General features: G+C 39.3%; 2 protein-coding genes across 10 annotated transcripts; both read left to right on the top strand.

The window, feature by feature from the left end:
• Positions 1–37,446: 37,446 nt before the first annotated feature.
• LOC114046884 (zinc finger protein 501-like) lies at positions 37,447–64,957 on the top strand. 9 transcript variants are annotated; one of them, XM_027867478.1, is made up of 6 exons: positions 37,447–37,594; positions 38,432–38,491; positions 39,866–39,954; positions 59,188–59,314; positions 59,649–59,744; positions 63,560–64,957. In XM_027867478.1, the coding sequence occupies exons 1-6, from the start codon at positions 37,504–37,506 to the stop codon at positions 64,777–64,779; spliced, it is 1,683 nt and encodes a 560-aa protein (XP_027723279.1). In that variant the 5' UTR covers positions 37,447–37,503; the 3' UTR covers positions 64,780–64,957. The 9 variants fall into 9 exon arrangements, with proteins under 9 accessions (XP_027723279.1, XP_027723280.1, XP_027723287.1 ...); XM_027867479.1 differs by lacking the exon at positions 38,432–38,491; XM_027867485.1 differs by lacking the exons at positions 38,432–38,491; positions 39,866–39,954 and adding an exon at positions 51,325–51,425 and having other exon boundaries at positions 37,536–37,594.
• A 9,119-nt stretch (positions 64,958–74,076) lies between these two features.
• LOC114047013 (zinc finger protein 850-like) lies at positions 74,077–135,050 on the top strand. The gene is made up of 12 exons (XM_027867657.1): positions 74,077–74,172; positions 74,356–74,689; positions 75,587–75,675; positions 83,047–83,173; positions 83,513–83,608; positions 86,900–88,691; positions 117,345–117,495; positions 117,542–117,636; positions 120,292–120,379; positions 125,593–125,719; positions 126,067–126,162; positions 132,442–135,050. The coding sequence occupies exons 2-12, from the start codon at positions 74,581–74,583 to the stop codon at positions 134,289–134,291; spliced, it is 4,620 nt and encodes a 1,539-aa protein (XP_027723458.1). The 5' UTR covers positions 74,077–74,172; positions 74,356–74,580; the 3' UTR covers positions 134,292–135,050.
• Positions 135,051–144,179: the final 9,129 nt, after the last annotated feature.

Genomic DNA, 144,179 nt, shown 5'->3' with positions numbered 1-144,179 from the left:
CAATAACTGTATTTAATAAGTGTAAAGACAAGATTTGGGGATAAGAATTCGTTATTTGGTAAAAAATTGGTGGGAAAACTGGAAAGCAGTGTGACAGAAACTGGGCATAGACCAATATCTTACACCTTTTACCAAGGTAAGACCAAGGGGAAGCTAGGTGGTGCAGTAGATAGAACTCCAGCCTTGGAGTCAGGAGGACCTGAGCTCAAATCTGGCCTCAGACACTTGACACTTACTAGCTGTGTGACTCTGGGCAAGTCTCACTTAACCCCAATTGCCTTGCCCCCCCCCAAAAAAAGATAAGGCCAAAATGGATACATATATATAAAGAGATTTTATAAGAAAATTTAAAAAGCATGGAATATATTACTTATCAGACTTTTGGATAGGTGAACAATTTGTGAATAAAGAAGAGATAAAGCAAAGTTGAGTGTAAAATGGATAATTGTGATTATATTAAATTAAAAAGTATTTGTACAAATAAAAAAATGTAGCCAAGATCAAAAGGCAAGCAAAATATTGGGGGGGGGATTTTATAGACAGTTTATCAGATAAATGTCTCAGATCTAAAATACATAAAGAATTTTGTCAAATCTATGAGAATATGAGTCATTCCTCAATTCATAAATGGCCAAAGGATATTAACAGGCAGTTTTCCAATGAAGAAATCAAAATAATTCATAGTCATATGAAAAAAATGCTTTAAATCATTATTGATTAGAGAGATGCAAATTAAAACAACCTTGAGATATCATTTTATAATTACCAGATTGACTAAAATGATACAATGTGAAAGTAACAAATGTTGGAGGGGATGTGGAAAAATTGGGACATTAATTCATTGTTGGTGGAATTGTGAACTGATCCAACCATTTTGGAAAGCAATCTGGAATTATGCCCAAGGAGTTATTAAGCTGCCTATAACCTTTGACCTAGCAATACCATTACTAGGTCTATTTCCAAAAACAATTAGGGAAAAAGGAAAAGAACTTATATGTTCTAAAATGTTTATAGAAATTCTCTTTGTAGTGTCAAAGAACTAGAAATTGCAGGGGTGCTCATCAATTGGGGAATAGCTGAACAAATTGTGGTATAAGATTATGATGGAGTACTATTGTGCTATAAGAAATGATGAGCTCAATGATTTAGAAAAACATGAAAAGACTTGAACAAAATAATGAAGAGCAAAATGAGCAGAACCAAGAGAACATTGTATACAGTAATAGCAATGCTGTTTTAAGAAAGATTTTGAGTGAATAAATTATTTTGACTATTATAAATACCCAAATTAACTATAAAGGATATATGAAGAAAGACACTATCTGTATCCAGAGAAAGAACTGATAAATAGAAGTAAGTATAGAATAATTTTACACACATATTATGTATATTTTACATGTGTGTGTATATATATATATACACATATATGTGAGTGTGTGCGTGTTTGCATGTGTATAGGTATAGATATTTGTGTCTAATGGTAGCTATCTCTACAGTGGTGTAGAGGTAGGGTAGAAAAAAAGAAATTTACATTGCAATTTTACATATTTGAAAGGAATAGCAAGTTGTACATAGTAGATTTGCAGTTTCATGTGCAATCATATTTTATGTTGTACTATGTTATGGAAATTAAAATTAAAAAAATAAAATATCTGCCATCACTGGTACCCACTGCCAATGTCTGTTTTGTTAACAAATGTCAATAGCTTGTTCTGGACTCCATCCAGGCTCAACTAGCTTCTCCCCATGCACTGTATATCCCCAAACTGGACTGAGCAGGTTACACCTTGGATTTTCTTAGTGTTGATCTCCCACAAGTCATCCCTCATTTGAGCAACCATTCGACCTTGGTCCTCTATCACCGTGGCCTTGTCTGGTCTGGCCAACATTATGTCATGGGTGTCGTGGTGGAAATCATTGTCCTCAGGAAGTAGGGCCTCCTTCAAGTCTCTGTCCACCAGACTTACACTAAGAGGAAGAGTTCAGGTAGAAGCTGTGGGAAACAACTGTGAAGGTATGCTGGAGTTCTTCCTAGCTAAATATAAACTGTTCCTGACTATTCAGTCACAAAAGTAGGGGGGAAAAGGCAGTAAATTTGACTACTTCATTCCATTCCTGTGGGGCTTGGGTGACTATCTCATTGAAAATGTAAGGAATGGCCTCAGTGATTGTTGTGACAATTTTGTTCAGCAACCTGTAGTCCAGTGTAAGTCATCACATGCCACCCAGCCTCCTCACTGGCCACATGGGTTTATTGTAAGGGCAGCTTCTTAGTGCAGTACTCTGGCTTCTTTCTTCTCCATAACTTGAGGAAATAGCTTTTACCCGTCCTAGAATCTGGGATTGTTTGAGATTAACTACACAGGATGACTCTGGCAGCTTTTTTTCTCTCCCTGAGCTCTCTCTTGGAGATTTTATTCACTTCCATGAGTATAAGTACCATTTCTATAGAGATGATGCCCAAATCTATATATGTAACCTTAATCTTTTTCTTGAACTCTTTCCTGAACCCACTGCCGCCAACAGCTCCTTGTCTTTTCCTGGATAGTTCTATAGGCATCTCAAATTCAATATGTCTAAAATGAAATTCATTATCTTACCCCTTGAGTCCACCACTCCTCCAAACCTTTATTTCTATTGAGGGAACTGTTTCCAGGTGCCCAAGTTGTCAACTTTTTGCCCTCCATGACTTTTTACTCCTTCATCCATCATATCCAATCACTTCCCAGATCTTGTTGATTCTCCATAATATCCCTTGCATTCTTCTCTCCACTCACATAGAGAATGTTCAAATTCAGACCCGCATAACCTCACTCATGGGCTCTTACAATGACCTCCTAATTAGCTTCCTTCCTTTCTTTCTCTCCCCTCTCTGAACCAACCTCTATACAGCTGTCAATTAACCTTCCTAAAGCACAATTCTGACCATGTCACTCCCCTGCTTAAAATCCTCCTTTTCCCCTCTAAAGTTTGATATGAGCTCCTCAGCCTAACCTATATGGCCTTCCACAGTCTGCATCCAAACTGCCAATATTATTTCATATTCAGATACTATGTGTTTTAACTAAACTGCTACATTGTATTCCCTAGGCTCAACATTACATAGCCTAACTCACTAGAAGTCACCACCAGCACCATCACCACCATCACCCATGCCTAGAATGAACTTCTTCCTTCCTCTTCTTCATCTATTATCTTTCTTCAGAACTGAGCTCAGCTGCCAGCACCTCTGTGAAGCCTTCCCTAACCCTACTTGTTGTTAGTGTTTGACAGCTCTTCATATTATCCATGATTTTACTTCTCTGCATAGATACTCCCAGAAGAGAATCTAGGCTCTTTAAGGGCAGGTACTATTCTGTCTTCATATCCCCAGTGCCTGGCATTTAGTACATGATTAAATTGATTTACTCATGGTAGCAGATTGACTGTTCCATGGTTCTCTACTATAATTATGGGAGAATCAGTTAAGCCAGACCCAGGACCCAATGACTCCCCAAAAATATATATTTCTGCTTTAGGAAGAATCAGTCCTCCTCCAGACCCCAGTGGGCAGGTGCTAAAGTTAGTGGATTTGTGGAAATCCCTTCTCAAGATGAACAAGCTCTCATGTAAGCTGTAGGAGCTATGGAGTCAATGTCTCTGGCTATTGATTCCAGAAACTCATTCTTCTGCTTCTATCAATCAGGTATACATAGGGGACCTGCCCTGAATTCTGCTATGGGATGTCAGGCTGAGTTTCTTCTTTTTTTTTTTTATCAACACCTTGTATTTTTTCAGTAATTTATTATGAACCTAACTGCTCAGCTGGCATTGGACCATGCTGGTCTGGTGGTGAGTTATGATTATGAATGAGAAAACAGAAATATTGGATCATTAAAAACAGGTATAGAGGATTGTGAAGTGTTTATATGTTGTTTGAGTCAAAAGAATGGCACTTGTGGGAGTCATCTCATGCAGAGATGGTGGGAGAAAGGCAGGCTCTTTCATTCTTTTTTTTTTTTAATCAATTGAGGTTAAGTGACTTGCCCAGGGTCACATAGCTAGTAAGTGTCAAATGTTTGGTCGGGAGGTCATATTTGAATTCAAGTCCTCTTGACTTCAGGGCTGGCACTTTATCCATTGCACCACCTAGCTGCCCCCTCTTTAATTCTATATAAAAGGGTTTGCCTGAACTGTGAAAATGTACTAGAAGAGTATGAGAACTGGTGACCTCTTTTAATTTCCTTTTTTTTAAATAATGTTTTATTTTTTCCCAATTATATGTAAAGAAATTTTAACATTCATTTTCAGAATTTTTAGTTCCAAATTCTCTCCCTCATTCCTTCCCCTCCCCAATCACTAAGAAGGCAATCAATTGGATGTAGATTATAAATGTATAGTCCTGCAAAACACATTTCCATAATAGTCATGTTGTGAAAGAAAACAGAGGAAAAAAAAACAAGAAAAATAAAGAAAGTTTTTAAAAAGTATGCATTGATCTGCCTTCAGACTCCATCAGATCCTTCCCTGAAAATGGACAGTGTTTTTCATTGTAAGTCATTCAGAATTGCCTTAACACTTTGTATTACTGAGAATTGCTAAGTCATTCACAGTTGATCATTGTATATTAGTGCTGTTACTGTGTTCAGTGTTCTCTTGGTTCTCCTCATTTCACCTTGCATCAGTTCCTGTTAGTCTTAGCATGTTTTGGCAAGAGAACCTGCTTGTTATTTCTTATAGCATAATAGTATTCCATCACGATCATATACTATACTTTATTCATCCATTCCCCAATTAATGGGCATTCCCAAAATTCCAATTATTTGCCACTACAAAAAGAGCTGCTATAAATATTTTTGTACATATTAGTCCTTTTCCTTTCTGTTTTTTATCTTTTGAGGATACAGAACTAGTACTAGTATTGTTAGGTCAAAGGACGTAGTTCCAAAATGCTCTCCAGAATAAGTGAGTAAGTTTACAACTCCACCTATAATGCATTAGTATCTCAATTTTCCCACATCCCCTCCAACATTTATCATTTTCTCAGGTAGATTTCAATTCACCCTATTCCATTTGGGGGAAGCTAGACATAATCTTGACAGAGACAACTCTTCCAAATTTCTGCAACCCCACAAGAGAGCTGTCTGTTTCACTTCAGTTAGGAAGTTTAGACATGGAGCCAATTTCTGTTCACCTAGGCAACACTGTGACCTGATTGTTCAGTTCAACAGAGAACATTTGATTATTTTATTATGGGTGCTAATAATATCACTATTATAGTAATAATTTTACTATTTTATTATAGCAATAATTTTACTATTTTATTATAGTAATAATATTACTATTATTTTGAGTGCCAAACATGCCTTAGAAAACACTCATTATGTTGGGAGGGGTTGGGGGGGCAGGGAAGGTTGTTGTGGTCTTTGTTTTTTTGTGAAATTTTTCCAATGCCTTTAATTAATCAAACCTATTCCCTCCAGGCTTCAGACACATGGCCACTGTCCAGGAATCCAGTGCAACTGAATGCCTTATCTGTGCTATCCCTAAAGGCTCTCTCACATGCCAGTCATGTGTTGCCCTATCTCAACTCACTGGGAGGACTTGACAAGACCTCTGTCCCCCAAGTTATCATCTGTTATTAGATTGATTGATTGATGGCTATTGAAGGCCATTTGTGCATGCTTCTTTTGCAATGTGTGAAACTATTAGTAAACCAGGAAAAAGAGATCTGCAGGAGTCAGGCCTTCATACTCAAGGTAGCTAGCAGAAGAGGGAGGGTGTCAGGGCTAGGATTAGAAAAGTCTCAGCCTCTAGTAGAGTTGCTGCCTATTCATGGACATTGACAGTAACACTATCAACTCCTGGTACTTGCGACCCCACTCTGCTGCCCTGCACTGCTGCTGTTAATGCTGGAACCTTTGAAACTGCTCCTGCTACTGGGGCCTTTCCTGCCTTCAGTGCCTGTGATGCTGCGCACTCTGCTAAAACCTCTGCTAACCACTGGAACCCACTGCCAATGTCTCCTGTGTTAGCAAATGTCAGTAGCTAGTTCTGGACTGCATCTAAGCCTCTCCCCATACACTGTATTCTCCAAATGTGACTGAGCAGGTTGGACCTTGGATTTTCTTAGTGCTGGTCTCTCACAGCTCATCCCTTGTTTGGGCCACCATTCAATCTAGGACCTCTGTCACCATGGCCTTGTCTGGTCTGGCCAACATTATGTCATGGATGTCATGGTGGATGTTATTGTCCTCAAGAAGTGGGGCCTCCTTCAGGTATCTGTCCACCAGTCTGATACCAAGAGGAAGAGTTCAGGTAGGAGCTATAGGGAACAATTGTGAAGGTTCATTGGACTTCTTCCTAGGTAAATATAAACTGTGACACCATTTTCTCCTGATTCTCCTGCCTGCCTACTTCTTTTTTTTTAGGCAATTGGGGTTAAGTGACTTGCCCAAGGTCACACAGCTAGAAAGTGTCAAGTGTTTGGTCTGAGGCTGGATTTGAACTCAGGTCCTCCTGACTTCAGGGCCAGTGCTCTATCCACTATGCCATCTAGCTGCCCCCCGCCTACTTCTTCTTAGTCCCCTTTGTTGAACTATTATTCATCTTCTGACACCTCAGTTTGACAGTTTTTTAGACCTGACCCCTCAGCTTTTTTCTCCCTATAAGAACCTTCCTAAAGATCTTATTTGTTCCCATGGGTATAAGTACCATCTCTACAAAGATAATTCCCAAATCTATACATCCAACCTTAATCACTTTCTTGAATTATTTCCTGAACCCCGTTCCACCACCAACTCCTTATCTTTTTCTGGAGTGTTATGGCTTTTCACAGTCTGCATCCAAACTGCCTTGCCAACAGTATTTAATATTCAGATACTCTGTGGTTTAACCAAACTGCTGCGCTGTGTTGTCTAAGCTCAAAATTAGATAGCTTAACTCAGCGGTGGAGAACGTGTGGCCTTAAGGCCACATGTCGCCTTCTAGATCCTTAAGTGCAGCCTTTTGACTAAATCCAAATTTCGCAGAACAAATTCCCTATCTCTTCAGATTATCTTTTATTTTACTTCTCTGTATAGGTACTCCCACAAGAGAATCTAGGCTCTTTGAGGGAGGTACTATTTTGTTTTTATATTCCCAGTATTGGGTTTTAGTACATAATTTAATTTAATTACCTATGGTGGCAAATAGATTGATTTATGGAGTAGCTATCTGCCAAAATTGGGAGAGAGCAGATAAGCCAGACCCAAGAACCAAGGCCCACCCCCATCCCCCCATCAAAAAATAATTCTTTCTGCTTTAGGAAGAACCACAGTGCTCCTACAGACCCAAGTGTGTAGCTGCTAAACTTAGTAGATTTGTGGACATCCTTTCTCATGATGAGCAGGTTGCCATGAAGGCTGTAACAGCTGTGGGACCAATATCAATTGATGCCAGGCATTTATCCTTCTGCTTCTATCAATCAGGCATATAGAATGGTCCTGCCCCAAATTCTGCCCTAAGATATCACTCTGAATTTCTTCTCCTTTTATTTTTTATCACCACTTTGCATTTCATCAGGAATTTATTATGAACCAAACTGCAGCAACTGGCTTTGAACTGTGCCATTCTAGTTATGGGCTATGGATATGAAGGAGAAAACCCAGATGGACAGAAGTATTGAATCAATTTAAAAAAAAAAGAAAAGGTATGGAGGATTGTGAAGTAAGTACATATGCTGTTTGAGCCAAAAGAATGGCACTTGTATATAGTGGAAATCATCTTATATAGATGTGGTAAGAGAAAGGGGGGCCCTTTACTCTACTACAAGGGTTTGCCTATACAAATGTACTAGTTGGAGTGTGGGAATTGGTGACCTTTTTAATTTTTTTTAAACTATTTTATTTTTTCCCAATTACATGTAAAAATATTTTAACATTCATTTAAAAAAATTTTAGTTTCAAATTCTCTCCCTCCTTTCATTCCCTCTCCAATCATTGAGAAGACAATCAATTAGATATAGGTTATATATGTGCAGTCCTGCAAAACACATTTCCACAATAGTCATGTTGTGAAAAACAAGAAAAATAAAGAAAAAAAATTTTAAGTATGCTTTGATCTGTCTTCAGATTATCTCAGTTCTTTCTCTGGAAATGAATAGAGTTTTTTCATCTTAAATCCTTCAGAATTGCCTTGGCTCTTTGTATTGCTGATGTGAACCCTGAACCCAAGGAACCCCACAAACCCCAATTTGAAGCAGAGTCTGCTCTAAGGGACAAATGAAATTGGGGTACATGTGTCCACAGTTTAATTTCTCTCAAGGTGGCTTGACATGCATTGCATGGGAGTTCAGGCCAAAACTGGGCTCCCCTAAAGCCCCCTCACTCCCCCCCCTCCCACTTAATTCAAAGAGACATCAATTTCCATATCACCTGTCTTGACAATAGGGAGGAATCAACATTCTCCCAGACCTATCTAGGTAACATAATGAACAGGAATAGACCCACTTAAATTATATCTTAATGTACTTCTGAAGGACTGAACTTAGAAAGAAAGGGGGATGGGAAAGCTATGAATTTCCAAAATAATGATTATTAAGAAAAATCATTTTTCACACTGAGAATTGCTAAGTCATTCATAGTTGATCACTGTACATTAGTGCTGTTACTGTGTTCAATGTTCTCCTGGTTCTCCTCACTTCACCTTGTGTTAGTTCATGTTAGTCTTAGTGTTGAGATTTAGGGGTTTAGAGGTGCCAGGACCCCAAAATCAATACACACAAACCCTGCTGGAAAGAATTCAACCCAAGCCTTCTGTCAGCCAAAGACAAGGTTTATTAGAACATCCATCATATTGGGCAGACTCTTAAGAAGTCTGAACATTAGTAAACTATCGGCTAGATTATAAGAATCTGAGCATGAGGCTAGATCTTAAGAATCTAAGCATCTCAATGGAGACAAGATGTACCTTAAAATACAAAAAGACTATGGGAGGGATCTAGAAGTGACCAAGTAGTCTAGGAGGTAATAGAACTCCAGGGACCTGGACCACCTTGGCCAGGGAGAATGGAGCCTAGGTAGGATTAAGGGTGGGAAGTGGCTGGGGTGGGGGCGTGCACAGGGAAGTAAGACAATGGAGGGCTAGGCTAGGTTAAGAGTAACAGAATTGGGAGATTGGGTGTTGCCACAGTGAAAGGCCAGTTGATGGGATTATAGCCTCAGGCAAACACCAGAGATTTGGCCATGTGGGAAAATCCAGGGTTTTTCCTTTTTGGGGTGTAGCTCCCATCCTTATCATTAGCACTTTGGTAACAGCATCCTGCTTGTTATTTCTTACAGTACAATAGTATTCCATCACAATCATATACCACACCTTATTCAGCCATTCCCCAATTGATGGGCATCCCCCAATTCCAAATCTTTGCCACTACAAAAAGAGCTACTATAAATATTTTCATACATATAGGTCCTTTTCCTTTTTGTTTTTTATCTCTTTGGGATACAGACCTAGTAGTCGTTGTGTGGTTTGTCCTCCATTCTCAAAGAGTATCATGACATCAGGGACATGATGACATGACTTACCATGGACTTTGATTTGAGTGAGGGAGGGCTGTGCAAAATCACCAGCCTCACTTTCTCCTCCAGAGTCTGGGTCCAGTGGCCAACATCCATTAGGATGACTGGAGATGGCCCAGGATGCAGTGGGAGACCTTGGCCCAAAAGCTAAGGTCCTTCCAGTTTCTCACTTAGAGTGAGGCAACTGCTCATTCAGTGAATAGGCCTCTTTAAGAAGTGAGTCAAGGGATGATTGCTTTAATAAAAAAAATTTTTAAAAAAATCAAACTGGGAGAGGAAGATGCTCAGGGTTGGGGGCCAAAAGAGAAACTGTTACTATTTACATTCACTTGGAGCCAGAAGGGCCCAAAAAATAACCATTAAGTTGTACTTGGGCTGGGACCTATTGTTGTCCATGCAAGAGATCCAGAGTGAATTGCTAAATCCAAGTAAGGTTTTATAGCCCTTTGGGCATAATTCCGGTTTGCTCTGTAGAATGAGTGAATCAGTTTACAACTCAACCAACAATGCACTAATGTCTCCATTTTCCCACATCTCTTCCAACATTTGTGATTTTCTCACTTAATTTTTAATTTACCCTATTCCATTTGAGTGGAGCTAGACATAACCTTAACAGAGATGACTCTTCCAAATTTCTTATACCCCTGAAGCAAGCTGTTTCCCAGCACTTAGGAAGTTTAGACATGGAGCCAATTTCTGCCTATCTCACTAACACTGCATGACTCAATGCTTTGGCATTTTCAAGGTTTTTGTCCTTTATTTGCCCAAATTCTAAGCTTTAGCTTCAGCTCACTTCCACACTCCCAGTATCAAGGCTAGCAAATGACGAAGTTCTCCTTATTCCCCCATTTTCATGGTTCCTGAGCTAGACCACTACTGATAATATAATTCTGTTTCCTTCAAGCACAGGCTGCCCTGATCAATATGTGTTGAAGTCCATTCAATTATTTCCATACTCAGTATTTCCATCAACTTCTTATTCTCACAACACAGGAAGTATTGCAAGTTGAGAAACTTTAATATAACCTAGCAATAAACATCCATCTAGCCATATATCTTGACTTGCAATCATAGCATCTTTACTTTCCCATAATTGCCTGATAGCTGCTCTGGATGGAAGCCCTCAGGCCATCAAAGGATCTTTCCATTCCATTGCAAGCTTGCTGATTTTCTTATAACAAAGGCTACCTACACCTTATCTATCACAAAGGATAGGGCTATAATCCCCAATTATACCCAGGAATGACTAAATGCATAGTCACAAAAGAAGGGCCCCTGCTTTGGAGGCTCATAGCTAGGCATGCAAACTTCCAGAACAAAAGCACCCAAACTTTTATCAAGCAGTCTGATTCAGAGAAGAGATTATACCTCATATTCACATTGCACCCTTTATTCTACTCCCCTATTAATTTGCATAATTTTAGTCAGTAATTCATCAATCAATAATTTTATCCAAAATGCCTTAAGGCTTGCCAAAGATAAACTGGTTTGGTTTTTAGCCCCTCCTTAAAGCCCCAGGTGCTGAAGGAAGAGCAAATTGTGATCTTGTACACTATACTTAGCCTTGAGGCTGGTTAGACTTGGTACAAATACAAGATGAGGAAAAAGCTTGGAACTAAACCCAAAGCTGGAGCTAAGAGTTTGAGGGGTGTGAGAAGGCCAGATTTCTCAGCCTTGTTGAAGATCCTTACTCTTTACTCCCTTGTGACTGATTGCAGCTTACTCTGCCAGGTGAGTCATGGGATAGCTTTGGGCCTTCTCTTTGCAGTGGGGTTGACATCTGGGAGAATAGGTAAAGACAGGGAGCAGAGCAAATATACCAGGTATTTTGGAAAGGGTTTCAATGAGGTGAGATAGATGGGGAGTCCAAGCTGTTATGCCCATACTTTGTGTCATTCAGTAACAGTCTTTTCATATAAGAGGTTAGGGTTTTAAGAAATGGAATGGGGGCAGCTAGGTGGCGCAGTGGATAGAGCACCAGCCCTGAAGTCAGGAGGACCTGAGTTCAAATCCTGCCTCAGACCAAACACTTGACACGTACTAGCTGTGTGACCTTGGGTATGAACATTTGGATTCTGAAAGAAGTAAAAATCTAGTAATACTGGAGTCACACTAGGACTACAATAGAATGGCAGAGTGAGGAATTAGGGAAAGGGTGACCAGACACTTAGGAAGCACTGACCACCCTCATATCCTCTACTCATCACTCTAGCTTCATTCTCTCAACTAAGTTGACCACCAAGTGAATAGAAATTTGGAATGAGACCCTATCATTTGTGTAAAAGATCTGTAAATATTTTTGAAATAGGTTCCAGCAGTACAAAGAGTCTCTGACAACTCTAAAAGCAGCAAAAGGAAGCCACCATGAAACAGTTTATTTGCCTGATTTCTCTTTGCTGGGGACTTTCATATTGTTTTGCCACAAAAAACCCAGAGTTGGACACTGAATGGGAACTGTTTAAGTCCACATATGGAAGGAACTATACTGAGGTAGGTAATGTCTAGAGAACCCTCTAGATAATGGATGGGAATGTGCATACTTCAAAGAACTGAGTGAAGGTATAGATAGTATAGTTCCTCTAACTCTGACCTAGTGAGACACCCAGCCTCACTGCAGTACTGAGTTCAATTTCTGATGACCAATTAGAAAAATCACGTTGACAGAACGAGATTTGGTCATAACATAGCTGCATCCAAGTTGAGTGACCTCAAAAGCCTGACACACCATGCTTGGTTGAAGTTACTTGGAAGGTTCAAGTCAGAATGTTGAGGATGGGAGCTAGACCCCAAAAAGGAAAAACCCTGGACTTTCCCACATGGCTTAATCTCTGGTGGTCCCTTGAGGCTATAATCTCATCAACTGGCCTTTCATTGTGGCTATGCTCAATCTCTGTTACCCTTAACCTAGCCTGGCCCTCCATTGTTTTACCTCCCTGTGCCCCCCCCATCTAGGCTCTGTTCCCCCTTGGCCACCATAGACTACTTGGCCACTCCTAGATCCCTCCCATAGTCCTTCTGCATATAAGGTACTCTTGTCTCCATTAAGATGCTTGGATTCTTATAATCTAGCCACTGCTCAGATTTTTACAATCTAGCCAACAGCTCATAGATGCTCAGATTCCTTAAGAGTCTGGCTAATACGGCAGATCTTTAATAAACCTTGTCTTTGGCTGAAAGAAGGCTTGGGTCGAATTCTTTCAGGCAGGACCTGTGTGTCATGATCTTGGGGTCCCAGCACCTCTAAACCTCTAGACTTCATCAAGAAGAGTAAAACCTATGACTATCATAGGTGTCTTCTAGTACATGTCCATGCAGGAAAACCAACAAACTTAGTTTACTTTTCTGCACAAGGCAACCTTCAGAGAAAAGCTTGGAAGGTGTAGATCTTGGCTCTATAATAAGGAGAAACTGCCTCGCAAGTTGAGCTGTCCCTAAGTGGCTTAGGTGGCCATGTCATATATTAAATTGACCAAGGACCTCAAAGGGAAAGACATATCTTCAAAGACATTTTAGAGAAGACTCTGGCTTAGGTATAGACTGGATTAGACGACCCCTGTGATCTCTCCTGCATTAAAGCATCTTAGAATTTCCAAGGACATAGAGACCATTTAAAGGTAACTCAGCTTTGACTTGGTGTTAAGAGGCAATTTAGGTTCCTCATAGCACCTGCCCATGCATGTCTAGACAGTGTGATTGGGCATTCAGAACTTTAGGGCAAAGAAAGCTCATGGCCAGTCATCTCTTAACATTACTGTTTGTGTTCTAAATTTTCCCATAGAAGGAGGAATCTTTTAGGAGACAGGTGTGGGAGAAGAACCTGGAGTTCATTAATGAACAAAATCTCCTGTATAAAGAGGGGAAGCTGACCTACTACCTGGAGATGAATGATTTTGGAGACATGGTAAGTGAGTGGTAAATTAATCCATTCAATAAACATTTATCAAGCACCTACTATATGCCAGGCACTGTACCAAGTGCTGTGAATACAAAGACACAAAAGATTGTGGCTGTTTATGAGTCATGTCTAACTCTTCCTGACCCCATTTGATGTTTTCTTGGCAAAGATACTGGAGTGGTTTGACATCTCTTTCTCCAGGTTGTTTGTGAGGTACGAAAACTGAGGGAAACAGAGTTGAGTGACTTGTCCAGGGTCACATAGCTTATAAGTGTCAGAGGCCATGTTTGAACTCAAGTCTTCCTGCCTTCAGGCCCAGTGTTCCATCCACTGTGCCACATAGCAGTTCAAATGGAGGAAGGAAGAAGTAGGAGAGAACTTAGGATCTAATATAGGAAACAACATGGAAACAAATACTGAAAACAAATTTTAAACAGGATAGATAGAAAATAATTAAAAGAAGGAAAGCAATGGAATTGAGAGGTCAGAGAAGGCTTCCTTAGATAGGTGGGATTTTAATTGAGACTTAAAAGAAGACAAAGAAGTCAATAGTTAAATAGGAACAGAGGATAGAACACTAGAGGTAAAAGAGACAACCTGAGAAAAAGTTTGGAGCTGAGAGATGGGAGTGTCTTGTTCATAGAACATCCAGGAGGCCATTGTCACTGGATAAAAGAGCACCTGGTGAGGAGGAAGGTATCAGAAGATTGGGAAGGAAGGAAGGGGCTAGGTTATGAAGGTCTCTGAATGGCAAAGACAGCCTTTTGTATTTGCTCTTAGAGGCAATAGAAACACACTGGAGTTTATTGAATAGAGCATAATGAAAATTCAATAGTTTATTAAATATTATCAGACCTGAAAATCATATTAGTATCTGAATGGACAACGGATTGGGGTGAGCAAAGACTTGAGACAGGCAGAACTACCAGCAGGCTATTATAACAGTCCAGGTACGAGGTGATGAGGGCCCACATCAGGGGGGTGGTAGTATCAGAGGAGAGAATAGGGCATATTAGAGAGATATTGCAAAAGTGATATCTCAACCCTTGGCAAATGTTTGAATAGGGGAAATGAGATAATGAAGAATCCATAATGACTTCTAGGTATAAGCCTGAAGGATTGTGAGGATGATATCTCCTACAGTTAAAGGGAATTTAGGAAGAGAGGAGGTTTAGAAGGAAAGATAAATGAGTTCTGTTTTGGATAGTTCTGAGTTTAAGATCTGTAATCTGAGATGTCTGAAAGGCAATTGGAGAAGGGAGATTGGAGGTCAACCTAGCTAATGGGGCTGGAAAGGTAGATTTGAAAATCATCAGCATAGATAGAGATGGTAATATATCCATAGACCCCGATGAGATCACCTACTGAATGAAATAGGATAGAGAGAGAAGAGAAAATTGTATGAGACAGAAACCTGTAGGAAACCTATATTTGGCATGATTTGAAGGAAGATCCAACAAAGAAGACCAGAAGGAGTAGTCAGATAGGTAGGAGGAAAATCTGGAGAGAGTATTGTCCTGAAAACCTGGACTGAATTGAGTATCAAGAAGAGGAAGGGTCAACTGTGTCAAAGGCTGCAGAGAAGTAAAGGAGAATGAGGATCAAGACAAAGTCATCAGAATTGGCAACTAAGTTCATTAGTAATTTTAGAGAGAGCAATTTTGTCTGAATGATAAAATTGGAAGCCAGACTGTAAGAGGTGGAATAGAGAGGAGAGAAAGTGGAAGCGAAGTGAGTAGAATACCAGTCCTGGAGTCAGGAGGACCTGAGTTAAAATCCAGCCTCAGAAACTGATAAATTATGTGACCCTGGGTAAGTCACTTAACTGGTTTGCCTCCCTCATCTGTATGAGATGGAGAAGTAAATGGCAAACCACTCCAGTATCTTTGTCAAGAAAACCCCAAATGGGGTAACAGAGTTGGGCACAATTGAAACAACAATCGTAGATAAACTTTTTGAGGGCAGAAGAGAAATAGAATGACAGTTATCATGGATAGAAGGATCAAGAGAGACTTTTTAAGGTTAGGGGAGAGTTGGGCATGGTTTTAGGCAGTAGGAAATAAACCATTAGGCAGGGAGACATTAAAAATAAATCAAAAAGTGGGGACGACTTGGGTGCAATGTTTTGGAGGAGATGGGATGGAATGGGATCTACTTAAAGAAGTAGAGGGGTTAGCCTTGAGAAGGAGAAACAATGGTAAAGGAGAAAGTGGCAAAAGATATTTCATTGATAGGAGAGTAGTCTGAAGAGGGTTGATAAGGTTTGGAAAAGCCTCTGGAGAATGGGATAGTGAGCTGATAAGAGAGGTATGAAAGGATTGCCTATCAACAGTGAATGTCCAGAGGTGAAGTTATGTTATGTGAACATAATTTAAAGTGGACTCAGTAAGAATAGTTGTGATTCTCTCTACCTTCATTCAGCAGTATGTATGAAGTAGGGAAGGTGATGATGAAAGGTGGGAGTGATCCAAGAATAAGCCTTGACTAGGTTTAATCAGTGATATGATAAGGGCACTAGGGAATTCAGAGTGGAGGAGAGAGTGTAGATTTGACTTGATCCACTAAGTCAGCAAGATGGGGAGGAGAGCAGAGAATGATCAGCACAATGGAGATAGCCTAGGAGAGAAATGAGGAGTCCGGGGATTGGATGTCATGGTGAGGATGAAGAATAGGGTTGTGTAAGGGAAGGCAGAGTAAGAGGTGAAAAGTCAGTAGATTATGGTTGGATAAGAGGATTTCAGAATTCTTGAATACAAACATGACACATTTGTGGGAGATGGCATAAGGAGTATGACCATCTTTTTGTGTGGTTGAGGTGGGGAGAAGGAGTAGCTCATGGGAGGGGAGTAGTTTGAGGAAGTGGTTGTTAGGTTATTTGAGGGAACTTTGGGATATATGTTGAAGTCCCCTAGTATCAGGGTAGGAGTTGGGGAGGAGAGAAAAACTGCAAGCCAGGTATCAAACTTATTGAGGAAGGAAGGGGAATGGTGACTTGGGGAATCTGTAGACAACAGTTACCAGGATTTTGATTGGGGAGTAGATATGAATAGCAGAAACCTCAAAAAAAGAGAGGTTGCCTAGTGAAAAAAGAAAGGGAATGGAGAAATGGTAATAGGGAATAAGGAATATTCTAACTCCATTTCAACCAATGGCTGAGGGGAATGAATGAAGGTGCAGCCAGTACTGGAAAGATTGGTCAGGGAAGCTGTATCATCCAACTCAATTGTCTTTTACTAAACAAGGAATATTGATTCTCTGCTCCACATAAGACAGCTTGCTATTATTTCAGACTGATAAAGAATTCAAGGAAATGCTGAACCCCAAGACATCACCACCAAGGATAAGGAGAGATACCACCACAGCCAAGATTTTTTCAAATTTTTCTGATCTTCCCAAATCAATCGACTGGAGAAAGCTTGGCTATGTGACCCCTGTTAGAAATCAGGTATTATCCCTCATCTAATGTTATTTGAGGTTTGCATTTACTGAGGTTATTTCCCTCAAGTGTTACCACCTGTACTACCTATGCACATTTGTGACAATCACTCTTGCAAGAATCTGGGCGAGGAAACAGTGAGACTTCAACTGACTGACCACTGGGCACAGGCTATTGACCATGCCACCTTCACAATAAATGATCAGGCATGAAACATGAATCACAGGCATCCAACTCAGGGGGATAGAAATACCAAGAGTCTCTTTGCTGGGACCTTACAGAACTCTTCTTGCTTCCCATGAATTAATTTCTTCTTCCAACAAACACTGATCTATCCTGTTACACGTTCAGAGTCTTGCACTAACTAGGCACTGTAGCAATTTTGAATACAAAAATCATTTAGTTGCTGTCTTCTCTTTCAGAGGAGGTGTGGCTCCTGCTGGGCATTCAGTGCAGCTGGATCCCTAGAAGGCCAGCTCTTCCGGAAAACAGGCAAACTTGTAGAACTGAGTAAACAGAACCTAATTGACTGTTCCAGATTCCAAGGCTGTCGTGGGGGAAGTGCCATTGGTGCTTTCATCTATATAAAAAAAAACAAGGGATTAGTCTCTGAGAAGTGCTACCCTTATGTGGCCAAGGTAAACGGAGCTACATTGCCATCCCTGAGTGGGCTGGCCAATTTTGCCAAGACCGGGGAAAGGTAAACTCAGGTCCTCCACCTTGTGGATGAGACCTAGTGGACTGAGTGCTCATGAAACCAATAAAAAGATTTCTGGAGGGAATATTTTCTATACTTAAGCACATTCATATAGCGCATGACTGCAACAACAATAACAACAACAAAAAAACACCTCGAGGATTTGACAGAGATTGTGAGTATGGCATTTAAAAAAAAATCTTCACAAGTCTGAAGTGAATGGACAAGTAATTTAGGAAATCCCTCTAATAAATTTAGTCTTATACTTGTGCTTCCCCAAGGAGATGACAGCTAGGAACCCATAGATAGAGCTTCCTGAGACCTGATATAGAGGTTCTAACCATAATCAACTACCTATGACCATAATCAACTATCTATAAAAGTTTTGACTAGACACTGAGGTTTCATTAGATTCCTAATTAATGTCTTTTCCATTCCAAATGCCTGCTGACTTTCTCCAATTAACTGTCGCTTTCAGAAAAATAAGAAGTGCTCTTATAACAAGGAATGTGCAGTTGTTAAAATCAAAAGACATGTGGTCCTCCCCTTTGGAAATGAAGAAATTCTGATGAAGACTGTGGCAACTGTGGGACCAGTGTCTGTGTCAGTGAATGCACGGAAGCCCTTTATCTACTACAGAGGAGGTAAGGGGCCAACCAAGTATGGAGCCAGTCAGATATGGCGTCAAAATGGATGCCCAGGGGCAGCCAGTGGATAGACCACTGGCCCTGGATTCAGGAGGACCTGAGTTCAAATCCGGCCTCAGACACATAACTATCTTTCATTTGATCCTCACAAAAAGCCTGGGAGGTATTTGATCACTCCCATATTACAAATAAGGAAACTGAAGCAAACAGATTTAAGTCACTTGTCCAGAGTCACACAGCTAGAAAGTATCTGTTTCAACTTAGGTGTTCCTAACAACAGACCTGGTGCCCTTTCCATTGAGCCACCTAGCTGACCAAAAGAACTTTTATCTTTACCTCAACCTTATATTTTCTAGGAATTTTCATTGACCCAAAATGCAAACCACGTCAAACAAACCATGCTTTAGTGTTGGTTGGATATGGACATAAAAACCAAATGACAGAAGAAAACCAAAATGAAGAGAAGAAATTCTGGATTCTTAAAAATAGGTATGGAAGATGACAAAGGTGTAGGAATTACTTGTTGGGGTAGCTAATGGGCTCTTTTTACTCAGTGGGTATTCTCTACATTTAAGAGACAAGGGTCCTCCTTTGAATTTTTCATTACAACCCAGTCCATGTGAGGGAGAACTTCATATCTCTTTGACAGAGCTGGCTCTTTCCATTCATTTTATTAACCAACAAGGAATTGAGTCTGAGTCTTCATACTAAATTTTGGTTTCCCCCTACATTACTGACAGGTTGGACATTAAGCCAGTCTCTCACCTTCGATGTGCCTTGGGATTTTCCCAAATCTTAGTGTTGTGTATAAGCTCCTTAGATTCATTGTCATACTCCCAGGAATGAAGACAAAGAATGAAAATGATATACTACAATTTCTAAGACTCACTCCCTGCGCAGTTCTCTATGTACTACTAATCCAGCTCTGTTCCCTTTCAGCTGGGGTGTGAAGTGGGGTGAAAAAGGGTACATGCGTATTGCAAAGGACAGGAACAACCACTGTGGTGTTGCTACCCATGCCGTCTATCCTATTCTGTAACCCAATGGAGAGAACATTCCCCATAGTTGAAGTTTGGAGCCGCAGAGGAAGAAATCCTCTCCTATAAGCATCCAACAGTGATACCAGACCCTGATACTTGGGAGCAAATCTTGCCATCATAACAATGCACTTTCATAACTGGGGAGATATTACTTTGCCGCAGATGTGGGACCGAGATGTTAGCTGACTATGTTAAAATTATAAATAATAAAGTGAATGTTTTGAGGAGGACTGAGGATTTTTCTTTTTCTATGCATTGATAGATATGTTGATATCTAGCATATGAAAATTATTAGTGTACATCTTGGAGAGAGAGGGCATTACTTCTCTTCTAAGTATGCCAGTATGTTCATTGTGAATTGGAGTATCTCATCCAACCTATAGGAAAAAGGGACAGTTTATTAAGGATGTTTCTTCTGTAAAGCCTACCTTGGGTATAGAGCAATTTTGCCTCTCACTGCTGGAAGCCAAGAGGGGACCACAATATTCTCTATATTTCTAAATTGAGATCCAGATTTATTATTAGGACTCCAATACAAGCTTGTATCACCAAGGCAAGAGTGCTACTTCACAGGTGGGAATAACCCATATCCCACTACTACCAACCCTCTATTTCAACCACTCCACTTCTATCAACTTAAAATTCCCCAGTTTCCTCTCTGTCAAGAATATTCCTACTTCCTACTCCCATTTCTACTTTTGCCACTGATTGCACCTCAGTACCCCTCACATAAATAGCATTTACCACCCTTTCTGTCCAACTATCTCTCATCACAATTTTGCAAGTAAACAATGGGCTTTCTCTAACATTATAAAGTTAAATGAGGCTAAGTCCTGTTTTTTTTTTAATCTTACCTATAATCATGTTGACATACTTATTTACCACCTACTTTGTGCTTGGTGATTGGCAAGTATTGCTTTCTTATGTCCTTTACATCTTTCAGGTAAATGTGTCCTGGTGGAGTTATCCACTATGGAATACAGCGTAAAAGCACTTCTCTACTAACACCCTGATCACGAATGCCCTCAATATTTGTGGAGCTTTTTCTCATACAAATTTTCAATAAATTTTTAGAAATAGAAGTCTTCTTTGTTCCTTATTAGAGTATCTCATCCATCCTGTAGGGAAAAGGGACTGCTTGAAGTTGTTTTCCTGTTAGGTATTAAAAGTACCCCAAAACTTTTCCTTGCTTTGGTATCTTCCTATTCAACAGATAACTCATGAATCAATCACTGAATGCCATCAAATCCTCACTTGCATCAGATTTATTCTGTATGCTTTAGATAATCCAGCTCTTTTTCCTGTCTTTGTTCTATTCAGTGCCTCATCTATTTATTTATTTTTAGTGAGGCCATTGGGGTTAAGTGACTTGCCCAAGGTCACACAGCTAGTAAGTGTCAAGCGTTTGGTCTGAGGTCAGATTTGAACTCAGGTCCTCCTGACTTCAGGGCTGGTGCTCTATCCACTGTGCCACCTAGCTGCCCCTCATCTATTTCTTTTAAGCAGAGGAGATGGACTCAAGGTGCAGAATAAGAACATACAGTTCCTGAAACTGCAAATGTGGGGATTTTTCCTTGACTACATGTTTTCACGAAACTTCTTTGCTTCAAATTCAGCAGGCATATGAGGGAGAGAACAGTTTTTTGGTTAGCAAAAAAAAAAGTTAATGAAGATTGAGAAAAGGTCATTGCATTTGGCAACTAAAATCATCACAAACTTTTTTAGAAAGAGTAGTTTCAGTAGAAAGATAAGGTAAAAAGGTGAATTCAATAAAGATTCACATTTTCTAGTATAATCTGCCTTTTCTGTTCTATTATATAAATGGAAATGCTCATTTAATTCTTATTGAAAATAAAAATTTCCAAAGAATAGAAACTAATAACAGTTATTGGTTAACCTGTCACATCCCTCAAATCTTCCCTAGTCAATTTACCTGAAAATGATGATTCCTTAAGATGTCCTCGAGCCCTTTGTGTTTGTCCCTGTTACGACTCACTATATAGTGACCTGATATAGAGTTATTCATGTACATTTCTTATTGGTCTTACAATACTTAACTCCTTGACAGCAAAGACTAGCTCCTACCTGTTTCTATTTCCCTTAACACCAGAAACAAACCAATAAGTGTTGGTTGAGTAAATAAATGAATTAGGGATATTCCAGGGAATCTTTTCCTATATCAAGAGAATCTTGAAATCAGACGTTGTGGTTCAGTGTGATCTTACCTTTCACTAACATAACTGGAAATCTGGGTAAGCCTTTCCTTAAGGATAGGGATGCAACATTTTTAAGAAAACAAAATCTACTGGTAGAAAGCAAAGGTCCAGAATTGGTACAATCATTTTAGAAATTTGAATTATGCAAATAAAATACTGAGACTTCCCATACCATTTGGCTCACTACTAGTCATATACGCCAAGGCTACTTATCAAAAGGCCTCCTATAATGTAAAATGGGCCTTTTGGTAGCAAAGAACTGGAAACAAAGTATTTGTCATCAAGTGGAGAATGTCTAAATAAATTGTGATACATGCTACAGGAAATGATGAATACAGAGAATCACACTGAAAGACTTATATGAACAAAGTCAGGTAAACAGAGAAAATAATACACAATGACTATAATGTAAAAAGAAAGAACAGCCACGAAACACTCAAAAATTGATGTTTAAAAGTGACATAGAAGAAACTTGATCGCAAAGAAAAGATATGAAAAGACACCCCACTCTTGCAGAGCTGAGATATCCATGAATGTGAAAAATTAAATGTATTTTAAAGGTTTTTTTTAATGCTTGGGTCAGTTTTGCTACCTTTATTCTTTCTATTTTTTTAAAAAATTCTTTATTTTACGGCTTTCTGGGAGCAAAAAAAGGAAGGATACAGGTAGAAATGTGAGTGAATTAAAAGTAATCTATACCAATAATAATTTTTTTTTTAAATCACTGGTCTGGGGAAAAAAAATTATGCCTAGAGGTATCAGGGATTCTGAACAGACTAAAGGCATTAGGACTAAGGGGCATATAAGCAAAACCTATAAATAACAATTAGCATGGATCAATTAATATACATTTAAGCTACTGCTATGTATCAAGGACTGGGTAAGGTTGGGGAAAGCTTGACAGTCCCAGTACTCCAGAAGCTTAGCATTGACACTTTTGTATTAAAGATCTGAATTGAATATTCTTGTGAATTTGCCTCCAGTCTTATTGTGAACAACCTTTGATGTCTACCCTCATTAAAACAAAAGCTCTTTGAAGGCAAAGACTTTTATTTCCAAGTTTTTCCCACCCACTTAGCACTATGCTTAACATAAAGTGGTACTTAATAAATGCTTGTTAATTGATTGAGTGATTGATCTCAGCTGTGGATCTCAGAGAAAACTCTTGTGGGAAAATAATAGTTACTAAATGTTAAAGTGAAACCAGAATTCAGAAAGAGTCTCAGTCAGTGGTTGAGAGTAGTCTAGAAGATAAAACATGAAGGTCTGATCTAAGGTTGAAGTGGGAGGAGGGAGGAGGGGCTAACCACAGCTGACAGGTAAAAAGGAGTCCAAAAAGTCTAAGATAAAGGTGAGATTTTGTGAAGTGGGAAGAGAAAGAGTATTAATGTAAAACCTCACTTTGCCAGTAATGTTCATCTGCTAAATACAAGTGTACCCTTCAGAGGAACCCAAGTACTCAAGATGGGTGAATAAGGCTTTAAGAGTTTATCCAGAGATGATTTGATCATGATTGTAGGCAGATTTGAAGGCATTTTACAGAAATGGACTCTTACAATTGAATTTTTCACATTCTCCTGAATTAATGCGTAATTTCCTACAAAAATCTTACTTCTCCCAACTATGCAAGTATTTAATGGGCTCTCTAACAAGAAGTGATTAAGTAAAGATGAATATAAAATCCCAAGTATAGTCTCTTTTAAAAGAAAATAACTTACCTATGATATTCATGATTATATACACTACTTATGTCCCTACTTGGCCTGTCTTTCAGATATCCATTAGACCACTTTGGTCTGTTCCAAATTACTCCCTATGATCACGCCCATGTCTTTATTTTCTCAAATCACAGATGCCTAGCACATGGAACTAATGTGGAGCTGAGCCCAAAGCAGGTTTCTAAATAGAATGTGAAGGACCCGAGAAGGCCAGAATCCACAAATATATTGAGGGCCCTTCCTCAGCCCTCTTCCAGACACTCTGCAGGTGAGTTATTGGTCTTTTTTGAACCTCCTTTTCATAGCTATGAGGCTGAAGCTTAAAAAAACTGGCAGAGGTGGGGAGCAAAAGAAATTTGGCAGATATCTTGAAAAGTGGGTAATGAGGTAGGGGTGGAACCTGAGAAAGTAGTACAGTGGGTGTGAAGTTCATGATGTACAAGCATACCTTGTTTTTTTGCACTTGGCTTTATTGCCCTTCACAGATACCATATTTTTAACAAATCAAAAGATTGTCACAACCTTTCATCAAGCAAGTTTGTTTGTGCCATTTTTCCAAAAGCATGTGCTCATATCCTGTCTTTGTGTCACATTTTGGTAATTCTTGCAGTATTTCAAACTTTTTCATCATTATATCTGTTATGGTGATCTGTGGTCAGTGATCTTTGCTGTTAAGATTGTAACTGTTTTGGGGTGCCATGAGCCATGCGCATATGAGATGGTGAATTTAAATCAATAAATGTTATGTATGTTCTGACTGGTCTACCTATGATCCATTCCACTGTGACTCTCCCTTTCCTGGGCTTGCCTATTCCTTGACATACAACAATGTTGAAATTAGGTCAATTAATAACCCTACAATGGACTCTAAGTGTTCAAGTCAAAGTAAGAATCAGTCTATGCAAACTTCATTGACCTATTTTAGGAAATTGCCCCAGTCATCCCAACCTTCAGCAGCCACCACCCTGTCAAAGTGAAAAAACCCACCCCTCCAATATAGAAGTGTTCTAGTTGAGTTGAGCAAAATTATTTATTAAAAGGAAAAGGTAGACATGCATGTCAGGCCCCCAAATCCAAAGGCAAATGGAGCCCACAGCTTAAGAGGGGCAAAGGCAATTCATGCTTGAAAATCACAAAGGGAAGGAGTAATAGTGGAGAATGGACAGTCCTTTCCAGGAACAGGTGGGACACAGAAGCAGGATGTTTTGCAGCAAAAGTTGACCACAAGACTGGTTTAAGGCAGTTTGAGGTACACAGCTCAGCAAGGTTAGCCAGCAAACACCAGCAAAGGCATCTGGGAGTGAGCAAGATTTTTGGGTCACTTCAGGGTCCTGATTGGTTCCTTTTGGGAAAAAGGCTTACTCTATGCCCACTATATCTGTATAGTAAAGTAACTTATGGAAAACAGACACATTAGTCTTAAGAATATTTTCACAATCCTGGTCAGTCAGCAGTCATCAACATTGAGGTAAGACCCCCTACCTATAAAAAGACTTTAACTCACTGAAGGCTCAGATGATGGTTAATATTTTTTAGCAATAAAGACTTTCTTAACTAAGACGTTTATGTTTTTAGACATAATACTACTGCATACTTAATAAACTACAATATAGTGTAAATATAACTATTTTTTTACAAGGCAATGGGGTGAAGTGACTTGCCCAGAGTCACACAGCTAGTAAGTGTCAAGTGTCTGGGGTCACATTTGAACTCGGGTCTCCCTGAATCCAGGGCTGGTGCTCTATCCACTGTGCCATCTTGCTGCCCCCTAAACATAACTTTTACATGAACTGGGAGGCCAAAAAATGTGTTACTCACTTTATTGTGACACTTGCTTTATTGTGGCAGTCTAGAACCAACTCCACAAAATCTCTGAGGTATGCTTGTAATTACCCAGCCTTACTGTCATTCAAAATCGATCCTTGAATGGGATTTTAAGATATCTGGGACTTTAAGATATATGGGAAATTATATATGATCCTTAGAGCTTCCTGAGACTTTGAGGCTAGGGTCAAATCAGGTGACATAAGCATTTAGATTCTGAAATATATAAATATGAGAAGATTGGAATGAGATTAGGACTAGGTTGTGGGGGCAAAGGTGCCAGAAATCTCAGGGATCACCAGCCTCCCTTTTCCACATTCTCCATATCTTCTCACATTCATCAAACTCCACAGTCTCATTTACTTTGTACTTAAATGAGTAAAAGACTAGATTGTTGTTGGCATAACTTACTGCTCACTGGGTAATAGAAGTAGTAGACAGGAGTGAGAAATAGATATAGGTTGTTGCTACTTGTCTTTGAGAAGGAGGCATCTCTATTTTAGAGCACTGTGAAAATATAAAGGAAGGTCAGTAGCAATATATGGTATGTAGATTCTACCCCATCTATGTCAAATGCACATTAATGATTTTGATCTAGACTTTACCTATGAAGTGAGACGATCAGCTACCTAACCAGAACTGAAAGCATCTCTAATGAGGCTTTCTCTTGGACTTATTTCCCTTTGTTGAGCATTCAAAATTGGTTCATATGTGAGGCATCTACATATAGTCCTGGAGAATGACTGGGAATAGTAGACATACACATATGGGTGGAACTACTCTGAAGCACAGAAAGTTTTCTCTTCTGGGGGAATCCTCAAGGGGCAGCGAGGTGGCACAGTAGATAGAGCACCAGCCCTGAAGTCAGGAGGACCTGAGTTCAAATCCAGCCTCAGACCAAACACTTGACACTTACTAGCTGTGTGGCCCTGGGCAAGTCACTTAACCCAATTGCCTAAAAAAAAAAAAAGGAATCATCTAGTCAGTGGAAATGTCCACAACCCAAAAATGAGGGAGGCTCTATGCCCTGGTGAGACCTCTACTACAGTATTGAGTTCAATTTTTGGTGACACATTGGAGAAAAGATATTGAGTAATACATTTAATTTTGACCAGAGGATGACTACCTCACAGTGAACAACCTCCAAATTCTGACACATCTTGCTTGGTTAAAGCTATTTGGAAGGTTGAAGTCATAAGAATAACATGTATGGGTACCATAGGTGCCTTCTAGTATATATCCATGTGGGAAAGCAATCAACTTGTCTTACATTTCTGCTGGTCACCTTTCAAAGCAAAATTTGGAATGTGTAGATCTTGATTCCATAAAAAAGAGAAAGTACTTACCAATTTGAGCTGTACCAAAGTGACTTAGGCTGCCAATGCATGTCTGAATTGACCAAGGTCTTCAAGAAGAAAGACAGCTCCTCAGGAATATTTTAGAAGAAGCTACTGCTTAGGTATGGATTGGATTAAATGATCCCTAAGATCTCTCCTGGGTTAAAGTTGCCAATTCTACATCTTAGAACCATATGTCTCAGGAACACAGGAACCACCTGAAGCTGGCTCAATTTTCACTTTGTGCTTAAGAGGCAATTTATGTCCCCCATGAGACATGGCCATGCTTTCAGAATCTAAACAATGTGCTTGGGCAATCAGAATGTTAGGGCAAAGAGAGCTCATGGCCAGCCATCTCTTATCATTACTGCTTGGGGTTCTAAACTTTCCCATAGTAGGAAGAGCCTATTGATAGTTTTTTTTTTAATATCATACCTTTGATATTTCTGATTTTATATACATTTCATTTATCAACATTTTATATACATTTACAATGTCACATAATTGATGTGTTGGGATTTCTGCATCTTTCAGTCAACTGTGTGCTTGAAAAAGTGTCATACATCATGGAATAATACATAAAATAGCCTTTCTCTTCCTAACTAATTTCCCCATCAAGAATGCTTTTAAGGCTTATTAATATTATGCTCATGAAAATTAAAAGATTGTAATACAGGCAGATAGATCTCTATTGTTATTTTCATATATTTTTGACATTAAAAATGCCAAAATCTTTTTCCACATCTTTGGTAGATCACTCTACAACATCAGTGCCGTCATATGTTTTTCATCTTCAGCATATATCTCTTTCTATGTAGTCTTGATACAATACTGCTGCTTTTTTCATCTTTCTTCTCTATAGTGCCATTTCTCTCTCTTTTGGTTTTTAGGATTTCCAATTTGGTATTTAATTGAAGATTTTTAATTTGTTCTTTTTCTAGTTTTTTAAAGTTGCATGCCCAATTCATTCATCTGCTTTTTCTCTGTTTTATTAATGTAAGAGTTTAGAGAGATAAAATTTCCCCTAAGTACTACTTTGGCTGTATCCCATAAATTTTGGTATGTTGTCTCATTGTTGTCATTATCTTTAATGAAATTATTGTTTTTCTTATTTAATCTTTGACCCACTTATTCTTTAGGATTATATTATTTCATTTCCAATTAATTTTTAATCTATCTTTCTACTACCCTTTATTGAATGTAATTTTTATTGCATTATAATCTGAAAAGAATGCATTTAATATTTCTGCCTTTCTCCATTTCATTGTAAGATTTTCATGCCCTAATACATGGCCAATTTTATGTAGGTGCTATGTATCACTGAGAAAAAGGTATATTCTTTTCTTTCCCCATTCAGTTTTCTCCAGAGGTCTATTATATCTAACTTTTCTAAAATTTTATTTACCTCCTTAATTTCTTTCTTATTTTGTGGTTAGATTTATCCAGTTCTGAAAGGGGAAGGTTGAGGTCCTCCACTAGTATAGTGTTACTATCTATTTCCTTCTGTAACTCATTTAACTTCTCCTTTAAAAATTTGGATGCTATACCATTTGGTGCATGTATGTTTAGTATTGATATTACTTCATTGTCTGCGGTACCTTTTAGCAAGACGTAGTTTCCTTCCTTATCTCTTTTAATGAGATCTATTTTTGCTTTTGCTTTCTTTAAGATCATGATTGCTACCCCTGCTCTTTTCTCTTCAGCTGAAGCATAATAGATTCTGCTCCAGCCCCTTTACTCTTTATCTCTTTGCTTCAAATGTGTTTCTTGTAAGCAACATATTATAAGATTCTAGTTTTTAATCTACTCTACTATCTGCTTCCATTTTATGGGTGAGTTCATCCCATTCCCATTCAGTTATGATTACTAATTGTGTATTTTCCTTCATCCTGTTTTTCTTACTGTTTCTCCTTCTCTCTCTCTCTCTCATTTTACCCTTTCCTTCCTCACCAGTGTTTTGTTCCTGACCACCACCTCCCCTAATTTGCCCTTTCTTGTCAGTCCCCCTCTTTCTTAACCCTCCTACCCTCCTACTTCTTTAAAGGGTAAGATAAATTTCTATTCCCAACTGATTGTGTATATTATTCCCTCTTTGAGCCAATTCTGATGAAAGTAAGGTTCAAGTGATGCCCACCACCCTCCCCATCTTTCTGTCCACTGTAATAGGTCTTTCACACATCTTCATGTGAGACAGTTTGCCCCATTCTACCCTCTTCCTTCCCTCTGCTCCCAGTGTAATCTGCTCTCTCACCCCTTAATTTTTTTTATATCATCCCATCGAAATCACCTTATACTGGGGCAGCTAGATGGCACAGTGGATAGAGCACTGCCCCTGAAGTCAGGAGGACCTGAGTTCAAATCCAGCCTCAGACCAAACACTTGACACTTACTAGCTGTATGACCCTGGGCAAGTTGCTTAACCCCAATTGCCTAAAAAGGAAAAAAAAATACAAAAAAAAATCACCTTATACCCTCTTCTCTATGTATACTCCTCCTAACTGATATAGTTCTTAAGATTTATAAGTATCATTTTCTTGTGTTGGAATGTAAACAGTTCAGCCTTATCAAAACTGTTATGTTTCCTCTTTCCCGTTTACCTTTTTATGCTTGTCTTGAGTCTTGTATTTTAAAATCAATTTTTTTTCTTCAACTCTAGTCTTTTCATCAGGAATGCTTGAAAGTCCTCTGTTTCATTGAATGACCATTTTCCCCCCAAAGGATTATGCTCAATTTCACTGGGTAGGTGATTCTTTGTTGTAATCTTAGCTCCTTTGCCCTCCAGAATAACATATTCCAAGTCCTCCAATATTTTAATGTAGAAGCTGCTAAATCCTGTGTAATCCTGACTGTGGCTCCACAACCTTTGTAGTGTCTCTTTCTGGCTCCTTGACCTGGGAGGTCTGGAATTTGGCTGTAATATTCCTGGGAGTTTTCATTTTGGGATCTTATTCAGGAAGTGATTAGTGGATTCTTTCAATGTCTTTTATTCTCTGGTTCTAGGATAACAGGGTAGTTTGTCTTGATTTCTTGAAACATGATTTTTTAAATTTAATTAATTTATTTTGATTTATCAACAATCACTTCCATATGCTTTTAGTTTAAAATTTTTCTCCCCCTCCCTCCCCATCCCCCTCCCCAAGACGGCACACAATCTGATATAGGTTATACATATACATTCTTATTAAACATATTTTCACATTAGTGATGTTGGAAGTAAGAATTAGAACCAATAGGAGGAACCAGAAAGAGGAAACAAAACTCAACAGAAGAAAAAAAAAATAGTAAATAGTATGCTTCGATCTGCATTCAAACTCCATTGTTCTTTCTTTGGATATGGATAGCATTTTCCATCACGAGGCCTTTGGAGATGTCTTGGATCCTTGTATTGCTGGTAAGGGTTAAGTTTATCAATTAGTCATCACACAACAGGGCTGTTGTGTACAACGTTCTCCTGGTTCTGCTCACTTCACTCAGCATCAGACCTTACAAGTCTTTCCAGGTTTTTCTGAAGTCAGCCTGTTCATCATTTCTTATAGCACAACACTATTCCATTACATTCATATACCACAACTTGTTTAGCCATTCCCCAATTGATGGGCATCATCTCAATTTCCAATTCTTTGCCACCACAAAAAAGAGCTGCTATAAATATTTTTGTACATGTGGGTCCTTTTCCCATTTGTATGATCTCTTTGGGATATAGCCCTAGAAGTGCTATTGCTGGGTCAAAAGGTATGCACATTTTTATAGCCCTTTGGGCACAGTTCCAAATTGCTCTTCAAAATGGTTGGATCATTTCACAACTCCACCAACAATGTGAAATGTGATTTTTTGATCATGGCTTTCTGGTAGTCCAATAATTCTTAAATCATCTCTCCAGGATCTATTTTCCAAGTCAGTTGTTTTTTCAATAAAATATTTCATATTTTCCTTTATTTTTTTCATTCTTTTGATTTTGTTTGATTCTTTCTCTTCTTGCTCTGTATTGCCTTGCTAATCTTTTATCAGCTATAATTATTTTAATAGGATAAAAAGTAACTGTGTGATTTATAGAGGAAGATATAGAGCCAGAAAAACCTGTATAACTGAAATTATGATGTAATCCAAGGGAAATTCCTGTGTTAGTTGACCTAAGGAGTGTAACTATAATCGTTATAAGAGTACGTGACTATATTAATCTTTATACTAAAATGTAGTAACTTGCCTTGAGTTTCTGATGTAAAAGGACCCTGTTTTTCACAAGAGCTTGCTTGAGTAAAAGAGAACTGATTTGTACAATAGCACACCTTTTTTTTTTTTTTATCATCCCCACAATACATGAACCAAGAGACCTATAAATAAGTGTGAATTTTGTATCTCGAGTTCTCAGACCATACTGGGCAGACTGTAGACCCATCTTTGTTTCTCTTAATAAAGGCTGGTTTCTTTGCCCAGAAAGGCTTCTCAGTTTCTTTCCTCCAAATGTTATTGTGCTGTAAGAAACAATACATAAAAGGGATACAGAGAAGTATGGGAAGACTTATATGAACTGATTCAAAATAGAATAAGCGCGAGAAAACTGGTATATAAACAACACTAACAAAGGAAATGGAAAGAATGAAAAAGAATGAAACTGATAACTATGTAATTATAATAAGACAGCTTGTCCTCCACAGAGAAAATTAACCTCCCTACCTTTCTTTGCAGAGGTGAGTAGCTATAAGCATGGAACATTGCATATAGTATCAAATTTAACTATTGAATTGGTTATTTTTGCTAACTGCTTTTTTTCTTCATTTTTTTTGTTCTTTGTTATAAGGGATGGCTCACTAAGGAGAGGAGCAAAAGGGAAATAAAGGTGATGTAAAAACACAAGATAATAATAAATTGTAATTTATGTTTTTAAAAATGCAAATCCCCTGGGAGGGCAGAAGAATAATATAAATAGAGAAAAAAGATCTTAATAAAAGAGGTTATAGCTACTTAGAAGTTAAGATTTCAGATCTGGAATACCAAGAGATAGAACCGAGCCTCTTGGAAATTTTAATGTTCTAACCTTTCACTTTTTTTTTTTAAATTATACTAGCTGGGGTGTAGGGTGTGTTTAGGAAGGACTAGTACCTCTGGTGTGAGGGCTGCTGTGCCCTTTTCAGGGCTGCTTTCCACCTTTCATGCCCACTTAACTTTCACATGTGGCTCCAAGAAGCTGTAGCATGTGCAGTGACCACATCCTGGCAAACTGTTTCAGCAGACAGACTAAACCAGGTTGAGAGTAACTGAGGGCTCTCAAACCTTTCAGTAAGTTAGATGTATGTCTACCCCAAGCATATGAAGACATCCCCCTGTGGAATCGGCAGATGAGAACAATTAGTTCCAATGGCCAGGAAGGTGACTGAAGCAGATGCTATGGAATGCTCAGAGCCTGGTTAAACAATAAAGATACCAAGGTCATCCACTGCATCCTCAGCCATCACCAGTCATCCTGACTTTGTCCAGCCACTGGACTTTGATGACTCTGAAAGAGAGAGGCCGATGACTTTGTCCAACTCTGCCTCACTTAAATTCAATTTATGTGCAAACCAAAAGACTTCACCCATACCATTTTACCAAATTTACCTATCTCAAAGTCCTGTGGCAAAAGGCAAGTGATGAAGCAGCAAATGCAGATACACTGGGAGCTGTAGTCACAACCCTACACACTGGTGGTCTAGGCCATAGGGTTATCTTCCACTAGACTGAAGGGGGATTTGCCAGCCCCTGCGTGTCTGAGTAGCCTTCTTAAGATTATACTGCTCATTATCTGGTATAAGGAAGGGGCTAGAAAAGGTGCCCTAAAAATTTTCAGCTTCACCTAACCTAATCCTGGCCTGCTTATCATGGTAGGTAGAGATCCTGCTCTGATTGAAACACACACACATATACGCATGCATACATGCACACACACACACACACACAAAATGTGCAAAAATTTTTGTGGAGATGAGTCCACTCACCATTGGTACATGGAATGCGCTCACACTTATGGACAACAAGAAATTCAGTAGACTTGAAAAACGAACAGCTTTTGTTGCATGAGAACTCAGCAGGTATCAGATCTAAATAGCAGCCTTGAGTGAAACAAGGCTGGCAAATGAAGGCCAGCTTATTGAAGTCAGAGCTGGATACATGTTTTTCTGTAGTGGCTACTGGCATGGGGAATGCCATGAAGCTGGCATAGGTTTTGCAATCAAAACTAATCTAGTCAACAAGCTTGTATGTCTCCCAAAAGCAGTGAATGACTCTCTCACGACAATGGGATTGAGACTTGTAGGAAAGTGGCACACCACCATCATCAGTGCATATGCTCCCACCATGATGAACCCTGATGAAGTCAAAGAAAAATTTTATGAAGACCTGGAGACCGTCATGATCAATGTGCCAAAAGATGACAAGCTTGTAATTCTGGGTGACTTTAATGCCAGAGTAAGCAGAGACTTTCAGACATGGCAGGGAGATCTTGGGAAGAGTGGAGTCAGAAACAACAACAACAATGGTCACTTAATCCTGAAGACTTGTGTATCTCATGGCTTTCTCATCACCTACATTGTCTTCCATTTACCTAAATGCAATAAAATTTCATGAATGCACCCTCACAGCAAACATTGGCTTTTAATAGACTATGCCTTTCTAAGGAAAAGAGATAGGATTTGAGAGTGATGAAGGTGATGGGTGGCACAGAGTGCTGCGCCAATCATAGACTTATCCTCTCCAAGCTAAACATTCATATTCAACCAAAGTGGTGGCCCCAAGGCATGATGACTACTAGAAGACTTAATGTCAATGGATTGGAATGCTTCTCTCTGCGTATACAGTTTGTTGCTAACTTGGAAGGAAAGCTGAGTCAACACAGTTGGCAATAGCAGAGCAGAAAAGGAGTAAAAAGCTTTCAGAGGTTTGGTATACAGCAGTTCATTTACTCATCTGAGCCAGAACACTCAAACATCAAGATTGGTTTGAGGAAAGTAACGGGGAAATTCAGAAGCTGCTAAACAAAAAACAAAAACGCCACCAGCAGGATTGTTCACCCATCTCTAAGAAGGCAGCATTTAACTCCACCAAAAGTAAAGTACAAGCAGAACTTAGAGATGTGAACAATTCTTGGCTCAGTAAAAAAGCAGATGAAATTCAGTTTTATACTGATAGTAACAATCCAAAGCACTTTTATGATTCCTAAAGGCTATATATGGGTCACAGATCTAGAGTGCATCTCAACTACTCAGCTCCGATGGAGTCACTTTGGTTAGTGATCAAGGATATGATTCTGGAGAGATGGATTGAAACTTCCATGGTGTTTTCAACAGACCATCATCAACCAATGCTGAAGCCACTGACCATATACCTCAGGTTGAAGTCAATCCCTCTATAGCCAAACTTCCAACTGAAGAAGAGGTTTTGAATGCTGTTATGTTCATCTGGTGTGGCAAAGTACCTGGTACTGAGATTCTAGCTGAGATTTACAAGGTAGGTGGTTCACTGCTCATACAAAAGCTAACTGGAATCTTCTGGGTTATATGACAAGAAGAAGTTATCCCCCAGAAGTTCAAGGACGTCTCCATTGAGGCATTTCTATAAAGGAAAAGGAAATAGGTTGTCCTGTGACAATCACAGGAGGGGGGTCTTTCTCTTAGTCATTGCTGGCAAGATTCTTGCCAGAGTTTACCTTAATAGGCTGATCCTTCATCTGAAAGATGTTCATCTACCTGAGAGCCAGTGTGGCTTCAGAAAGGGCTGACCAATGGTAGATATGGTGTTTGCTGCCTGACAACTTCAGGAGAAATGCCAGGAACAGAACAGAGGTCTGTACATATTCGCCGATCTGACCAAGGCATTTGATACTGTCAGTCATGAATGCTTATGAAAAATAATGTCAAAATTTGGTTGGCCAGAGTTTATTAGTATTATATGTCAATTTCATGATGGTATGCTTGCCCTGGTTCTGGATAATGGACAATGCTTTCATGCTTTCCCAGTCACCAATGGAGTTAAGTAAGGCTATGTGCTTACTCCCATACTTTTCAGCATGATGTTTTCAGCAATGTTGTCAGATGCCTTCAATGAGGATGAATATGGCATCAATAGGTCAGCTACTGCACTGATGGAGACACCCTGTTTTCCAGAGCTAAGGCCCAGCAAGCAAGCTTGTGCCCTGAGCTTGGCATAACAACCCTTTTCACTCACCCTCTGACAAAATCACATAATTATTGTATTGCTTTGACCAGCACCAGGTGTTCTCTGATCCCTAACAAGCACCAGACCAGTTCAGACAAGTACCTATGTTCTGGTCATGAAGCCCTGCTATGAATCAAGTTTGTCTCATTGTTACTGTTACCCCTCATTGTCAGGGCTATAGTTCATTGCACAGCCATTAGTATAAGTATTGAGTAAGTACTGATATTTGGCCACACTATTGATATTTGGCCACACTAAAGTGGAACCCCCCACTAGGGGCAGGGCCCCGCCATGTGTCCTAGCTTACAAACTGTTGCCCTCACTTTGAAATTAAACTTGTTTGATTCCTGACTCTAGCCTTTGGCTGAAAGAGGGCTTGGGTCGAATTCTTTTGGGTAGCACCCGTGTGTTATGATTTTGGGGTCCCAGCACCCCTAAACCCCTACACTTCAACATACCCATGAGCAGTTAGTGTTTCTCCAATTAGTTAGTTCTGTACTTATTACTGAAAAGTGTTTTATAGTTAAATTCTTATACTCCCTGGTAATCTTGGAAGATAAACTTCCAAGTAATTTATCCATTTTGTAGTTATTTTAAACAGAATTTCTCTTTTTAGCTCTTCTTGCTGGGTTTTGTTGGTTATATGTCAGAGTAGTGATGATTTGTATGGATTTATTTTATATCTTGCAAGTTTGCCAAAAGTATTATTTCAATTAATTTTAGTTAACTCTCTAGGGTTCTCTAAGTATACTATCAGATCATCTACAAAAAGTGATAATTTTATGGGGCAGCTAGGTGGCACAGTGGATAGAGCTCCAGCCTTGGAGTCAGGAGGACCTGAGTTCAAATCCAGCCTCAGACACTTAACACTTTGTAGCTGTGTGATCCCGGACAAGTCACTTAACCCTGATTGCCAAAGTAAAAACAAACAAAAGAAGTGATAATTTTACATATGCCTATTCCCTCAATTTCTTGTCTTATTTTTATAGCTTGCATATCACAATGGTAAACATTAGTGGTAAAAAAAAAAAGGGGGGGAGTATTCTTGCTTTAACCCTTATCTTATTGAAGAAGTCTCTAACTTTTCTCTATTATATATGTTTGCTTTTATATTTAGATAAATACTATTTGCTATATTAAGTAAAGGTCCATTTACTCCTATGATTTAGTTATTCATAAAAGTGAGGGTTAGATTTCATCAAGACCATTTTAAATATCTATTGTTAAAATCATATGATTTTTTATTATTTACATTATTAAACTGGTTTGTTATATTTATGGTTTTCCTTATGTGGAACCAACTCTGCCTTCCATTAGAAACTGGACTCTCATAACTCTGGAGGAAAGAGTGAGGCTGATGACTTTGCACAGCTCTGCCTCATTTAAATCTAATTCATTCTCAAACCCCTAGTTTTCACTCTCTCCTTCCCAAGATTCAAAAGTTGGGGTAGAAACCAGAAGAATTAAAAAGAAGTGTCTGTACTAACACAGGGGATTTGCCATTAAAATAGGAACATCCATAAAGACCTGGGACCTATGGGTTTTTTACTGATACAGACTCACAGACTACCTTCAATCTGGGGTAGCTTGTCAGGGTAGATCCACATGTGAGCTCAGGGCAGGGGTAGGTGCTGCAGGAGGTTAAAGAATCTTTTGACATTTATCCTCCATGGACTTGGCATCCCAGATGAGGCCTTGAAAATTTATCTATGCACTTCCTCATTCAGATAATTTATAAACATGTTAAATTTCAAGTCTCTGCCCTAGGCCCTGGGTGACCCCTTTTATTTCTACTTTTCCCTTCAAAAAAGCCTCTACTGATTCCAACTTTTTGTTTTCTGTATTTATCCTAATTCTCTAAAGGACAAAAAAAGTATCTTCTCTCTAAATTACTGCCCTTAAAAAAAATAGCTAGGGTCCTGGTGTGCCTTGTCAAAACTCTTTGAAAAGCCTAAATAAGGTCTGTGTCATGGGTCCTTCCCACGTTCCTAAAGAAGATTTATCAATTTCTCCTTACAGAGACTATTAGTGCAGACACATCCAGGTTTCTGTTTTTAAATAAGCCCTAATTCAAGGCGCATCCAACCCTTACCTGGCCAACCCTCCCTTCTTACAACACCAGCCCCGCCCTTCTCTGGTCACATTCTAAAGGATCCGGGCTGCCACTAGTGGTGGTGCATGGTCGTTTTTCAGTTGCGTCCTACTCCTCATGATCCCCTTTTGGGGTTTTCTTGGCAAAGATACTGGAGTGGTTTGCCATTTCTTTCTCCAGCTCATTTTTCATACGAGAAAACTGAGGCAAACATGGTTAAGTGCCCAGGATCACACTGCTTCTAAGTGTCAGAGCCCGTATTTGAACCTAAGGCCTGGCGCGCTACCCACTGCGCCACCTAGCGTCCCATCCAGCCTTAAAGAGCCTCTGGTTCTTTGACAGTTACTAAGGAAGGTCTCCCAGAGATGTTTCTGTCTGGGATGAAATCCTTCTGTCCCACCCATCGACCCCAGCTGAAATGCTCTTCTACCACAATTTCAAAGTCCTACGATCCCTCCCCACCTTTTCAACTCTTGTCCACTCCAACTCCAGGCTACAGAGTTCCACCATCCTCTTGGTCCACAGACTCAGAAATTGTGAGAACCGGAAAGGGCGGGCTGTAGCCACTGTCAAGGGAAACATGCGGTGATAAGTGATAGTAAAGAGATAAGGAATTTCAAAGACCACGACCTATGACTGTCGAAAGATTGCTCACTACCGGCAGGGTTTAGTTTTTTGGTATCCAAGTGCTCTCGGTAGACAGATTGGACCGGTATCCCAGGTGCTGAGGAGGAAAAGGACTTGGTGGGGACAACCCGCAAGACCTTTTGCGCAGGAAACCACCGGAAAACGGAAGCGGTGCATTCTGGGTGTTGGTAGTCCTGAGGCTCCCAAGGCGCAGGCTCGTCTCCCCCCTCCCTTCTAAGGCGGCATGAAGAATGCGCGCGCAGCCTCGACGCCATGATTGGTTCTTTGGCCTCGAACCAGTTCTTTATCTGAGGTCAGGCCAGGCCCCGGACCCAATTCCAGGTATTTAGTGACCCGGGCCCAGTTCCTCGCGGCACCCTGAACCCGAACTGGGCGGGTCCGGGAGGAGACCAGGGGCCTGGCGCCGAGCATGCAATCGGGGCCATTCCCTCCCCTGAGAGGGGCGGGCCAAGGGGCGGGCTTAAGGACTGAGGAGAAGGCGGGGGGGGGAGAGGGAGAGGGGGGAGCGGGAGGGTTGGTGAGTGTGTGTGTGTGTGTGTGTGTGTGTGTGTGTGTGTGTGTGTGTGTTACACATAGAGAGACAAGAGCTCTCGTGTGTTTGGGTTACATTTGTGTCAAGGAGTTAAGATTCCCTCGGTTTCCTGTCAGCACTAACTATCCATCATCCACTCTGTGTTATGTCACCGTGATAGACATTGTGGGTACAAAGATCCCCCATCAGATGTAGGCCTCTCTCCCTCCTCATATCATATAATTTTATGGGGAAGAAAAGACATGTATCCACGGAGCGTTTACCTGAAGGATTATTTGATAGGTGCAGTGGCTAAATGCCACGTTAAATTTGAGGAAGGAGAGATTACTTCCACCTGGATGTGGGGGTGACTCTGGGACAGCACTCCTGCAGGGCCTTGAAGAAAAAGAGGAGTTTCAGTCGGCAGAGTTGGGGGATAGGATTCTAGATTTTGATTATAGTATTAGTAAATGCTCAGGAAAGGAAAGGGCAGTCTAAGAAACGGATTGGTATTGTTGAAATGTAGTGTGTCATTCCCGTTCCAGTGGGATGTCATATGAATTACAGCTGGAAAGTTCTAATGAAGCTAGTTTGTAAAGGACCTCTAATGCCAGAGTTAAGCTGTTTATTTATTTATTTTTGTGCAGTGGGGAGCCAGGATATGTGTCAGAGAAGAATCCTATTCACCTGTGTCTATCTAAGTGACTGTGAGTTGATTTCAAGAGCTCTTGACTTTGACCCTTTAGCATCATATACTGGACAACATCATTATACTAGATCTTTAGTTCCTGAAGGTCAGAGAACTTGTTTTATTCTTTTTTGTATTCTCTATAGCAACTTGTACAAAGGTTTAATCATAGTAGGTGTCCCTTGCTAGTTTGCTAAAGAACAAAATTATGATTCATCATATACCTATTTGCATAGTTCTCTCTACTTTCTGCACTTTAGGTTTCAACCTATTACCAGGTCTGCTAGGTCCCTTTTGCTGACTCCATCTTCTCTATGTTCATATCAGTCCTCCAGAGATTCTACAGGTGGACAGCCCTGGGCACCAGAAATAGGGTTCTCTACTGAGATCTCAGCACCAAAGTGAAATGACCTTGCCTCTGAGCTTTCAGGCCCTGGGGCACTGGATTCTATCCCAAGTGGAGAGACCACTAACCTGAAATTTTTGGCCATAGTATTAGAACATAACCTGGAAGAACGTGCATGTCCTGCTGTGGCTGTTGCCAGAACAATTCCTGACCATCCCATCTGGGTAAAACAGGACTGAAGTGACATTGGAACATTGAGAACACATTGAGGAGTGGGTGACTTTGAAGGATTGATATAGATGCTTGGGGAGAAAGGTGAGCCTTACAGAGAAGAAGGGGATATGAATGGTCCAGGAAAGAAATTGCATCTGGAACTGATTGCCAGAGCCTTACCCCTGTGGAAAATATTAATTTTTTTCTTACCTGGAATTACTTTTCCCCTTAGAAAATTTGCTTAGTACACCTTTACTAGGCAGATTGTCTATATCCATTGTTGGGGTGGAAGTGGACCTAGCACTGCACTCTCACTCTGCTTTCTCCAAGGCATGTTTCTGGAAAGGAATTGAAGGTGGTATATTCTACTGAACCCGTAACTTAATCCCACTCCTAAAAGCTGGTCAGGAAAGAATGGGAAATTTAAGATTGTGAGTACAGATAGTAAGGTATGCAACAGAATGCTTTGGCTTTCATCGATGCCATTCATAGAGTGGGTCTCACATTAATCATAATTTTCAGAATTGTACCTTGAGTGATCAGGTCATCTTTGGGAGTGATCTTTCATTGGAACCATAAGTAATAGATGCAACACCTACAGCTTAATAGCACCAAAAAGAGTGTAGGACCCAGACAGCAATGTCAGTAGTCCTTCTTCTTGATTCAGGATGGAGATGGAGTAGTTTCTGGACTTCACTTCACTTTACTATTCTTTCACAAAGTGTTTGGTGAGTGAGGGTGTAGCATTACACCAACTTTTCTGTGAGGATTTCTAGCCTATAAGAGAACCACAAGATAGGAGGAGGTCTCTCATGGCTTCTTTCTCTTCCCCAGGTCTGTCTTCTCAAGACTTTGCCTTTCCCCAGCAAGAGAGCACTGAGCAGGAGAAGATGAATTCTGTACTTCTGACAGCCAGATCCCCGGTCAGTTGGGTTTTCTCTCTCCTGAAATGCTTTATTTCTAGTCTCAAAGAGTGGAAATTTTTCTTTCCTTTGTCCTCAAGCTTTTCTGCCTAACCAAGTCTTATTAAGACACTTGAGCCCCAGTTGCTTGACCCCAATAGACTGGAAGTCTTCCCAGTTTGTCTGATGACTTTCTCCTCCTCTGCCTAATGTCAAACTATTTAGCAGATTATTCAGTTGTACTGTGTTCTTAGAACTGAGTTTGAACCTGTAAACAAAACAAAAGAAATAGAAAGCACAATCTTTGTCCTTTAAAGCTCATTGGAAAGACACAAACATCAGGTAAAATTTTTATTTTTAACATAGCTGAAAAAGTTAAGTAATAAAGATAGGTCTATGATTCAAAAAAAAGTAAGATGAAAAGACTTTCTGAAAGAAGTCAGATTGGAACTGACTTTAATGGATAAGATTTGGATAGTTATAGAGAATGGCAGAGGGTATTACAAGCAAAGGAGTAGAGTTGAAGTATCATCCATCTCTAAGAATCACTGAGGAGACTTCAGTGAAAGGTACATTATGGAAATAGTGAGAAATAGATTGGCTCTGTAATGGAGGGTCATATTGTGGAGGACCTTGAATGCCAGCCTGAGGAGTTTGGAATTGTTCTTGATAGAGAAAAGCACTGGATAGGGGGAGCTATTTTGACACATTTGAAGAAAAAAAGGTAATTGGTTCAGTAGAAGAGATAAAAGATGGGAGAGAGTCAAAGTTGACTCCAGGCCTTTTGGACAACTGGCAGAATGATGATTTTGGTAGTAAAGATGAACATGACTGTTGAAAGTACATAAACAGTAATCTAAACATAGCACATGTGAGGTTTTCACAAAAAAAAAAAATCACCACCACCCCCCAAAAAAAAATTTGATGTGCTGTGTTTCTTCTTGGGACCCTGTAGCAGTTCATTGCCCAGTAGAATGGCCCTGGAGGCACCAGTTCCTTAAGCATGAGTTTAGAGTTGATTGTTATTTTCTTTGAAACTGCCAGTTTATGCTTTTCTTGACAATGATAAAATAAAATAAAATAAAATAATAGCTGGATAATTTCTTCCTTGGGAGGTTAAATATACAATAGATGCTTTTATGGCTTTTTTGTTCACAGTAAATCAAATGCCATGGTACTTACCCAATAGGATTATCTGTCAAAGGACAGCTTTCACATTTGTCATTATTTGATAATCACATAGCACTAAGAGGAACAAGTTTCTTAGGTCTTTAGGAGAAAGCAAGGTTCACAGTTCATTGTATTTTCCAAGACAGCCCAGTGAAGCTGCTCAGTGGTTTATATTACATGAATTACACCTTATGAAAATAGTGTTCAGAATTAAGACAATGAAAATCTTTTGCAATCATTTGCAATGAATTTAAAACCAAAGAATTAATAGAGATTCCTATAGTCATTTTTTTTGGACATAGGATAATAGAATTATATGAAAGTATCACATTCTTGTAATCATTTTGCATAAAAACAATCTTAATTTACTCTCTGCTCCAAAATGTCTCCTATCCCCTTTTGTGCTGGGAGTATTCCATATTCACAAAACTCTAGACCAGTACCTACAGTTCAGTAATATATTTCAAACATAAACATGTTGCATAGCTAAATTAGTTGTAGGAAACACTGGCCTGTAGGCATTCAACAATAAATATTAGAATAACCAGGTTTTGTTACATTTGAGAATAATGCAGTAGAACAGGCACTGAATTTGCATCAAAAGACTTGGGTTCAAATCCTAGCCTACCTGTGTGACCTTGGCTAAGACATTTAACCTATCTGAGCAGCAGCTTTCTTATTTGTAAAATGTGAAAGTTGACCTCAGTGACCACTAAGGCCCCTTCCAGCTCTAACTCTGTGATCCTGTGTTCAAAAGAGGCAATTATTAAAAATTATATCTAGCATACATACAGTGAGTCAACAAATATTAAATGCTAGGCATGGAGATACAAAGACAAAACTTAAATAGACTCTGCCTTCAAGGGCTTACTTTCCATCATGGGAGATACATATATATATATGTGTGTATATATAAATATAAAACATAGACAAATTAACATTGGAGGGGAAGGCACTATCAGTTGTCCAGATGGTGAAGTCAGGGGAGGGAAGGGGAAGCCAGGGCAGGGGTCCTAATAATGGACCCCTGCTTCATCTGTCATAGTTCAGTTTAATTCAGTACAAATTTATTAAGTACCTACAATGTAAAGGCCTTATGCTAGATTCTAGAGATGCAAAGACAAAATGGAACAACTCGTAACCTCAGGAGCTTATGGTCTAAGGGGAAGAGAGGGAGAGGATCATATATACAATGCTAAGTACAAATTATGTGCAAAGTAAAATAAAAGTTATTTTGTTGTGAGGAAGAGTACTAACAATTAGGGGGAGGGAGGATGGTTCAGGAAAGGCCTCACATAGGAGATGGCATATGGACTTAGCCTTTAAAGGAGTTTGGGATTCCAAGAGTGGTGAGGGAAAAAGCATTCTAGGAATGGAGAAGTTTACAAAGGCGTGAAGGTGAGCAATGGTATAATATTTGGAGACCTGTGAGTAAATCAGTCCGGCTGGAACATAGAGTCTATGAAGGAGAATAATATGAAATAAATCTGAAAATATAGGCTGGGGTCAGATTTTGAAGGGCTTTAAAGTTCAGAGAATTTTCTAGTTTATCCTAGTAGTTAGCCACTGAAGATTCTTGAATGAAGGATGACATCTCCAGAGCATTAGGCATTAAAAATTTGTTTTTGCATATGTATTTGACATTTGTAAGTAGTGTGTTTGCGAAGGGGGTAGTAAAGGAAGAAAAGGAATTGTGGAGTTAAATAACTTTGGATATGGGAAGGAGAGAGAGTGAAGAGTTGAAGGTTCTGAATCTAGGTGATTAAAAGAATAGTGGTGCCTTTTGAAGAAATTAGGAAGTTAGGGTGAAGTAAGGGTAGGTTTAGAGGAAAGGAAATGAGTTCACTTTTGTACAAATCGACTTTGAGATACTTAATGGACATCCAGGTGGGGATGTCTAAGCAAATAGTTGGTGATATAGTCCTGGGCTCATAAGAAAATAGTGGCTAGATATGTAGACTTTTGAATGGGCTTTAGATATTCATCTAATCTAACAAGAATCTCCTTTACAGATCCCTCAAAAATGGTCATCCAGCCTTTCTTGAAAAACCTTTAGTAAAAGGGATCCTGTTATCCCCTAACATTCCACTTTGGGGCTTTTCAATTCTTAGTAAGGTTTTTCTTACATTTTTGCAGCTTCCACCTGTTGTTCCTGGTTATGACCTCTAGACACAAGAAAAATAAGTGTCTTTATACATAGCAGCTCTATAAATATATGAAGACAGCTATCATGCTCACATTGAATCCTTTGGTTTTCAAATTCTGAAAGAAATCTATGTTCTAAAAAAAATTTATGTAATTTACTGTATAGTATTGCATGCTCTCTCTGGTCCTGCCCCTTTGCCTTGGGCTCCACAGCCTCCCATTCACCTCCCCACCAAAAAAAGTTAAAAAAAAAAAAACCTCCAAGTGAAAGCAGGAGAACAAACTCTCAGGGAGGTCACGGCTGTGGATTGTGGGCTTTGCTTGAGACTTGCACCCTGAGAGAGGAAACCTTTGCTCCACTACACCCATTTGTCTAACTGTCCAGACTGGGTTTCTATCTGCCATCCGTCTATGCTTGGGTACCGCATATCTGTCCCTCTCCTTTCTTTGTCCATGTCCAGGCCTCACGTATCTGTTCCCCATGTGTTCTTAATTCCACCCAGGCCCCCATGTGTCTGGCCTGGGCCATATTCTTCCTCCTGCTTTCCCTTCTCTGTCCTCCCTTCCCTGCATCTGCAGGCAAATTTGCATTACAAAAAGATCAATTTATGTAGAAGTCTACAGAATGGTCCACTTACGTAAAGCAAGAACTATCTGTATAGCAAAATCTTGAGGACCTCCACCATACTGTTTGCTCTTCTCTGAACAATTTCCAGTTTAATAGTGGCCCTTCCTCTTATGTGTTGTCCAGAATTGAATAAAGTATTCCAGATGTGTTCTGGCCAGAGCAGAGGACAGCAGAAATGTCATCTGCCTAGTCCTGGGGAGGACACATTTCAATGCAACTTAAGATCACATTCATTACCTTTTTTGGTACTGTGTCTCACTGTTGATTCATATTGAGCTTATAGTCCTTTAAATTCCAAAGGTATTTTTCACACAAAGCTATTATCATGCCATGCCTCTCATATCTTGTAATTGTGAAGTTGACTTTTTTAACACAAGTATCAGACTTTATACTGATCCCTGTTAAATTTTATCACATTAGATTTTGCCTAATATTCAAGTTTGTTGAGATCTTTTTGGAGCCTGATTTTATCATGTAGCCTGTTAGCTATTCTTCCAGGTTTTGTGTCGTATGCAAATTTATTTATTTTTGTTTGTTTGTTTGTTTTTTGGCTAGGCACTGGGATTAAGTGACTTGCCCAGGGTCACACCACTAGTAAGTGACAAGTGTCTGAGGCCAGATTTGAACTCAGGTCCTCCTGCCTTTGGACTGGTGCTCTATCCACTGTGCCACCTTGCTGCCCCATATGCAAATTTAAGAAGCATGCTAGGTCACCCAGTGGATAAGGTGCTAGATCTGGAGTCAGGTAGACCTAGGTTCAATTTGGAACTCAGATAGTTACTAACTGTGTGACCCAGGGCAAGTCACTTAACCCTGTTTGCCTCAGTTTCCTCATCCATAAAATGAGTCAAAAAGGAAATGGTAAACCACTCCAGTACCCTTACCAAGAAAACCCCAAAAGGAGTCACAAAGAGTCAGAAAGGATTGAAAATGACTAAACAACAACATTCTGTGACTCCTTATAAGTCACTGAGGCAAAAAGGTAAATAGAACAGGGTTAAGGACAAATCCCTGGGATACTTCACTAGAGACTTTCCAAGTTGACATGAACCCATTCATGAATAAGCTTTGGGTCCAACCATTCAAGCCCTTTTGAGTCCACCTAATTATACTGTTATATAGCCTGTAGCTCTCTATCTTGTCTACATGAATAGAGTTTGTCAAATGCTTTGTTGAAATCTAGGGAAACTAAATCTATAGCATCCCCTTAATCTACCAGTTTAGGAACACAATTACAAAAGGAAATTTGATTAGTTTGAAATGATTTATTCTTGATTAAATTATACCATACTGACTTTTTATAGTCACTGTTTTCTTTTCTAAATATTTACAACTATCCCTTTAATAATGTACTGGAATTTTGTCAGGAGTTAAATTCAGGCTCCCTGGGCTGAGGTGGCAGACTCTGTTTTCTTCCCTTTTTTGAAAAGCTACACAGTATTTTTGCTTATGTACTCTTTTGGCACCTTACCTCTCTTTCAGAGTTCACTCACTATCCCTCAATTGTTCCATCTGTCATTTCCTTTGTAACCTGGGAAGGTTGTTTATCTAGGCCTAGTGACTTAACTTCATCAAGGGTAGCTAAGTGGTCCATAATTTACTCCATCATTAATTGCTTCTGTATGCTATCATGCTTTCTCTTAAGAACCCAGTTCCTAGGAATACCTTATGAGCACAACATGCCATCATCATAGGATCCAGAAAAGTAGAGGCCCTAACCACTTGGTACCTATCAATGGCAAATTTATACTTTCAGCTCCCTGAATTCCAATGATTCAGAATCATTCCCAAGGGTGAGCATCTTCCTGCTACCTTTTCCAGTATTCCCCATCCAATTCAATCCTACCATTTCCTAGTTTTACTCTCTCTGTCCTCTGTCCTCCTTTTGTGCTTTGGAACCCTTAGTGTCATTAACAAGTGAAATACTTGTAGACCATCTAACATTTAACAGAAAGGAAGATTACTTAACAATAGAATGGGAAGGATATTCAGCAAGGATACAGCATTGGTTCTGATAGATGTAGCCCCTGGTCAGAGAAGTGTGATGTCTGTTAAGTCTGAGAGGCACCAACTTCTCCTGGACCGGGTTTAGATGACTAGAAGCTGAGTGACCATCTGGAGGCCTGCTCATCTGAACTAGTAAATCCTGGAGGATGGTTTCCCTGTGTTTTAGGTGAAAACTAGCCCAGCCTGTGTAGCAGGGATCATCATTGATATTATTCTAACTATACCCTGCCTTTTGTGGCAAGATGCCAAAGGTCTCCTAGACCTTCCACCACTTAATTGGCTTGAGGGCCACTACTATATAGCAGTAACTTCTGTCATAAGAAGCTTGGTGTAGGCAGCATTGGAGATTGGTTGGTAAAATAAAAATTAAAAAAAAAAGCCAAGTAATATAAGTGACCAAATATGGAAGAAAACAAAGATCAGAAATCTGAGGCTATATTTACCCCATTCAGAAAGATCTTGATGATCTGGGCCATATGATGAATGATGCCAGATCTCTGCAGTTCACACCGGGTAAAGTAGTGAATATGAGCAAGACTAGCACTAATATCATCAGGGTCACAGCATAGATGATGACAGTCCCAATCACTGATCCTCATCATGGGTCAGGGTCCATGTAGGGAAGTAGCTAAGAAATCATCACCCTCTTGCATGTAGCCTGTCCTGGTGCCAGAGTCAGCACCACGACTTGTCCTGTAACACCACCCATTTATTGTTCTCAAGCCAAACAGACAATACGTCCCCATCCCTAGGAAGAGAGGTGACACCAAATCTTTACAACTTTAGAGACCTCTGCTGAGGGGCTTCCCTTTCTACCCTGAGAGCTGGTCAAGGACTTTCTATCACCTGCATCCAGGAATTCAGAATTGTTAGCTAATCAGCTAAGGGAACCCTCTTCTTCCAGGTTCATTATAATTATTCCACATTCATAATAATTATGTAGAGACAGCTTTATCTTCCCCATGCCATTAAAAAACAAGATACTTTCAGGGGCAGCTAGGTGGCACAGTAGATAGAGCTCCAGCCTTGGAATCAGGAGGACCTAAGTTCAAATCCAACCTCAGACACTTGACCCTTACTAGCTGTGTGACCCTGGGCAAGTCACTTAACCCCCATTGCCTCACCAAAAAAAAAGCAAAAAAAAAAAAAAAGATATTTCCCAACAATTCTAATTTTTGAACAGAAGAAGAAGGAAGGGAAATAAGCATTTGTTAGGTACCTGTCATGTGCCAGACACTGTGCTAAGCACTTTACAAATATTATCTCATTTGATCCTCACAACAATCCTGTGAAGAGGTGCTGTGTTTATCCCCATTTTACAGTTGAGGAAACTGAGGCAGGCAGACATTAAGTGACTTGCCCAGAATCATACAGCTAATAAGTGTCTGAGGCTAGATTTGATCTCAGGTCTTCCTGACTCCAGACCCAGTGCTTTATCCACTTCCACCAACTGCGTTGGAGAGACAAGCCTTTCTGAGGAATTGTCAAAACATCACAGGGGAAAAGAAAGCTGTTAATTACAGCCATTTCTTCAGGGTGTATGAAGCCCCTTAAGCAGTGGGGGAGAAAGGATCTTGAGAGCCTTGCTACTCTATTCCAGGGATGGAGTAAGAAAAGTCCAGTTGTGAACCAGAATTATGTTCAAAAGCAGCCTGTCATTATCAGGTAAGTCTTCTTGGAAGCCCGATCCAAGAAATCTCTGGAGGAAGCCATCTACCTTCCTAAGATAATGCCAGTTTGTCTTGGATCTAACTTCTGGGAGGCCGGACATCTAATCCCAGTATTTTGGGTCATGGTGATAAAGCCCTTTGGGCAGACATTGATGCCTTATCCTTAGAAGGATCATGCAATCCCATACTCACCACAGTTTGGCATCATTGCCCATATGTCCAGATTGATAATGGACTTACCTTCTTGACCTATGCCATTCTTTTGTTTGACATTCTTGACCTGATTGTTCAGTTCAACAGAGGGCATTTGGTGACTCTGATGGGTGCTAAACATGCCCTACAATCACCTCATATGTGGAAGACACTGGCAAAATTCCTCCAGTACCTTTAATTAACCAGGCCTGTTCCCTCCAGGCTTCAGATCCATGGTCATTGTCCAGGAATCAGTCCAGCCAAATGCCTTACCTGTGCTATTCCTAAAGGCTCTCTCACATGCCAGTCATGTGTTGCCCTATCTCAGCTCACTGGGAGGACTTGACAAGACATCTGTCCCTCAGGTTATCCTTTGTTATTGGATTGATTGATGGCTACTGAGGTCCATGTGTGCATGCACTTCTTGCAGTGGATGGAACTGTTAGTAAACCAGGAAAAATAAATTGGCAGAAGTCAGACACTCATAGGCAGGGTAGGCTAACAGAATAGGGTGTCAGGGCTAGGACTAGGGTAGCCACAGTCTCTAGTAGAGGTTGCTACCTATTCATGGACATTGACAGTAATAATATCAGCTCCTAGTACTTGTGACCCTACTCTGCTGCCCTGCGCTGCTGCTGTTAATGCTGGAACCTTTGAAATTGCTTCTGCTACTGGGGCCTTTGCTGCCTTCAGTGCCTGTGATACTGCTCACTCTGCTAAAATCTCTCTCCACTGTACCCACTGTCCATGTCTGTTGTGTTAGCAGATGTCAGTAGCTTGTTCTGGACTGCATCCAGGCTCATCTAGCCTCTCCCATGCACTGTATTTCCCCCAAACTTGACTGAGCAGGTTGGACCTTGGATTTTCTTAGTGCTGGTCTCTCACAGCTCATCCCTTGTTTGAGCCACCATCCAAAGTAGGACCTCTGTCACCATGGCCTTGTCTGGTCTGGCCAATGTTACATCATTGATGTAGTGGTGGATGTCATTGTCCTCAGGAAGTGGGGCCTCCTTCACGTCTCTGTCCACCAGTCTGACCCTAAAAGGAAGACTTCAGGCAGGAGCTGTGGGGAACAATTGTGAAGGTCCACTGGAGTTATTCCTAGGTAAATATAAACTGTTCCTGACTACTCAGCCACAAAAGTAGAAAAAAGCTAGTAAATTGGACTATCCTATTCCATTTCTGTGGGGCTTGGGTGGCCACCATATCTAAAAAGTCAGGAGAGGCCTCAGTGATTATTGTGACAATTTTGTTCAACTCCCTGTAGTCCACTGTAAGTCTTCAGGTTCAATTCAGCCTCCTCACTGGCCATGGGAGTTTATTGTAAGGATAGCTGGCTTAGTGAAGTATTCTGGCTTCTTTCATCCCCATAACTTAAGGAAATAGCTTTCACCTATCCTAGAATCTGGGATTCTTTGGGATTAACTACACAGGATGGCTCTGGCAGCTCCAGGTGCTTTCCATCTGACCCTACTCAAAATACCAGTCCTGAAATACGTCACAAGCACTTATCTAGTTACTGACTTCCAAGAATTCATGGCACCTCTTTCCTCAGTGGTCTGTCATCCAAAATCTCTTAACTGCTAAACCCAGTGGCTTTTTCTCAGTCCCCATTTTATTTGAACTTTCTGGGACACCATTCTCTCCTGGTTCTCCTGCTTACCTGACTGCTTCTTTTTAGTCTCCTTTACTGGACCATTATTCATCTCCTGCCTCCTTGGTGTGGTGCTTTTTAGGACTCTACCTTGGGCTTTTTTCTTTCTGTAGGCACTCTCTTGGAGATCTTACTTACTCCTATGGGTACCATCTCTACAGAGATGATGCTCAAATCTATATATCTAACCTTAATCTTTTTCTTGAACTCTTTCTTCAACCCACTTCCACCAACAACTCCTTGTCTTTTCCTGAATAGTTCTGTAGGCATCTCAAATTCAGTGTGTCCAAGATGAAGCTCATTATTTTACCCCTTCAATCCACCACTCCTCCAAACCTCTATTTCTGTTGAAGGAACTCTTGTTTTCAGGTGCCCATGCTGTCAACTTTTAGCTTTCCATGACACCTGTCAACTTTTAGCCTTCCATGACTTTTTATTCCTTCATTCACCATATCCAATCAGTTCTCAAGTCTTGTTGATTCTCCATAATTTGCCTTGAACTCTTCTTTCCACTCACATGGAGAACATTAAAATTCAGACCTACATAACCTCTCTCATGGGCTCCTGAAATGGCCTCCTAATTGGCTTCTTTCCTTTTCTCCCCTCTCTGAACCATCCTCCATACAGCTGCCAATTAACCTTCCTAAAGCACAATTCTGACCACGTCACTCCCCTGCTTAAAATCCTTTGGTGACTCCCTTTCCCCTCTAAGGTTTGATATGAGCTCCTCAGCTTAGCCTATATGGCCTTCCACAGTCTGCATCCAAACTGCCAACATTTCATATTCAGGTACTCTGTGTTTTAACTTAACTGCTGCATTGTATTCCCTAAGCTCAACATTACATAGCCCAACTCAATAGAAACCACCACCACCACCATCACCACCACCATCCATGCCTAGAATGAACTTCTTCCTTCCTCTTCTCCATCTCTTATTTTTCTTCAGGACTGAGCCCAGCTTCCAGCTCCTCTGTGAAGCCTTCCCTAAACCCCACTCATTTTTAGTGCTTGCTGTCTCTTCATATTATCTTTTATTTTACTTCTCTGCATAGATGCCATACACCCCCACAAGAGATCTAGGCTCTTTAAGGGCAGGTACTATTTTTGTCTTCATATCCTCAGTGCTAGGCATTTGGCACATAATTGAAGTGAATTACCCATTGTGGCAGATAGACTGGTCCATGGGGTAGCTCTGTCAGGATTTGGGGGGAGCAGGTAAGCCAGTCCCAAGACTCCCAAAGGCACATATTCTCTCTCCTTTCCCCTTGTCACATATGAGGGTTGTGTTGGTCAGGCCAAGAAAAAAACTGGAGGGCTCAACCTTGACCATAACTAAAGTCAGGTTTTATTTTTGGTCTGTCATGAAAATATATGCTGCTCTGAGGCCTTCCCGAAGTGTTGGAAGTTTGATCTCAGTTATGAAAGATCCATGACTATAAAGACAAGTGTGTAAGACATCTTCACCACTCACATTCCCTCTGGATTATACTCTTTGTCCTGGCTTCCAAGCAGATCTCTGAGGCTCTACACTGAAGCCCTCATAAGGGTGTCATTCTGACCAGCGTATGCCAACGCTGACAACAATGTAAAACTGGCTGAAAGACCTATTGGATATGGGTGATGTCCATGATACTAATTAAGCTCTGCTGCCCCGTGCTTAGTACTTTCCCAACGATGCTCATCTCTGGTGCACAGCTCCAGCTGAGCTCCTCTACTTTAGGCTTCTTGTTAACGTATTCACTACTCTAACAACCTCTTCTCCACTCATAGAGAAAGGAGGTTGTGGCCTTTCTGGGTACTCTTAGTGAAAGTGTTTGACTAGTACCAAAACATGTAAGTCCTCAAGCTACTGCCATGTCTGGTCCTTGAGACTGTAATCTTTCCACACTGTCAGATAATACCAGTATCCTCTCTGTCATTTTTAGTCTAGGATCTCCCTTAACTCAGATTCCTCCTGTGACCCAACATGAATGGAGGCTGGTCGCTTCTGCTATTGTGGCAATTCTAGAGGATGTGCAGGTTTAAGGTAAGAGATGTGGAAAACGGAGTGACTTTTCCAAGACTACAGTAACCCTTTCTCATACGTTACTTGATTGAGCCATCCACAATTATAAAGAGCCCTAACTAATTCTCATCAAGGACCCAGCAAGGCCTTTGTACTGATAAATAAATGTAGTCTAACCAAACCTAATTTGATTTTCTAGTACAGGAGCACCTACTGTATGCTGGTTTCCAACTGCTCTGATCTGCTGTCGTGATTGGACCAAGGCTCATGGTGTTGCAAACAGTCTTACTTTTAGATGCTGAAATAAAACTTATCCAAGGGGCTCATTGATTAGGTACTTCTGCCAACTACATAAGGAAAGACAATGAACTTCTAGAGTTTGAATTTTATGTCCCAAGCTCACATTATGCAGTTGGTATGGTGGAGGCAGTGTCCTCTTCTTATCACAGTGGTGGCAAGAATTCTAAACCAGAGTTTCTTTCTGATCACAGTCTTTCTTTTATTACAGTGACAGCAAGAGTCCTGTTCTTGTGCTACCAAAACAATCAAATGCCATTCCTTTGTCTCAACTAAACTCTATCTATAGTTTCTACATACTCTGTGTATACGTGTGTGTGTGTGTGTGTTCCCCCCACCCCTCGATAGAATATAAATTTCTTGAGGTTTGAGTCTGTTTTGTTTTTGTCGTCTTGTCCCTAGTGTGCCCAAGTTCTAGAAGCCCCTGGTACATAGTGGTGCTTCACAAATGTTTGTTGTATAAATTAATCTTTAGGCACCGCCTACAGTACTAAAGCAGGTGATTTAGTTCCCCACATTTAAAACACTAGTAATTTTTTTGTCTCATACATTTGTTGCCCAAGTGTCTAGGTCCTCCTTTATGCTCCCAGTTACTTTAGTTCTAGAAACCCCTCCTATTTTCTCAAGGCCCCAGGTACAATCAAGATGCAACACATGAGCTCCTGACTGCCCTCCTAGATGTACAGCAGTCAGGGTCACACACAAAATTTGACAAAGGAAAAAAGGGAAAACCCTAGACTACCATAGCTGAGTCACTCAAAGATTTTCTGAAACCTTACCTACTGTCTTCTTCCTTACTCTTACACATCTCCTGGTCTAGCTGTATGGCCAATACAAACCCTCACAGGTATTGGGCTTTATACTAACAGTGACAAGTAGATTTGGATACCTGCTAGGTCTAGGTCAAGTCCCTGATGCTCGTCTCCAGTGTACAGGCTCAGCCAAGTTCCAGTCCTGTGTTTGCTGATGATGATTAGAGCTCTGCAGAAGTGGAGAGCCTTGAAAGGCATTGTGTTCCTTCTCACCTGAATTCCTCAAGTAAAGCCTAGATAAACCCTTGGCAGTAGTGTGGTAGGAGAGATTCTCATTCAGGTGCAGGTGAATTAAATGGCCTCTGATTATTCTGTGGACAGTCCATCCTTCATGCAGTTGCAGACATAATCTTACTAATCCTAGATCTGACTGTGTAATTTTTCTTCTCTGACCAGGTATTTTCTGATCTTATTCTGTACTCTCCCACCTCTTTGCATCGATGTAGACCATTCTGCAAACTTTAAATAGACTCTCCACCTAATCTCTGCCTTTTGAAAACCTTTTCTTCAGATGCACCTTAGATGCCATCTCTTCTGTAAAGCCTTCCCTAATCTCCACAGCACAAAGTGATCTTTCCTAAAACTTTCTTAGAGACCTTTGTCTGATTATTTTTGATGCTCCATCATGTTCTGTCTTATAGGATGGTAGATCTAGAGCTGGAAGAGACCTCAGAAATCATAAAATCCAACTCCTTCATTTCACAGATGAGGAAACTGAGGTCCAGGGAGGATGAATGACTTGCTCACCTTCCACTTATTTTGTGTATATGTCATAGCACTATCCTCATTAGCTTGTAAGCTCCCCATTGCAATGCCCATTTTTCATCTTTGTAACCCCAGCATCTAGTACAGTTCTTATACACAAAAGACGACTAACATGTGTTGTTTGAATTGAATTAGCTGTGATTCTGATGTTGAGCCCTGATCATCTGGTCTAGCTGTATGGCCAGTTCTGGGTTCCAGATAAGAAAAAGGAGGACTTAAAAAATCAGTAAAGAATGGGGACTGAGTTATTAAAGATAAACCCAAGACTCAGCTCCCTGTGTACCATTGTGCTGGATACGTTTGGGCCCCTGTTTTTTTGCCTTCACTTTATTTAGAAATTAAAAACCTAGATTGAACTGAATAAAGCGAATCTGTGACCACTCCCATGATTCTGCCATAGCAGCATGAGTAAATGAATTAATGAAAAACCACGTGCTATGTGCCTGGCTCTGTGTTAAATGCTAGGTATACAAAAACGAAGAAGCTAGAGAGTCCCTGCCCTCAAGGAACTTCTATTCTAGTAAAGGAAGATGTCACATAAAGGGGAGATAGATGTGAAAAGGGAGATGAGAGAGAAGAGGGTAAATACTAGTGGCATGACTTGGAGATGATTGGGAAGTATGTAGTGGGCTAGGAACTGGGCTAGATAAGATGAGAGCTTATCAATCAGAGTCCCAGAAGTAGGAGTCTGAGGTCTGATTGGGGGAGAAGGAAGGCCAGAATAAATCCAATTCACTTACCTGGGAACAGGAAATGTAAGGTACCAAGACTTATAGTAGATTCCAAGATGGGATAAAACTGACCCACCTTGTACTGGCCGAAAGCAAAGCGATCAGAGAGAAGAAAATGCAGGAGCCAAAAGACACTGTTTTTGGCAAAACTCTGAGCATAACTTCCTTCCCTCCCTGTCAAAATTGTGTATTTTGGATATATCTTACATCTTCTTATATGGGTACCTGTGTTTCCCTCTGTAGAATGTAAGATCCTTAAGAGCAGGAACTGTTTTGTTTTTGTCTTTGTATCCCAATGCCTGGCACATAGTAGGCACTTAATTGTTGGTTAATTAGTTAATACAAAGAAGATAGAGTAATTGAAACAGACTTTAGCACATCTTAACCCCCCAAGAGACCAGGGAAAAATGTTGAAAGAGTGTTAGACAGGAAAGCACTGAAACAAGTCATGAATGGCTTTTCTTATGCAGACCCACTGCTTGGGTTTCTCAAGAAATAACAGACCAAAAACTAGCTAGTGTGCTAAGCAAAGGGGAATCTCTGTAGCTACTTATCATTTCCCACTTCCACCTCCAGCACACCAGAAATGTAGTTGCTCCATTTCTCCCAGAAGGAAGTTGGATAGATCTTAAGAGTATAAATATTGTCAATATATAAGGGAAAGGGCATTAAAGGGTACAGAGATACAAGACAGACCAGGTGGCACTCCCAACAGTGCTTAGCCTTTGACAAACAGATGAATGATGTAGCCACTAATTGAGTCATCACTATCTTTAAGGTTTTTAAGGAAACCAAATAAAGGGAAGGGAAGTGATGTATCTTGGATTAACCCAGTCAGTATATGGTGGTAAAAGATCACATAGTAAGAGTCATTGGAGATAGTAAGACTGGTTGTGGCTGATTGAGGTAGAAAGGCGGTATAGCTTCAGTGTTTTGTCTCAGGTCCTCCCCGCATACCCTACCCTCCCACCTCCCTCACACTCCTCCACCCCCGTGCCATTTTCATAACTGGGGAACAGTTCACAGAATACTTGTTTTGGTCCTCAAGGGTCAGCAAATTATGATCTACCAGCCAAATCTGGACCACTTGTTTTTGTATGGCCTGTGAGCTCAGAATGTAGATTTTTTAAAATTTATTTTTAAAGAGTAAAAATATTTTTAGACAAAATGAAAGTTCATTCTTAACTCGTAAGCCATACAAAAACAGTCAACAGGCCAGATTTGGCCATGAGCCATAGTTTGCCAGCCCTTGGTGTAGGTCATAGCTTGTACTACTCTGGAGCCCACACACAGCATGCACTAGAATTGAGGAAGTAAATAATGATGGAAGTTGTTGTATACAAGCTAGTTCTGCACAGCTACTTGAATTAGTCAAGGGAAGGTCATCAATAAAGGCTGTTGAGGTCATTGATGATTATGATGGCAGACAATGGAGTGGAGAAGAAGATTGAATCAGGCACTGAAGTCATCACAGAAAGTTAGACACTAGCCTAGAGGTCAATAAATGAATTTGAAATGGTTGGGAGAAAAAGTGGCAAACAGATGTCATGAACTTCAAAAGATAAAAATCAGAGTAGTGGTCTGGAAGCAACAGTAGAAGCAGAAAAGTGTTCTAACTTCTTGTTCTGGGGTTTGGGAGTAGGGTAAGAGGACTTGGAGAGGGTTACAAAGGATGCTTTGTCAAACCAAGTTAAAACCTGGGTGGGTAAAATTGGTTAAGCTGAGAATAGTAGAGCAACATCTGCCCAATACACTAGGCACGGAGGACCTATGTAAGCATTGAAGAGAGAATGAATCAGAGTGAATATGTGTTACAGCTAGACTAAAACTTGGTTCTGCACTAGTCTCCTGCTTCATTCCTTTAACTGTAGTGATGTATTGCTTGAGCACTAAGTTGCTGATGCTTTTCTTAGCTAGCCTGAGCATTTCTTTGATGATTCTTTGACACATTTGACCAAAGAAAGATGAGGAATAGAGTCTGAGTATAGCACATTTTCTTGTCATACCCTACCTAAAGTAAAGAATGTTCAGACATGTTGCAGTTGTGTAGAATATAACATTGCAGAAATTTCTGGATGTCCTGATATTCTCTTTCCATCTATCCATTAGCTTATAGACAATATATTATCATAAATAAGAACTGTAGCCTTGCCTTCTTCTGTAAGCATCTGCTAAATTTATCTATGAATCATGATTCTTGGTTTTATATTATTTGCACTGGTATCCTGAACCACATCCTCCAAAAACTACAGACTTTCTGTAGAGTGGATGGAAGATTCAAACAGTTTCTTGTGACACAATGGAAAGAATTAACCACCACAAACTCGGTGTGATCACAGATTTGGCTGAAATAGTAGTAAATCCATTTGAAGTCTAGCCCCTTGTGATACTAGAGTCATGAGGAAAAATCCTGAGTCTGCTAAGAGCATCCAGGGTCTTCACAAGGACCTTTTGGTCTTCTGCCACTGATATCTACCCCTATAACAGCCTGATCCTATTCCAGCCACTAGGAATGCTGATAGATCAAGCTTTTAGACCATCAGGTGACCTGCTGATAAAGCATCAGACTGTGCCCTGAGGCCCTCATGGCAGTATTGCAATGTCATGATCAAAAAAATAAAGATGGAGCTTCTTGTGCTTTTCTCCACATACTGTAGGCACAGATAATAGCATTTATGAGGGACCCCAAAATATGTACCCCCTTATGGTAAAACAAGAAGTATATCACCTACAGTGTATTAATGTATCTGCTACAAGGATGGGCTCCAATGGAACAAGCAGTCTGCCACCCGTATAGCATTGCAGGGTTGGTGCTCTTAAATAGGTTGATGGTCTCTGCCTCAGACAGTCCTTGACTGAGTAATTTCTGTGCAGCCAGGTTACATGCCATTTCTCTTGTCTCTCGAAATGCATTCAGCTTTGATCCACCAGACATTGACAGGGATAAGTTCGCCTGGAGCCATGGCAGGACTCAATGAATGATCTTTTGAAACATTGTGGTTTAGTCATTTATTGGAACAGTTTAACCTGCCATCATAAAATATTCTTATTAGGAGAACACCAGTGTCAGCTGAGTGAACTCCAGTGATAGGCCCTAGGCAATCGAAGTGGTACAATGGAAAAAGCACTGACATCAGAGTTAGAGGACCAGGGTTCAAATCCCCTCTCTGATGCTTATTATTTTGGTGACCTTAGGCATGTGACTTAACTTCTACGGGCCTCAGTTTCTCCATTTATAAAATGTGGAGATTAGATAGCCCTTGTGGTTCCTTCAAGCTCTAAATTTATGATTCTTTAATCCCAAAGGCAAGAGAGGATATGTGGGTTTAACTCCCCCATTGGCCAAATTGAATATCTGAATGTTATAAACACCAAAGCAATAGAATATTTATGATAAATATTGTCTATATTGTAGACCCATAGTCTTACTTATCTAATATAGTTGCTGTGAGTAAGGCCAGGAGGCTTGCCAGCATGTCATTCTTTAAATGCTAGAAAATCATTGTTGCATTGGTCAATCTAGATGGCATTTCTTGGCATGCAAAATGCCCATAATTCATATGTGTATATATACACATACATGCATATACATACACACATGTACACATACATATACACGTGTGTGTGTGACTGTGTTCTACTTGTTTGAAGCTCTAATCCAGTTAAAGTTATATGCCCTACCTTCCCCACAAAAGTCCAACTTTGTATAAACTTTAGCCCTGGACCCTTCCTAAAATGTGGAATGAATAACAGTTGTAGACAATAATTCTCAATAAATAAAAGGATACAAATGCCCTCCTTGAGCATGAAGAAAAATAGGATCTCAGATGGTATGTATATAAGTCTCAGATAAAGTACTTCCATGAATAAGAACATTTGTATTACATAACCCCTACCACTTCTGTTCATTTAATGTTTAGATGACAAAAGATTGGTAGGGCAGTTTTGCTTGCTAGTATTCGTTGGGCTCTACCCCAGAGATTCTTTGAGCAAGGCGAGTACTGCTAATATAGATTCTTGGAAGGCCTTGAAGGAAGATACATACATAGTGTTATGGTCCAAACCAGGACTTTGTGGCACTATAGCCACTGCAATCTGAAAATAAATACCTGCCCCACTTTGTGGGTACATTGATTATCTCCAATATCATATTGCCTAAGTGGCTATCCTGATTGTATTAAGTTTTTTTGAGGTAATATGATATTGCTACCCTCCTCCTCCAAATAGCAGTTGCAGCATCAGGCTTCATTAATAGAACTATAATATACAGAACAAGGGAGATCTGCTTTTTTATGGATTTACCAAACTATATTTACAGTGGGGTATTGTATTTTATGTGCCACATTTTGATGAGGCCATGGACACACATATATGACATTTAAAGGAAAGCAAATAAATGTCATATGGGAAATGACTGTCTGAACTGGGAATGTTTGGACCGGAAAAAAAGATTTAGAAAAGACATTACAGCTACCTTCAAACAGTTGAAATGACTATAACATAAACTATGAATGTGATTGATTCTTTTTGTTTCAGATGGAAGAATTAGAAACAGTAGGTAGGAATTCAAAAGAGGCAGTTTGCTCCTCAATAGAAGCAAGAAAACCTGAACACTTGTGCATGAAAATGAATTGGGCAGCTTTATGAAGGAGTTATTCTTTAATGTCTTCAAACTGAGATTAAATGATTTCACATGGTCAGTAGATCAGAGAGATTGTAGAGCATAAGTATTCATCCATTGGATGGGAGGTTTGTCAGATAGCCTTCATGATCCTTTCAGACTTTTAAGGTTCTATTAATTCCATGAGGTCTTCACTTGCTTCCTTTACCTAGCCTGGTCCCCTTTTATTCTGGATCATGTGCACTTACTTTCTATACTTTCATAACTTAACGCTTTACCATACTCCAATTATGCCATGTCTTCTTTCCTCTCTGACAAAACTGTTTTCTCATCAAGGACATTGACCATGTATCTTTCCTATTTTGAACCTCCTATTTAGTCAGGAATGGTGCTGTCCACATAGTATGAAATCAGTAAATGATTTACTTGGAATGTAGACATCTTTGAAAATTATCAGAACTTATAGTCCTGTTCACTTTTTCTGACACTAGCAACTCTCTCCAAGGCCATGTCAATAAATGGTGCCAGGCTGAACATGAGTGTGTTTGGCATTTCAGGAATCATTGTCCTTCAAAGATGTGGCTGTGGACTTCACCCAGGAAGAATGGGGGCAACTGGACCCTGATCAGAGATATCTGTACAAGGATGTAATGCTGGAGAACTATAGAAACCTGGTCTCAGTTGGTAAGTGTGGTTTTCCTATGTGTCTTAAGGTTATTTTGTTTCCCCAGTCATTAAATGGTATAAAGCTTCTCACTCTAAAATATTTATCTGTTCAGAGACTTGGGACTGAGTGATTAGAAATTCTAAATTCACTTTAGGCACAAATACAGGGTGTTCCTGTTCCCTCTTTCCATGTGAAAGTTTACTTCTTAGAGTATAAAATAGATAGCTTTGTTGTGCTGTCCATATTGCTGTATTATCTCATCCTTCAGAAGTTCCAAGGAACAACCTAATACAGGAATAATTTTTACCCCTAGCACAAACATCTAAGTTCTTTGTTTTTCCCTCTGAGCAGGACATCAAGTTTATAAGCCAAATCTGATATCCCAGTTGGAGCAAGGAGAGGAGCCTTGGATTATAGACAGAGAAATCCCAAGAGGTGCCTTCCCAGGTAAGTGAGAAAGACCCAAGCAGAAGAATCACTTTAAGGAACAAAAAGGATTGTAGTCTTTAGCTTTTGTAATTTTCTTTGAAGCCATGTAGGCATATGGATAAGAATGAGGTCATTTTGGCATAAACTCCCTCAAATACCTTGAGCTTATTTGAGTCTCTAATATGTTGAAGTAATCTTAGAGTTGAAAGAGATCTTAGAATACATCGAGTTCAAACTCTGAGAATACAAAGAAAACAAAATTATACAATCTTTACCTTTAAGGCACTTATATTCTATTGGGAAAGATGGTATGTCTGAATATATTTATACAGAATAAACACAAAATTAATACATAGTGGTTATGGAGAAGAGCATTAACAGTTGAGAAATCAGAAATAATCAAGTTAGGAAGAACAGTTTAGGGGCATGACAGAGAGATAATGAGTTCAGTTTTTGGATATGTTTATTTTTTGGTTCTGATGGGAATGTCCTTTGGGCATGTGGAAGTATGGATCTTGAGCTCAAAAGGGAGATCAGAACTAGAGATAGAGATGTGAGAACATAAAGAGGAGTTAAAGTGGTGGGAATAGATTAGATTGCCAAGGGAAAGATTATAGGGAGAGAAGAGAGCCAAAGAGTGGAATGCCCACACCAACAAGATAGAGAAGATGAGAAAGAGTAGAAATGATTACAGATGTAGAAGAAAAACCAGGATTATGTGGTGCCCCTGAACCTGAGGAAAAAGAATCCATTAGAAAGTGGAGGTCAGTAATGCCAAAAGCTGAAAGAGAGATCAAAGGGAATGAAGACTTTAGAAGTCAGAGGTAGACGGGTAAATGATTTGCAGGGTTACACCTCCCCAGCATTCAGGGTAGAATTTAAAGCTTGGACATTTGGGGGTTTGTGCCTCCATGAGGTCTCTTTTTAAGGTACACAGAGGTTCCTTGATTGATTAAACAAGACTTCAGGTGTCTGTGCTCTAGCATTTTGGGCTTCAGGAAGAAGAGGGGCAAAATGCTTCAGAAAAGATGTCCAATACTCCCAGCTTTCCCAAGATCCATGAAGATAGTGGCCCATACGATACTAAAATACACCTTAGAAGAACAGTTTATAGGTGGTCATTTATAAAATAAGGATTGCCATATATCAGGCAAGAAATGTCCTGGTTAAAATAGCTTCATAGGAGTTTGAATGTAGATCGAAGCATACTATTTGCTATTTTTTTTTCTGTTGTGTTTTGTTTTCTCTTCCTGGTGGTTCCCCCTTTGGTTCTAATTCTTACTTACAACATCACTAATGTGAAAATATGTTTAATATGAATGTAAATGTATAGCCTATATCAGATTGCATGCTGTCTGGGGGAGGAAGCTGGGGAGGGAGGGGGAGAAAAATTTAAAACTCAAAAACTTATGGAAGTGATTGTTGATGATTCAAAATAAATTAATAAAAAAATAGCTTCATAGGCACCCATGGGACAAAGCCAGTGGCATAGGTCAAACACTTCCCCCAAAAAATGTATTTTGATTGTCCCTATATTAATAATCAATAAGCATTTTTTAAATACTTCCAATGTGCCAGGTGCTGTGCTAAGTGCTGGGGACACAAAGAAGGGCAAAAACAGTTTGTCCTCAAGGACCTCAAAATCCAAATGGGGAGAAAACATACAAACAACTACATAGGAATAAGATATATATACAGGATAAATTGGAGAGAATCCCAGAGGAAGGCACTTGCTTAAAGGGGACTGGGAAAAGTTTCTTGAAGAAAGAGATTTTAGCTGAGACTTGAAGGAAGCCAAGGAAAACCAGGAGACAGAGACAGGAGGAAAAGTGCCAGGCATGGAGGATAGTGAAAATGCACACAGTTGGGATATAGGGTATCTTGTACAAGGAACAGCAGGAAGGTTGCTGTCACTAGATCACAGTGTGTGGAAAGGAGTAAGGTATAAAAAAGCTGGAAAGGTAGGAGAGGCCCAGGTTATAAAGGGATTTAAAAATCAAGCAGATAGATCAATAAGGCTGAGGACTGAGAAAAGTCCATTAGTTTTGGCAATTAAGAGATCATTGGAATGAGCAATTTCATCTGTATGGTGTGATCGGAAGCCAGACTGCAGAGTTAAGAAGAGAGTGAGAGGAAAAGAAGTAAAGACACCTATTATAGAAATCCTTTCAAGGATGTTTGGCCTTGAAAGGGTGAAGAAATATAGAACAATAGCTATTGGGGATGGACAAATCAACAGAGTTTTTTAAGGATGGAGATAGATTTATTTGTAGGCACCAAGAAAATAGCTAGTAATCAAAGAAAGATTAAAGATTAGTAAGAGAGAGGGGATGATAGAGAGGAAGTACTAGTGAAGGGAAGGAATAGGATCACTAGTGAATGAAGAGAGGTTCGCCTTGGCAAAGGAAGGGCTACTTCTTCATGTATAATGGGGGTGAAGGAGGAGATAGTGGTGGTAGGTAACTTGGTGACATGATATGAAAGAGGATGAGAGAGATTTTTTTTCCCAGACATTTTAAGACACAAAGAACACAAAAGAGAATTCCATATAAAATTGTGAAGTTTTGCTATGTGCGTTTTTTTGTTTTGTTTTGTTTTTTTGGTGAGGCAGTTGGGGTAAGTGACTTGCCCAGGATCACACAGCTAAGAAATGTTAAGTGTCTGAGGACAGATTTGAACTCATATACTCTGGACTCCAGGGCCAGTGCTCTATCCACTGCGCCATCTAGTGGCCCCGATAAGAGAGACTTTTGACAAATGGCCTATTTTTTTCAGTGAAACATGGCAAGTTTCTCAGCTGATAGGATGAGTTCAAGGGAAGCTATATCAGGTTTGAGGAAAGATGAAAAGGTTTGGGAAAGCTGCTCTAGTGAGTGGAAGTAAATTGATTTAAGGACATACTAAAAGGCTTGCCTTGCTGCAGTGAGGGTTGAGGGCCCAGGTCAAATTATAAAACATAAATTTGTATTGGACCCAGTCAAGCACAATTTCATTATTTTCTTAATTTTTATTCAACAGCACATGAATAGGAACAAAGGGAGGAATAATGGGAGTAATCCAAGACTAGGGTTTGGCAGGAAAAGATTGATAAGAGGGTAAGGAACTTAAGAAGAGGAGGATAGTATACAGTTGGATTGGTTCACCAAGGGATCAAGATGGGTAAGGGAGGAGAGTATAACTTGTGCAGAGGTGATGACCTGGGAAAGAACATGAGGGTTAGATGGATTAGAAGTCAGAGTGAGGATGAAAGACAGGATTAGGAGTCATGAGGCAGAGAGAAAGATATAATAATAAAAGATTATGATCGGATAAAGGAGTTTCAGAGTGCATGGAAGGAGAACACTTGTGGGTAATGGAAAGGTCAAGGGTATGACCATCTCTGTGTAGCTGAGTTGAAGTGATGGATAAAATCGTGAAAATTTAGTAAGTTTAAGAACTGGGAAGTTACAATGCCTGAAGAAGTATCAATATATATATGTTGAAGTCCCCTAGTATCAGGGTAGGAGTTGTGGAGGAGAGACTGTGAGCCCGACACTGAATTCATTGAGGGAGGAAGGAGAGTGTCCTGGAGGTTGGTAGATAATAGTTACCAGAATCTTCATTGGGTAATAAATATAGATTGAATGATCCTCAGAGGAGGAAAGGTTATCCCCTTATCACTGTCCCTTTCTTTCTTTCTCCATCCTTTCCCCAGACACCAGGGCCATATTTGAAACTTGTCAGAGCATTGTATTCATTATTACTATATTTGTTCTCCTTTTCTCACTTTAGTCATTCCTTTCTTACAGCCTAAGCAACAAGTACACAGTTAGATTTTTCTTTCTTTCTTTCAGACTGGGAGATCAGACCAGAAACCAAGAAGTCAACTGCAAAGCAAGACATTTCTGAAGAGAAATCATCCCAGAAGGTAACAGTGGAAAGATTCCCAAGGGATAGCATATGGCATTCTAAGCCAAATGAAACCAGATCTGAAGATCAACTTGGGGCCCCACAAGAAATACATGAGAGATATCTAAAACAAACAAGAGTTGCCCAGAATAAAATCCTACCTGAGAAGAAAGCCCCTGAATGTAATCAGTTTAATCTGGACTCAGTTCTTATTATGGAACAGAGTGTTCCCACTGGAGAGAGATATCATGAATATGATATATATGGAAGGACTTTTGAATGTGATTCAGACCTAATTAGCCATGAGAAAATCTGTGTACCGAAGTCTTACGAATGTACTGAATGTAGGAAAATTTTCAGTAAAGGTGCGCTCCTTACACAACATTGGAGAGTCCATACTGGAGAGAAACCCTATAAATGTAATGACTGTGAAAAAGCTTTCAGTAAGGCTACTCTCCTTATACAACATCAGAGAATTCATACTGGAGAGAAACCTTATAAATGTAATGAATGTGGAAAAGCTTTCAGCCAAAGTATATGTCTTACTCGACATAAAAGAATTCACACTGGGGAAAAACCATATGAATGCAATGAATGTGGGAGAGCCTTTAGACTGCGTGGACACCTTACTCAACATCAGAGAATTCATACCGGAGAGAAACCCTATAAATGTAGTGAATGTGAGAAAACTTTTAGTCAGAGTACAGATCGTACTCAACATGAAAGAATTCATACTGGAGAGAAGCCCTATAAATGTATTGAATGTGGGAAAGCCTTTAGATGTAGTACACATCTAACTCAGCATCAGAGAATTCATACTGGAGAGAAACCGTACGAATGTAGTGAATGCAGAAAAGCATTTTGTGATAGGTCATCCCTTAATAAACACCAGAGGATTCATACTGGAGAGAAGCCCTATGAATGTAGTGAATGTGGGAAAGCCTTCATTCGAAGTTCAGACCTTACCCAGCATTACAGAACTCATACTGGTGAGAAACCTTATGAATGTAATGAATGTGGAAAAGTCTTCAGCCTGCACGTACATCTTACTCGACATCAGAGAATCCATACAGGAGAGAAACCTTACAAATGTATTCAATGTGGGAATGCTTTTAGGCACAGTTCAGCCCTGGTCAGACATCTGAGACTTCATAGTGGAGAATAATCCTAGGAATTTAGTAAATAAAAATGTTTCTTTTGGACTTAACCCATATTCAAATATCCTATGGTCATAATAGTTCCAGCTATGATTTTGTTTGGTGTACTTAAATGAGAAATATGCTGCTTCTTCCTCATCTCTTTCCCCCCTGTATATCTTTCTCCCATAGTATATTTCCCAGTTTTTTACAAGGGGTTCTCATCCAATAGCAGTTCCTCTTAAAAGCAGTTTGCTTAGTGACTCATTTAACAGTAATTTGACTAAGTTTATAAGCATTTTGCATTGCTAGGTAGTTTTATTTTTATTTTTTTACCTAATTTTTTGGTTTGGGACTCCTCCACATTTTTGCATTGTTTTTTGGTGATGAAACACCATAAGTAATGTACAAGTCTTAATAGGGTTAAGGAAGTTGATCATTAGATACCGACTTTAAGTGAATTGGCTTGCTCTCCTTGGCACTAGAATTGTATTGGTGTGAATAAGAAGTGGACTTATTTCCAAGTTTTCTTTAAAGATACAGAAATCAATTTATTTTAAAAATGAAACCATCTTTAGACAAGTACACTTCATGAAGCAGTCTGCTGAAGCATGGAAAGTTGGTTATATATGTTAGTAAAAGGAGTACTACCCACTGTGGTAAAATCACGGAGCTGGAAGTGACTTCAGAGATCACCTCTTCTAACCCTCTTGTTTTGCAGATGAGGGAACAGGCCCAGGAAGGGTGAGTGACTTCCTAAGGTCACACAGCTAAGGAGCATTAGATGAGGTATTTGAACCCAGGTCTCCTGACTAGTATCAGTGCTTTTAAGAAAATAGCCTTTGGGGGCAGCTAGCTGGCACAATGGATAGAGTACTGGCCCTGGAGTCAGGAGAACCTGAGTTCAAATTTGACCTTGGACACTTACTAGCTGTGTGACCCAGGGCAAGTCACTTAACCCCAATTGCTCTGTTCCTCCTTCCTCCCTCCCTCTCCCCCCACCAAAAAAGGTCTTTGAGAGCAAAAGAAATGAATACATAAAGGCAGAACTCGTGGTTATGGCAGGTTATGTTACTAGAAGGAAATGTTTTAAGTTTAACATAAGTCACATCAGCTTTTCATGTAGGAACAACAGGTGTCATATTCCTGTCAATATCCTGGTGAATAATTTTTTATAGAAATAAGAACAAAAACTACATATCATTAAATTTTATTGGTATAACTAAATGATATCAAGTTTTATAAAGTATATAATTTGATTTGATGGGCAATTCAGTAACAGCTAAAATTATATTTAATGATAGATGAGAATATATTCTATCAAATTCATATCTGGCCTCCCAACTTACTTTGAATTGTAGCAAATAAGATGAGGGAAAACTTCTATTCACAAAATTCAAAAGATTTCCTTCGACAAGATTTTCCTAGGCACTTGTGGTAAAAAAAAAAAAAAAATTTTTTTTGAGAGATGTAGGGCCACTAAATGGCTTTCTGAGAGACTGATTGAGATATCTGTTTGTTACTTTTATCTTCTCACTGTGAATTACCCCATAGACGAAACCACAGGAATTAAAACATCACTGTGTTGAGCTTTCTGCTGTTTGATCCTGCAGTGTCTCTGCTGTTTCGGATCTACCATTTCATCATCACTAACAGCTTCACCTTGTACTTTAATGTCAGGTGGGGCACACCTGCCCTTCACATCAATGAACCAGCCCTTGCTGGAACTGAATTTTTATTCTTTAGTCTCTTAGCATGTTGTAGATTCATTTAAAAAAAAAAAGCCCTCAAAGCTTTGACATCGTATTGAAATACAAAGGCCATCATCATGATTCTGAATCCACAAAATAAAAAAAAAAAACAGTGTAGGGCATTGGGCAAAGAAGTAGATTTGGAGTTTAAATCCTTGATCTGCTGCTTACTACCTGGGTGATCTTGAACAAGTCACATTATATGTCTAAGCCTAGTCTTCCTCATCCTTAAAGGAGTTAGAGTAAATGATCTCTGAGGTCCCTTTCAGCTCTAATCTATGATCCTTTTACCTCCCCCACATGAATATATCTTCCTCAGTTTCCATAATCTAATCCATAATCGTGCATGTTGTCTTGGAATAGTGGATTGCAATTAGAACCTCTGTTTTTCCTTGCTTCCAGGAATTTTTTAGGATTCCCTACGAGGTATGATAGAGTGTAAGACACTACTCAGTTACTTGAGGAGAGAAGTATGTGTTGGTATAATTGCTATATATTCCATGTACTTGTGTTTGTATTTATATTTGAATCTGTAATTGTGTAAAATTTTATTTTTCCTGATTATTGGAAAAGTGAGACTTTCTTGCTATTTCTGTAATGCCATGTAATAATGAGAGGTTTTCAGAGCCACAAGCCTGGATGGTCTACTCTACAGAGTCCAAGAGCTGATTTTATGCTTTGAGCAACATTAGAATCCAGGCCCAGAGATGCATGGTGTTCTAGACCCTAAAGATTACTGCAACTAGGACGATTCAGCTAAATAAGTTGTTTCGTTTAAATTGAACAAGAATAGAGACTATGGGATGAGATGACAAAGTAAACTTTCAGGGGGATCTAAGTATTTTGGTCTTCAGCCAAGGGGTTTTCTAGGCAGAATATGTGAAGCCTGAATGGAGAAGATGATTTGTGGTTTTGGTAAGCAAATATGCATCAGAAATCAAAGCAGCAAAACTTTCCTGTGGCTATAGACCACTGACATCAATCATAGGTTGAAGTTTCCTATAACTAATCAAAGTGTAGTAACACAAGGAGATACTGACCTTAGCACTTTCACCACCACCACCACCATTTACCACATGAGGAAAGTGGGATTGGGCAGGCCCTGAAGTGCTCTCATTTCTGGTTAGTTGGGAACAACCACGTAGGGACAACATGGAGAAGTGGGTAGAGACTGTGAAAGCACATCTCTCATACCATGTAGTCTGTCAGGATTGGCAGAGGAGTCTGGTACTTCAGGTTCAAGGTTGGAATGAAATGAGACACTCGGAGAACGTGAAGCAGTAAATAGAAGTAGGTCAATAGCCATAGCATGGAAAGGATACCCAACAGGAAGTAGCATTTGTCTCAGGTAGATGTAATCCCCCTTGTCTCCACACAGAAATGTATCTGGTCAGTAGGGCATGGTGTGGTGACTTAGTTGGAACATCCACCAAGTCTACAGGTGACCAGGAAGCCACATCAGTCATTACCCCCTGGGTCAAACACCTCTCAGGGTCAGTTTATCCTATGTGGCAGTCACTCGGATAGATACTCCTTCTACCATGCCTCTTATGACAAGGAACTACAGGTCTTCTATGGGACCTCTCTATTAAAAGGACATAGGACTGTTACTGGACAACCTTAATCTCTGGAATGGGAAAAGCCTAGTATAGGCAGCACAGGGGAGGGGTGGGAACTAAACCAGAAAGATAGAGGAAAAAATATCAAGAACCCCCTGCAGGAATGTACAATATGGAAGAGATTGAAGAGTTGAAATCCCAGACATTGCTTTTCCCCCTTTAGGAGAAACCAGTCCCAGATTTAATGATCTGTTCTATGTGGCATATGCCGTCCATAATGGTTTTGTCTGGTGATGAATAGCAGGAACAGCTTCAGAGGTACCAGGGCCACAGCACAGATGGTGACACTTCTAGCCCAGTCACCAATTATCACACATCACAGTCGTCTGTAATAAAGTAGCTATGAGGTCATTACTCTTATTATGTGTAGTCTGAACAGATGCAAGCATTGATTCTAAGTTTTCCTGTATTAGAGCCTTAGGGAACAGGACTGGATGATCATGGACTCCTACCTTTCAGGACCTCTCCTTTCTAGGAAGTTCCATGGGGATGGTAATACCAAAACTTTCACCCTTTAGAGGCCTCTGCTAAGGCCTCTTCTTTCTGCCACTTCTTTGGAGGGAGCTGAATAATCTCCTTTACCTTCATTGAAAAATTAAGGATTACCATTAAGTTGGTTAAGGGACCCCTTTCTTCCAAATAAATAGAAATTCATCATCATTATGAGTCAGTTGAGACAATTTCACCTCCCCCATTCTGTTGGGAATCCTAGCATTTTCCAACAATACTGTACCTTGTTCCCCCAAACTCTCTGGGAAGGAGTTGTGTGAACTATCCTTGGGGACAGAAAGCCCTATCATTTGAGGGGAACCTGAGCCATTTACGAAGATTTATGGAGTCACCTGAGAGGGCAAAGGCCTCGAGGCTTGGACAACTACAGGGGACAGAATAAGGAAGGACCAGAGAGGGTCAACCAAAACCATGTCCAAAAGTATTCTTATCAGGCAAGTCCTGGAAGCTGGATCTAAGAAACTGCTGAACTAAAAAACCTTTCTTCCTATCATGGCATTGATCATCATGACTATGGCTTCTGGGAAATGGGACACTTGACTCGTGGTAGTCAGGAGCATGATGACCAAGCTGTTTATTAATAGTTGCAAATATCTTGCCTTGATATGGGAGAAGAGGGCCAATTTGCTAGTTTAGGACAGGTGAAGAACCAAATGAATTTTCAAAAACATTCTCCCCCAGATGGTGCTCTAGATTGTGTCCAGAATAATCTAGGTTCTTATCCACTGTATTCCCAAACACTTGACTGGGCAGGATGAACTGTGGCTTTTCTTAGGTTTGATCTTCCACTACTACAGGCAACACTGGAGGAGAGGAATCCTATATATGAGCCACCTATCTAGGGTCTCTTGCTACTGTGGATTTGTCTGACCCAGTCAATATCACACCAGTATAGTGGGTATATGAATATCCTTGGCAAGTAGGGGCTTTCAGGACTCTGCACATCAGAATCTGGTAGTGAGGAAAATTGAGATAGCACTTAGGGGGAGTGAAGATCAAAGCAAAGGGTTACTGAATAGTGTCAGACACAGGAATAGAGAAAAAAGGCATTAGTGAGATCAATAACCCACTGGAGCCAAGGATAGGACAGATATGGCAATGAGCATGACAACTTATGCAGGTCCCTGTAGTTCACTGTAAGCTTCTAGGTGGATTGCACCTAGATTACCCTTCCTTACTGGCCACTCAGCTTTGTTGTAAAGGAAGTTGGTTTGGTAAAATACTCTAGTCTACATTTTCATAACTTGAGACAAAATGATTTCACTTCCACGTGGGATTAGGTATCATTTGATATTTAAGTACTTGGGATGGCTTGGGCAGTTCAAAAGCTTTCCATTTGACCCTATCCACAATAACTACCATAGAGGTTGCTGAAAGGGCCCATATAGGTACCAACTCCCAAGAGCCTGATGTTCTTTCCCTTGGAGTCCTGCCTGAAAAGTGTCCCATGGACTGGGGGGCCCTACTAGGCCCATGGGGGGGGGGGGTCACCTGGTATAGTAATAGCCTGGCTACCAGTGGCCAGAAGCCTCTTATATACAAATAGAGCATGAAGCTTTAAGGAATGCCTTAGACTTGAGTAGGACTGAAAGGACTTCACAACTTTTAGGTTGGACTTTGTAATACTGTTTAACCTGAACCCTCATAGGCTAAGGATTGGTTGCCTCTGTGTCAATCCCATGTGTAGGAGCCATATCCAAAGCTAAGAGGGTCAGGGAAGGGGTACTGTGGGAAGTTTGAGGAGAAACTAGAAGATCTGGAACAGATGTTGTGAAGAGTGGGATAGTGACTTGATTAGGAAGTGGAATGATTATCTTGCTGTAGTGAGGGCCAAGAAAACTCCAAATGGGGTCACAAAAAGTCAGACACAACTCAAATGACAACAAAAATATTTTCAATAAATTTTAAGTTCATTTTAAGGAAGCTAAGTGACACACTGGGTAGAGGGCTGGGTCTGGAGTCAGGAAGACCCAAATTCAAATCCAGCTGCAGATACTAGCTGTGTGTAACCTTGGATGAGCCATTTAAGTTGTGTGCCTCAGTTTCCTCAACTGTAAAATGGAGAACACAATAGCACCTACCTCACAGGGTTGTTGTAAGAATCAAATAATATTTGTAATAGCACAGTGCCTGGCACATAGTAGATACTAGGTAAAGGCTCTGACCCCCACCCCCAAGTGCTTGGCAAACCTTAAAACACTACATACCAGATTTCACCACATATCACCACCACCGTTTTTGTTTGTTTTTTTCAGTCTAAAAATTGGTTTATAACCTTTCATCATGGTATAATAACTCAGTTCGTTACACCGCTTAAAAAGTAAACAGCAGCAATGTATGAGCCTAGAATTCTCAGCACACGTGCATTGTCAGTATATTTTTCTTTTTTTTTTTTTGTTTTGTTAGGCAATTGAGGTTAAGCGACTTGCCTAGGGTCACACAGCTAGTATGTGTCAAATGTTTGGTCTGAGGTCACATTTGAACTCAGGTCCTCCTGACTTCAGGGCCATTACTCTATCTACTGCGCCACCTAGCGGCCCCTGTCAGTATATTTCTGAAAGCTGACTTTGGTGGTTTGTTTAGAGCGCTGCAGTATTGTTACTCAACTGAATAAAGAGCTGAGGGCGCAAGGGGAACAGATGGGCTGGCAAAGCTGCCATGAGTAAGTCCCGTGATATGGTATGGCCTGCATCTTCCCAATTTTAACATATTCATGAGTATTCTGTGCATCTTAATCTTGCACCAAAGACAGTTTAGTAATAAATGATTTTTAAGTAATACCAGCACAATTTAAAAAAAAAAAAACTTCGCATAACGATCACACACCAGTTTTTGGCAAACAAAATTTGTCATAAAATCTGCGACAATTATACAATGAAATTGAGTAAATGCTAGCTGTAGAGGCCTTATCTTATTCATCATTGTATTCTCCATAAGTTAGCATAGGTGTAATTTAGTTGCATTCAGACTCAAAAGACCTAAGTTCAGGTTTCTCTATCACAGCAAAGTTGTATGGACTCCTCAGGCTGTTTCTTGCTCTGTTAAAGGGATAATACTTATATCTATTAATATTTTCCCTATTACAGTGCTATTGTGAGGCTCAAATGAGATGATAAAACCAATGATAAAGACTCTTTGTAACCTTAAATTGTTACGTAACTGAATTATTACACTAACCTACCCCATAAATATTTGTTGACAAAAAAAGAATCAAAATGTTTATTTTTGATCCTTCCTAAAGGAAAGGAAAGAGAACAAAGAAAGCTATCAGGTATACGTTAATCTCTATGCCCAGGGTGTTGGGCCTAGAGTCAGGAAGACTTGAGTTCAAATACTGCCTTAGACAATTACTAGCTGTATGATCTCAGGAAAGTTATTTAACCTCTGTTTGCCTCAGTTTCCTCAACTGTAAAATGGACATAATAAGAGCACCTACATTGCAAGGTTGTTATGAGAATCAATTGAGATTATTTGTAAAGTATTTAGCGGTGTCTGGTACATAGTATGTGCTATATAAATGCTTATTCTCGTCTCCGATTAAGGACCTATTATATGCCAGGCATTATGCTAAGCACTAGGGATATAAAGGCCAAAAAACAACCAAACCAAACAGTGCCTTGCTCTAAAGAAGTTCACAGTCAAACGAGGGAGAAAATATGCAATAACTATGTACAGCTGACATTTACAGGATAAATTGGAGATAATCAACAGAGGGAAGGCACTAGCATTAAGGGAGATCTGGAAAGGCTTTTTATAGAAGGTGGTGCCAGGTTGAGGAGTACCTTTTATTTTAGAGTTGTGAAGGCACTAATGGGGGCAGCTAGGTGTCGGAGTAGATAGAGAACTGGGCTTGGAATCAGGAAGGCTCATCTTCATGAGTTCAAATGTGGCCTCAGACACACTAGCTGTGTGACCCAGGGCAAGTCACCTCACCCAGTCTGCCTTAGTTCCTCATCTATAAAATGAGATGGAATAGGAAATGGCAAACCATTCAAGCGTCTTCGCCGAGAAAACTCCAAATGGGGTCACGAAGAGTCGGACAGCCTGAAACGTTGGGCAAACTAAATAACAACAAAAGGTGCTGATGAAGGGTTTTTAGTTGAGGAGCTGTGCTTTAGGAATATCATTTTAGCAGCTTTGTGACAGGATGGATTGGAGGCAGAAAAGATTGAAGGGAGGGAGGCCAATTAGGAAGGTGAGTCTAGGTGAGAAGTGATGAGGGCCTGAAGACCTGAAATAGGGAAGAGGGCCTGTGGGTAAAGAAAAGTGGGTTAAAGTGAGAGATGTCATAGAGGCGGACATGGCTTGTCACCTGGTTGTATGGGTAGACAGTGGCAGGAGAGAATAAAGAACGACTGATGTCGGGAAACTAGGTGACTGCCCTTAATGGAGGTGCCCCATTGGGAAGTGTGGAAGAGCGTTTTGAAGTCCTATTTCTTGGGTTCCGTCTTGTCCCTCTGATATCTCTAGTGGATTAGACATCATTTCTCCTTGTAAATAACGCTATTACCTTTCCCCCAATCAGACTGTTTCCTCAGGTCCTAAAGCTCCTTAAAGTACCCTCTTGGCTTCAACCCAAAAAAGCCACTTCCATCCTTGCCTACTCCTCCCCATGGATTTGGTTTCCTCGGCTTGTTCCCACCTACGACCCTCGAGGTCGTACTTCCATTTCCGTTTCCGTTCAGGAAAAGAAAGAAGCCGATTCAGCTGCCAAAGAGGCAGACCGAGGGCCTTGAAAGGTGGAGCGAGGATAGAGACTGCATTCTGATTGGTGCAGAGACCTTCGCTTCCCCGTTCTTCCTCTTAATTTAAGGGATAGTGCTAAGCTTAACTCTTGGCTATGCCTTCGATGGGAAGACCAGAGTAGTCTTTCACATGGTAACAAGGGATAGGACGTGGCCGTACCAACCACTAGGACCTTCTCGAAAACAGTCCCCATAGCAACAAAGCAGAAGAACTCTAGCCATTCTGGAAGTTGTAGTCCTTTGGTTCCCTAGGCGCAGGCGCACTTTCGAGGCTCGTCTGAGGATGCGCGCGCGTCCCCGTCGCCATGATTGGTTCTTCACCCCGAACCAGTTCCTTATCGGAGGGCAGTCCGGGTCCCAGTGCCAGGTATTTAATGACCCGGCCCGATCCTTGACCCCGCCCCGAGCCAGAGCTGGGCGGATCCGGAAGGGATCTGGGACCGAGTGAGGGAGGGGGGCTGGTTTAAGATGGAGAAATCTGGTGTGTGTGACAGACTCCCGTCAGAATGTCGTCCCGAAGCTGTTCGGGCCGTCGGACGCCAGCGCCTTGTGCCTCCCGAAGCAGGGGGGCTTCGGCGCGTGCAGGGACAGACCCTGATTTCTTCCACCTCGTGTGTGCAGCGCCCCCGCTGGCCCAGAGCCTGAAAAACAGTGGCGCCCATTAGATCATCTCCTCCATCCTTAGAGCACCTTGTACTCACTTGTATGCCCATGTTACACCCCCGGAGAATGTAATCTCCATGAGATCCGGAACTGGCTTGTTTTTGTACCTGTATCCCTAGTGCCTTGCATATATAGTAAGTGCTGTTAAATGTTTGTTGAATTAAATTAGATATTTTATGAAAGCATGAAACTCATCAGGTGCCCATTCGTTAGCCTGGCTCTCTGGCTATCCCTTCAATGCTATGTAGGAATTTGAGGCATTTTGAAGAATTTGATATTTCTGGTCTGCTAATTTTATCTTCTCTCTGTGTCCACAGCAGTCCTGCGTAGAATCTATAGTTATCTAGCCTGGAGCTTCAGAGGAAGCGTTCTGCTGAAGAGACAGATACCTCAGCCCCTGAGTGAAAATCTCAGATGATATGACTTTGCCTCTAAGACCCTTAGGCCTTCGGAAACAAACAGGAATCAGTCCCAGAAGCAGATCCATTTGGCCTTAGACCTTTGGCAGAAACTTCAAGAGGGAGCTGGTCCTTGAGTGGTTGATGAATTTACAACCATCTTGCCTGGCTAAAGAGGACTGGAGTGACTTAAGAATATCTAGAATAGGAAGTGTGACTTTCAAGGATCTGACCCAAATGCTTGGGGAGAAAGGTGAGACTAAAAAGAAGTGTGGAGAAGAGATGTGGATGAGCCAGAGAAAAGGTTATAGACCAGTTGCTAGGGTTTTGTCCCTGTTGAAAAGTAAACATTCTTTTTATCTGGAATTACCTTCCTTTTTAGAAAGTTTATTCAGTGAAGGAGGTACCATACTTTCTGGATTGGGATATTGTATGGGAATAAAATTCTCCCCAGCATTGCACTCTTACTCCACATTTGACAAATGATGATTCTGAGAAGGGACCAAAAGCAGAGTATTCTAAAATCCTTCAAGAACCAAAGCCTGGGATAGAAAGAATGGAAATTTCTGAGACTGTGAATCCTGAAACAAAAGCATATAGCCAAACACTTTGGCTTTAATGGGTGCTCTGCAAGATAGTAGATATCATATTTATAAAAGCTTTCCAAACTGAGCTTCAGCTTGTCTGGTTGAACTTGGAAGTGAACTCTGGCTTGAGACTATGATTGTAATACCTAGAACCTGCTAGGACCATAAGCGTGGAATGTAGCCCAAGCTGATATTAGTCACACATATTAGTTGTACATATCTTGTTTGTACATATTTATTTGCTGATATCTCCCCTGTTAGATGGTGTGCTTCTTGAGGACAAGGACTTTTACCTCTTTTTGTATCCTTAGCACTAAGCACAGTACATGGCACATGGTAGGCATTTAATAAAGAATTATTGACTGACTGACTGACTGACAGTATCATGAATCCGTTCTGATCCTGACTAGCAGATGGGACTTCTACTGGGTTCCATTTGACTTTTCTTTCTCTCCACAAGGTGTGTGGAAGTCACAGTCAATTGCACATTGAAGATTTCTAGTCTATTGAGTGTGGGAACCACAAGGCCAGAAAATATCTCATGATTCCTTCCTCTTCCACAGTTCTGTCTTCTCAGAAATATGCATTTATCCAAGAGGGAAACATTGAGGAGCAAAGAAAGGCCTCTGAATTCCTTACAGCCAGGTTCCAGGTGAGTTGAGAATTGTTGGTTTCGGTCTTTTCCCCTTCCAACTCTGACTCTCTCTGCCCTCAAATGGCATCTCCTGTTTGAGGATAGAACATTTCCTTCCCGCACCTAGGAGTATGACCCATCCAGAAGGGAGCTCCAGTTGTTCTGTTCTAGGAGACTGGAAATGTGGCCATCTTATATAGTGCCATTTCACAGTGACCTCCTCCTCCTCACTAGGAATCTACCACATATAAGGTTATTCAGTTCTACTGTGTGCCCAGTACTGTGAGCTTGTGAACAAAAAAAAAAAAGAAAGAAAAAGAAGAAGCAAAAGACATAATCCTTGTCCTCAAGAGCCTTGCACCTTTTTTTTTTTTTGTCAAGGCAGTTGGGGTTAATCAACTTGGCCAGGGTCGCACAGCTAGTAAGTGTCCTGTTTCTGAGGCCGGATTTGAACTCAGATCCTCCTGACCCCAGGGCTGGTGCTCTATCCACTGTGCTACCTAGTTGCCCTGGCCCTGCACTTTCATTGGGGAAAATATGTAGATGGAAAAAATAGATATTGATGTACCCTTTCTAGAGGCAATATAATATTGACTGATTACTCTTCTCAGAGCAAGAGGTAGAAAGAGGCATTGCAGAGGGCTGGGAAGGAAGGATAGAAAATGATAGGGGAAGGTAGATGAAGATGAGAATATGTGCTTCAGAGAATGTAGAACTGAGTTGGCAGGATAAAGTTCAGAAAGACAATTCAACAAACTTAATCACGTGCAAGACTCTAAATGAGGCTCTGGGGAAACAAATATTTATATTACACAGGTCCTGCTTTCAAGGAGCTCACAATCTAATGAGTAAAAAGAGAAATACACCAAAACTTTTGATTCAAGAAGGAATGAGGTTGGTTGCAAAGGAGAGATTTGGGAAGAATGAGGAGGGGAGAGATCACTTTCCTTTTTGGTTTAAGGAGGGGTGGGTTCAGGGAAGGCTTTATAGAGGAAGCATTAATTGATTTTTAGTCTTCGAAGGAAGAGAGGTACTTCAGTAGCTGGAGAAAGTTAATAAGGGTAACTTAAAAATCTCCTAGAGCTTATTTCAGTTATGAATTTCTTAATCTGAATTTGGTTGTAACTGAAATCAGAATTGTTTCTGTAAGCTACGTAAAGAAGTCACTCATCATATGTCATTTAACCTCCTGTCTGTGTATAAATAAGTGTAACCTCATGTGCTAAACTAGGCTGAGAGTAACTGAGGGGCCTCAAACCCATCAGTGAGTTAGGGGGGTGTCTATCCCAAGCATGTGAAGACATCCCTCAGCAGAATGGGCAGATGAGTATGATTGGTTCCAACAGCCATGAAAGCAGGCACTGTGGAGTGCTTAGAGGTTAGTTAGACATTGTAGACACCGAGGTCATCCACTGCATCCTGAGCCATCACCAGTTGTCTCGACTTTTGTCTTGCCACTGGACTCTGATGACGCTGGAAGAGAGAGTGAGGCCAATGACTTGATGCAACTTTGCCTCACTTAAAATCAATTTATGCATCTGTCAAAAGATATCACCCATGCCATTTTACCATTTTTACCTACCTCAGAGTCCTGTGGTGACAGGCAAATGATGAAGCAGTAGGTGCAGATGCACTGCGAGCTGTAGTCACAACTCTGCACGAAGGCAGCCCAGGCCTTAGAGTCATCTACTCACTGGACTAAAGCAGCAGTGGGATTCGGTGTGAGTAGTCTTTTTTAAGACTGCACTACTCACCTCCTGGTGTGAGGAAGGGGCTAGAAAAGGTGCCCTAAAAATTGTCTGCTTTACGTAACCTGCTTATTACCATGGCAGGTGGAGATCTTCTCTGTGGTCAAAACACAAAAAAATGTGCAAAAACTTTTGTGAAGATGATTCCACCCACCATTGGTACATGGAATGTGTTCACACTTATGTACAACAAGAAATCCAGTGGACTTGAAAGATGAGCAGCTCTTGCTCTGTGAGAACTCAGGTATCACATCCAAATAGCAGCCCTGAATGAAACAAGGCTGACAAATGAAGGCTAGCTTACCAAAATCAAAGCTGAATACATGTTTTTTTCTTGAGTGGCTGCAGTGATGGGGAGTGCCATGAAGCTGACATAGGTTTCATAATCAAAACAATCTGGTCATCAAGCATGTATGCCTGCCAAAAGGAGTGATTGCTCTACTTACAGGAAAGCACCACACCACCAGTCATTAGTGTGTATGTTCCCACCATGACACTGATGAGGTCAAAGAAAAATTTTATGAAAACCTGAAGACCCTTATCATCAGTGTGCTGAAAGATGACAATCTTATAATTCTGGGTGACTTTAATGCCACAGTAGGCACAGATTATTAGACATGGCAGAGAGTCCTTAAGAGAAACAGCAACAGCAATGGTCACAAGGCTTGTGTGTCTCATGGCCTTCTCATCACCAACACTGTATTTCATTTACCTAAATGCAATAAAACTATGAATGCATCCTCATAGCACACATTGACTTTTAATAGACTATGTCTTTCTGGGGCAGCTAGGTGGCACAGTGGATAGAGCACCAGCCTTGGAGTCAGGAGGACCTGAGGTCAAATCCGGCCTCAGACACTTGACACTTATTAACTGTGTGACCCTGGGCAAATCACTTAACCCTTTTGCCTAGCCCAAAAGAAAAACAGACTATGTCTTTCTAAGGAGAAGAGATAGGATGTGAGAGTGATGAAGGTGATGTGATGTGTGGCACAAAGTGCTGGACCAGTCATAGATTTATCCTCTCCAAGCTAAACATTCACATTCAACAAAAGTGGTGGCAAGGCAAGAAGACTACCAGAAGACTTAATGTCAGTGGATTGGCGTGCTTCTCTCTATGTATACAGTTTGTTGCTAATTTGGAGGGAAAGCTGAGTCAACACAGTTGGCAACAGCAGAGCAGAAAAGGAATGGAAAGCTTTCAGAGGTTTGGTATACAGCAGCTCATTTACTCATCTGAGCCAGAACACTCACAAATATCAAGATTGGTTTGAGGAGAGTAACAGGGAAATTCAGAAGCTGCTAAACAAAAGACAAGAACGCCACCAGGTTTACCAGCAGGATTGTTCATCCATCCCTAAGAAGGCAGCATTTAACTCCAGTGAAAGTAAAGTACAAGCAAAACTTAGAGATGTGCACAATTCTTGACTCAGTAAGAAAGCAGATGAAATTCAGTTTTATACAGATAGTAACAATCCACAGCACTTTTATGATGCCGTGAAGGCTATATATGGGCCAAAGATCTATGGTGCATCTTAACTACTCAGCTCTGATGGAGTCACTTTGGTTAGTGATCAAGGATATGTTCCTGGAGAGATGGGTTGAACACTTCCATGGTGTTCTCAACCGACCATCATCAACCAATGCTGAAGCCATTGACCATATACCTCAGGTTGAAGTCAATCCCTCTCTAGCCAAACTTGCCATTAGATTCCTCTCATGTGGCAAAGTGCCTGGTACTGATTTTATTCCAGCTGAGATTTATAAGGCAGGGGGTCCACTGCTCATACAAAAGCTGACAAAAATCTTCTGAGTTATATGACAAGAGGAGGTTATCCCCCAGGAGTTCAAGGATGCTCAATGGAGCATTGAGGCATTTCTATAAAGGAAAAGGAAATAAGTTGACCTGTGACAATTACAAGGGGTCGTTGCTGGCAAGATTCTTGCCAGAGTCCTCCTTAATAGGCCCCTTCACCTGAGAGATGGTCATCTACCTGAGAGCCAGTGTGACTTCAGAAAGGGCCAAGGAGGAATTTACATGGTGTTTGTTGACCAACAACTCCAGGAGGAATACTAAGAGCAGAACAGATTTCTGTACACAACATTCATTAATCTGACCAAGGCCTTTGATACTGTCATTCATTTGGACTTGTGGTAGATCTTGGCAAAATTTGGTTGCCCAGAGAAGTTTATCAGTGTTGTACATCAATTCCATGATGGCGTGCTTGCCCTGATTCTGGATAATGGCTGATGCTTTCGAGCTTTCCCAGTCACCAATAGGAAGATTCTGAAGATCACCTGGCAAGATATGGTACCTGACACTGAGGTCCTTTCTTCAGCTGAATTTCCAAGCATTCATATTCTACTGCAGAGAATGCAACTGTGATGGGCTGGCCACATTGGTTGAATGCCAAACATACATTTGCCTAAAAGACTATGAGAACTCACACAATGCAAATATACACAGAGGTGAAAAGTGATACAAGGACACTCTCAAGGTGTCTCTGAAGAACTTTGGAATTAATTGAGAGACATGGGGGATAATGGCACAAGACCACCCAGCTTGGCGTGCGTGTGTCAAAGAACATGCTGTGCTGTTTGAGCAAAGCAGAATTGCAGTAGCTCAAAAGAACTTGAGATGCATAAATTTAGAGACATCTCTGAACCAAATGTTCATGTGGACTATTTGTGCCTGACCTGTGGTAGAGCCTACTGATAGACACACCATACCTTGACTCCAACATGGTGATTTCAGTCCTTTTCGAGCATGAAGAACAACTACTGCAACTATCATCCTATAACTCTTCATCTCTTTGTAGATAAACATCTTGAAAGGGCCTTTTACAATAGGTACCTCCATTTTCTCTCCTCTGATTTTCTTCTTAACCCCTTAATATTCAGCTTCTGACCTTATCGTTCCAATGAAACCAGTTACCAGTAATCTTTTGGTTGCCAAATCCAATTATCTTTTTTCAGTCTTCGTCCTCAACCTCTCTTCAGCCTTTGACAATGTTGGTCACTCTCTTTTCCTTGATACGCTCTTCTTTCTGGGTTTTCTCTTCTGGTTTTCCTCCTTCCTATCCAACCCAGGATGAACAGCCAAAACAGAAATGAGACCTAGTGAAAAGCAAACTTTTGAAGTTTGTAATATAACTTATTATAGAGAAGTTAATATTTCTGGCACTTAGTAGTTGTGATTTCTGAGCCTCACTTTCCTAATATGCACAATGAAAGTAATACTTTGACTACCTACTAGTGTTATAAAGAGGAAAGTATTTTGTAACTTTAAGTAGTATGCAAAATGTTACCTATTATTAACTGTATCATGTAATATGCTCTTAATTAAAAAAGAAGAGACTATTATTAACATAAGCTACTATTAAAACATCCAGGAGGTTTGCAGCAATATCATTCTCAATATGCTCAAACATTGCAACCCCACATCCACCCCACCAGATGTCCAGACCTATTGCTTTAAATGCCTATGATGTACACCAGGTTATTCCACTTATGCATGGCCCTAATATAAAATTATGGCTTCTAGCCACTAAATCCATGTTTGTATATATCTGGGCCCCATAGGCTTTTCCCAGTAACTAAAGATGGATAATAGTCACAAACAATGATTTTAGGAAGTCCTTATCATCAATACAGAGGTATAATTACCCCTACTTTTTTGGGCCAGAAAAAGAATGGAATGCCGTATGATGACCACAGGGCCCAGATAAAGCCCTTTCATAAGTGGTCTTGATTATATTCTCCCAGTACCTGTCACTCCTTTTCATTTACTGCATAAGTGGCAGCAGGTTGGAAGGATGATCATGCTTGTGTCCCAGGAGAACAGCTAGGCTCTTTCCTAATGAAAAATCTCTTTCAAGACCTAGTGTTCTTCATGTATTATCCAATAGTTTCCTGAGGCAAGGCAACTGCTGCTGAGGTTGATTCTTAAAGGGGCTTGAGAGCCTTTTCAGGGAAGGTACATCATTGCATGATCCAGTCTTAATGTAGAGGGAATTTGTGATGCTGCAGCCATTGTAGCCTGAACACAGTTCATACTGTATGCATCTTGACTTTCCCCCAAGACTATCTGGCCTGAGTGATCTCCTCACCTGTCATGTTACATAGCCTTGTTATGAGATAATGTAGTATGGCTGTTAAAAAACAGATAAGTCTTCTACTTTATTAATACGTCTACAGTGGGGCAAATAGGTGGTGCAGTAGATGGTACACTGTACTTGGAGTCAAGAAGACCCAAGTTCAAATCCTGCCTTAGACACTTAATACTATGTGAAACATGACATGTCACTTAACCTTTGTTTACCTTAGTTTCCTCAACTGTAAAGTGAGGATAATAATGGTACCTCCCTCACAGGGTTGTTGTAAGGATCACATAAGAGAATATTAGCAAAAAAGTGCTTAGTACAGTGCTTGACACGTAGTAAAGGCTATACAAATGCTTATTCCCTTCCTTTTCTCTTCCCTATGGTTCTGAGAATAAGGAAGGGAAAAGATAGACCTTCTACTGTGTTGTTTCTTGGTCAGACTTTATGTAGGATATCATGTTCTGTTCTTCATGACATATTTTAAAGGAATCATTGATACACTAGAACACATCTAGAAGTGGGTGACCAGCATGAAAAAAAGTCATATGAGAAATTGTTAAAGAAACTAGAATGTTTAGCCTTGAAAAAATTTAGTCAAGCTATAATAGTTGCCTTCAGTTATTTGAGAAGCTGATACATAAAAGATCAATTTGATTTATTCTTTGTCCTTCCAAAGGAGACAGCTAGGAATAATGGATAAATATTCTAGGGAGGCATATTGCTGCTCAATAGAAGAAAGAAATTCTAACCTTTAGAGAATCACAAAGATGCATTGGGCTGCCTTATGAGACAATGACCTCACTGAAAAATTCAAGCATAGGTAAGATAAAGATACTTGACTGGAGGTAGATGTTATAGTCAGGGTTTCTTAACTTATGGTCCATGAACTTGATTTTTAAAAATATTTTGAAAATTATATTTCAATATAATGTATTTATTTGTATTCCTATGTAATTAATTTTATGCATTGAAAAGCATTATTCTGAGAGGGATTCATAGGCTTCACTGGAACGCCAAAGGTGTTCATGACACGAAAAAAAGATTAAAAACCCCTGTTGTAGTGAGTATTCCTCTGTTGACTAGAAGGTTGTATCAGATGGCCTCCAAGATCCTTTTCAACTTCATAGCTCTGTAATTCTTTTGTGAAGTCTTCCTTAGCTACCTAAACCCATATGGACTTCTTTTCTCTCTCCTGTGTACTTAATATCTATACCGTGCAGTTTAGCACTTTAATAAGTAATGTCTTGTCTTGTTCTACACTTGTAACATGTGTATGTTTTTCTCCCAGTTAAAACTAAGTCCTTTGAGAACACTATGTCTCAACCATATTTTGTACTTCTTATGTGATCAGAAAAGGTACTAGAAGGTAATTAAATAGTAGCAAATTAAATAATTTACTTAATTTAGAATAATCAGTTTCTGGATTACCATAAAAATTTAATAATCCTGTTTACTGCTTTTGATGCTGCCAACTTTCTCCGGTTTCATTCAGTGGATTTCCCTAGGTTAAACAAGGATGTATTTATTTGTCATTTCAGGAATCACTGACGTTCAAGGATGTGGCTGTGGACTTCACCCAGGAGGAATGGCAGCAACTGAAACCTGATCAGAGATACTTGTATAGAGATGTAATGCTTGAGAACTATAGGAACCTGGTCTCTTTAGGTAAGGGAGGCTTTCCTGTGTATCTAAGCACCAACATTTCCATTGAGCACCATTTTTTCCTAAGTTACCAAAAGTTATGATGCTTCTGACATGTGTCAGAATCCAAAGTTCAATGATCCTATATTCCTAATCCCTTTGTAGCAAAGAAACAGAGTACACCTTTCCAGGGAAAGATCCATATTTTGTACAGTAAGAAAAAAGTACTCTTTATGTACTGGCTATTATGTTATACCTTTCTTATATTTCATAGGTCTTGAGGAAAAAGTTTTGGGGATTTTTCTGGAATAGTACTTTTTTCTAACAGAAACACTCAAATTTTTTGTCTTTCTATATGGACAGGACATCAGGTTTCCAAACCAGATGTGATCTCCCAGTTGGAACAAGGAGAAGAGCCTTGGACAGTAGAAAGAGAAGTCTCCACATATTCTTGCCGAGGTAGGTAAGAAAAGGAAGTAGATGGAGTGTTTATACATAACAGTTATGACAGTCAAAATCTAATAAATTATAGAGTTTTATAGTTTTACAGTTGAATGGTATCTTAGAGGTTATTTTGTTTAATGCAAGAACCACCAAATACAGGAACCCCTAAGGCAAAGAAAACCAAGATAAAGAGAAAGTCTGCATTGAGGCAGAAGACATGTTGGGGCCAATGAAGAGACTTACATCTAAGTCTCCTAGTTTTTTGTCTGAGGTATAATTTTCAGACTCAAGAATATGGAAAGAAGTGATTATGTAACTTCTCTAAAAGATCTAAAAGTCCAGCCTTTGCTTGATCATTTCAAGGGATAAAGAGCTCATTACTTTGTGAGGTAATCTCTTCATTTTAAGACAGTTATGATTACTAGGTTCTTAATATTGATCTGAAATTTGCCTTCTGGAAGCTGCTTCTTATTTACTGATCCTAATTCAATCCTCTGGAGCAAAGCAGAATGTCTTCTACCTGTTCAGCCCTCTATCTCATGGTGATAACTCCCAATATAGACAATTCTGTTGTAATTTATAGTCTTGCTTAAATTATTTGCCTATGTTCTTACCACTGTTATGTATCAGGGCTTGAACCTGTAACTTAACTTCCTAGCTCCAAGGCCAGCCCTCTATCCTCTACAATATGCTACTTTTCATGTAATTATAATAAAAGCATAGAAAGGAAAGATCAAAGCAAGGAGTCAGAGAAACTTTTTTTTTTTTAACAGTTGAACATTTGTTTCCTAAGGAGTATTTTTGTTTGTTTCTTGGGAAGAGGAATAGACATATTCCAAGTAAAGAGAATAGGATGAATAAAAGCTTGGAGTGAGGAATTACTTTAGTATCAATCAGCAGGCATTTATTAAATCACTACTATGTCGGGACACTGTGCTTAAGTGCTTGGAATACCTTCTACAAAGAAGCCTTTCCCAGGCCTCCCTAATCTTAGTGACTTCCCTCTGAGCTTATCTCCGGTATATATCTTGTTTGTATGTTGCCTCCCCATTAGTCTGAGAGCTCCTTAAGATAAGGGACTGTGCTTTTTTCATTAATACTTCTTGACTTGACATAGATAAAAAACCATGAAGAAATCTCTCTTCCCAAAGAACTTATCTTTGATTGGCTTTTTATAACATCTATTAAATGTGCCTGGAACTGTGTTAAGCACTGTACAAATATTATCTCATTTGATCTTCACAACAAGCCCCAGAGGTAGGTACTATTGTGTTCCTCATTTTACAATTGCAGAAACTGAGGCAAACAGGTTAAGTGACTTGCCCAAGGTTACACAGTAAGTATCTGATGCTGGATTTTGAACTCAGGTCTTCCTGACTCCAGGCCCAGCATTCTAGCTACTGTGCCATCTATCTACCTAGTATGTAGATGTATAAGAAGATACAGAGTAAACATACTGTGTATGGAATAAATATAAAATAAGAGGTCATTAGAAAGGCAGGACATTAGTAATTGGGGTAGGAGGGAGGGGTGCGGAGAATCCGGAAAGACTTTGCTCTTGAATTGCATCTTGAATGAAGTGAAGGATTCTGTGAGGCAGAGGTAAAAAGGGATTATATTCCAGGCTTGGAGAATGGCCAGTACAAAGGCACAAGTACAGAAGAAAGTGCTATGTATGAGAGTCAGAGAAGAGGCCAGTTTGGCTATACTGTAGAGTCTGGGAAAGGGAATAATTTATGAGGCTAGAGAGATAGGATGGGGTCAAGTGGCAAAAGCAAAATAGAGCAGTTGATATTTTATCCTAAAGGCAATAGGGACTCAGTAGATTATATTGAGTAGGGAAGTAACATGATCAGATCCATGCTTAAGGAAAAACTCTTTGGCAGTTATACAGAGGATGCATTATAAAGAGACTTGAGGCAGGGGGACCAATTGGAGACCATTATAATAGTCTAGGCTATAGCATGTGGGAGATAATTAAGAGAGTGCTTGACTAATAGTATTACTGTCATAAATTATAATAGTTGATTTTCATATAATGTTTCAAGGATTACAGGGTATGATTCATATATTATGCTAGTTAACCCTCATAACAACCCTATCATGTAGGTATTATTATTTCCATTTTACAGATGAGAAAATTGAGGCTCAATGAGGTTAAGTGACTTGTGCATTATTATACTGTCTTTTTCTTTCCACTTCTACTCCTAATACCTCTGACTAGGGCATGCCTCTTGAGAAATAAGAGTAAACAGGTAATATGAGGCCAATTTGTGAAGGATTTAGACTTCCAAACTGAAGACTGATCTTCATGTTATAAGCAATAGGAAGGTATTTTAGGATTTTCATTAGGAGAGCAACATCGGCATATGAGGGCATTGGTGGCAACAGTTCACAGTGGTGATCCTGGTCAAAACAAAAAGGAAGTTGTGTAGGGCTGCAACTCCAAGCTTTTTATCTTTATGCTAGCCAAAAGTCTGAGGATAGCTAGACGTAAAAGATTCAGAAACTCAAAGAAGAATAGAAAAGGCTATGCTCAGTGGACAAAGTGAATTTTGGCAATCAGGACCAATTCCAAGAAAACAAAACAAAAAAAAGAAATACCAATGTTCAGAGTGTAGTGGTGATACTGATCAAAAGGAGCCATTGGTTTTCCCTCTCCATCCTTGTTCCCACTGAATATAAGTAGCCCTGATCCCAAAGGCATATTCATGAAGACAGTGCAATTGAACAGAAATAGGATCACTGTGACTGCAAAAAGGCCTTAAGTATGGTTAAAGGAGCTGTAGGAGTATGCTTATAGACAGGAAATTATCTTTTATGAAGGATTTCTTTGGTATCAGTGTATAAAACTGATTGGAAAGGATAAGACCCAGGAGATTAGTTAGGACTCTATTACAATAACCAGAATATGAGTTAATGAAGTTTTAGACTCAGGTTCTACCTGCTTCCCATAATCTTGATATTTACTCTTAGCCATAGTCTTTCTCTTTAGTCTTCTCCAACAGTCACCTTTCTTGCTTTCTGCTCTTTATCAGTAGATCAAAATTGTTGAATTGTCTGTGCTCATTTTACGTATTGGATCAGTTTTTCTCCAACTACTTATGTTCATGTCTCACTACTCCTTGACACATTTACTATTCTATCTCTAAATTACAAATGTTGAATTCAATATATAAATGTTTCCAATGCCACCTATATTTATTCTCATTATTATTATCACTTTTACTCTTCTCACTTTAGTAGTTTCTTTGATCCCAGAATAGGCAACAGGGCACAGTTGCATTTTTTCTTTCTTTTTTTCAGACTGGGAGACCAGAAATAAAACCAAGGAGTCAACTCTAAAGCAAGACATTCCTGAAGCAGAATCATCCCAGAAAGTGACATTGAGAAAATTCACAAGGGATGGTATCTGGTACCCAGAGCTAGGAGAAACTGATTCTCAGTTTGGAATAGAGCAGAATATCAAGGAGGCAGAGCTGAGACAAATTACAGTTTCCCAAGCAAAAATAATCCCTAGGAAGACAAACTACAAGTGTAATGAATATAGCCTGGTTGCAGAACAAATTGTTCCTTCAAAAGATATCACTCATAAATGTGATATATATAGGAAAACCTTCTACTGTAATTCACAATTAATTGAACGTCAAGAAATCTGTTTAGAGAAAAAGCTCTTTGAGTGTAATGAATGTGGGAAAGCTTTTAGTAAAAGTACAATTCTTAAGAACCATCAGAGGATTCACACTGGTGAGAAACCCTATAAATGTAATGAATGTGGAAAAGCCTTCAGACTTCGTGGAAACCTTAGTCGACATAATAGAGTTCATACTGGAGAGAAGCCCTATGAATGTAATGAATGTGGGAAAGCTTTCAGGCTTCGTGGAAACCTTAATCAACATAAAAGAATTCATACTGGGGAGAAACCCTATGAATGTACTGAATGTGGGAAAGCCTTCAGATTATATGCACACCTTACTCAACATAAAAGAATTCATACTGGGGAAAAACCTTATGAATGTAATGAATGTGGGAAAACTTTCAGATTGCAGGGACATCTTACTAAACATAAGAGCATTCATCCTGGAAAGAAACCTTATAAATGTAGTGATTGTGATAAGACTTTCAGTAAGGGTTCATTCTTGGTGAGTCATCAGAGAGTCCATACTGGAGAAGAACCTCATAAATGTAATGAATGTGGGAAAGCCTTCAGTTCACGTGCAAGCCTTACTCAACATAAAAGAATCCATACTGGAGAGAAACCATATGAATGTAATGAATGTGGAAAAGCCTTCAGCCAGAATGTATGCCTTACTCAACATAAGACTGTCCATACAGGAGAAAAACCTTATGAATGTAATCAGTGTGGGAAAGCCTTCAGTCAGAGCAGACACTTAAATCGACATCAAAGAATTCACACAGGAGAGAAACCATATAAATGTGATGATTGTGGGAAATCATTTAGTAATGGTGAATTCCTTAGGCAGCATCAGAGAGTCCATACTGGAGAGAAACCCTATAATTGTAATGAATGTGGAAAAACCTTTAGACTTCGTGTACACCTTACTAGACATAGGAGCATTCATACTGGAGAAAAACCCTACAAATGTAACGAATGTGGAAAAACCTTTCGTCTGAGTACACACCTAACTCAGCATAAGACCATTCATACTGGAGAGAAACCCTACAAATGTAACGAATGTGGGAAAACCTTCCGGTTGAGTACAGACTGTACTCAACATCAGAGAATTCACACCGGAGAAAGACCCTATGCATGTAATGAATGTGGGAAAGCATTTTGGGACAGGTCATCCTTTACTAAACATCAGAAAATTCATACCGGAGAAAAACCCTATGAATGTAACGAATGTGGAAAAGCCTTCATTCAAAGTTCATCCTTTATTCAACATTGTATTACCCATACTGGAGAGAAACCCTATGAATGTAGTACATGTGGGAAAGCCTTCAGCCTTCATGCAAACCTTATTCGACACCAGAGAATTCATACTGGAGAGAAACCATATAAATGTGATCAATGTGGGAATGTCTTCAGGCACAGTTCAACCCTGATAAGACATCAGAGACTTCACAGTGTAGAATAATACGGAATTTAGTGAGTGAAGGGAAAGCTTTTGTTAGATGTCCCTTATTCAGATACCCTATGGCCGTCATGTCAACAGCTGTGATTTTGTTTGGTGTGTTTTCATAAGACATATACTTCCTTTCATATTATTCACCCATTGTAATTCATGTGGAAGAGGAAGTAGCTTGTTCTGCTTGGTCCCAGAGAGCAGGCCTAGGAAAAGTGGTAGAAAGTTACAGAAGTGGGGCAGCTAGGTGGCACAGTGAATAGAGCTCTGGCCTGGGAGTCAGGAGGACCTAAGTTCAAATCTAGCCTCAGACACTTAACACGTACTAGCTCTGTGACCTTGGGCAAGTCACTTAACCCCAATTGCCTCACACACAAAAAAAAGAAAGTTACAGAAGCAGGATTTTGCTAGTAGTAAGGAAACATTTCCTAACAATTAAAGCTATCTCAAAGCATAATCAACTGGCTTAGCAGAGCTCAGGTTTCTGTTCACTAGAAGACTTCTAGTAAAGCTTTGATGGCCATTTGGTGATGGGAGGATAGTGATTGAGGTCATAATTCTTCATATATGGATTGACCTAGCTGGTCTGCAAATTCTCCTTTCAATATCAAGATTCTGTGGTCCTCCTACCTATCTCTCCCTTCTATAAACTATAGCTGTAAAAATAATATTTCTAGTCCATTGGTGAGACCATGGAGACCAAATAATGTGGTCTGACCACATCATTTCCAAGCTATTAGTTGTTTTACTCTCCTACCTCTTTTCATTCATACATACATTCCATCTTTCATGCCTGGAATACATTCCCATCTCATCTCTGCCATTTTGAAACCCTCTTTTTCTTTTAAAACTCTAACTCTGATGCCATTTTTTTCCTCAAAGTCTTCCTTCCCCAATCTCTGTGACTAAAAGCCACCTCTCAGTCTTCAAAATTTCTTAGACATTTTTTCAGGAATCACTTCTGTATCCTTATCACATTTTACCTTGTATCATATGTCCCTGTGTACATGTCTTATTCCTTTTATTATATATTGTAAGCTCTTTGAGGGCAGATATTGACATTTTTCATTTTTGTATACTCAGAACTTAGCACAGTACCTTGCACATAGTAGGTGCTTAATAAATGTTTGTTGAATTTAATTGGATTACCAGGGTTAGTGATACCAAGTATCCATGATCCGTGATCTACCTTAGATTAAGAGCCCAGGTTTGACCCAGCAACGTAGCTAAATGTGGGATGTGGATAAGAAAAGGGGGTATTTAAAAAGGCAAAAGATAATGGGGACTAAATTAATGGAAGTTAATCAGGAGACCTCAGCTCCCAAGGGTACAAATGTATTGGACCTTTCATAGCAATATTTTCTATGGTAGCACTACCTACAACACATACACATACACACTTCAATGGGAAACCAAAACCATCCACCTCCCTCAGATTGAATTCAGTAAAGTAGATCTGAGTTGCTTTCCATTATACTTCTAGAGCAGCAGGATCTCAGTTTAAGGTTACATAAGAGTAGGAATAGCAAGGTGCTACGACCAAAAGAATAGGGTGGAGTTGACTAAAATCCTCTTAACTCATGATAGGTATGATCAAGAGTCCTTGCCTATAAGGGAAGAAAAAAATTCCAGGGAGAAAAACCATTGAATTTAACCTTTCATTTGGGGTGAATAAACCCAAGAGAGAGAAGGCTGGCAGATTACCCTTGTTGACAAAACTCTGAATAGAATTCGGAATGATTAGAATACCCATTAGCATAACTCAGCCCCCAAGAGGACATGAAAGAAGGTGCAGAGGATGTTGGATAGAAAAGTATTGCTGCCTAGAGTGTTAAGCAATAACAGATATATACAGGTTGTTGATCACTCTTTCCACCCTCCCATCCAATCCCGTGACTCTTTGCCATGCAACATTGTGCCACCCTCCTTCCCAGGAGGAAGAAAGATGGGTCTTAAAGTGGTCTTCAAAGGTACTTTCAGTACAGTAGTAATAATAAGGCACTGTAGGCTGCAGAGGTACAAGAGAGGACAGGTGACACTAAATGATGTAGTTTTCTTGAATTATTCCCTGTAGGGCTTAACTTGTGAGAAACAAATGAATTGAATATTGGTTGGTTGTATAACTATGACTATTATACAGGATGTCCCAGAAGTCATTGTGTAGTCTTAAGCTATTAATATTAAGCTTTCATAGCTTAAAACTGCATGAAGACTTTTAGGATACCCTGTATTTAAGGGTAACAAATAGAGGGAAGAGGGACTAATTTATCTTGGATCACCTCAGTCCATATTTGGGTAGTGAGAGCCAGTGGAATGAACACTAAACTGCTTGGGCTGATTGAGGTGCAACTGTGGTATAGCTGGAATTCCTTTAGTGATTTGTCCTGGCTGTCCTTCCCATGTGTCGTTTCAGTGCTTAGAGCTGTTCATGAAGTGTCTTTTTTGTTCAGGGTCATTGCCCATAAATAAACAATATGTACCAAAATTAGGGAAGTCAGCATTAATTAAAGTTAGTTCTATATCTACTGTAGTTAGTTGCACTGGTTATGCTTACCTCTTATTTCTTGTGGGCATATATGACAGGGCAGTGAACTTGAAGAATAGGTACAAGGACTAAAAACCACAATAAAATGAGCAGATTTTGTAAGAGAATTTTTAGGAGAGTTAAAGGAAATTTCAGAAGTCAGCATATTAGAGATGGGATACTTCTGAATGATGATGAAGTTAAGTTGTGCCCAATCTGGAGGGTGATTAAAGTGAAATGGAGGAATGGCAGACAATAGAGAGGGTCCAGGACCTGAAAGTCCAAGGTCTTAGAAAAGTCATTAGCATGAATATTGCTATCTCTTATGGTAGTAGTGGGGATGGGATGGAGCTAAAGATTGAGACAAACACTTATGGCATTGTAGAAAGTGGGAGCCTTCTCTGAAGGACAATAAATGACTGAAATGGATAATGTATTGGTCCAAGAGACCGGATTCTTTCAAGATCTGTGGAGAGGATTTATTTGGCACACTTACTACAAGAAATGAATCGTTTCATGGAAAGGAAGAAAAAGGATACACAGAGATTTGAGTTCCCATCAGCCATATAGCCACCCAAGTGCCAAGAAACTCCTGGGAGGGGAATTCACCATGCTTGTCTGATTGGGGGAGGGATTATGTGAAGGGAAAAGAATACTATATCATTTAGGCTGAAGACCAAAACTGATTGGCCATCCCATCTCAACCCACATCCTGATTTTTGCCTAACCTATAAGACAGCTAGTATAGATTGCTTGTTGCAGTGGTGACTGGTTAGGCTCCAGGGGACCTCCAACCTGAACTGCAAGCCCCATGCTAATAGTCCAGGTCATTAAGAGGAAACTTCTTTTCCTCTTTGTTTTTAGAAAAATGGGTACATAAGTTAATAGGTTATACTAATGCTGAATAATGGGAATAAAAATATCAAGTAAATATATATATATATATATATATATATATATACACACATATATGTCAGTGCAGTATGGAAGGTAACTGCCTAAAGGGTGTATAACTATAAGACATTTATGGATATGATGAAACTTAAAAGTTAATTTTAGAACAAGATGTACATGAATATGTGTGTATATACATATATATGCATATACTATATATATGCATATATATATGCACATTAGTATATATGGAAGATAGCTTTGCTACAAAATAGGATTTATCATCAGAACAGATATATTCACTTATCACTTCTTGATTAGGCATGGGTATCTTTATGTAGGTATGAGTCTGTTTATGGCCTGAGCATGTTATTTAGCTATCGCCTGGAAACAGTTGCAAAGCTTTAAGATATGTTATTCACACCACCACAGGTGAAGAAAAAAATAAAGAAAAGCTGGCACAAACTTCAAAAGAAAGTTGGCGTGTAATGGAGAAAGAATAATTGTTTCATAGGAGAAAAAAACAGGTTTGGGAAACTTGGGGAGCAAAGGAAGGAATGGGAGAAGAAAGATTAGCACAAAGTCACCTAGGCCAGGAAAAGAATAGCATTGTTCAAGCTGATGAAATTGGTTAGAAGTGTCAAATGTAACAGTAATTGGGAGTGAATACTGAGAAAAGACCTATGAGTCTGGGTAGAAGACAGTGACCTCCTAGGGAATAGTTTGCATAGACCGCTGGTAACAGATTGAAGCAGATCAGGAAGAAATGGGTGGAAGAAATTGCTATAAACTGCTTATTTAAAGGGATCAGGAGTAAAAGATGGGAGAACAATTAACATAGCACCTTAGGAGCTGCCAAATTAAAAGCAGCTTTGTTAGGGTCAGCTAGGTGGTGCAGTGGATAGAGCATCAGCCCTGAAGTCAGGAGGACCTGAGTTCAAATCCGGCCTTAGACCAAACACTTGACACTTACTAGCTGTGTGACCCAGGGCACCTAACCCCAATTGCCTCAAGAAAAAAAGGTAGTTTTATTTTCTTCTTTAGAGAAAGATGTGATTTGGCTCCACAAAAGCCAAAGTGCAAAGGAGTTAGCTTTAGAGAGGAAAAGGAAAAAAAACCCACTATAAAATAGAGATGTTATCTAGTTAGTTGAGGTATGTGAAGAAGCACATATTGTATGATTTCAGAGTTTGTGTGTGTGTGTGTGTGTGTGTGTGTGTGTGTGTAGTTTGTAACTTCTAATCCTTTGTAAATTTATGAATATCAGAGGTTTTGAGCTATATTCTTAGGGAAAGTGAAATTACCTCTGAGAATAGTATTAGGCAGATGATAATTACTTACACCTAGTGGCATTTATCATTACTTTCCTTTGTGAGACCTATGAATCACAAAACAACTGTCTGAACACCTCCAACTGAGTGGTAATATATATATTAGGGATAAGACCTGTGATTTCATTGGCATAGGGCACTATTGTTGAGGAAACTTCTACCAATTCAGGTCTTCACACTCTCTGAAACTTAGGGTCTTAGGGAGTTTTCTAGAGCACTGAAAGGATAAATGATCTGCTCAGGATCATACAGCCAGTATATATCAGAGGTGAGACTTCCAATCTAGGTTTTCTCTCCTTTAAGCCTATGGATGTGTATTTCTCATAACCTGGAATGTCTCTTCTTTTTAAAACCCCAGTGTTTGGTATGCCTCTCCAGTAAGCTGGAAATATCCTTAGATAGAAATTAGAATGTCTATGAATCACTAATATTCTTTGACTTTGTAGTGAGAACCAATCCTTATTTACCTTGATGTAAATTAGATTAATTTGGTATCTTATATGTCCCACGATAGAACTATGGTAAGCAACATGGTGCAATGGAAAAAGCATTGAATGTTGTAATGGAGAACCTAGGTTTGAACCCCAGTTCTCTCATTTATTGCTTGTGTGAGCTTGGATCATTCAACTTGATTCTCTGGGCCTCAAAGAATCTGCAAAACTGGGTGGTGGGAAGAATGCAGTAGACTAGGTAACATATAAGGTCCCTTAAAATCTGTAATCTAGGGGGAAAAACCAGTAACAATCCATTGACCTCCATTGTGAGTGTGAGTTCTGAGTCTATTTCTTGATTTTTAGAATTCAGATAATAGTTCTTTTACTACCAACTTTACTACAGGATTATGGTAAGTAAAGTGCTTTCCAATTGTTGAGTGCTATGTAAATGAGTTACTACCTGTATCACTTGCTTTCAATGAAAAAAAGATGGTATTATCAAAATAAGCTTCTGTGAAAGAGTCAAAGACATTTGCCAGCATTTCATTCTTATAACACTAAAACGTGTGTGGCCTACCCAATTTGCATTTCTTGGCACTCAAAATTCCCATAACGCAATGGTGCCTTTTGCTTGTTTAGTGGCCTAATACTGAGGAGTATGTCATACTCCTCACTCCCAAGCCCAACTTTGTAGAGAGTTTGATTCCTGGACTTTCTCCCCCAGAGATCCAAAATCAGTGGGAGGAGATAGCAGATGCATACAATTTCTACAGTTAGCCTTCAGTACAAAGTACAACTAACCTTGCCTTCTTGGGCCTAAAGAAAAATGTGATCCTGGTTATCCAGACCACAAGATCTAGATAAACAGTTTCCGTGAATGGTCTTGTTTGTATTCCCACAATTCCTGCCACTCCTGTTCATTTAAAGCATAGGTAGCAAGTCAGCAAGGCAGTCACAGATTCCATGGGGAACAGCTTGGTCCTCTCCTCAATGAAGATCTCTTAGGATTACTGATATTCTTTTTAGCCATTACCTCAAGGATTCCTAGAGAAAGGCAAGTACTACTAAGTGTGAGTTCTTGGAGGGATTTGTACTATAGTGACCTGAACATACCTTCTGTGGACAGGGTGACTACTCACAGGATTACCTGTCCTGAGTGGCCACCCTACCTTCCATGACATTCAATTATGAGTTCTTGTGAACCAACCCATCTGGTATGGTTGCAAAAAATTTAAATAATGCCATATTAGGCTTTATTAACATAAATTATGGTTTATGTTTAAACCAGAGTAAGGGAGGTAGAAGGCCCAGTGTATTGTTCATTGGTCAAGCTATATGTGGAATTTCATGTTCAGTTCTGCTTGCCACATTTCAAAAAGGACATTGATACATAAAAATATATCTAATAACAGGGTGATCATCATGAAAAATATATCATGTGAGGGATGGTTGAAGGAATTGGAATACTTAGCCTAGGAAAATAAGATTTAGCAAAGACATAAAAGCTTCTTTCAAATATCTGAGGAGCTGATATGTAAAAGATGGGTTTGACTTATTCTTTGCAGTTCCAAAAAGGAAAATTAGGAATAATGGGTAGAAGTTACCAGGAGGACTGTTGCAGCTCAATAACAGAAAGAACTTTCTAACATTTTGAGAGTCACAGAAATGGATTGGGCTGCCTTATGAAGGAGTGGCTTCACTGGAAATGTTCAAGGAAAGGTTGGATGAATACATTATCACTTAGGGAGAGATATAAAAATATTCCTTTTTTTACTGAAAGATTGCTCTAGATGACCTTTAAAGTCCCTTCCAACTTAAAGGTTCTATAATTCTTCTGTCAAGTTCTTATCTGCTATCTGCTGCCAAAATCCATGTACATTTCTGGATTTTCTAAATTCATATGCAATTAATGTCTTATCACACAATGTGGCACTTTACTAGATAATGTCTTGTATTCTCTAATTATGTAAGGGGCATGTTTTCCTCCCAGGCAAAACTGTGTGTCCCCCAAGGACATTTACTATGATTCATACTTATTTTTGGCTTCTATATAATCAGAAACAATGCTCAGTACATAATAGAGAGTTAGTTAAAATTTACTTTACTTTGGATACTCAGATCCCTGAATATTATAAGACTATACACCTTCTGACTCTGCCAACTGTCTCTAAGGACATGTCAATAGATGGTCCGAAGTTGAGCATGAATATGTTTGGCATTTCAGAAATCATTGAAATTGAAGGATGTAGCTGTGGACTTCACCCAGGAGAGAGTGAGCCAACTGGATCTTGATATGAAATATACCTGTATAGGGACATAATCCTGGTGAATTCTATGAATCTAGTCTCACTACATAAGTGTGGCATCCCTATGTGCTCAGCATCCATCTAACCTTTGAAATGCCTTCATTTCCTCAGTCGTTAAAAATTATGGGGCCTCTAGTGTCTTTTTGTATAGAAACTTGAAGTTCAGTTTTCATATATTCCTAATCCCTTTGGGACACAAACAGGGTTCTTTTGCTCCTGTTTATAGATGAAAGTCATGCACTCCATAAAAAATGAAACTAGGTCTTTTCCTATCTTTGATGCAACACATAGCTCATCCTTCTAAGATCCTGAAGAATAAGGATTTGGGACTTTCAGGGATGGGTCTTTGTCCCTAGCACAAACACCCAAGTCTTTTTTCTTTCCATATGAACAGGGTATTAAATTTCCAAGCCAGATGTGATCTCTCAGTTGAAACAAAGAAGAAAGTTTTGAATAGTAAAAAGACAAATCCCAAGAGGTACCTGCCCAAGTGAGTAAGAGAAAACCAATAATTTTTTTTTAATGCTGATCCTTCTTGACTCTTATGTAGCATTTGACACTGCTGACCATATTTTGATAGATATTCTCTCTTTTCTCAGGTTTCATGACACTGCCCTGTTTTGGTTCTCCTACCTATCTCCTCAGTCTCCTTTGCTGGATCATCATTCATGACCTGCCCACTAACTCCCACCTCTTCCCTGCCCTCCTTTTAGTCCAGGAGACTAACTACTAATGTGGAGCATGCTTTTTGGTGGAACAGTATTGAAAAAGAATATCATGGGAATAGATTTTGGAGGATTTTGAGTGCCAGCTTAAGAACTGATCTTCACTTTGTAGGCAGTAGGAAGGCATTTTGTGATTTTCAATAAGAAAGTAATATTGTCACATAGGGACATTAGTGGCAAGAGTCTGTTGCGATTAAAGGGGGCTCAGGACTTGACTGGGGGAGTGACATCAGGATGCCAGAGCTTGGGGCCTCTACGCTTAGCAAAAGTCTGAGGCTATCCTAAGGTCTGAGAACCTTAAAGTCAAAATAGAATAGAAGAATTCTCCTATCAATGAATAGACAAAGTGGTCTGTAGTCAGGGTAGATATGTGCCCACAATCCAGTAATTTCAGGAGAGCAAAATGAATGCCAGTGCTCAGAGCATAGTAATGATAATATTAATCATGGGGAACCAATGTTTTTCCCCTTGGCCCTTTACAATTCCTGCAGTTCTGATCTTATATGAATAGGAATGCAGGGAGTACATGATGTGATGGAGATAGAATAGGTGTAGTTACAGAAGGACCCTGATTATGTTTAAGGGAACTGAGGAAGAGCTGGAACTGTAGGGGTGTTCTTACAGAAATAAAATTATTTTTAATGAAGGATTCATTTGATATCAGCATATAGGATCACTTGGAGGCAATAAGACAGAGAACCCAAGAGATGAGTTAGGACCTTGTTACAGTAATTGAAGCATGAGGTGATGAAACCCTGAACTCTGGTCCCAGGCTATCTCTCACAATCCTGATATTTTCCTTAAGCCACATCCTTTCTTTTTTTTGTCCATCCAGCAGTCAATAATTCTCACCTTCAGATTCTCCTAGATGAATTTATCTCAATTTCTGTGCTCACTTTGCTTCCTATGTCAGTTTTTATTAAACCATTTGTATTCACTTTTCACTGCTCCTTATCTCTCCTTCCATTTCTTTCCCCTAGATCTCAAGGCCATATTTAAAAGTTTCCAAAGCCACCTTTGTGTTATACTTGTCACCATTTTTACTTTTTTTTTTCTAAATTCAGTAATTTTCATACTCCTAACACAGGCAACAGGACAGAGTTGCCTTTTTTCTTTCTTTCAGACTGGAAGACCAGGTGTTAAAACCAAAGAGTTAAATCTGAAGCAAGATATTTCTCAGGAAAAATGATCACAGAAAGTAACAATAGAAAGATTCACAAGAGAAGGCATCTGATACACTAAGCTAAAACTAGTCTGAAAATTTGATGGCTAGTTTGAGTGGCAGCAAAATATCAAGAAAAACATGTCTGAGGCTGATGACAGTTTTTCAGAAGACAATGTTCCCTTGAAAGACATGCCCTGAGCAAAATGAGTTTAGTGCGAACCCAATTACAGAATATGGAGTTCACATAAGACATGCTATGAATATGATATATAAGGGTATAATTCACACTTAATTGGACATCCAAAAGTCTGTATAGGGAAGAAATACTATGAATACAGTGAATGTAGGGAGGCTTACAGTAAATGTGCACTCCAACAGAAATGATAGTCCATACTAGAGAGAAATTCCATAATGTAATGAATGTGGGAGAACCTTCAGACTGCTTCAGGATCCTTAATCAACATTTAATAATGCTTACAAATGTAATGAATATGAGGAATCTCCATCATCATACAAACTACAGTCAGAATCAAATAATTTATATCAAATAGAAATGTAATGAATGAGGGAAAGCCTTCAGGCTATTTATGCACCTTACTTGACATCAGAGAATCCATAATGGGAGAAATCCTTAAAGTTAGTTTGGGAATGCCTTTAGGCACATCTCAGCTCTGGTCAGGCATCAGAAACTTCATAATAGAAAACAATCCTGGGAATTTAGTGAATGCAGGAAAGTTCTTATTCTTACCCTTTTAAAAATACACTACCACTATGATATCACTATTTGTCACTAATTGTAGTGCTTGTAGTTTTGTTTGAGATGTTTTAGATGGAAGTATACTGTTTTAGATCCTTTATATATTATATATATATATATATATATATATAATTTACACAAACACACACATACATACACACACAATATTTATTTTCTTTCAGTTATATACCCCAGTACCTATAGGAATACATTATTTCCAAGGAAATACCTTATCAGTTTGCCTAATTAGGTCACCTTTTGCCAATTTACTAAGACTACTAAGCATTTTATATTGTTTTTATAAATACTAGAATTTGTCATTTTTAGAACATATTTGTTCTAAATATGTTCATTTTTTAAGATGAAACTCATGATGTACGAATACCCAATAGGGTTAGGTAGTAATCGTTAACATTAATGGCTTAAAATAAATTTAGTTATATTTCTTAAAGTAGAGTTGTACAATTGCAATAAGGATTTATGGTTATATAAATAATCATGTAACCACTAGGTTTCAAGTTTTATTTAAAAGGATAGAAATCACTTTATTTAATAACAATCATAGGAGACTGATACACAATGTTGGAAAGAAAGGACTGAAGGGAACTGGGCTTCTCTCACAAAGAAACATAAACTTGAAATGCCAAAGAAAAGAGAAACAACTAAAAAAGAAAAATGAGTAAAGTAAAAAGAGTCCGCACACAATTTTAAAAGTTATAGTACAGTTCAATCACTTAAAGTATGAGCAAAGTGGCACTGGGAACTGAAACTAAAGAAAATATCTCAGGAGATAGTGTCAGGCTGACAAATGGAATAACCAAAGCAAGATAAAGCAATGTGAAGAAGATCAAATAAAAGAAGGACTGGAAGAAAATTAGGAAATTGAGAGACAGACTATCCCAATGGATAGAGATCTGACCTTAGAATCAGAGAAATCTGGGGTTTAAGTCTCATTTCTTGACATATTGGCTTTGTGATGCTGGACAAATCATTTAACCTCTCAGTGGCCTATGCAAATTTCTCAGATTGTAAATTGCAGAACTCTTGCTGATCTGAATTGGTAGAAGGCTTTCCTTAACAGGAGCTTCCTAGATCATTTAAATCAGAGGTCCAACACTGTTCCCCTACTACCCACCCACCCCCCAAAAAATGGAAGAAAAAATGGATAATTGGATAATATGTTGGCACATTTTTTCATTTTTTTAAGATCAAAGAAATTATTGGAAGTAAAAATCAATAGCTTTATATAAAGGATTTGAATTTTAAACAACAAACAATATCTAAAATTAAATCAATGGAAATAAAATGGAGAAGTATGTAAAATATATCAAAGTCTGACATATCTATAAGATTAATACACACTCCCTAGTAAATCAGTGGGCAAAGGACATGACAAGGTAACAGAGGAAGTACAACTACTTATAACCACATGAAAAGATGCTCAGGCTCCCTAATTATTCAGCAAATCAAACAAATTTAAGATGTTACTTTAGTTTATACCAATTCAAATGGCAAACATGTATATGTATATATATATTTTATTGATAAAGTCCATTGTTGATTAGATTGAAGAATAGTGCAGATATTTTGGAACAATATTGAATCATACAATGAGTCATAAAACTGGTTATTTCTTTCAATCCAGTGATTCCATCACTAAAACTATTACAAAAACAGCATAAAATGACCTATCTGTAAAAACATTCATAACTTTTCTATTTGTAATAGCAAAAATAATGGAGAATGGACAAATAAATTATGGTACATTAATGAATGGAATATTATGCTGCCATAAGCAATAAATATAAATCATATGAAGAAATATGGAAAGATCTTTCTTAGATGATACAGAGTGAAATTAATATACCAGAACCATATGCACTCTAACTACATCTTTTACAACGAAAAAGGAGAAGAAAGTAAAACAGCCAAAGAACTAGAATTTGGAATAGGCTTATAATGGAATTGAGGACAAATTAATACTTTCTTTGCTTATTTATCATTTCTTAATTTGTTTTTTATGTTTATTTCATTGTTTCTTTTTTGGTGACTATTAAGGTTATCATATAAGTAAAACATAAAATCCATCTGGAAATTATTTGCTGGAACTCATCTCCAGAAGATTCTGCTGTTTCTTCTAGCTCTAGGTTCCCTACTTCATGCTTACAAGATGGGCCATTCTCCTTCACCCCCCACCACCCCACGTGTGCTCAGTCAGAGTACAAAACAAGAATCTGGAAGGAGAGTATAATCATGGAACATTAATGTTCCCAAGACTATTGCAGATGGAATCCAAACATGTTTGGGATTTAAAAGTCCATAATAAAGAGGCTTTTAGACCCAACAGGTGGCATTGTGATGACCAATGATGGCAATACCACTCTCCAGGAGATTCATGCTCAGCTTCAAGCAGCGAAGTCTGTGATTGAAATGAGTCAGACTTAGGATGAAAAAAATTGGGAATGGGACTACATTAGTCATTATTCCTGCTAGAGAGATGCCATCAGAGTTGCTATCAGAGATGCTGGCTGAACATTTCCTAGAGTAACCGATCAACCCAACAATTGTGATTAATACCCATCTGCCAATAAGTACTAGATGATATGATCAACACACCCAAAAAATCAGTATCTCTGTTGATATTAATAGTGATGGCACAATGATGAATATCCTCAATAGTATCGTATGTACAAAGGTATTCAGACTTAGTCCTTCCGGGCTTGCACCAGATGCCCTAAAGATGGTACAGTTTGAGGAAAATGGCAAAAAGAGATTGACATTAATATTTATGCTAAGGTAGAAAATTGCTGGGCATCATTGAGAAGTCCTGTGTCTTAGTTGAAGTAACATTCAACAAGGACATGATTTGACCATGAATGTAGCATTACATTAAGATGTTGCTGGATTCCTCCTTAGAAGAAAGGAGGGGCAGCTAGGTGGTGCAGTGGATAGAGTGCCGGCCCTGAAGTCAGGAGGACCTGAGTTCAAATCTGGCATCAGACCAAACACTTGACACTTTACTAGCTGTGTGACCCTGGGCAAGTCACTTAACCCCAATGGCCTAAAAACACACACACACACACACACACACACACACACACACACACAAACAAGAATACAAGAAAGGAGAAAGCCATTCAGACATTAAGAAAACCCTAGAGGAAGACTTTACCTAAATCTCACAGATAGAAGTTTAATATACACAGTAGCTTTGTGAGGCTATTATACACCTGAAGCCTAATGTGGTCAATTATAGAAAAAGGCATCTCAGATTTATCTCAATAGTACTCATGTAGGCCAATATCACAACTATTTACTGAGTCCAGCAGACAGGTAAATGTTTTACTAGGGCCTATGAACCTCAGATTGCCAGCTGATGAGAGGACCAAAGAGAAGATGATAGTGGAACTAGGGCCGACCTATTTGAATTCATTTGCACCATTGTCCTCTGGGAAGCCAGCAAGGACATTCTCTCAGAGAGGCCATACAGGTGAGCCAAAATGTTTTTTCTCAAATCCCTGTTGTTGCCAGGGGGTGGATCTTTGAAGATGGCCAAAGAAATTCAAAGCCATGAGTGAAAAAAATTTTTTTTTAATTAAAAAAAAAAGCCTTGAGTGGCATTAACGAGTGGCCATACTAGGCTGTGGCCCAAGCCCTATAGTTCTTCCTTCACAACCTTATCCAGAACTGTGGGCCCAATATCATCTGTCTGTTCACTTCACTTTAGGCCAAGTACATTCAAGAGAACTATGAACCTGGGGTATGGACAGTGAAACAGGTACCTTAGTAGATATGAAGGAACTGGGTATCTGGGAACCCCTTGTCATGTGAAATTGCAAATACAAGATGTTTGCAGAGAAGGCTTTCCTGCTGCTTCAGATTGCATATCTCAGCCCACAAGAAAATAAGATGATGATCAGGACCATTTTGGGGTACCTCCTAATGCTGGGCAGGAGTGATATGCAGACAACATCCCTGAGGTGACAGACCACAGGACCAGCAGGTTTTCCATGCTTTCCCTTAGCCAGGCTGCCAGGACAAACATGAGATTATTAGATTGAAGAAGGGCAGTAAGGTGAAGCTGTGGATAGAGAGGGTAGACTCATCTTCCTGAGTTCAAATCTGGCCTCAGACACTTGCTAGCTATGTGATCCTGGACAAATCACATGGCCCTGTTTGCCTCAGTTTCCTCCTCTGTAAAATGAACTAGAGAAGGAAATGGCAAACCACTTCAGTATCTTTGCCAAGAAAACCCTAAATGGGGTCATGAAGAGTTGGACATGATTGAAATGACTGCATGACAAAAAAAAATGGATTGAAGGGCTTCTTTCAGACTTTTTCTACCCCAGATCAGTTTGCAAAAGGCCCTGACATGTAGCTTCCCTCTAAACTTTTCACTTAAATTTACTTTCAGTGATTAAATGTGTTATCTGAGAAAGAAAAAAAGATAGGTTGTGAAGCAGGTTGTGAAGAACAAATGCTAGAATAATTTGTACTTAATTCTAGAAGCAACAGAAATCCACTGAGGTTTCTTAACCAAGAGAATGACAGACCTTTGTTTTAGGACTGTCAGTTTTGTTGTGTATGAAGAAGTCTGGATTAGTAACGGAATATCAAGAGACCAATTATAAGTATATGGCAACGTTCTAAGATAGGAGTGATGAATGTCTAAATTAGAATGGTTTGGGTATGAACAGAGAGGAGATGGTTGTGAGAGTTGTTGTGGAGATAAATGGATAAGATCTGACCATTGATTGGATATAGGTGATGAGGAAAAGCAAAGAGTCCAGGATGAATCTATAATTTCAAAGCTTGGTGACCAGAAGGAAGATTGTGGAATTCTCAACAGAAATAGAAAAAATTAAAGGATGACTAGGTTTTGGGGAAAAGATAATGACTTCTGTTTCATACTGTTAAGTTTAGGGTGTCTGCAGATCTAGTTGGACATATCCATCCGGCAGTTGATGGCATGGAACTTGGGAAAAGATGAGAGCTTCATATGTAAATCTGAAAGTCATCTGTATAGTTCCCATGAGACTTAATGAATCAGCAAGAAAGAGACATCCAATAGAATATAAACCAGACTAAGTTTAGTCAGAGTATAATCAGTTTTCAGAGTAAATCTAGTTGTATCATCTAGTAGGCTGCCAAACTTAGCAACTAAGTGATTGAAAATGGTTCTTCTACCATTTCTATCAAGTTGTGAGGAAGTATTCTGGTTCAGAAGTTATGAGTGGATAACAAGACATGCCTCCTTTGCTCATAGCCACCCCTCTCCCTTGGAATGTGGTGGTGGTTTTCTCCCTATTTGTACCCGTCATCCTAAATGGTCTCCAACTATCCCAGGGCATTGATTGTATGAAATGTAGTATGTGGAACAAGAGGGGGAAAACTGGTTAGAAACAATCATTCATATAGAAGAATGTTTAATCCTTTCATGAAAAGTTCTTCCACGGTTTGGGAATATTATTCATTACTCTCACCACCAGGCTTGAATCATTTAATGAAGACAGAAGAAAAAGGATACTTGGAGGTAGAGCCAAGACAGCAGTGTAGAAGGAAGCAGTGTGCCTGTGCTCCCATCCATAACTCCTACAGACAGAACTATGAAGTACACCAGACCCTGATACAGAAATCCAGAAAAAGTCACAGTGAGCACTTTGTCTGGCCCGGGTTGGTATAGACAGAGAGGTCAGTAGATACTGAGGACAGAGTTGGGGCAGGAGTACACAGCATGGAGAGCATTACAGTGCCCAGGGGGAGACTGTACACCAGCACCAAAGGAGATCTCAGGTCCATATCAGGGCACTACAGTGCATGCAGGTGCTAACTTGCAACTCTGTCACAGACCACCCAGTCCTAGGTCACAGATCCAGATTGGACTGAGAAGGGGACCTTTGCTAGGCCTGGCAATAGCATTGCTTTTTCCAAAGATGTGGGGGCACTAGGCAGTGTACCAAGAAAGGAGGAAGTTCAACCCACATGTACAAAAAATATTCATAGCAGCTCTTTTTGTGGTGGCAAAGAATTGGAAATTGAGAGGATGCCCATCAATTGGGGAATGGCTGAGCAAGTTGTGGTATATGAATGTAATGGAATACTATTGTGCTATAAGAAATAATGAGCAGGTGGATTTCAGAAAACAATGCCCAAGCAACTAACTCCTTTAAAATTAGAATGGATCAAATAGAAGCCAGTGAGTTCACGAGGCAACAAGAAATATTAAAACAGTAAAAAGGCTGGAAAAAATGGAAGAAAATGTAAAGTCATCATATAGCAAAAACAACTAATCAGGAAATAGACCAAGGAGAAAAAATATAATGGGGCAGCTAGGTGGTGCTGTGGATTGGCCCTGGAGTCAGGAGGACCTGAGTTCAAATCCAGCTTCAGACACTTGACACGCACTAGCTGTGTGACCCTGGGCAAGTCACTTAATCCCATTGCCTAGCCAAAAGAAAAAAAGAGAGAGAGAGAAAATATATAAGAATCACTGGAGTATCTGAGTACCATGACCCAAAAAGGAGTCTTGACGTCTCATTTCAAGAAATATTAAAAGAAAACTGCCCAGATCTCATAGAACCAGAGGGCAAAATGAAAACAGAATCTGCCAGTCACCTCCTAAAAGAAACCCCAAATAAAAATTCCCAGGAACATTACAACCAAAATTCAGAGCTTCCAAGTCAAAGAAAAAATAATATAAGAAAGACAAAAAGAACTGAAATACTGAGGAGCCACAGTCATGATCACATATGATTTAGCAGCCACCACCATGAAGCAGCAGAGAATTTGGAAAGCAATATTCCAAAATGCAAGATGCACACATATAATGGAATGTTTTATATATATATATATATATACACACACACACACATGTGTATATACATATGTATGCATATATGTATATACCTAATTACAGAACAGGATATACTCTAAATTCAAGAATATAGACTAGGAAGATTGTCAGAGAAGGCCACTGAAGAAACTTTCAGCCTCAGATCGGCTAGTAAAGGTAGAAAGCTCAAAACTCTGTCCTAGATAGTTCATAAACTTCCTCTTTTTATTAAAAAAATATGGCATCTCTGATACAATGTGTATTTCAGTTTTTCTAGTGCCCAGGAATTCTATGACAGTGATGGGCTAAATGGGATGTTAAGAGTAGGATCTGAGAGTCCATCCTTCTTATCTCTGCTTAGGTGTTAAATCTGCTTTTTATAAGAATGAAGGTACTATTCTGGAAAGCAATTTGGAATTCTGAAAAATAAAGTGTCTAAAATGTACATATCCTTTGACTTAGAGATTCCAGATGCTAGGCATATATCCTATGGAGGAGACTTGATTAAATATGAACTAAAATATTTATACCAGCACTTTTTATGGTAGCAAAGAACTAGAAACAAAGTAGATGCCCATTGATTGGGGAGTGGCTAAACAAATTCTGGTACCTGAATGTAATGGAATATTATGTGTTATGGAGGCGAGAGAAAACAGGTACACTGATGCACTGTTGGTAGAGCTATGAATTGGTCCAGGCATTCTAGAAAACAATTTGCAATTATGCATAGTTACTAAACATCAATGTCCTTTGACCCATATATACAAAAACATTAATTACACACCTTTTTGTGATGGCAAAAAACTGGAAACTAAGAAGGAACACCTCAGTTGGGGAATGGTTGAACAAATTATGGTATATGATTGTAATGGAATGCTGTAGTGCTCACTATAGTAAGAACTGAGGTAAACAATTTTAAAGAGATATGGAAAAACTTCTGTTAACTGATGAAGAAGGAAGTGAACAGAAACAGAAGAATAATTTATGCTATAATATCAACATGATAAAAATGGACAATTTGGGAAAAAATCGGGGACTGTGGGAAGATGGCAGTAAGCTAAGATGAAGAGGATCACAGATCCCCAGCAAGCATTCCGCTGGGCCAGAGAGCTGTACCATTCTACCAGGACATAAAAGGAATCGCCTCAAGACTGCCTCACCCAGTCTAGGAATCACAGAGTGATTTCCAGAGTCCTGTGTACATCTGTAATAGACTAATTACTGGGGCAAATGAGAGCCAAAGGCAGAGAATACTGTTCAGGCAGCCCCCCTAGAGCCTTTGGAGTGGTTCCAGCACTCCCTGCCTGAGCTCCATAGTGCCCAGGTGCAGTGTGCTGAGTCTTCTCCAGGGCCACTTGTGCCGGTCGTGCCGTGCACTCTCCTCCTATAAGGAGCAGGCTGCCAGGGTCATACTTACCAGTCTTCGGAGCCCACCCGGATAAACACAGAGACAAGCCCATCAGGAGGTGCAAACACTCGAGCTTTATTCAGAGGCCATCACAGCAAGGCCAAGCAGGAAAGCAAGAGCAAGAGAGCAGGAGCAAGAGAGAGTGAGCTCCGACCCCTACTACCCCTATATACCTTTCTAGTCCCTCCTCCTCAGCCCACCTACTAGTCATTGATTGTAGGATCAGATACCAGAAGGGGATGTCTGGGGTTAGCGCTGCACCAAGGGAGAGGACGTGACACAGGAGGCTAGGCCTGGATACAGGAAGGAGATGTCTGGGGTTAGCGCTGCACCTAGGGAGAGGACGTGACAAAGGGAGCTCGTTCTCTGCTGTCCCACTCCCACGTGGCACAGCCCCCTGCCTCAGGAGCACATGCTCCAGCTACTTCCCCGTATCCTGTTCCTACCCCAGTTCACCACAACTCCACATGGCACAGCCCCCTGCCTCGGGAGCGTGAGCTCCGGTTACTTCCTAATATCTTGTCCCTGCCCCATCTTGCCACAACCCCCACGTGGCACATAGCCAACATCAGACAATCCCTCACAGCCATGGGGTTCAAAAGAAGACTTTAGGATATTTTGAATGGATTTAGCATGGTACTTCCTTCCCAAGCCACGTAGGAGTTCAATCCTTGACTAAACCATTGACTGGCTACCTAAGCCCAGCCAGGAAAGAAGCAGCCTCAGGGTGGTCCAGACCTAGGCAGAATCCAGCCTAAGAAGTTCCTGAAGCTTGGGGTAGGAGCCCAGCATGGGAATAACCCTTGAGCCCAGCACGAGAGGATAAGGACCTCAAGTAGAGCCCACAACAGGGAGACCAGTAAGAAGAGGCAGAGCCCAAGAGTCTCTGAAAGGAGAGGCTTTATCTGGTCTACTATTCTCAAGACTTGGCAGGCCATGTCCACATATTTCATTTTTAGAGATTAAACAAGCACAGGATCCCAAGAGCAAACCAATGAAAACTCAACACCATAAGGAAATATTTTGATTTGAGAAATGTCCAGAGGATAATTCCAAAGAGAATAATGACCCCACAACAAAGCCAACTAAAGCTTCAGAGTAAAAAAATGTCCTGGCTATCAGGACTACAGGAGTACTTAGAGAAAATGAAATAAAAGATACAAAATGGAAAAACTCAGGAGGAAAGAATATCAAAGAATATTGAAACCTTAGAACAGGTGGTAGAAAGCCTTGTTTAAGAATTGAATGTCCTGAAAATTAGAATGGGACAGACAGATAACAATAACAGTACGATAAGAAAAAAACAAAACTAAAAGTATTGGAGGGAGAAAATAGAAAATCTATGAAATAAAATATCAAAAACAGCAGACCTAAAAAAAAAACCCAAAAGGTCGAGGAGAGACAATTTAAGAATTATTGGACTCCCTGAGAATTATGAACAGAAAAAAGGTCTGGATGCAATATTTCAGGAAATTATTAAGTGAAGATTGCCCAGAACTCTTAGAAACAGAAGGCAAGGTCAAAATACAAAGAATTCCCTGGTCACCTCCAGAAAGAACTGCCAAAATAAAAACTCCCAGGAACATCATAGACAAATTCCAGATGTTTCAGATTAAAAAAAAAGAGAGTCCAAGCAGCCAAAAAGGAGTTCAGATATCAAGAAACCACAATAAGAATTACCTAAGACTTAGTGTGGTGCAACTATGTGGCACAATGGGTAGAGCACTCAGCTTGGAATCAGGAAGAGTTCAAATCCAGTCTTATACACTTACTAGCTGTGTGACTCATAGCAAGTCACTTAACCCTGTTTGCCTCAGCTCCTCATCAATAAAATGAGCTGGAGAAGGAAATGGCAAACCACTCCAGTATCTGTTTCAAGAAAATTCCGAAATGGGGTCATGAAGAGTACTACTGAAATGACTTAACAGCAACAAAGACTTAGTAGCTACCTAGACTAGAAAGGACAGAAGACCTTGGAATATGGTGTTCTAAAAGGCAAGGGAAAGAGCTTTACAACCAAGGATAACCTCCCTGGCATAACTAATTATAATCCTACCAGGGGAGGGAGGAAGGGAGGAATGGGCCTTTCATGAAATATAGAGGATTTCTAAGCATTCCCAATGAAAAGGCCAGAACTGAGTAAATATTTGGAAATGGAAAAGCAGGCACCAAGAAAAACATAGAAAGGCACACATATCTGTATGTTGAAAGGGAATATGTGGGGATGAATTGTTTATATGTTAATATGGGCAAAAGAAATCAATGTCTTCTCAGAGCCCTAATATCTTTAAAGGTCATAGAGAAAAGTTAAAATGACAGAGGCTCTGTGGGTAGTTTTGGTCTTATCTTGAAAGACAAAAACAGAAGGGACGGGACTATACTGGGGAGGAAAGGAATAAGAAGAGGAAGGAAATTATTATTGCATAATAGAAGTGCAGAGATGAAGAATATATAAATGTAGAAGAAGGGCTGGGGTGAACAGGCACCCATGAACCTCACTTTTATCTGAATTAGATAAAGGTTGAATACAGTAACAGATTGGTATAGAAATACATCAAACTATTAAACTTAAAAGGAGTTTAATAAACTCAGGGATAAGGGAGGGATATAGAGGGGTCTAAATGGTGGGGAGAGGTAGAATAGGTGAGGTGACAGTCAACTAAAGTAACATCAAATGTTGGAAGGAGGAATATGAAGGGAAGATTAAAAGAGAAGGAAGACAGAGTAAAAACCTGAGATCAGGGGTGGAGGAAGGAGGAAGGAAGAGCTATAAGAAGAAGTTGTTTCACTTATGAAATTACATCAGACAAGTTTCCTGTCATCTAGCACTTTCTTTATAAAAACAAAGGACATAAAGTCCAAGGAGAGACAGAATAGAAGGAAATGCACAAATAACAATCATAATTCTGAATGGGAGGAACTCACCCATAAAATAAAAGAGGATATGGATTACAGAAACCAATATGTTGTTTACAAGAAACACTTGAAACACAAAGATTCACACAGCTAAAATAAGGGGCTATAATAAAATCTATTATGCTTCAGCTGAATTCAGAAAAGCAATGGTATTAATCATGATCTCAGACAAGTCTACACTAAATACAGACATGATAAAAAGATAAGGGAAATTACATTATACTAAAAGGCACCATAGATAAATCACTATCAATGTGTATATATGCTAGGCTAATAACATCTAAGTATTTAAAGGAAAATGTAATTGAATTAAAGGAGAAAATAGGAAAACTATAATAGTCACCTTAAAGCACCCCTTTCAGATCTAGACAAATTAACCTAAAGAAGAAAGAAGTTAAGGACCTAAATAGAACTTTAGAAAAATTAGAAAGGATAGAAGTCTGGTTGGCAATTACTGGATGGGAATAGAAAGGAATTTGCATACCACTTCACTGTATATGGCACTTCTTCAAAAAATGGCTATGTGTTGGAACATAAAAGACCTCATAAAATATAGGAAATCAAAATACTGAATATTATTTGCTGATTATAATACAATACAATAATATTTAATAAAGGGTCCTTAAAATAAGAATTTAAAAGTAATGGGAGACTCCACAGTTCTAAAAAAAAACCAAACTGGCAGGTCAAAGAAAAAAAATGTAGAATCAGTAGAAAATTTCATCAAAGAAAATAATAATGAGGCAACATGCCAAACCTAATGGGATTCAGCTAAAGCAGTTCTGAGGAGGGAAAGTTATATCTCTAAATGTTTTCATCCACAAAAGAAAAAAAGAACAACTTAATAAATTGAGAATTCAACTAAAAAAACTTGAATAATAAAGAAAAAGTCCCCAACTGAATAACAAAGAAATCCTGGAAAATAAGGAAACAATTAATAAAATGAAAGTTAAAAAAACAACAACATTGAATTGATAGGTAAACTAGGAGCTGGTTTTTAAAAAAAACTAATGAAATAGATAAGCAGTTAGTTAACCTGATTAACCTGATTTTAAAAGAGAGAGAGGAGAAAATCAAATTGTTCATATCAAAAATAGAAAAGGAGAAATTGCAACAACTGAAGAGGAAATAAAAGATATTATAAGAAACTATTTTTGCCCAATTATTTGCCAGGAAAACTGGTAACTTAAAGGAAAGAAAGAAATGCTTACAAAAACATAAAATACCAAAATTAACAAAAAAAGAAATAGAATGTTTAAGGAATCCTAATAGCAGGATAAGAAATTGAACAAGCTATAAATGAACTCACAAAGGAAGAAGAAACTCTTAATATCCATTCACAAGAGAATTCTATCAAATATTCAAAAAACAATTTCAACAATATAGAAACTGTCTGCAATAATATGAAAAAAGGTACTCTCTTCCTTAGATACAAAGGTATTCTTGACATCTAAATCAGGGAGAGATAAAGCAGAGGGAAAAAATAACTAGACTGGTACCCTTCATGAATGTTGATGTGAAATTTTAAAATAAAATCTTAGCAAGTAGGCTAAATAATTGTAGAAATATTAATGCTCATTATTAGGTCAAGCCAATATAATAGAATTGACAGTAGTAACTATATAAATATATTTATTCAGTGTTCTACCAAACTCATAAAAGAATATTTTATAGAACTAGAAAAAAATAAAATTCTTATAAAGGACTATAAGGTCAAGAATCTCAATAGAAAAAAAAATGAAATAAAAAAGTGAGAAGAAATGGGTGGGGGTAGGGGGAGTCAGTACCAGATATCAAAGTGACTACCAAGTAGTAATTGCTAAACAATTTAGTACTGGTTAAGAAGAGGAGAGAGGTCAGTTAGTGGAACGGATTAAGTATACAAAATATAGAAAAAAAAAAAGACACAGTAGCATAATGTCTAACACACTCAAATATTCAAGTTATTGGGAGAAGGATTCACTATTTGACAAAAACCATTGGGAAACCTGGAAGAAAGTCTGGCAGAAATTAGGTTTAAACCAACATCTCACATCATATACTAAGAAAATCTCCAAATGTAAAAAATCATATCATAAACAAATTAGAGGAGCAAGGAAGAAATTGCCTTTCAGATATATGGATAGGGGAATCTTATATGGAAAATGCTATAAATTACTAATAGTAGAGAAGTGCAAATTAAAGCAACTTTGAGGTTGTACCTCACACCCCACAGCTTGGTAGCGAAAGTCTGTGCAGCCTAGATGGGCATATAGAAAAGACTGGATTGGGTGCCTTAAATGGAGGTTCCAGTAGGTTCCATACAATGGGTGGGGAGGGAGAAGGTACTTCCAGTGTATAAATTTCATGGCTTCAGTGAAGAATGAAGTTTACAGGATGAAAAGATTTCTGAAGCATGATAGAAAAATTCTGGAGTGCAGTCTGGAGAGGTCAAGAGGAAAAACACAAATGTTGGAGGGGCTATGGAAAAAAGAACAAAAACAAAACCCAGTACACTAATCCACTGCTGATGGATCTATGAATGTCCAGCCATTATGGAAAATAATTAGGACTCATGATGAAAAATGCTATCCACTTCCAGAGAGGGAACTGATGGATTCTGCATGCAGATTGAAACAAGTTTTTTTTCCCTTTATTTTTCTTGCTTTTTGCTTTCAGATCGTGGCTAATCTGGAAATGTTTTGCATGACTTCATAGGTATTTTGTTGTTGTTCAGTCGTTTTCAGTTGTATTTGACTCTTTGTGACCCCATTTGGGGTTTTCTTGGCAAAGATACTGGAGTGGTTTACTATTTCCTTCTCTACCTCATTTTAAAGATGAGGAAGCTGAAGCAAACAAGGTTAAGTGACTTGTCCAGGGTTACACAGCTAGTAAGTGTCTGAGGCCAGATATGAATTCAGGAAGATAAGTCTTCCTGACTCCATGCCCAGCACTCTATCCACTACACCATCTAGCTGCCTCTGGGTTTAACTAACTCAATGCAAATGATTTTTAAACCTGCGCATTCAACCTTCATCTCTCTTCTAGGCTCCAGTCTAACATTATCAACTGCTTAGCAGACATTTCCACTTGTATGTCCCCAAAGTATCTCAAACTCAGCATGTCCAAAACATAACTCATTTCCTTCCCCACCCCTCATCCCCCCAAATCTCACCTTTTTTTTCTAACTTTCATATTTCTGGTATGCCACCATCCTTCCAGTACCCTACACTTGCAACTTAGGGGTCACATTCAGCCCTTACTCTTCCTCATCCCCAAATCCAATCAGTTGCCTAGTGTTATCAATTCTATCTCCATAACATTTCTAACATCAATTTACTTCTTTCTACTCATACAACAACTATCCCACTTTAAGCTTTCAACCTTTTATCTGCCAAATTGATATTTCTAAAGTACAGATCTATCTTACTCCTCCTACCTAAGAAGCTTCGATGGGTCCCTATTTCCTCTAGAACAAAATTACAAACTCCTCTGTTTGGCATTTAAAAGCTTTCACAATCTGTTCCAAACTATCTAGAATAATACCCCAGTTCTCCCAGGCACACATTTTGTATTCCAGCCAAAGTGACCAACCTGCTGCTCCTTATATGGTGTATTCCATCTCTTTTTGTACAGCTCATCACCCACGCCTGGAATGCTCTCTCTCCTCATTTTCATCTCTAGTAATCCCTAGCTTTTAGTATTTACTTATCACATCTTTTATATTCCCTTATCGGTGTATACATTGATTCTCCCCAATAAAATGTAAGCTCCTTTAAGAGCAGACTGGTACATTTTTGTCTTTGTATCCCCAGTACCGAGCACAGTGCTTAGCACAAAGTAAGTATATAATAAATGCTTAATTAATTGAACTGTATCCCAGGCATGGGGGACAATTTCTATGAATTCACCTAGGCCAAAGATAGAGTAGGGAGTTTAGAAAACAGTTAGTAGATTAGTTTGGATGGAATATAGTGTCCATGAAGGGGATTCATATAAGATAAATATAGAAAGGTAGTTAGGAATTAGAGTGTGAAAAGTCTTAAATGCCAAGTGGATTATTTTGGTAATTGCATGAAATTATTGGTTACCATTGTCAAAGGGTAAAAAACTTCACAGGAGAAGCAGCATAAAGAATATCAGAGGTGTATGATGATAATAATAGCATCTATATAGTGCTATAAGTTTTTCAGAATGTTTTATATACCTTGTTTGATCTCATAACAACCCTGTGAGGTAGATGCTATTATTACCCTCATCCCATTTTACAGATCAGGTCACAGAGCTAGTAGGTGTCTGAGGTGGGAATTGAACCCAGATCTTCTTGCATCTAAGTCCAGCAATCTGCCTTACTTAGTCAAGGGACAACAGATAGAAAACCCATGTGCTACATAGCTAGTCACATTTAGGGAGAACAGTGAGGCTCTGTGCTGGACAAGACTAAGACATCAAAGTCTGAGGTTTTCTTGCTAGTCAAATATGAATAATAAGGCATAATGAGAACAGAGTTGGAGGGCAATGATTTCCTTGCCTTTTCCATTTAGCTTTCCTTGGATCATTTGCACAGCAAAGGGGATTGATTGAGAGCAAAGTGAGCCTCATCACTCCAGCCTCTATCACAACACCTTTGTAGTAGTTTTTTATCTCTAAGTTAGGTGAATGCAATGGAAATTACGAGGAATTTTTTAAACTCCAAATGATAGTTGTTTGGGACCATGTAGTTCACATCAGTACCAGACAAAGGCAGTAAATAGAACATACTTAGTCTTAGCCTGTTTCATTCTGCTGGCTTTTGATAGAGCTCTGGTTGATTGCGGTAACTCAACTACAGCTACATAATGAAAGCATCTACTTGCTTTTGTCAAGGGAAGGCTTTCTGGTTACTGTACTACACTATAGGTGGGAACAAAGATCAATAGATAGCTCTGAAGTACTGAAACTCAACAGGTGTTGGCAGAGAGCTGCTTGATGACCACAAGACCACTGGAGACACCCAGCAGAGGTTATGAGACAGAAAGTAGAGAAGCGATGCCCAGCACAAAGTACAGCAACACCTCCAGCGCACACTGGCAATTCTGCAGTGCTAAAAATATGAGTTGCTCCCCTCTATATGTACACCCTGGCCATGTGTGTCTCTGTGTATAACTTCCATATATGTTATTTGGCCACATGGTTTCTTGATTTGTTATATCCACATATGTGTCCTGGTCAGACCAATTCCTGATATGTGCCCCAACACAGTGTTCTCAGATCATTTGTACTCTATGTTTATATTTCTTAGTCATGTGCTGTCTGCATATGAGCTTTTCCTCAATGGTGATGTAGTAACCTGTGGGAGAGTGAACCCCATGTACGCAGGGGGTAAGATACCTTTTCTTATATAACATTAGTGGCTATACTTTTTTATTTTTTTATTTTTTTTGGTGAGGCAATCAGGGTTAAGTGACTTGCCCAGGGTCACACAGCTAGTAAGTGTTAAGTGTCTGAGGTAGGATTTGAACCCAGGTCCTCCTGACTCCAAGGCCAGAGCTCTATTCACTGCGCCATGTGGCTGCCCCTTGTGGCTATACTTTTTGATCAAATTATACATTTTGCTGGAACCTCATACAGGTGCCCTCTAACCATAGGTGTTCCACAGGACCTTATTGTGGGCCCTCCTCTCTTCTTCCTCTTTATCACTTTACTCCATGATCTCATCAGTTCCCATGGATTTAATTACCATCTCTATGCAGATAATTCTCTAATCTACCTATCCTGCCCCAATGCCTCTGCTGGCCTCCAATCTCACATCTCCCATTGTCTTTTAGACATCTCAAACTAGATATCCAGTAGACATCTTAAACTAAATGTATCCAAAACAGAACTCACTATCTTTCCCCATAAATCCAGCCCTGTTTCTACCTTCCCTATTACTGTAGAGGGCAACATCATCCTCCTAGTCCCTGAGGCTCGAAACCAAGAAGTTACTTTTGACTCCTCACTATTCCTCACTGTCCCCTCCCCGACTTCCAATCTGTTGCTAAGGCCTGTAGGTTTTACCTTTGCAACATCTCGCTACTATCTCTTGTTCTGTCCTCTGACCCTGCCACCACTAGTGCAGGCCTTTATTACCTCACACCTGGACTACTGCAATAGTCTGCTAATGGGTCTGTCTGCCTCTAGTCTCTCAGGTCCCTTTCAGCCACCAAAGAGATTAAGAGATTTTACTGAAGTATAGGTCCAAGCATGTCAAAACACACACACACACTCACTCACTCCAGTGGCTCCCTATTACCTCCAGGGTAAAAGAGAAAATGCTCTGTTTGACATTCAAAGCCCTTCATAACTTGGCCCCTTCTGCTTTTGGTTTTCTTACACCTTACTGCCTGCTATTTCCATCCAACAACACTAACCTCCTTGCTGTTCTGCAAATAAGACATTCATCTCAAGGGATTTTCTTCCTCCCCAACTCTGCTGCTGACTTGCTCCACCTCCTTTAAGTCTCAACTAAAATCTCATCTTTTACAGGAAGCTGTTCCCAACCCCTCTTAATTCTAATGCCTTCCCTCTGTTTATCCTGTATAAAGCTTGCTTTGTACGTATTTGTTTGCATGTTGTCTCCCTCATTAGATTATAAGCTCCTTGAGGATAGGAGCTGTCTTTTTTTTCAAATTAATTGTATTCCCAGCACTTAGCACAGTGCCTGGCATATAGTAGGCACTTAATAAATGTCTATTGACTGATTTTGTTTTGAATTAATGTATCCCTTAGGTAATAAATATATACGTATCACTGTGAATGGATTAACTTCACGCTTTTGCGTTGGTTGGTATCGACCTATTAGAGGAACCTAGGTGACTCAGTGGATAGAGCACTGAGCTTGGAAGCAGGAAGACTCATCTTCCTGAGTTCAAATCTGGCCTCAGACACTTATTAGCTGTGAAACCCTGGGCAAGTCATGTACCCTGTTTGCCTTGGTTTCTTCATCTGCAAAATGCTGGAGAAGGAAATGGCAAACCACTCCAGTGTCTTTGCTGAGAAAACCCCAAATGAGGTCACGAAGAGAGAAGAGTCCGAAAGGACTCAACAACAAAACTGAGTGCCAGGAACCCGAGGTGGCTTTTCTGGAGACACTCCTATGTGGCAAGTCCCAGATCTAGAAGGAGGACTTCAAAGCCATCAGGGGGACTCCTTGTCGAGGACTCAGTGAAGGACATGGTCAAATCCCACCAGATATGAAGGTTTGGATGGGCTGCAATCTATACCTTTGGAGAAAGCAAGCACATCCACAAAATCACCGAAACGTTTAAGCGTCGGGGTAGATAAGGCCCTCGGTTTTTCTTTCCTCAAAGATCTACAGTAGGTTGGTCATATATAATCTCTTTGAGAAGCTCCATTATTTTTTCCGTGGCAGTTCATCACCGGACCTGAGCAGAACTGAAGCTGCTCCCGCCCCCCGGACTCCTCCCCGGGCCAGTTGTTCAAATCCGTCTCCCCCAGGGGCTCCTCCGACAGGGATTGGCTGCCCCGGGCCCCTAAAAACCGCCGGCCCAGCCAATGGTCCTGTACACCACAGGGGCTGTTTCCGGCCCTTAAACAAGTGGGTGACAGGAGGGGCGGGGCTACGGCGACCGCTCGAGGCCTAGTTCTCTGTGTGCTACCGTGATAGAACCAAGCCCAGCTCTTGACATCGGGAGAAAGGACTGGTCAGTGAGGGTCTGGGAAAAAAATAGAAGAACAAAAATCTTTAGGAAAGGGGTCCCTGGAAGTAGAATAGGCCGAGCAGGCCGCGTCATCTGGGGAGCTGTAGTCCAGAACAGTTTGTCCCCGGCGCAGGCGCACGTTCCCCGAGGATGCGCGCGCAGCCTCGACGCCATGATTTGTTCTTAAGCTTCGAACTCAGCTCTTTTTCATAGGTCAGTCCAGGCTCCGGACCCGGTTCCAGGTATTTAGCGGCCCGGCCCCATCGCTCGTCGCCGCACGTTCTGCCTGGGGAGCTCGGCTCCGGGAGGGGCCAGAGGTGGGCGGGATATTGTAAGGCGGGGAGGACGCGGGGGGCGGGGCGGGCGGAGCGGCTTCCCCAGGTCGGAGAGCGCGGCAGAGTGAGTGACGGGCTGGGCCCCCGGCGGCTCCTCGGGCGCGGACGGTTTGACAGCCGCGTCACGTGCGTGCGGCGCTGAGGCTGGCGGAGTTCGAGACCTCGATTGCGTCCGCCTTGTGTCAGTCTGTCAGCAAACGTTAGGTGCCTACTTAGTGCCAGGTACTGTGAATGAATGAATGAATATTTGTTAAGTGTTTGCCTTGTCTTGAGCATCTGGCTAAGGAGTGGAGAAACAAATGTGAAAGCTAATACCTGCCCTCAAGGAGCTTACCTTCTAACTGAGCAAGACAGTACTTCTCCAGAATCGTGGCTAGGTAGGAGTGTTTTGGTTTGTTCAGGAGCATATTGTTAAGTCATTTCAGTTGTGTCCGACTGTAGTGGTCTGCCATTTCCTTCTCCAGCTCATTTTACAGATGAGGAAACTGAGGCAAATAGGTTCAAGTGACTTGCCTAGGGCCCCGCGTCTGAGGTCAGATTTGATCTCAGGAAGATGAATCTTCCGGACTCCAAGCTGGCACACTATCCACTGTGCCACCTGCTGTCATGTAAAAGGACTTAGAGGGCTTTTTAAAGGAGTTTGGCTGAGAAAGGGAGGCACGATCCAGAAGGATAATTAGGTTTTGTTTTTGTTTTTAAGGGAGACAACTAGGAAAGAACCGGAAGATGGAGAGATACCGAGGATTAAAGAAAGAAGATTATTGTGGGAGCAATCTGCTAGAGAAACTGGGAGAGAATGGGGCAGGGATGTCTATAGAGAGGTTGGCTTTGGTGAGAAGTAGAGACTTTACTTGATCAGAGAATGGAGTAAAGGAGAGGATAGTGGGAGAATCACACACACACCCACCCACCAGCTGGCACTGGGCCTTGAACACAGTGGAGGGAGGCAGTAGAAAAAAACACTTCCTTCCCTCAAGGAACTTAAACTTTGTTGAAGGAATACATCATGTACAGAAGTAAATAAAAATAAGATCATCTGAAGAGGGGGAGAACACTAATAAAAAGAGGAATCAGGAAAAGTATTCCATAGGAGGTGACATATGAGATGAGATTTTAATGAAACTAGGGATTCTAAGAGGCTGAGAAGAGAAAGGAGTACATTCCAGGAATTGGAGGGTAACCTCTGGAAAGGCATGGGGACAGGACATGGAATACCAAGTTCAAGGGAAGAATCTAAGGAGGGTTATAATATGCAGTAAGCCTGGAAAGGTAGACTTGGCCATGTTGTGAAGAGTTTTCAATGCAAATTGAGTTTGTAGTATGTCACAGCAATGGGGGCCACTAAAGAATGTTAACTCCCAAAGGGCATGGACTATTTTTTTTGTTTTGTTTTAGTTTTTTGCCTGTATCCCTGGGACCTAGCCTTGTGCTTTGCACATAGTAGGTGCTTAATAAACATTTGTAGAATTGAATTCTATTTTTGTTTAATGAATAAAATTCATCATATGCCTATTTGTATTGCTGGTTCTGTCTTCTGTACTTTATAGGACTTAGATGCTAGGTCCTCTTCTCTGACCCCATCTTCTCTCTGCTCACAGCATTTCTATGTTGAGTTAATAGGTATCAAGCCTGAAGCACCAGAGAGAGGGTCCTGGACTGAGGAGACAGAAATCTCAGCCCCAGAGTGAAGGTCCCAGATAAAAGTGATCTTGCATCTAGTCCCCAGGTGCTGGGGAACAGGGACTCATCCCAGGAGGAGACACACCTGGCGTGAAACCTTTAGTCAGAGTTTCAGGAATGAGCAAGTCCTAGAAGATTCATGTTGGATCAGTTCCTGTTACCTTGCCTGGGAAAACAGGACTGGGGTGACATCAGACTATCCAGAAACCAGTGAGCACTGTTTAACCTTAGAGAATCTGACCCAAATGCTTCAGGAAAGAGGTGAGAATTACAGAAGGGGGAGATGCTATGGTTTCCCTAATAAGGAGGTGATGCCTTGAACCATTTAATGGGACTTTTTCCTCTAAAACTGACAGGATTGAGTTTGAGAGTATATGTATATATATGTATGATGGCATATGATGTGTATGTATGATGTGTCTGTGGGTACCCAAGCAGAGATCCAAGTCTACATATCTGGGTGCCGGGACAAAGGTGTGAGTCTGTGACAGGGTGTCAGAGGCTTGGGCCTATGTGTGTTACTGCTTTCTGTCATGAAGTGTATAAGAGGAGTCACACCAATCTCTTTTGTGAGTAGCTTCAGCTTGATCTGTTTGAGAACCACAAAACAAGATCTCCCTTCATTTTTTTTTCTCTTCAACAGCTCAACTTTCTCAGAAATCAGCATTTCCCCTAACTGTTTCACTGATCAGAAAGTAATGTACCCTGGCCTAGTAACAATGAGATCCCAGGTGAGTAGGAGTTTCTTCTTAGTCTCCAGAAATGCCATCTTATGGCAGGAATGTTTTCTGTTATCCTGGAAGTATTGTTTAGGTACCTAAGGCCCAGCTGTTTTGCCCCCAGGAGACAGAGAGTGTTCTTAACTTAATAACACCATTTCACAGAATTCCTTTCTTCTCATAATATCAATGAACTCAGTCAGGTGGAAGTCAAGTCTACTATATGCTCAGTAATTTCTGTGAACAATCCTAGCCAGTGAGCAAAACAAAAGAAATGGAAAACAGGCCTTGCCCTCAAGGACCTTTGCAGTCTCACTAGACGAGAACATGTAAATTTATTTTGTGGTTTTTTAACACAGGTGAAAAACTTAAATAGTGCAGAGAAATGTATGAGTCAGGGTTGAGAAGAATGGAGCAGAAAATAAATATCAAAAATTCAGAGGAAGGAGAGGCTAGACAAGATTTAAATAATTGTAGAGGATGGCAAAGGACATTCTGGGCAGGGAGAACATCATGTGCAAAGACTTAGAGCTGGAGTGACTCTGTTCTTTGTAGAAACCAGTAAGAAGTTTGGCTTAGTTGGAGGAGAGGGGTACTTTATTTATTTTTGGTTTGTTTGGTTTTTTTGTTTGTTTTTTTTTTAACTAGGCAGTGGGGTTAAGTGACTTGCCCAGTGTCACACAGCTAGTCTGTGTCAAGTGTCTGAGGCTGGATTTGAACTCAGGTCCTCCTGACTCCAGGGTCGATGCTCTATCCACTGCTCCACCTAGTTGCCCCATACTTTATTGTTTTTTAAAATGTGTTTTGTTGATGTCTTTGTCTTTGTATCACAGTCATTTCCTCTCCTACCCTTCCAGATTAAACCCATTATTGTGGCAAAATTAAAATATTTGAAACAGAATCCTTGTAACAGTGTATACAATATTCTTTTCTATTAGTTTCCCACCTCTTCATTGTGAGGGAGGAGGTATTTTTCTTTCTCTCTTCTCCAGGACCTTTACTAATATTTTTCCTTTACTCAGAGTTCATCTTCCTTTTGTTGATCTGCGTAGTTATAGTCATATACTTTGCTTTCTTGATTATGCTTATTTTGCTCAGAATTATTTTGTATAAATCTCACATTTCTCTAAATTCCTCATATTTATTTCTTACTGAACAATAATATTCCACTACCTTATTATAGCATAGGTTTGTTTGTTTGTTTTCAGCCATTCCCCAACACCAACTTTGTTTCCAAGTCTTGATCAGTTCAGCACTCTTCCCTGATATCTTGGTATGCCTTTGCACTTAGTTCCTGACTTCACTTCTACCACTCACTTTTGGAGTCCTTAATTGTTTGCATCTCTCTAATAACTCAGGCTGCCTGTTGCAAACTACTGTATTCTTCTCTGTATTCATTTCATAAGACCTTTTCTTAGATCCAGGGAGCCTTTGTTCTTCTGTGATCTATTGGTCATTTGCTTTTATTTTAAAAAGACCTCTTGTGTTGCTTGAGCTCCAGTCTGCGGGTGATTTAATTGTTAATTCTTTGGCACATCCACCAGAGATGAGTTGTATAATGAGTTTTATAAGACTAATTATTGCTTAACCATTGTTCTTGGCAAATTATGCCAAAGGTAAATAGTACATATAAACCTACTTCAGTTGTCACCTTAGCATTACAAGAAATGTTTGATATCTTATTTGTTCTTTATACATATCCATTAGCTTGTGGATGTTCTAAGCAGGAGCCAACCCCCTGTTCCCTCCTGTAATCTCCAGCAAAATGTGTTAATAAACTGTGGTCCCCAGTGTTATATGATCTACTCTAGGGACCTTTATGCTTAAATCATTTTCTTCAGATTATACAGGTTTTCTGTGAAGCTAATGTGAGGTTCAGGATCAGGTGGCACAGAAAAGAGAAGTAATTGCCTGCCATAAATATTCTCTGAGAAGGTGGCATCTCCATTATGAGGCCCAATCACCTGTGATAAGAGGATTCATGAGAAAACAAGCTCTAGTGTCTGACTGAGAGATTTTGACTTGCTGGCACTGCCCAGTCCAGACAGAGAACTTCCTATAACATGACAAACAATTAGAAGCAAGGGAAGGTAGCTCTATACAGATTCCCTCACTGATTTGAAAGCACCACACAACCCTTCCCCATCCCAGGGGAAAAAAAAGAAACATAAAAAACAAAAAAATCATTTGGAAACTAATAGTAACAGCTAGCATTTATACAGCTCTTTCATGTTTTTTTTTTCCCTCAGAGCTTTAGATATTGTCTCATTTGATCCTCATAAGAATCCTGTAAGGTAGGTGCTATCATTGACCTCACTTTACAGATGAAGAAACTGAAACTGAGAGATACTAAGCAACTTGCACGATGACACAGCTAGTAAATGACTGGGACAGGATTCAGTCTCAGGTGTTCCTCTCTCCAAGTCCAGCACTTTATCCGCTTCCTGGAATTCCAGAGCTCTCCCTGAACTTGACACCAGTAATCAATGTGCATGACCTAACCTTGTCTCCCACACTTGCAAGCTAAATGGGGACCATCCACCACTTCCAGTGTCCCTGCGGGTCTGGGTTAAGAAACTCCTGAATTAAGCAACCCTGTCTCTATTACATCCCACATATAGGCCTAAGTTTCTCAGCCTAAAGCTACCGTCCATTGACAAGGCACCAAGAGGCAGTGAGTTCCTTAACCCACTAAGCTTGAGGAGTCTAGTCCCATTCCAACCCAGGAAGGCCTTCACCCCTTATGGTTCAAGGAATCTGTAGGGTTCCTTGCCCATATAGATGCCTATTGAAGACAACTAAGATTTTCTGCTAAGTCCCTGTGTCGTCCATCACCATCCTTTTTGGCTAGGCAATCAGGGTTAAGTGACTTGCCCAGGGTCACACAGCTAGGAAGTGTCAAGTGTCTAAGGCCCAATTTGAACTCAGGTCCTCCTGACTTCAGGGCTGGTGCCCTATCCACTGCGCCACCTAGCTGCCCCTCTCCATCACCATCTTTACCAGAGTGGGGGACTCCTGACATCATAGCCCTTTCCCTACTCCCCTCTCCCTTGTATCCCAATACTCGGGTCCACCTAGCCAATGGCTTAAAGCTTCTTATTCTTCAACCCCATCCCATCATTACCACCCCCCTCCCATTTATACTCTTAGCATGGGCTGAAAGCTATGGAATTCTGTACTTTTCCCCATAGTGGAAGGAATAACTCCTCCAATTCAATCATAGGAAGAACCCAACTCTGTTCTAAACCCTGAGCCTGACTAGAGACCCCTATACTCTGCTGCAACAACCATAGCTTGCACCTTGATCAGGCTTGCTAGATCACATGCTTTCTACCTTTCTAATTCCTGAACAGAAAAAGGAATTCTGTTTAAAAAATTATAATACAATAAAGAAATTCTATAACATAAAATATCCAAGGGATAGAAATTCTTTTGGAAATGTAAGCTGAAGCATTAACAAGTGGTAGAAGCACAAAAGGATAATTAAGTTGGATAGTAAATATATTGAGAAACAGCATGGTGTAGTAGATAGATAGCCAGACTTAGAGTCATGGAAGCAACAAACTACAGAATAAATCAAATTGAGTTGAAAATTCAATATATGATAAAAAATAAAATTGGAGAACCAGCCTATGTCAGTATAACTGAAAAAGCAACTAATAGGTATGCCTGCCAGAGTAGCAGATGTGGAAAACAGAGGTACATGCATCAGACTAATTGTAGTTCTAGAAAACACCGAATAAGAAAAAACCTGCTCTTTTAAGGTTAAGCACTGGTTGAATGGCTCCATATTTTCATTTGTGGATCACTGATAACACATAGGGTGTTTTCTTTGTTTTAGTTAACTTTTCTTTTTAAAAAATCTTGACAAGGATGAACATTTCCTCATATATAGAAAAATTCATATATGAAACGATCCATATCTTTTTTTAAATGTCTACATTAAATTTAACACAGTACCAACACTACCCTGCTTATGTTTGTCACCTTCTAACTTCTTTTTTCTGTGTATTTTTAAAATGTTTCATTAAATCTCTGCTTTCTTTTTGTCTTTTTTTTTTTTTTTTTGCATCACTGAGAGGCATAGTGAATAGAGAGCTGGCCTTGGAGCTAGAAAGACCTGGGTTCAAGTCCCCCTTCTGACACTTAATGGTTGTTCCATCCTAGCAATTCACTTAACTTGCTTTGGTATAGGAAGTTTGTCACTAGGAGCTCCCTACACCAGTGAAATCACAGGTCAAATATCTGCCCTTTTTGAGTCTCTATCACCAACTGCCACCATTCCATTAGTCTCTAAAACTCTGTTCACCCCCTAAATCCCATAACAAAAAGCCTCCCTTGTAACAAATAATTATAGTCAAGCAAAACAAATTCTCAGATTGATCATGTCTGAAAAATTGTCTCATTTTGCAATTACAGTCCATCACCTCTTTGCCAAGAGGTAGACACCATGCTTCATCATCAGTGTTCTATAGTGATTAGTTACTGCATTGATAAGAGTTCATAAGTCTTTCTAAGTTGTTTTCCTTTACAGTGTTGTCATTGGATCTGCTCATGTTACTCTTCTATAGTCAGCTTTCTCGGAGTCAATCCCATTTATCATTTTTATAGCAGTTATCTTCCATTACATTCATTGGCAGTAATTTGTTGAGCTGTTTCACAGTTGATAGGTCCCTACTGTCCAGGTTCTTTGCTACAACAACAAAGAGTGCTGTCATAAATATTTTACATATATATCCTTTCCCTCAGTGTTTGATCTCTTTGGCTAGGAGAGATATTGCATGATCAAAGAGTATGCATAATTTAGTGACTTTTTTGCTTCCAGGGGAAAAATAATGTTTTCTCTTTAAGAATACTGACTGTCTCATACTTCTATCGTATCTCCTATATGGTCAAGATCACTATTAGGTACATAGTAGAAATTATAATAATTTATTTAATTTGAAACACTCATAGGATCGTAGATTATAGATGACCTTAGAGGTCATCAAGGTTTCTGTGATCTTATAGAAGAGGCCTAGACAGGTTTAGTAACTTGCCTAGGGTCACTAAATATCAGAAGCAGGACTTGAATCCATTTAAACCACTGTATGATACCTGTCTGTGTATTCAAATCCTTGAACATTATCCAGACAGGTAATCTTGTTTACTCACTGAAGTTCCCATTTGCCCCCAAAACCATGTCAATGGATTGTGGTTGAATAAGAATGTTTTTGACATTTCAGGAATCATTGACATTCAAGGATGTGGCTGTGTACTTTACCCAGGAGGAATGGGGGCAACTAGACCCTGGTCAGAAATATCTATACAGAGATGTAATGCTAGAGAATTATAGGAATCTGGTCTCATTGGGTAAGTATGGTTTTCTCATATGACTTAGAATCATTTTGTCCGTTGAAATATCTTTCTTTCCTCAGTTAATAAAGGGTATGAAGCTGCTGAAGAGTTTATCCATGAAGAAACATGGGGTTCAGTTATCAGATTCCTAATCTCTTTATGGCAGAGAAATAGGATGTTCCTGATTTTCAGGTGAAAGGTCTATACCTTGTAGCATAAGAAATAGGCACTTCCTTTGTGCTACATTTATTATTGCCTCTTTCATCTTTCAGAAGTTCTGAGGAACAGTGGCATGGAAGTTTTTGGGATAGAACTTTGTCCCCAAAAAGCCACCTAAGTCATTTGTCTTTCTACTTGAGCAGGGTATCACATTTCCAAGCCAGATGTGATCTCCCATTTGGAGCAAGGAGAAGAACCTTGGATGGTAGGGAGAGAAATCCTAAGAGGTAATTCTCCAGGTGAGTGAGAGAGAACCAAGCAAATGAGTATTATTATAAATAACAATTGTGAAAGAAAGTAAACCTCATTCAGCATTTGGCTGAATTTTATCAGAAAACCCTTTATTATCTTAAAACCTATTGCAGATAGAGGAATTGACCAATTTGAAGGACAACCATTTTGGTCCTTTTTTTTTTTTCCTTGTAATCATAAAGCGTTTCTATGAATACATAGGTATATGTTATATCTTGTTTTCTGTCTGTGACTTTCTTGGATATGTGTCCAACCTGATCATGGAGAACTTTAAATGTCAAATAAAAAGTGTATATTTTATCTTAGAGGCAATAGGGGTCACCAGAACTTTTTGATCAAAGGAATGACATAGTCGTGGAAATAGCAATTTGACAACTAAGTCAGTGATAGATTAGAGAGGGGAGAGACCAGAGATGGGAAGACAAATTAGGAGAATGTTGGAGTACTCCAGATGCTAATTGAGAACTGTCTTTTGATCTACTTCCAGCTCATATTTATAGCAATTATAAAACAAATGATGAAATTCCATGGCATCAAAAAAGAAAAAAAGTAGTCAGTTTTCAGTTATGCTTTTGTAATATTTATCTCGCAAAAAGGGAATATTAATTATGTGGACACATCCTCAAAAAAGACTTGATTAGCTAGCCTCTTGGGGACCAAGTATATTCCTTTCCCTAATCCATTCTTGCAATACAAAGGAGACCTTCAAAGCTATAAGCTTTCTTTAATCATGAGATATTTTAGAGTTCTTTTGATGCTAGGATTCTCCTTTAAGTACCCTATACTTGTAGAGAAGACTGTGGTCACTTAGCATGAGTTCCCTCAAATGCCATTCTTGCTTTTATCTCAGCATAACACAGACATGGTTACTACTATTATTGGTTCCAGTGGTTTATAAACACTATTGCTTTTTATTTTTATACCATAGTTGTTTCCCCTTAATCCTCCTCCTCTCCCTCAAACCCTACCATTTTACCCCTCCTTTCCACACATCCATTGGACCCTTTCTTGTAACAAAGAAAAGCATTTCAGTAAAACCAACCATTAGATACCATTTTTGACAGGGTTTACTGCATTCCACATATATGTACTCCCTACTTTTCTACTGAGTAGTGGAATATGTTTTATTTTCATTTTTCTAAATATCTCCTGTTGTACTTCAGAGTTCAGTTGCCTTTTAGTGTTATTAATCATTTATGTGTTTGTAGTCATTGTCTGTATTATTCTCTTGATTCTGCTTTCTTTATGGCATCACTTCATATAGCCTTGCCAAGTTTGTCTGAATTCCTTATAGTCATTTCTTATAGGACAATAATATTCTATTACATTAATATGCTATGGTTTCCTCAGCCATTTCCCAAATTTATGGACAACTATTTTGGTTCTAATTTTGTTGTAGCCACAAAGAATGCATGTGAATATATGGTATAGATTGTATCTTGTTCTCTGTCTTTTATTTTCTTGGGTATATGCTTAGTAATGGGATTGCTGAGTCGCAGGGTAAGAACAGACTAGTGATTTTTCTCATATAATTCCGAATTGTTTTCCAGAATGGTTGGACCAATTCATAGCTCCGTGAGCTACTCAACAATGTTTTGTCCAGACTGGGTGCAGGGGCCTATACCTTTCAAGACAAAGGCCAAGATTTATTTGTTTGTATTCCATTTTTGATACCCACCCTATTTATAGTCTAACTGTAGCATCCATGAGGGCAGCATCAACTAGTCTAGATTTCATGTTGCAGTCATGATTGGTTAATCTCTAAGGGCTTCCCTATCTACAGCTATTAAATCCATGTTAAGCCTCTGTCTAGTGTACACTGTAATCTCTAATCCAGTAGGAGGGATGGACTTCTTAATTTCTTTATGTTGGATAGTCAAATGAGCACATAAATTAAGAGATTTTGTTAGTACTGAATAGTAGAAAATATATATGCATATATATATATATACACACACACAAAAGAAAATAAAATATAGAAACTGACTATACACAAGATATCTCACTGTATATGAGAGAAAGATAATGGGATATAGAAGTTAATTGCAGAACAGGACAGGATCTGGTTTTCAAAAAAGGACATGGAAACCAGCTGTTGCTTAAAAAAAAAAAACCAGGATGTAGGAGAATAAACATGTCATTCATTCTTTCAGACAAATTCAGGTATGATTTCTTGACCAAGTATGGGAACCAATAAATCTATTAATGATTCCAGGTTGATCAGAATGTAGAGAGTGTGTGAGGGAAAGGGGAAGTGAAAGAAGGGGGAAGGAGGGAGGAACATTTATATAGTGCCTATTGTGTGCCAGGCACTGTGCTAAGCACTTTATAAATATTATCTCCTGCTATTATTGTCTCTTTTACAGGTGAAGAAACTGAGGTAAACAGACGTTAAGTGACTTCCCCAAGGTCGCACAGCTAGTATATAGCTGAAGCCAGATTTGAACTCGGGTCTTCCTGACTCCCAGCATTCTATCCACTGTGACATCAAGATGTGAGATTCGTATAAAATAGGTTTAGAAAGACAGACTAGAACCCAATTGTGGAGGACTTTAAACACCCAGAAAAAGGAGTTTGTGTTTTATCCTAGAGGCATTAGGGTACCACTAGAACTTTATGATCAAAGGAGTGACATGGACTAACCTGTGCTTTGGAAATACCAATTTGGCAGCTAGGGGGAATGATAGCTTAGAGAAGGGAAAGACCAGAGATGGGAAAACCAATTAGGAGACTGTTGGAGTACTCTAAGCAAGAGGTAATAAGGTCCTGAACTAAGATGATTGTAAAATGAGTAAAGATAAGGGTATGTATGTGAGATATGGATGAAGACTTGGCAAGACTTGGTATCTTATTAGATGTGGTGGGGCTAGTGAACATGTTGAAGATGACTCAGATTGTGAAGCTGAGTTCCTGGAAGAATATATTCTTGACAGAAATAGGTCAGTTAGGAGGAAGGTTGTATTTAAGGGTAAAGACAGTGAGTTCTGTTTTGGACAAATTGAGTTTGAAATGTCTGTGGTACATCCAGTTAGAAATAACTAAAGGTGATTGGTTATGTGGGACCAGAGTTCAGGAGAGACTGGCACTGTATATAGAGAGTTCTCACTTTACATAAGTGGACTGTTCCACAGACTTCTATGTGAAGTGATTTTTACAGATGTGGGGAAGGGAGGGAGGGAAGCAAGAAGGGGACATTGCACCTCTGGAGAGAGGAGGTTGGCACATGGTTCAAGGACATGTGGAGGCCAAGGACAGAGAAGCAAGAGCAGGGGGAGGAACATGTAAGGGCAGGGGCCACCCGCGAGAGGCCTGGATGAAATTGAAAGGAAGAACATGCTGAGGGCAGACATGGATACAGACAGGAGAGAATGGGTGACACACAGGGGCCAGGGACATACACACAGTGCCTGAGTGTGGACAGATGGAAGACAGACAGGGACCCCTGCAGATGGAGTGGAGCAAAGTTCTCCCTCAGCACTGTAGGTCTCAGTAGAGGTCTTTCATTGTGACAGTTGGTTTCGTTTTGTTTTGGAGGGAGACAGGAGCAGAGAGAGAAAGCACAGTACTGTACAGAAAAGCTAACAAAACTGGTTTTTTGGAATGCAGATTTCTTTCAGAATTCTTTATATGAAGTTGAATTTACATAATGCTAATTTATTCAAAGCAAGAACTGTCTACATCAATTTGGAATGCCTTTGCATAGAACTGATAATTAAGATTATGGAAACTAATGAGGTCACTAAGAAAGAAAGTGTAGAGAGAGAGAAAGGGCCCGTGACAGTGCCATCCTGGGTCATAGGCACAATTAAGGTGCCTTATATAAAGGAGACTGAGATGGAGTGATTAGATAGATAGGAGAACCAGGAGAAGGTTGTGTGGGATTAAAAAAAAGAAGAGAGCATATAAGAAGGTGGTCAATAGTGTCAGATACAGCAGAGAAGTCAGAAAGGATGAAGATTGAAAATAGTATCAGATATGGTAAATCAAAGATCATTGAATCTTTGGAGAGAGCAATTTCAGATCATTACTGAGGTTGGAAGCTAGACTGCAAAGGATTGAGAAAAACCATGAAAAGATAGTATCCTTTAGGAGGGAGAGGTTGGTCAGAAACACCCCAATTATTCCTTTTAAAAAAAAACCTTTTAGGGGCAGCTAGGTGGCGCAGTGAATAGGGCTCTGACCTTGGAGTCAGGAGGACCTGAGTTAAAATCCAGCCTCAGACACCTAACATTTACCGGCTGTGTGACCCTGGGCAAGTCACTTAACCCCGATTGCCTCACCAAAAACAAAAAACAAAAAAAACCTTTTGTAATAGTAAAAGTAGCTAATGTTTATATAGTGCTTTAAAGTTTGCAAAGTAGTTTACAATCTTAAGATTCTGTCCTTGAGACTTTACTCAAAACCCATGTAACCCATTGTGTCCTAGTAATGTTACTGTATTCTGTGTATTTCCTTGCACTTCTGGCATCTGACCCATATCTTAATGCCTACCCAACCTCCCATCCTCCATGTATTTTTTAAGACTACTTTCATGTTGAACTTTCCTTTCTTTGACATCTCAGACATTTAAAGTCTGTATTTAGTGCAGTTTTTCCTTCCTTTTAAGTATCTGTAGGACTCAGCTCTTATTCTCCAGTGTTACCACAATTTTGGGGTAATTAATCATTACTTATTACAACATAAAATTGTTTTCCTTATTGGCAATCCATTTTGTTTTATTGTCACATTACCTAAAGTACTGGGAAGCTAGGTGGCACAGTAGACAGAGTGCCAGGCAAGGGTCAGGATTGTCTTCCTGAGTTCAAATTTGGCCTCAGACACTAGCTGTGTGACACTGGGCAAGTCACTTAATGTTGTTTGCCTCAGTTTCCTCATTTGTAAAATGAACTGGAGAAGGAAATGGCAAACCACTTCAGTATCTCTGTCAAGAAAATCCCAAATAGGATCATGAAAAGTGGGACACAACTGAAAAACAACAGAACAGCAACACTTAAAATACTGCATTCATCCTTTCACTACTGATCATTAAAAAAATATGTTTACTACTTATGGTCTGCTGTATCATGTCTTAACTCCTCTACTTAGCATTCAAAGTACTCTTTAGTTATCCACCCATATTTCTCTCTGTTCCCTAACAACACTCTCTACTGCAATTCAAAAATACTGATATTCTCTTTTTATAACATACAATTTCCTGCAACTTTGTGTTTATGTTGTACTCACTGTCTGGATGGTACTTCACTACTTTCAGCCTCTAATATTTGGCCTTCTCTATAGTACTTAAGAATTTACTTAAAAAAAAAAAAGCCAAGGTATAACTAACCCATTGTCTCTTTACTTGACCTTAGAGTAATTTGCATCCTCAAAACATAAAAAAGTATTGAGTAGATTTTGTGGCCAGTAATGTTCTCAGTCACTTCATGGAAGTGCTGCCATTTTTCTCACTTTTCTTTATCAGTAACTCTCTCACCATTCTAAAATGTTCTATAAAATTTGTGTAGCAAACTTTTTATTATTCTGTAATATCACATAGCAGAACCTAATCCTGCAAATTTAGGTTATATAACCTTAGTTGTGTCCACATTGAGGATTGCCACTATATCCTTTAAACAGTCACTGATTTCCCTGGTTGGTAACATCCATCCATCCGTCAATCAGTCATTCAACAAATATTTATTAAATACCTAGTCCCAAGTTTTGTTCTAGACATTAGCTATACAGATGTAGTGAATGAAATAATCCCTGTCACAAGGAATTTGCATTCTAAACCATCTCCATCAGACCTTGTATATATCACTTTAGTTTTAAATTTTTAATGTACTTTTCATGTAATATATAATACTATGTTTAATGTATCACTAGTGGTTTAGCCTCCATCCCCTTTACATTAACTGCACATTGCCCTTGTCACTATCCAGAAGGTGTGTGTAGTAAGTGCTTTTACTTAGAAGAAGCAAGAATTTCTGTGACTTACAGATTAGCCCTGATTTTTGTTAGGGAAATTGTAGGAGTGCTAGGACTGAAGTAGTATTCTTATAAACATGAAATTGTTGCTTATGTAGGATTCTTTTGGTGACATTGTACATGATCAGTTTAGGTGGGGTAAGAGATGGAAACCCCAGAAACTAGTTGGACTTCTATTAGAATAATTTGGACATGGGTTAATGGGACTCTGATCCCAGATTACCTTACACAATTCTGATATTTGCTCATAGTCAAATCCTCTGTTTAATCTATTACACTATTGACTATTACATTTCTTTCAGGTGGGATGACCAGGTATGAAACCAAGCAGGGCACTTCTGAAGAGGCATTAGCCCAGGTGACAGTGGAAAGATTTCCAAAAGGTGTTATCTGGTACTCTGAGTTAAGAGATACCTGGAAACATGTTGGCCCATTTGGAAGGCAAATGATAGTTCCTCAGGAGAAAATTATCCCAGGGAAGACAGACCCTAAGTGTAGTGAAATTAGTCTGAATTCAGTCCTTGTTACGGAACAGAAAGTTTCCATAAGAGAGAAATCCCAAGGATGTGATCTATATGGAAGAACCTTTCAATTTAGTTCACACCTAATTAGACATCAGAAAATCTGTGTATGGAAGAAACCTTATGAATGTCATGAATGTGGGAAAGCTTTTAGTAAGGGTGCACTCCTAAGGCAGCATCAGAGAGTCCATACTGGAGAGAAACCCTATAAATGTAATGAATGTGGAAAAGCTTTCACATTGCGTGGGAGCCTTACTGGACACAAGAGCATTCACACTGGAGAAAAACCCTATGAATGTAATGAATGTGGGAAAGCCTTCAGACTGCATGCACACCTTACTCAACATATGAGAATTCATACTGGAGAGAAACCCTATGAATGCAGTGAATGTGGGAAAGCCTTCAGATTGCATGGACACCTTACTAAGCACCTAAACATTCATCCTGGAGAGAAACCCTATGAATGTAATGAATGTGGAAAAGCTTTCAGTAAAGGTGCACTCCTTAAGCAACATCAGAGAGTCCATACAGCTGAAAGACCCTATAAATGTGATGATTGTGGAAAAACTTTCAGTATGAGTGCACTCCTTAAGCAGCATCAAGGAGTCCATACTGGAGAGAAACCCTATGAATGTAGTGAATGTGGGAAAGCCTTCAGACTTCGTGGAAGCCTTACTCAACATAAGAGCATTCATACTGGAGAGAAACCCTATGAATGTAATGAATGTGGGAAAGCTTTCAGTACAGGTGCAATTCTTAAGCAACATCAGAGAATCCATACTGGAGAGAAGCCCTACAAATGTGATGAATGTGGGAAAGCCTTCAGTCGGAGTTCAAGTCTTACTGAACATAAGAGAATCCATACTGGAGAAAAACCTTATGAATGTAATGAATGTGGGAAAGCCTTCAGACTGCATGGACACCTCACTAAACACCAGAGCATTCATCCTGGAGAGAAACCATATGAATGTAACGAATGTGGCAAAGCCTTCAGACTTTGTGGAAAACTTACACAACATAAGAGAATTCATACTGGAGAAAAACCATATAAATGTAGTGATTGTGGGAAAGCATTTGGTGATGGTGCACTTCTTATGCGGCATCAGAGAGTCCATACTGGAGAGAAACCCTACAAATGCAATGAATGTGGAAAAGCCTTTAGTCGTCGTGCAAACCTTACTCAACATAAAAGAGTCCATACTGGAGAAAAACCCTATGAATGTCAAGAATGTGGGGAAACTTTCAGTCAGAGTAAACAACTAAAGCGACATCAGACACTTCATACTGGAGAGAAACCCTACAAATGTAATGAATGTGGGAAAACCTTCCGTCAGAGTAGACAGTGTACTCAACATCAGAGAATTCATACTGGAGAGAGACCCTACACATGCAGTGAATGTGGAAAGACCTTCAGACTGCATACACAGCTTACTGAACACAAAAGCATTCATACTGGAGAGAAAGCTTATGAATGTAACGAATGCGGGAAAGCCTTCAGACTGCATGCAAACCTCTCTCGGCATCAAAGAATACATACAGGAGAGAAACCCTATAAATGTAATCAGTGTGGGAATGCCTTTAGGCACAGTTCAACTCTAGTCAGACATCAGAGACTTCATAGTGGAGAGTAATCCTGAGATTTTAGTGAATGGAGAAATTCTTCTGTTATATTTATCCCTTATTCAAATATTTGTGGTCATTAAGTCATAGTTTGTCACTAATTGATTTTGTCATGTCTTAGAGAAAAATATGCTTCCTCTCTGTATTTCTTTCTGCTCTACTATACACCTCAGTGCCTACAAGGGACTTCACATTAATTCAACTTAAAGCATATCACCTTATAATTAATATGGCAAATGATTAGTTCAGCTAACATCAGTTTCCTGATAATATGAGTAAGTTGTTATGTTGTTTGAATTCTTAAAAATTACCCAGTTTTACAGTTTTCAACACCTACTGAAATTTTTGCATGATTTCTGGTATTACCACACTAGTAGGCATGACTAACAAATACAGTTAGAAGTTGATCATTAGTTTTAATTGGCTTTAAGTGAGTTGACCATCTTTTTTTAGAAGTAAAGTTAAACAAATATGAGGTGGGATGTGTGCTTATAAAATTATTGTCAAGGATCATAGATTTAAAATGTCAAGGAACCTCAGAAGCCCTATCGTCCAACCCCATTTTACAAATGAGGAAACAAGCCTATACTGTTTGATTTTTCCAAGGTCACATAGGTGGTGACAGAAAGGACTTAAACCTAGATGTCTAAATTGAGAGGATTTAATGGAGTCAGGTTCCTCTGTCGCTTTTCCCTACTCCCTAAAATAAATAATAGTAACACCAGAGGGAAGATAAAAAGCTAAAAATAAATTACATGCACACATAAGAAAAAAAAAACTAACCAAAATTTAATATGAACAAATGATACAACTGAAAATACTTAATAATAACAATTGAATCAGGTAAAATACCAAAAACTATGAGAGATGGAAAAAGATGTTATAAAAAAAAGTTAAGGATTTGTTCTCCCATTGCATATGTAACAGGTGAAGTCTGAAATAACTGAGGAAACAAAGGTTCAAGCTTCTGAGCATATCAATTTAGTGAGCAGTGCATGCTAATTGTATGTCAAATTGGGACCATACCTCCTCAACTTGGCACTGGACCCCAAATACAGGGAGAAAGAGATTTTTATGCATTAAAAGAAAACCAGATATAAACCAGGATACAAGATTGGGTAATCTGATTTCACATTAAAGGAAAGATTAGGGGCTTTCCAAGTTGGGAGAAAGCAAACAATTGCAGTTCCTTGAAATCAGGAAAAAAGAGGTGTCCCACCCCCCCCCCAAGTATCTGTATTCAATAAAAGGAACAATGAAACAGTGACTGGTTGACCAGTACGGGGCCAGTGTTCAAATAAGACATATGGGTTGCTTGAGATGTATAGTTGTGGGAAAACTCCTTACATCATTCTTTGGATCTGACTGGATTTCTGGTCAGCATAACCGAGGTCGTTAGTTAAGGGTCTCTAAGCAACAGGGCTAGTCCAGCTTCCCAGCCACACTGGGCTAAGTTCAAACAGTGCAATAAAGTTTTTTCACAATTGGACTAGACCCATAATTGAATAGAAAGGGAACTGAGCTAGATCAAGAATTGAGTCACAAGATGGAGTTGGTGTGGTCCACTCAATTCCCACAGATAAAAAGACACAATCAAGTGAAATTGGCAATGCTTAGAAAATCACAAGGTTAAATAATAGCTACAATACTAATAGATTGTACAAGAAAATTAGGTTAGAAGAGATGAAAAATGAGAAAAAATAACATTACAAAAGAAAATATAAGATGCAAAGATGCAAGAAACAGTACACGCTACTTTGGAAAAAGGAATTACACACAGTTGTGGAGCAGCAGGAAATACAAGCTCCCTCTGAAAAACACACATTGAATTATCCAAACTTTTGGAAAAGACAGACCTAAGTGATGGATCTATAGGATAAATCACAGCACTGTAGTCAGGGTTTTTTTCCCAGAATTGGTGAAAATAGCCAGTGAAACATAATTAGAAGTAATCCACAAGATACAACAAGAACGTTGAGGGTAAGGGACTTTTTTGTGTGTGTTTTCAGTCAATAAATATTTGTTGATTGATCAGTCCAGATGGAAAAACTCCAAATTCAACACTGCTAGAAGCTCCTTATTTTTAAAGTGCAACAGTACAATAATTGAAATGCTAGTGTGTGCTACAAGAAGTGAAAAAATTACTAACCAATAAACAAACATTAGGATCACTGCAGATTTCAAGAACAAGGGAGGAGAACAGAAATTGGAAAAAAAGGCATTTACAAAATGAGTTACAGACCTTGAACCCTTAGCCCATAGAATACATGCTCTATGAAAACAGGAGTTATTTTAAATGCAAACAGCTATTAGGTTGAAGAAAGATTTTAAAATATCATGCAGGGGTGGAGTGATAGCAAGAAAAGATTTATAAATAGCGTATGAGGATGGAATGATACCAAGAAAATAATCTGTATAAAACATTTCCTCAAGTGTAGAGAAAACATTTTCGATTAAAGGCATTTTTAGTGGGGAAAATATAGGGATAAAAGGTCCTACATTATGATTTGTAAAAGCATTTGAAACCATAAGCTAGTACATACAGAAAAGAAATTCTAGCAGCATTCCTATTCATGTAGGTATTAAGCAAGACTTTGGCTTTCTTAATAGCAATTTTACAAATCTTAGCAATAGTAATTAAGACATGAAAAATAAGCATTGGAAATAAAGAGGTGAAAATATTTCCATTTGTATATAATGTGATTATCCTTAAAACTAAAGAAATAAAAAAAATAAATGTCTGCTAAAATAGCAAGATATGAGATGTTTTCACAGAATCATTCCCATGAATCAAAGGAAAATGATGGAGAAATAGCCTTTCTAATTACATCAAAATATTAAGTATCTGAACATTAACTTATGAAGACAAATAGGCTTAAATAATTTCTAATTGATTTTAACAAATTAAGAATGAAAATGTTCATCCACTGTTCATGATTATGTCAGATAACAAAAATGACAGTACTTGCCAAACTGACATGTTTTATGCATTATCAAAACATCAGTACTCTCATAAAACCAGAAAATACTTTTAAAAAGGATAACAACTCACAAAAAGTAAACCAATACCCAGGCTTGGCCCTAGATTTCAAACAAAAGAATAAGCCTACCTCCCTTCTTTGCAAAGGTAGAAAACCATAGGTGTAGAGGACTACATGCACTATCAGATACAGTCAATGTGTTAATTGGTGTTGCTGATCTTTTTCAATCTTTCTTAAAAGTGATCCCTTGATAGAGTATTGGTGGAGGGATAAATTCATAAATAAGTGGAAAACTTTTTTTTTCGAAATCAAAGTGGACTAGCACTACCAGATGTCAACATTCCTACATAAACAATAGTTATAAAAACTAGTTTTAATTGGTACTAGAAAAAAAAAACAGCAGTGACAGAAAAAATTATAGAGTGGGTAGCAAGGTGGTGCAGTGTATACAGTGCCAAGCTTGGAGTCAGGACATCTCATCTTCCTGAGATCAAATCTGGCTTGACTCTTACAAGCTGTGTGATGCTAGGCAACTCACTTTACCCTGTTTGCTTCAGTTTCTTCATCTGTAAAATAAGCTGGAAAAGAAAATGGCAAGTCACTCCACTATCTCTGCCAGGAAAACCCCAAATGGTGTCACAAAGAGTTGGACATGAACAACGGAGTGATAGATAAAAAAAACCTAGACAAGTCTATGCCTTATGTTTTCCAGTTCAATTTTCACATAGGAACAATGATGGTAGGATTCACATTCTAGCCCAGGGGCCTAGTGACAACTTTTATATAAATGACAACAAACATTTTTAATCAACTTTCAATAATATATGGGGTATATATCCCTTCAACATCAAGCTTTCACATACATGTGTGTATATACACACATTTTTTTTTTTTTTGCCTAGGCAATGGGGTTAAGTGAAAGAAAAAATATTTTCCAAATTGTGAAGAGGAACATTTTTATTCATCAAGTAAAAAAAACTGGAGATCGTTTGGATTTGATAGTTAAAGAATTCTGCACAAGAAAATATAGTACCTAAAAGTAAAAAAAATAGATTGGAGAACATTTTAAAAATAAGCAGAGTAGATTAAAAGGGACATCCAGAATTTATAAAGTACTGATGACTTACCTGTGGGGCAATAAAAAAATTTCCCACTGAAGTGAGACATGAAAATAGACAATTTTGAAGGAGGAAATGAAATCTGTTAACAACTGTAAGGAAAAATGCTCAGCCTTGCTAACAATCAGAAATGTCAATCAAGGCAACTTTACAATATCAACTTATTCCACTAGAACAGCAAAAATATCAAAATTGGTAAAGTCCAATATTGGGCTGATGGGAAACGTTACTATTGGTAGATTGTAGAGTAGTGCAAACATTTTGGAAAATGTGCAATAAATCACAGAACGTGCCTTTCAACCTAGAAATTCCATCACTAGGATTCTTTCTGATGGGTGTGGGTGGTGGGGTTACGGAGTTGCAGGAGGAAGAGAACAAAAAGCAAAACGGTGACTTGTTATAGCAACGAACTAGAAACAACCCACATGTCCAACAATTACAAAATGGCTTCATAAATTATGGCATAAACACGTAAAGGAATCGGGTCATGCTCTGATACTCAAATGGATAAGTGAGATCATGACTTGAGAGTTCCTTGCAGTTGATGCAGTTCACAATCCTTCCATGACTACCCTTCCTCTGTGACTAGCCCATGTCCTTCCTAAGTTTGCCACAGGGGTTTTACCCAACATTCCTTGCTTTCTCCTGACATTCTAAAGAGTCCTCTGGTTTAAACTTGTCACAAGCTTCACCTGCAACGTGACCAGCCCATCTTCACTTCCTGTCATACGTTTTTCCTCGACGACATCATTTACTGGTTTAAAGTTCTTAATTGCTTAGATGTTGTAGCCTGTTCACACTTGCTATGTGCTTCTCCATTTTCCTCTGTGTGATATTTAATTTTAATTCTTTGGAGACTATTTTATTTCATCTGCTGCTGTCATACTGAAACAGAAAGAAAGTTGGAGTTTTTTAAGGGCTATTATTTCCACGGTAAGCTGAAGGCTATTAAAGGAGCTCTGCAAATTCTTGATGGCAATCCAGCCCAATCTACTTGACTCTCCTGCCATAAAAATGATAGATATGCATAGTACAAGGAAATAAGGAAATACTTAAGTGAGATGATACGGAGTAGAATCAATAGAGCCAGAACTAAGTACACACTAATTACCTTTTTTTTCTCTTTTTAAGAGATGAAAACAGTCAAAGATTGCACAATGTCAAACTGGTCAAACTAGTAAAGGGACACAAAGTGAAAGCATTTTCTGTGTGTTCTTTGTTAATATGTTTGGTTTTGCTTTGTAGAAAGCTGGAAGTTTCGGGTAAGATCTTGTCCTTTGTTTTTGTTTTTGTTGCTTTTTGTTTGAGATAGTTATTCTGTCCCTAATAAAAGTAAAAATTTTAAAATAGAAATTGTTTCCAGCCACAGCAATTTATAAAACTTTGGTGGCATACAAAAGTTCATTGCTGGAGGAAGTGCCCTGATGAAATCACAGATCTTTGAAGCATATATTTTAAAATCTAAATGTGCTGTGATAAAAATGTGATAACCTTTGAAAGTAAAGGAACTAAACAAATACAGGTTGTACTCAGTTATCTCAGGTTATATGAGGGTAGGGGAAGTGCCTTATGTTTTCCAATTCAATTTTCACATAGGAACAATGATGGTAGGATTCACATTCTAGCCCAGGGGCCTAGTGACAACTTTTATATGAATGACAACAAACATTTTTAATCAACTTTCAATAATATATCCCTTCAACATCAAGCTTTTACATACATGTGTGTATATACACACATTTTTTTTTTTTTTTTGCCTAGGCAATGGGGTTAAGTGACTTGCCCAGGGTAACACAGCTAGTAGATGTTATGTGTCTGAGGTCACATTTGAACTCACATCCTACTGAATCCAGGGCTGGTGCTCTATCCACTGCGCCACCTAGCTGGCCCTATACACACATTCTTAAGGGTAGGAAATCACAAAAAAAACGAACATGTATTTAACATGATAGATATCTTGTAATTATATATGCTACCAAGTTCTTATATCTTTAGAATTCCTGATGTTCTGTTTTTTTATTTTCAAATTTTATTAAATGTTTTATTAGAGATTTAATGAAAATCAATACAAACAACTAAACTTGCTTAGTAATTATTTACATTTAAATTAGTTTCAACACAAACTATCAACTCTATTTCAGTTGTTACTAAGTCCCCAGTAGGAATCTTTGTGCCTTCTTTCCTTTTTACTTTTTCCTCATATAATTTTAGTTAGTGAGCATCCCCATTCTTATAACTATTTTTTCATTTTGCAGTATTTCATAAAGGACTTTCAAGTTATTCTTCATACTTGTTGGTCTTAATTGCATTATAATATTCCATTGCATTAATCTATCACTTATTTTTTCAACAAATACCCTGTTGTTGGACATTTAGGGTGCTTCCAACTTTTTGTAATTAACATGTAATGCTGCCATGAAACTACTTGAACAGATACATTTTTTGTCATTGTTTCTATAAGACTTCCAGAGTATATTTACACCAATGGATTCACTAGGCTAAAGGGTATGACTATTTTGTAACTTTACTGAATATATTCCAATTACAAAAAAGAGGCTACAAGTTTTCAGTTCTACCAGCAGAGTATCCATTCCTCCATAGCCCCACCTGCTCTAAGTTTCTTTGACTTTTTAATTATTTTTCCAATTTCATGTAAGATAGGTATCTCAAAATTGAATCTTAATTTATTTTTTTGAAAGTGAAAAAAGTATGTTTTAATCTGCAGTCCATTCATTAGTTCTCTTTCTGCAGGTGAATAGCGTTTTTCATCATGGGCCCTTTGGAATTGTCTTGGATCATTGTCTTGATCACAGTATACAAGTCTTTCAGAGTTGAACATCATTACAATATTGTTCTTACTGTGTACAATGTTTTCCTGGTTCTGCTCACTTCACTTTGTATCAGTTCATATAAAACTTTCCAGGCTTTTCTGAAACTATGTTGTCATTATTGTTGTTCTTTCAGTAATGTCCAACTCTTTGTGACCCTATTTGAGGTTTTCTGGAGTAGTTTGCCATTTCCTTCCCTAGCTCATTTTACAGATGAGGAACTGAGGCAAACAGGGTTAAGTGACTTGCCCAGAGTCACACAGCTAGTAGGTGTTTGAGGCCAGATTTGAAATCAGGAAGATGAGTCTTCCTGACTCTAGACCCAGCACTATATCCACTGTGCCTCCTAGCTGCCCCTTCTGAAACCATCCTGCTCATTATTTTTTATAACACAATAGTATTCCATCACAATCATACACAACTTGTTCAGCCATTCCCCAACTGATGGGTATCCCCTCAATTTCCAATTCTTTGCTACCACAAAAAGAGCTGCTATAAACATTTTTGTACATGTGGGTCCTTTGTACTTTTCTTTTATCTCTTTGGGATACAGAACTAGTAGTGGATTGGTAGATTATTAGCCTTTGGACACAGTTCCAAATTGTTCTCCAGAATGTTTGGACTAATTCACAACTCCACCAGCAGGGCATTAGTGTCCCTAGTTTTCCACATCCCCTCCAGCATTTGTCATTTTCCTTTTCTGTCATGTTAGCCAATCTGATAGAGATGAGGTGGCATCTGAGAGTTGTTTTACTTTGCATTTCTCTAATCAATAATGATTTAGAGCATTTTCAATGTGTCTTATTAGTGGAGTCAATCAGTTATTCAAATGATTATTAACATTTTGTATTTCCTCTTTTGAAAATTCCATCAATATGCTATTATCATTTAGACATTGTAGATTGGGAATTATCACTGTGATTTTTTTTCTTATAATTCCTTGTATATCTTAAATGTCAAGTTTTTAATCTCATTCTTGCTATATTTTTCCATTCTTTTTCTATTTTGATTTTCATTTTTGTTGCTCAAAAATTTTTAAATTTTAATGTAGGAAATCTTGTCCCCAATAGTTCCTTACATTTTTGGAACTGAAAAAAATTAATTTCCCATAATTGAGTTAAATATTCTATTCCATTTTTTTCTCCTAGGGTTTGTTACATTCACATCAATCTCAACCATCTAGAGTTCACTGGGTTATATAGTGTAAAATGTGGTGTCCAAATTCCTTCCCTTCCAAATTGTCTATCAATTTTCCCAAGTAGTTTTGTTAAATAATATGAGTTTTTATTAAAAGCACGTACAAGTCAAAATAGTTACCAATGACATGTTAGTGGATCTAGAAAAATCCAACAAATTCAACCCAAAATTTATTGAAACAAATGAATTTGGCTAAGTTGAAGGATACAAGATTAACCTATAGAAATCATCTGCATTTTCATAATAATAAAAATCATGAAAACATAAAGCCTTATTTACAATAGCAAGAGAACCATGAAATTTTGAGTAATTCATTTACCTAAGAAAACATGAGTCCAGTCTTATTTTACAATGTAACAAAGATGATGGAAAACTTTAATCAGAATTATGAAATGCATTGTCTCTTTTGGGAAGATTTTTATAGTCATCTTTGAAAGTTTTAAAGATACTTAGGGTCATGTAGTTGCTTCTAAAGAAATTAAGAGATTCTTGTTCTGTTTACCTTATCTCGTAAATTTCCCTCTACTAGTAACTACCATAATTAAGATTTCAATTTATTGTATTTGATAGGATTGTAATTCTGCTTTGTTGAATTATCTCATCACTAACAGTTTTATCTCTTATCTTGATGTTAAGTAGATCAGTTCTGCCTAGAAAAAGTATGACCCAGCCCTCGCTAACAATAAAATTTTCATTTTTTGATCCATTGTCATATTGTGGAATCACATGTCAAAAAACCTCAAAACTTTGGCTTTAATAGTAGGCAAACTCAAAGGCTATAGTCATGAGCTTGATTCTAAACCTACAAATTTATAAGATCCCCCTTTATTCATAATACTTTGTTATCCTAGAATAATTGATTATGATGGGAACTTTTTCCCCTCAGCTTTTTTTTTTTTTTTTTGGCTAGGCAGTGGGGTTAAGTGACTTGCCCAGGGTCACACAGCTGATAAGTGTTATGTGTCTGAGGCCGGATTTGAACTCAGGACCTCCTGACTCCAGGGCCAGTGCTCTATCCACTGCACCACCTAACTGCCCCCCCGACCTCAGCTATTTTTAAGGGTTGCATATGAGGTGTAGTAGGCAAGACTGCTCAATTACTAAGATAAGAAAGAAAGAGTACATATTGAAATAATCACTATTCTAAAGTATTCGCATATTTTGGTCTGTAATTATGATAAAAACATTTTTCTTACCTGATTTTTGGAGATGAGAATGTTATCATTGTAATTCTTATGTATTTTTGTAAGGAAAGGTCTCCAGTGCCCATTGGCTCTATGCCTATTACTTTGGTTCAGTCAATTCTGCTAGTAAATGTGGAGCTATGACAATGCCACAAGTTTGCAGGGTCAGGAAAGGACAAAAGTGTAGTCTGAGATCTGAATATATGTTGTGAATGGCATTGGAACACAGGCCCAGAAAAGCCTTTTGGGCAAAGCCATTGGGATAATTCAACTAGTAAAATGTGTTTCAGGACAGCACAAGGCTTGAAATAGGGAATATGATGACTTGAGGATTCAAATAGAGATAGATTCTTTCCTATTTGGGAACTAATGAAGGAAGAGGAGGAGCTCTCATTGCCTTGCCCTGGATCAAAGATTTAGGCTGAAGTAAACTACAAATAACCCAACTGGGAAGTCTCTAGGAGAGAGATGTACATAAGAAGTCCCTAATTAGTTGAGATAGGATTTGAACCATTATTCTTTCTTCTACACGATGGCTGCCATTAATACATCCTTGCATCTTAAAAAGTTTCCTTAGTTTTGGGGGGGGGG

The sequence above is a fragment of the Vombatus ursinus genome, unplaced genomic scaffold (assembly GCF_900497805.2).
Source record: "Vombatus ursinus unplaced genomic scaffold, bare-nosed wombat genome assembly UNPS02014786.1, whole genome shotgun sequence".
NCBI classification, from domain to species: domain Eukaryota; kingdom Metazoa; phylum Chordata; class Mammalia; order Diprotodontia; family Vombatidae; genus Vombatus; species Vombatus ursinus.
The sequence above is the reverse complement of the archived record's forward strand: the minus strand, read 5'-3'. Positions and strand labels throughout refer to the sequence as shown.

Coding starts and splice junctions, on each gene's coding strand:
- LOC114047013 (XM_027867657.1), top strand. CDS start 74,581: ATGAATTTACAACCATCTTGCCTGGCTAAAGAGGACTGGAGTGACTTA. Junction 83,174..83,512: donor TAGGAACCTGGTCTCTTTAG/GTAAGGGAGGCT, acceptor CTATATGGACAG/GACATCAGGTTTCCAAACCA. Junction 117,496..117,541: donor CCGGCCCAGCCAATGGTCCT/GTACACCACAGG, acceptor AGTGGGTGACAG/GAGGGGCGGGGCTACGGCGA.
- LOC114046884 (XM_027867478.1), top strand. CDS start 37,504: ATGCGCGCGCAGCCTCGACGCCATGATTGGTTCTTTGGCCTCGAACCA. Junction 37,595..38,431: donor GGCCCCGGACCCAATTCCAG/GTATTTAGTGAC, acceptor ATTTTTGTGCAG/TGGGGAGCCAGGATATGTGT. Junction 39,955..59,187: donor TTCTGACAGCCAGATCCCCG/GTCAGTTGGGTT, acceptor TTGGCATTTCAG/GAATCATTGTCCTTCAAAGA.